The following is a 140,574-nucleotide window of genomic DNA, read 5'->3' as shown; positions in this document are numbered from 1 at the left end:
ATCCAAGCCAAAGAAAGATGGCAAGCTTGATTACGGCAAAGATGGGGGAGGGAAGGGAGACAAACCATCTCACCACCGAGAACAGGGAGACAATCCGCCTCACAAGAGGGAATGGTGGAAAGATGGCAAGAATGAATACACCAAGAGAATTGTTATATTTGCGATGGGGATCATTAGATTCGAGATTGCCCCGAGCGCAAGGCCTTTAATGCCATGTTCGAAAAGAAGCAACCTAAAACGCCCACATCCGAGACCACCAACATGGGGTGCCTCCAACTTCTCAATGCCTTGAAGGTAAAGCTCGCACAACCCAAAGTTCAAGATAAGTCCCTTATGCATGTTGAAGCCACCATCAATGGGAAGAAAGTTCAAGCCTTGTTGGACACATGTGCTTCCCACAACTTCATCAAAAATAGCGAGGCAAGACAATTAGACTTCAAGGTGGAGAAATCAGATGGCTGGCTCAAAATGGTGAATGCAGAAGCTAAACCACTTGAGGGCGAGGCTCGGAATGTTGAACTACATCTTGGCACATGGAGCGACAAGGTAACATTTTCAGTTGCACCTTTAGATGACTTTAACCTTGTTCTTGGCATGGAGTTTCTCAGGCAATACAATGCAGTGCCCCTACTACAATACAACTCTATATGCATCCTTGAAGGAGTTTCATGCATGGTTCCGACGGTGAGCAAAACTACACTAAGCAACCAACTCTCCGCAATGCAAATTAAGAAGGGATTTAAGCAAAAAGTGGAGCCGGCACCGAAGGAAATATCCCAAGTCCTTGTAGAATACAAGGATGTCATGCCATCCGAGTTACCGAAATGCCTACCACATAAGAGGGAGGTGGACCATAAGATTGAGTTAGAGCCGGGAGCTAAACCACCCACCAAAGCCCCATACCGGATGTAGTTACCAGAAATAAACAAGTTACGGAGACAACCCAAGGAACTCTTAGAAGCTGGATTCATCAAGCCTTTGAACGCACCATACGAAGCTCATATTCTCTTTCAAAAGAAGCATGATGGGTCGTTTCGCCTTTGCATCGACTGTCGAGCACTGAACAAGGTAACCATCAAGAACAAATATCCCATTCCACTAATTTCTGATTGCTTGATCAACTTGGACAGGCCAAGTATTTCTCTAAGCTCGTTTTGAGATCGGGGTATTACCAAGTGTGGATTGCAGAAGGGGATGAGTCAAAGACCGCATGTATGACGCGTTATGGAGCCTATGAGTTCAAAGTCATGCCTTTCAACCTCACCAATGCCCCTGCCACATTTTGCATCCTCATGAACCACATCTTCCATCCATACCTTGATCGATTTGTGGTGGTCTACCTCGATAACATTGTGGTGTATAACAATACTCTTGAGGAGCATGTCAAGCACTTGCAAACAGTTTTCCGAGTGTTGTGAAAAAATGAGTTGTATGTCAAGTAGGAGAAGTGCTCATTTGCCAAGTCGAAGGTTGAGTTTCTCGCTACAAGATCAAAGATGGGAAACTCATCATGGATGAAGCCAAGGTGAAGGCTATTGCAGAGTGGGAAGCCCCAACAAAGGTTATTAAGTTACGCTCTTTCTTGGGTCTTGTCAACTATTACTGGACATTCATCAAAGGCTATTCCACCATTGCTGCACCACTCACAGATTTGCTTAAGAAGCCTACAAAATGGGAGTAGATGGCTGATCGTCAACATGCCTTTGATTCTTTGAAGAAGGTCATCATGAAGGAGCCGGTGCTAGCATTGCCCAACCATTTGAGGTACATATTGATGCATCTGACTTTACTATTGGAAGTGTGTTAATGCAATATGAACATCTCATAGCATTTGAAAGCCGAAAAATTAATGATACGGAGTGGAATTACAAGGTGCAAGAAAAAGAGATGACTGTCATGGTGCATTGTCTACGCACTTGGCAGCACTATGTGCTTGGGTCCAAGTTCTTGGTGAAGACAAACAATGTGGCAACAAGTTACTTCTAGAGTCAGAAGAAACTCAACTCCAAATAAGTTAGATGGCAAGACTTCTTGGCCGAGTTTGACTATGTGATGGAATACAAGCCTGGAAAAGCCAAATTGGTCGCAAATGCATTGAGTTGGAAGGCCGAGTTTGCAACCATAAGCAATGTACAAGGGGATCTCCTCAAGCTCATAAAAGAGGGTCTCGAGCATGACACATTGGCCAAACAACTCATCTCCTTAGCTCAAGATGGCAAAACCAAGCACTTTTGGGTAGAAGATGGCCTTATTTACACCAAGGGGAGAAGGGTGTATGTTCCAAAGTGGGGGAATTTACGGAGAAACTTGATCAAGGAGTGTCACGACACCAAATGGGTCGAACATCCTGGACAAAGGCGCACCCAAGCACTATTGGAGGCAGCATATTATTGGCCACAAATGCGGGAAAATGTGGAGCAATTTGTGAGAACTTTTCTTGTGTGCCTACAAAATAAGGTGGAACACTGAAGCCCCCAAGGATTGTTGGAGCCGTTGGCCATACCAAGTAGACCATGGGAAAGCATCTCAATGGATTTCATAGTGTGTTTACCGAAATCCAAGGGGTTTAGCACCATTATTGTTGCAATGGATAAGTTGTCAAAGTATGCCACTTTCATCCCTGCACCCAATGAGTGTACAGCGGAAGACACGGCCAAGCTATTTTTCAAGCATGTGGTGAAATATTGGGGCCTCCCAAAGTCTATCATCAGTGATTGGGATAGTCGATTCATAAAGAGATTTTGGACCAAGTTGTTTAAGCTTATGGGGTCAGCGTTACACTTTTCCACAAGCTTTCACCCTCAAACCGATGGGCAAACCAAGAGAGTGAATGTTTTGCTAAAGATATATCTATGACACTTTGTGAGTGCCAACCAACTTGATTGGGCAAAGTTACTCGATGTAGCCCAATTCTCATATAATTTGCAGAGAAGTGAAACCACCAACAAAAGCTCATTCGAAATAGTGATGGGTCAACAACCACTCACACCACACACCTTGGGTACAAGTTCCCTACAGCATTCAAAGTTGCTAAGTCATGGCATGAGCAAACCGACATCACACGAGCGTATCTCGACAAAGCAACCAAGAAGATGAAGAAGTGGGCGGACAAGAAGTGGAGGCATGTGGAGTACAACGTGGGGAATCTAGTACTTGTCAAAATCCTCCCATCACAGCACAAGTCCACCCGTCAACTACACAAAGCCCTTGTCCGAAGATATGAGGGGCCATTTCCCATCATCAAGAGATTCGATAATGTATCCTACAAGCTCGAATTGCCCTCTTGGTTGAGACTTCATCCAATCTTCCATGTGAGTTGTTTGAAGCCATACCATGAAGATGCAGAAGATCTAGGACGGGGAGAATCAAAACAGGCACCATTTAGCAACACCAAGTTCTATGACAAAGAGGTAAAGTGTCTGTTAGACGACCGCGCCATTCGACAAAAAGGTCATCCTCCAAGTGAAGAATATTTCCTCAAATGGAAAGGGTTAACAAAGAGCGAAGCAAGTTAGGAACCCAAAGATGCATTGTGGCAATTCAAAGACAATGTCCAAGAATTCCACGAAGAGTCGACGAGGACGTCTCCGGATTAGGTGGGGGAGAATGTGACGCCTCTCAAGCATTCCACCAAACACTTGGTGTGCATCACCCCAATACTCTAGAGTTCTTTTGAACCTTCTAGAATACTCTTTTATTTGTTAAACTCTTGTAATTAATACGGTAGTTGGTAGATGGTAGTTTAAAGTTAGCCAATCTCCACCGTTGATTGTGGAAGATATAGACCGTCCATTGTAAGTTTCATCTACTATAAAAATGAGAGGCCTTCATTTGGCCAAATCATCTAAAAATTGTAAAGCATTCTCTTATTAGTAAAGAGTTCTCTCTTTTAGCATCTCTTGTGAGTTTGTGTGAGTGTTCTCTTATTGTCAAGGTTAGAAGCTTGAGCGAGCAAGGTTGACTTAGGGCAATCGTCAGGAGATTGGTGCCTAAGGCCGCACGAGTCCGAAGGAAAATAGTCAGGTCGTGACACATTGTTATCAATTTGTTGAATAACTATTTTCTTCCTATTTCTTGGTTGTTATTATTTTACTATTTTGAGTGAGTTTTGGGAGTGGATTCTCATCCGAGTCCCCATTCGTAATTATATATCTTTGTTTAAGATCCTAGTAATAGGAATGAGCTCAAATTTGAAAAATAGCAAATCAAATAATGTTTTTTACAATCACTACTAGGTGGTCAACCATCAATTAGGATTTTTAAGTGTATTATTCAAGAGATTCTGAATTTAATCTATCTAAATTGTTAATAAGAATAATCATTGAAAGAATTTATTCGATACTAATTTTAAAACCCTAAAAAGTTAGTCAAGGTGTGTGTCCAAACTTGCCCAAACGCCACCAGTCAAAAACTAAAAAAGAAAAGACCTTTGTTACGAATCCAAATATCTTTGAATTTAACAGATAGCATAGTCATGTTTTTCAAACTGATTATTTAAATTCGAATAATAGATAGATATTCTCATGATATATAGCTCACATCTATCAACTGTAGCAGCTATTGATATGCAATTAATTTGCATTTAACTCTCTAATTTATTACCAATATTACTTTATTGCGTGTTCAATTGTTATGCTGACTGCCTGACTTGTAACTGTTTTCTGCTTGACTTCTCTCAAAAAAGCTGCTAAATTGATTGCATTGATGTTGATGTGGGGATTGTAAATTTTCATTTTGTTTTGATTTTTTAATTTTGCTGCATTGATCCGAGTGACACAGGTAAAGCACAAGTAAAAAGGTAACAGATTTAATAGAAAAACAGTCATATAAGATTACCAACATAAAAATCCAGTTCCAATATCAAAAAGGAAGCCAGAAGCTTTCGTGGCTCGCCATTGACAATTCCAAACAAATCTGCCGTGCATTCTTAGATGCATTCAGCAGTTTCCGAGAGTAACCAAGTACACAGAAACATGCATCAGACTTTGCAACTCTAGTTACTGCAATGCCATATATATGTAAACAATTTTCATTTATGTATAATTCTTTTTGAAATATGGATGTGAACTTGATGTTAAATTGCGATTTTCATGCACAAAGTTGCACTTTATTTAAGTACCAACATCTAGGCAATGCAAGCATCCAACAAATCAAATTCACTAAAGCAATTCAAAAGTCAAAACAAAATAACAGATCACACTAATATTTAGATTGCATGGAGTTCATATTTCATAACCCAAAAGTTTAAAAAGTAACAAACAAAAAAAAAAAAAAACAGTAGCTTTGAGAATCAAAATGGCTTTTAAGCAAGAAACTTCAATGTTCTGTTCCCCCAGATAGACAATTCCAACAAGCTACAGCCCTGAAGTCTTATTCACCACCTTTAATGGCAAAAAAACACTTGTTAAAACATTCTTGCATTCCATTGACGCCTTCAGCAGCTTCAGACCCTAACAATAGATCAAATGTAAAGATCACTACTTTTACATATATTTGTTTATGCTATAACAAATAACAAAGGAAAATAGCAAATCAACATACCTCTTCAACTCCAAAATCAACAATTTTCTCCTCAAGTGCACTCAAATCCTTAACATTCAACTTGTTAAGCAAAGTAATACCGGATATAGTAGACAGAGGCATCACCTCTAGATTATCCATCACCATATAAGTCACCAAGCCTTTAACAAACCCTCCCTCAACCACAGACTCAGTTTTTGCACATCGTGGAGAAATATAAGTCATCTCTTGCCTCATCTGTGAATTGCATTGAGGACACATCACGTTTGGTTCATCACTCACATTATATTGGTAGGTAGGAGCACTGTAAGAATTACGATTATAATTAGTTGTGTAATTATCACACGTGTAAAACTTTCGAATGTTTGATTCATGGAGAGAAAGCGAAAGAGGGATTTCGGTGGCAGATATAGAAGACTTTGGATTGAGTACAGAGTTCTTGTCATGATGGTTTGGTTGCATGTAGGTTTCACTAAGATTTTCGATGCTCTCATAAAGTTTATCAAGGCAACCCACCGAGATCTTCTCTTTTAAGAGCTTAACCACTGTTCCAACAGGCAGAGAAAATATGTAGAAGAGAAAATCTACAAAGTCTTTACTAGCTTCAGCGAAAAGAACTTTCTTCCCCTTTGTGTCTATAAGAAGCTTCAACCTCACCTTTGAAGTTGCCATGGCGCCCTCACTGTGTTTATTTCTGTGACTTTCTGAAGTTATAAAAGTGAATGTTATTAAAGAGATTAGAGATATACATGAAAGCAATATTGAAATTTGAAAATGTTATACTGATATTAATTCATTTTTAACGTAGATAATTTCTATTTTGTTACTGTTTTCTGATTGACCTTCGCTTTTTTTTTACTGCATCCTGGCTAGCCTGGATCATCTCAGCTAATTTTTCAAGGTTGTGAAGACTACTTCTTGTATTATTAGTAGAGAGCCTACTTATATTGAATCTCTTTATCCTTAACATCAGGTAGATAATTTCAAATTAAAAATAAATTAAATAATAATAAAAAAATTTGCATAACATATGTATTGATAGAAAGCCTCAAATGAAAAAGAACAAAAACAATTGTAAAGATCAGTTGAAGTTTAGTTTCAATCAAGTTACCCACACAATATATTCTGCTGCATCCAAATAATCATTTCCTCATATTTATATGACGTTCTCATCAAGGCATAAACATCAAAAGAAACATAAAAGAGTTAATAATGAAAATACACAGAGATAGTTTAAGCCTTACCTTGACCTCAGGCTACCCAATAACACAAGCACATTCTACAACTTCTGCCCCAATGCTGCTCTTTTTTGTCTTGCGGTGTGGTGGTTGTCGTTGTGGTAGCGTTGGTAACCTTAGTGGTGCGGCTGAGGTTGGAGAATGGGGTAGTGGGGATTTGAGATTTTTGGGTAAATGGATTTTGGGAGAGATTTGATTTAATTAGGAGGAAATGGTTTTGAAATTTTAGGGCTGTCACGCTTTTTAGAAAATTTATACTAATAAGTAAATGACTTAAAATTTTGTAATATTTCCAAAAATATTAACAAATAAATTCCTTATTCCTTTTAGTTCTCTTGAAGAAGAATACATAAAAGAATATCTATATTTATTGTATAAAAGATTTTCAATTATTGAGAAATGCTATCCTTTATAATAAAGTCCTTTTACCATGTTATGAAAGATTTTCTGATTTTGTTTGGCATAAATATGTTATATGTTTGCAGAATTGAGGCCATAAACAAAAATTAATAAAAGCTGGCATTTTTTGGAGGAGAGTGAGAGAGCCAACCCCTGAGTGGCTAAGTGGTTTGATAGAAACTTTTTGGTATATTACTTAAGAGATCTTGCCTGGAGTTTTTATTAGACCAATAGTTCTAGAGTCTTGGGGTATTAGTTGAGGTGTATGTAAGTTGACGTGAACACCCCTGAACAGAGAGAGAGAGAGAGAGAGAGAGAGAGAGAGAGATTCGAGGTTTCTCATTCACTAAACTTATAGCAATACCAAAGATCCAACCACACAAAAATTTTATATATAAAGATAAAATAACAGCAGACACTAAAATTTATAATTAAAACACAATCAATAACACAACAAAGGGCCTACAAAATTGAAAATACCAATCAGGTAAAGCCTTGAAATCTTTTAATTATTTTCTGCCCTTATTCCCATTGAAAACACTTGTGAAAACACTGTTGCATTCCAGAGATGCCTTCAACAGCTTCACACCCTGAAAACAAATAATACAGAAAGCAACATGCTTAAGATTACAGATGAAAACTGAATGAAATAAGCAATCACAAAGATGATAAAACTTTACCTCATCCATGCCAAATTCCACTACCCTTTCTGCAAGTGCATCCACATCCTTAACATTAAACTTGTTAAGCAAAGTAATACCAGATATGGTAGACATTGGCATCACCTCTAAATCATCCATCACCATGTAATCTACCACCCCTTTAACGAACCCTCCTTCACCAGCCGCGTCTGCAGTGATTTCCATGTCTGGAGAAACATAATGAATCTCCTTGCTCATGCTTAACTTGCAGGTAGGACAAATAAAGTTTTTAACATCAGTCACATAGGTATGGTGGTCTGCAAATTATAATCAGACCGTAGAAGAGGTGTTTTAGTGTCACATATTGTTGATCTGGGATTCAGCACTGATTTTTTTATTTTGTTTGGTTGTATATAGATTTCACTAATGCCCTCGTAAAGCTTACCTAGGCTGCCTCCAATTCTATTCTTTCCTAAGAGCTTAACAAAAGTACCGACCGGCAAGGAAAGAAGATAAAAGAGAAAATCTACGAACTCTTTGCCAGCTTCTGCAAACAGGACTTTGTTATTCTCTGTATCAATGAGAAGCTTCAGGTTAATTTTGGAGGCAGCCATGGCTTTTTCTTAGTGTGCGTAAAATTTGTTTTGTTGGTTTTGAACTTGGACCTATTCTATTTATATTGCATTTAATTTTTCGAGGCATGTTGATCATATTAACAGATTAATTAGTCTGATTAAATTTATTCTATCAATGTACCAAACAATATACAAGGAACCGTAATTATCAATGTTTATTCATTTCAAGATTCATTCATAGTTACAGGCATGACATGAAATGAAAAGACTTGATGCTATACATCCAGTCGATTATCAGTCTCTCCGGTTTATCAAGCATGACATGAAAGATTAATGCAATAATTCGTGTTGCAAATTTTCTCTTATCTGTTGATGCCATGGCTCAAAATGCAGTAATAATCATTTATTGCTTTGCTAGTATCCTTAAATATCCTCATTCCAACTCAATTTCTTCATTTCCTCGTTACCCACCACAGTCTAGACCCAACACAAGAATGTGATTTTTTTCATATCATCCCTCCTGATAAAAATTATAGCTATAGTTACTCCATTTCTGAGAAATTAAGTTTCTCTGATCACTGTTGATTAATTCATAAAATCGTTCTATTAAACATTCATGGCGATATTCAGCTTTATGTGTACTAGGAGGTGCCAACAGGTTTCTTGACGGTGGTTGCAGAACTCCAATATTGTTTTAGGCTTTGGAAAGTTTGTACAACCATAGACATTTGATATTTCAGAGAGGTACCGCAAATGCAGCTGAAAAGGTGAAATTGAAAGAGCAGCTAGATTAATACATAACAGGAAATGGAGAAGTTAAGCAACAAAGGTCTAACAAAAGAGCAATTCCCAGCTTTATAACATAAATTTAAACACAATAGACATTAAGAAAAAAAATTCAGACAGAACGATAAGCCTCAATGGTTCACCAAACACCAACACAAAGTCGAATGTTAACAGCCATTTTATTCTTTGTTAAGGGCCTGGCGACAGGGTCAACAGGCAAAGAGAAATGGTTGCCTTTGCCAGAGTCAGAGAAGTGAACTCTGTTATCCTTTTTGTCAACAAGAAGCTTCTACCTCACTTTGTAGACTTCCGAGACATTTCACAAGTATTAACATGTCTTGAACTTAATATCATTCCAGCAATTTATCATGTTGATGAACATCTCTGTCCTTTCGAACTATCATTAACTTATAATGGAAGAATTGAAAGGACTGGCTGCTGAAAGCGTGATACAAAGTTCAGGTTGCCCATTTTTCTGTGTTGTTCTCTGTTGATCATGTCTAAAAATTGTAGTCAACCATTGCATTGCTAGGAAAAAATTAGTGTGTCCAGTGGACAAGGTTAGATGATAGGGGTTGTGCAGTTCCTGCCTTACATAATGTCCCTTAGCGTCCTCATTCAAACTCGAAATCATTCCCCTTTTATCTTGAGACCCAACTCATTCGATCCAAACATCAACTTCCCAGATGTATCACAGAAGAATTTGATTGTTTTCCTTCCTAATAAAAAGTATGCATATAGTCTTTACTCTGAAAACTAATGTTCATTAATAACTAAATAATAACCTTATTGTAACATACAGAGGTAAATTAAATGGATTTGGAAAAGTTGTACTTGGAAGTGCTCTAGTTTCTTGCTAATGGGTAGAGACTGGAGAAATTAGTTTTTGGTTTTAGCCTTTTTAGGCTTTGAGTTCAGTATTGTATGTACATGACAATGATAGAAATTCGATAATTCAGTCTTTGTATATCTTGTATCAAAATACAGACAGAGATTGCGAGATTTAATCACCACCAAATTAAAGCTAGATTAATTGTGAAGAACTGCATTTTAGAAACAAATCCTTCTTTCAACTACCAGACAGAAAAAGAAGCCTCCAAGGATGGCCAAAATTGACATAAATTCCAGTTAGTACAGCCTTCGGATCTTATGGCTCTTCATTTCCTAGGAAAACACTAGTTAAAACTGTTTTCCATTCAAAGATGCCTGCAGCAGTTTCAGACCCTAACAAAAGAATATTAAAATATTTTATTACATGTCTTCCTGAATGCAACAACCACTTACAGAAAGCAATTGATGATGATCATACCTTATCGACGCCAAAATCAACAAACCTCTCTTCAAGTGCATCTAGTCTCTCAACCTGAAGCTTATTGAGCGCAGTAACATAAGATATAGTTGACAGAGGCATTACCTCCAAATTATCTATCCCTGTGTAACTCAACTCAACCCTTTATCAAAACCTGTCTCCTCCAATGTTCCCTTTTCTGCAACCAGTGAAGACGCATAAGGTATCTCTGTGGTCATTTCTCTCTGGCAGCTAGAACAATTCATTTTTGGAACAGCATCCACATTACGATAGATGACAAAGGTATAACTTTCGATTAATCAAGTCACAATCAAACACCAAAAGCTCGAGCTCACTATCACAATTTGTGCACACAAAAACCTCTCTAGTCGTCACTTTGTCATCAGATAGCAAACGAGGGAGTTGAGTGCCCATTGGAGGCTCAGGATTTAAGAGGAAGCTTATTAATTGATTTGGTCAATGATCTCGTTAATGTTACCTAGTCAATCCACCATTCTATTATTTGTTATGCGACTAATGACAGTGCCAACCGGCAAAGAAAGAAGGTAGAAAAGAAAATCTACGAAGTCTTTGCCTGCTCAGCATAGAGAACTTTGTTTCCTTTTTTTCTCAATGATAAGCTTCAACCACGCTTTGGAGACTTCCATGGCTAGCTTTTTAATAGCATCAATATCGATGTCTTATAGAAAGAAGAAAGCTGTGTGTTTGTGTTTTCCGATTTGTCAATCTCCATCTTAATCTCATAAAACGTTATGCATTTTCTTTCTCTTGTCAATATTCTTGACATTCATATCATGAACTCAAGATCCCGCATACGCCTACGTATCAGAAATTGATCTGGGTGGAAGAGCATGGTTGGTTTGGGATTTGAATATTTCTCATCTTATTGGTTTTCTAGTAGCTTTTAAGATCAAGTAACTACTTTACACCATTTATACATCATTTATACTCCACATAATTTTTTAATTATTTTAAATTTTTAATATTATAATAAAATTTTTATAATAAAATGGTCATGGGTAATGAAAATGTGTAAAGGGTGGTATAAATATAACATTACTCTTTAAGTCACGAGTAGTGGGAAATAATTGTCAAATGTGATTTATCGTGTATCAAAAACTAATTTTTCAATTCGTTATCGCGTATTATCATAGCATAGGCATTTTCAAAAAAAAATATAAAATAATAAAAATTAAAAATTAATATCATCTCAAGATTATAACTAGGAATGAATCTAGTAAGGTAAATTTGAACTGTTTTAGTGAATCAGTCGGGTGAAGGAATCTGACCTAAAAATTTTTGGGCCTCGCCCAAATTATTAGAATGCTTATAATATCTCTTGTATTAATATTTTTAAAGATAAGAAATGCTAATAAATTGATACAAAGCCGTACATATTTTAAAGATACAACATCACATATATATTATCAAATACATACAATATATCGAAAATTTTAAAATACATTCTCTAATATATATAATATATCGTTGTCACCCAACGATCATTAAAGGGCTCATAACCTTGGTGAAACCAATGAATTTTCAAAATCGGCTCATCATCAATTGATCTGGAGAATCAGTATGATTTTAGTTTTGGTCATTGATAACTGTAAAAAAGTCTTCATTAAATTGCGGGAAAGGGGACTACAAGGGATCTTAAGTTTTCCTATTAAGAGAAGAATATAACCTTGTAATCTCATACAATAATCGAGAAATGAAATAAGATAAGATGTAGCCCCAACTGAGAGAAAAGGATTTGATCATTATTATCCTGTCTCATTCATCTCATGCCCAACGTTTGCTGTAAAGAGATTCCCAAGTGACAAGAACACCATTTGATTTTTTTCCTAATCTCTTATCTTTTGCGACCAATTAAATTACCTTTTTTTATTATATATATTGAGAAAGGATCATTATTATCCTGTCTCATTCATCTCATGCCATTTTTGTTTTAAGTTTAAGAGATAGGCATGGTTGGTTGGATGGATGGGGGAATTGATGAGAATTGAGAAATTATTATATTAAAAAACTTTTAAAAAAATCATTTTGGATAGAGGTAGAGGTTAGAGGTACGCATAGGCGAGTAAATGCTAAATGATGGGATTGATGAAAAAAAATTATGAATATATTAAAAAGTATTTTAAAATATAATTTTGGCCCCTTTTTTAACACCCTTTTTGGAGGCCCTAGGTAGGGGTTAAGCCGGGCCTGCCTCCAATGTTCCCTTTTCTGCAACCAGTGAAGACGCCTAAGGTATCTCGGTGGTAATTTCTTTCTGGCAGCCGGAACAATTCATGTTTGGAGCAGCAGCCACATTACGATAGATGACAAAGGTATAACTTTTGCATCATCAAACACCAAAAGCTCGAGCTCACTATCACAATTTGTACACACAAAAACCCCTCTAGTCATCACTTTGTTATCAGATAGCAAACGAGGGAGTTGAGTACCCATTGGAGGCTCGGGATTTAAGAGGAAGCTTTTTAATTGATTTGGTTGCATGTAGGATTCACCAAGTTTTCCAACGATCTCGTTAATGTTACCTAGTCAATCCACCATTCTATTTAAGAGAACTTTGTTTCCTTTTTTTCTCAATGATAAGCTTCAACCACGCTTTGGAGACTTCCGTGGCTAGCTTTTTAATAGCATCAATATCGATGTCTTATAGAAAGCAGAGAGCTGTGTGTTTGTGTTTTCCGATTTGTCAATCTCCCCTCTAAATCTCCATAACACGTTATGCTTTTCTTTCTCTTGTCAATATTCTTGACATTCTGAACTCAAGAATTCCCTCATACCCTACGTATCAGAAATTGATCAGGGTGAAGAGCAATGGTTGGTTTGGGATTTAATATTTACTCATCTATTGGTTTCTATATGCTTTTAAGATCAGTAACACTTTTACACCATTTTATTACTCATATGTCTATCCAACAATTTTTTAATTATTTTAATTTTTAATATTAAATAAAATTATTATTAGTAAATGGTCTGGTGTATGAAAATTGTGTAAAAGTTATAAATATACATTACTCTTTAAGATCACGAGTATGGGAACCATAGTTGTCAAATTGAGCATCGTCTCTGTATCAAAAACTTAATTTTTCGTTCATATGCGTATTTATCTAGAGCATTTTTCAAAAATAAAAAAAAAAATTAAAAATTAATATCATCTCCAAGATTAATTAACTAGGAATGAATCTAGTAAGGTAAATTTGAACTGGTTTTAGTGAATCAGGTCGGGTGAAGAGATCCTACCTGAAATATTTGGGCATCGGCCTAAATTTTGAAGAATGTTAATATATCTCTTGTATAATTTTAAAAGATAAAAGAATGCTAATACAAATTGATACAAAGCCTATCATATTTTTAAAGATACGAACGTAACTATCGTATCATCAATACATATCAACTATCAAAATTTAAGTACACTCTTTTTATCAATATTACGACTCACGATTATATCATGAATAATAAACCATGGTGGATCGATGAATTTTCAAAATCGGCTCATCATCATTGATCTAAGAATCAGTATGATTATAGTTTTGGATTCATTGATAACTGTAAACAAAAAGTCTTCATTGAATTGCGGGAAAGGGGACTACAAGACTTAAGTTTTCCTATTAAGAGAAGAATATAACCTTGTAATCTCATACAATATCGAGAAATGAAATAGATAAGATGTAGCCCCACTGAGAGAAAGGATTTGATCATTATTACCTGTCTCATCTCTCATGCCAACGTTTGCTGTAAAGAGATTCCCAAGTGACAAGAACACCATTTGATTTTTTCCTAATCTCTATCTTTTGCACCAATTAAATTACCTTTTTTTTTTATATATATATATATATATATATATAAAAACTAAAGCAGTAGTTGAGTGTCCTCGTAAGAATTACATTTTTTGTCTACTGCTGAAATTAAGACTAAATCTAATCAGAAAAGAAAGGATAATTATTACAGGGGAAAATATTTCCTGTTAAGCATTATTAGATTGCATACTTGAGGGTCGATCATTGTGAAAAATGGCAACTCCACATTGGCAAGGAATATGCTTCAACTGTTCAACACTTTTATTATCAAAAGCACTAAATTTCAATCTAATTATCGTTTTTATATTCAGGGAAGGGCTTTAGCTAAAAGCCTTTTGTTTGGCCACTATTACTTAATTGCATTACTAAATTCAACCCAAAAAAGGCATGGAGGATTATGCTGCAGACCTTAAGAATTGAACTTAACAAAACTTAAGCGATATAGAGGGAAGAGAGAAGAAACAAAAGAGCCTGCACAAGGAAATCTCAATGTTCTATTCTGCCTGAACAAAGGCGTCAGAAATCTGTTCCTAGTAACAATGAATTTACAAGTGCGTTCGGTCTGGAACAAATGATTTTAGGTTGCCAAGATGTTGCATCCCTGTACAACCAATTGGTGAATAGCCACGAACAAACTTGAAAGCAGCACCTGCAAACAAAATAAGAAGAAATACAAAATGAGCTGTTTTTCACGGCTTTTTGATGAAAATCGAAAGTTTTCTTTAACAAACAAAATACAAAGACTAATAGGCACAGCAACATCCTCACTTAACCACAAGCAGCTCCAAAAGTTCTATCCTGGCAGCTACTGACGGCTACACTCACATAATACCCCTGTTCTTTAAAGCATCCACATGGAGAGTAGATAACTCATAATGGGTTCACGAAGGTTTATGCCAGCTTACATCTTAAGTAGATTACTTGGTGTAAACCTAGGCTGGAAGATGAGGATTATATATCACTGGCAGAATCATGAATTATGATCTAAAGAGGAAACACACTAATTTATTGATCTCTACTCATGATTCGTGAATGCCAAAAACCGATGTACTTCTACGAAATGCCCTTGTCTATATTTTGCTATAGATACCAAATAACAGAACAAACCATCCAAAATCATTGCTCATCTAGCCACCTGCCACATCATTAAATAGATTTCCGACACCCATACAGACAGCTCATTATCTTCTCAAAAGATACAAAGATACAGTTGTGCCAGAACTGGAATTTCTTAATTCCTAGGACACAGCAAAAGGTCATTTGCTAGTGTCCAGCTAGTGAATGGTTTGACCAGAAGGACCTCCACAAAAGTCATCCCCATTACCACTCCCAAAAGTCACATGGTAGATCATATAAATATTGTAAGAGTTAAATTCGATTAGATAAAAAATTAGCAAACAACTTACCTCACTAGTTTCGCCAGAGGAGTTTGTTCTGATGTTGGATCGAGTAGTGGACTAAACCAGCTGAAGAAATTTAAAAATAATATGCTACTAGGTCGAACATTCTATTCTGGCCCTTACTACTGCTACAACGTACTCAACCATGCAAGAAATTCCGCTGGCTCTTCATTTTCTTTAATAATCTGTTGATAAGAAGCAGTAAACATGAACATTTAGAACAGAAAAATTAGTCAGCATGTGTACAGGTTGTTTAATTCAAGTGAACTGACTAAAGAATGTCACAAAATAATCTCAAATTGTCAAACCAAAATCAAGTTTTATGATTCCTTTGGATATAGGCTTATTGTGTTTTATGATTCCTTTCGATATAGGCTTATTGTGTGAAAAACTTTAAGCCTCAATGGAGCATGTAAGCAAAAAGCTGATAACTTGAAAGTAACAATAGCTGCCAGAAAAAAGCTAAAAATAGGATATGGAGCAAGAAACACCACAAAAGATTTTTTGATACAGCACATACCACAAAGCTGGAACTATCAACAGAACTAGTAAACAATAACAAATATTACAGATTTTATACACAAAAGAAAACATATAAAACAAACCAAATGTAAGTTCCATACCTTAATTGGGGTGTCCTTTGGTAGACACATCTGAATTAGAATATCATAACCAAATTGATTCCAGTCAATATCTTCTAGATCCCTCGACTCCCGGCTATTATCTAACTGAATCTGACTTTTATCATGACAGAGAGATCTTCCTACCCATAAATACAGAACCCTGGCCGTACTTTTCCCTAAATCTGTACTAGGTGGAAAAATTGCAAAAGCAGATTTCGAGTTTAGATCACTGGAGCCAAAATTAGCAACCTTTTCGAAAGTAGGCCAGCGACACACTAAAGGTTGCATTTGATTACAATTAGCTGTTACGCTTTTTTCCAAACCATTTGGCATATTGGAGTTAGGGCCTTCCCCAAAAGAAAAGTTTCTCAAAGATTCAGCAAAATTATTAACAGGGGTGAATTCCTTGAGACATGAATCAGCACTAGCTACTCTACCTGGAGGTATCTTCAACTGGCTCATGTGAGTTAGTTTTTCTGATCTCTTTCTAATAGCATCCTTGCCCTCAAATACAATTTCTATACTATCTGCTTTACATAATGTGTAACTATTGTCCTTTTTTTTTACAGCATCTTCTTGACCGCTCAAAGTAGCTGGAGTACTGTTTACCTTTACATTACCAGTCATCACCGGCAACTTCAGAGACTTTGACAAGCTACCTCTACGCTCAGCAAGGGAAGGTGAAACTCTTTTAACTGGTGATAAAGAAGACTGAGTAGATGGCAGCCAAGTTCTGTTCACAGCAAGAGATTCTGGTCTGCTAGTGTCTTGAAATGAAGTTTTAGATGTAAGGGACAAATTAGAAAAGTTAGACAAAGTTGAAACCACTGGAAGAGAACACGATGCTGCTGAAGGAGAATCCATTGAGGACTCTGAGAAAGACGTTGAACTGGTACTTGTATCAGAAGACACTGAATCGGGAGAGAGAAAAGGGGGTGAAGAAGATGTAGATGACAATGAAGATGTTGATGATAACGGAGATGATGTACGTAGTAACATCATAGAATCTGAATAAACTCGGGATAGGGATATCTTAGGCACTGAGACAAACTCCTTCATATCACCCGAGGCAAACTTACGCCTAAGCATACTCCAGCTGCTTTCTCTGGCAGGAAGGTGGGTTTCATGTTCATTTTCTGATGATGCAAACGGAGGGACAAAACCCCCCATGATAGCTTTCTGAAAAATCTCATAATCAACATCATATGAATCTACTTTCCTCCCACCAGGACATATCTTAATTGTTGATTCCCCAATCTCCACTTCATTTCTAGATTTATCCATCAAAGGTAAGAAGTTCGAAAAGGCATCCCAAAAATAAGCTGGTTCCTCCCCTTCCTTTATTATTACTATTGGCCCCTGTGCTCTCTCATATCGAACAATTTGACAAACAGCTCCTCTTGCATCCCTTTCCATGATAGTCTCACAGTTCTTACCAATCCAAATATATATAGCAGAGGGTAAATGAACAATAAATGCACCTCTAGAATCAAGAGCCATTGGTGAAGGATCATTCAACATTTTTGGGACTAAATGCAACGGATCATACGGGGAGTGTGGGGCAATCCTATACATCCTCAACAATGAACTGGGGCTAAGAGGGAAGGCATGAACCCTCTTTTGGCACTGTAACAACTGGCATGCAAAACCCATGTTTGGGTCAGCAATACCTCTTGCTGCCTTCACATATTGAAAAGCATCATCAAAACTCTGTCCTTCTCTCCACATAAGATATGCAATAACCAACGATGTGGACCGTGATACCCCTTGACAACAATGAACAAAAACTCTTCCACCTTTTTCCCTCACATCTTCAAAATAATCAAAAACATCATATAAAATGCTAGTAATATCCTCTGATGGACTATCCTGCAACCACAAGGTTCTGTACCCAAAATCTGCTCTGAAATACTCAGGACAAACAAAACCCACACAGTTCAAAATATGAGTAATCCCATTTTGTTTCAATATATTCCTATCCCTCGCAACAGCATCGCCACCAAGATATATATGTTCAGCCACCTTAGAACATTCTTTATCAAAGAACGCAATCTTATCCCTCTTCACGAGCCCACCATTCTTCTCTGAGTTTCGCTGAATTGATGATAAATCCAGCTTCAATCTCTCACCATTCTTGTTCCCACTTGGAGTTGGAGGCTGTGGCCACTCACCAAGATCATCAGAACTCGCCTTGGGCCACTCGTCTAGGCTCCGGCGTGCAATAGATAATGGTTGCAGAGGTGGCAAACAAGACCGTGCCTTAGAATTCTGTTGGGAACGCGGAGTTAATGGGGCAGGAAACCTGCGAATTTGATTGTTGTTTCCACTATTGCTACCATTTGGATCAGCAAAATCTTTCTCTTCAGTTTCAGGGTTCTGAGATGAAGTACGGGAAGCAGACCATGAGGCCGATCGCCAGAACATCTTCCGGGAACTAGGAAGCTGGCAAGAAGCCCGAGGATTACCCGAGTCATCCTCTTTCCCCAACATGCCCACTTCCAGTGCTCAGTAACTCGATAATTTGGGCAAAAGCCAGAAATCTTATGAGCTAAAATTTCTTAATTATACCCACATCAAGAGTTGAACATAGAATCTAAACCAAACCCATCAATCATATAAAAATCCTATATTTTTCACCATGCGCAGCCCACTTCAAAAAAAAAAAAAATCAACAACTCAACTCTCCAAATCTGAGCCAAAAACAGAAATCTGAGCAAACCCTAACTTTAAACCATACCCAGATGAAGAACTCGATTGGAAAATTGAGGCAAACCAAGCAATGTAAAGTAAAAACCCTAATTACTTTCTCAAAAATTGAGTAGAAACACTGTACAAGGTGAACTTATCCCAAATGTGTGAAACAAAAACCCATATCAGATCAAGCACAAACCGCAGACTGAGTCACTGCAAAACAAAAATTATAACAGTAAATCAATAAGTTTATCCATTGAAGTTATGAATTACCTCCACAGAAGTCCCAAAATAAACAAGCAAAACCCCCACTAAATCAATAGAACAAGCAATAAACTTGAACTCACAGAGAAAAAAAAAAAAAACCCAGAAATCAATAACAAAAGTCATCAACCATAAGTGTAAAAACCTAATCTGAATCAGAAACATCGCCTCAACAAACAAAACTTCATAACGCACAAAAAGAAACAAGAAATAAAAATAACAAACTAGTAAAACTCTCTAGGGTTTTTGTTTTTTCTTTTTCTTTTTTTTCCCTTGATGTGCAACAAAACATAAAGAAATACATATATGCTATTACAGAGATGAAAGAAAGCACAACAGAGGCTAAGATTTGAGACTTACAGAGTGAGATAGAGAGAGTAAGGTGTGAAGAAAGAGGTGATTTGTGAGAAGGGTCACACAGAGTGAGTGAAGGAGAGAGAGAGAGAGAGAGAGAGAGGGAAAAATAGAAAAGAAATGGTAATTACGAGTCATTTTCAATGGTACCGTTCTTTCTTTATTTGACTGTGATGAGAGATAGAGAAAGAGAGAGAAAAGAGTTTTTTTTTTTTTTTTCACAAAATGTTTAAATAGATTTTTACTTAAGGATATGTTTGGAATTGGAAGTGATTTTTAAAAAAAGTGCTTCTGTGAGTAAAATATCTAAAAGTACTTTTCTGAGAAAATAAATGTCAAATAATGAAACATTTTTGGAAAGATTTAATAATTTATAGGTTTGTTTGTTAAGTATTAATGGTATTTCACAATTTAATTTTGATTTAAATGGCAAGGCACAGCTTTTATTTCTTTTTATTTCATAAGAAATTTAATAAAATTCCCTTTAATAATCATAAAATCATTAAGATTATTTAGGTTAGTTAAAGTAAAATATTGAGGATTTAATATCATTAAAATTTTCTAGTTTTGATAAAGAATAATTAAAGGGAAAATTTTTAGGAAAAATAGATAAATCAAATTATTATTATTATTATAATGGGATAAATATTAAAAGATAAATGAGAATTAATTGATGATAAGAAAATGACATTTTGTGATGGTGAAGCTATGGGTAAAGGCTATATTTTTAACAAAATAAATAATTATGAGTAATAATTACATGGTTGATATTTGTCCAAGCACTGCCCAATTATGTCTCAATACTACAAAATTTTGACTTGATTATATTTCTAATCTAAACATTACTAATTGACCCAACTACAATAACCTTTATTTATTTATTTTACTTGAGAGATTAAAATAATTGGAATTTTTTTCTTTTTTTTTTTTTTTTTAAGTTAATTTGGATTTTAAAAAGTAGTTGTGAAAAAGTGTCACAACAAACAAACACTCCCTAAAGCATATGCAGATGCTTCTTCAACCTCAAGAAAAGAATTTTTTTTTTTTTTTAAATAACAAATTAATAAAACACACTTTAAATACTTAAAAAATTGTAATGGAAAAAATGGTGCAAGATTCTGATCATTTCTATAATGCCATCCATGAGGGATGAGGCTTTGACCAAATTACAATTTGACATGTGAATGGGACAAAAACAACCTGAAGCTTTATATTTTTTACTCATATTTATCAAGACAGCCCAAAATTTATAAATTATTCTGGATGATCTTTTTATTAGATTAATAGGTAGTTCGATGGAAAAAAGGTAAAAAAAAAAAAGTTTTATGAACTCTTGAGTTCGAATACTTTCACACCCTAATAAGGGTGGTCATTGCCCACTGAGACTCTTACTCGATTAACAGTTTTAAAGTCTAAAAAGATTAGTTGAAGTACGCGTAAACTGGTACGAGTACAGTGATTAAAAAAAATTCAAATAGAGATAATTAATTATACTTATGAGTATGTTTAAATATAGTTTAAATATTCATTATTTGTTACAACTTAAACACTAGAATATGGTTTAAAAACATGGTTAAATAAAAATAAAAAAGGTTACTATAACTGAGAAATGACCTAACTCACCAAACCCATGTTGCACCAATTATATTTAATTTGAAGCATATGTGCCCATCATCTTAACCTAATCACAAGTAAATTTCCCAATTTTTAATTCTCCATACCTTTCTTTCTTTTTAATTAAGTAAAATTACTTTATTTTCACTTAACTTTTTAGAAAAATATATCACGTCATTTATCCGTTATAATCGTCATAATTTATAAAGTAAATGATAAGATTTTAAATATATCCCACATAAAATTTTAATTTAATACAAACTTTGAAGATTGAATTGAAAGTGAGAGATGCATAAAGATTAAAGGCAGAGCACTGTTGATAAGTTTGGGGAAGAAAACAAAGTGTATTTTCTAGTCATATTAATTTTGATTTCTGAAACTAGTACAACACTTTCAGGTTTTGTTTGCTTCAGGAATTGGGAAACCCCATTTTTGAGGTATAGTCAAGAAACTTTAAACTGATAGTCAATGTCAATACAAGGAATTATAGTTAACAATGAAGACTTGAAGATTAACTTATTAAGTTTTAGTCTTTGATGGCTACCATTTTGGTGGTTTTTTTCTAAATTGTTGGACAAGTTAGGATAGAATTGAATTGACTTTGAATTATCTACACTTCTTCTGTTGTCATCTTTTATAATGGGTTTCCAACCTTTCTTCAGAGTGTTTTAGGACTGCAAGCAAAGGTCCCTGTCAAATTTTGTATATACTGTATATTAAATCAAATCAATCACAATGCTAAGATGATGGCATTTGTTATGCCTGGAAAGCGAGGACTGACGTAACCTCTCGTCAGCAAGAGCATCAAGAGCCAATTAGGACTGAGGAAGGTTTTGTATCATCCAGACGCTGCTACGTCACATAGTGACGCAAGGGGCATGGCTCCTGTTAGTGTAGTAGATGAGTGTCAGGCTTACGAGTGGTTAAGGATCATTCACCTGTCCAAGCCCTATATAAGTTGAGGATATTTCTCGTGCAGATAACCAATAGGACGCAAAGAAGGATTTGCACGGCACCTACCCACTTACAGACTTATAATCATTACTTTGAAATCTCCCACTATAAATAGAGGATTTCCTTCTCATCTATATGATTGACTAATCTTAGTCTAAAATAGCTTACATATTCTCTCTCTCTTTTTGTATTCTCTCTAGATTATAACTCAACTCGTTCTACGCGACCTAATTGTACCTATCTATTAATACAATAGCAGTGGATGTATGATTCGTTTTTGAGCATTTGAACCATTTTAAATATCGCTTCTCATCCATTGTTTCATTTCATGTTTCCTTATCACGTGTGATTTCTAAGTTTGTTTACCACTTTACATGTGCGAATCGTTGGTATCAAAATCAAGCATCAGTAACATTTATAGCTTTCTAAAGAAACAGACACACCTGATAAAAAGCTATCACAACACAACAATGTTATTTTGCCAAACTTTGAGACCAGATTAAAATACATTTGAACTCACAAACATTCCAGATTGCAATAACACCATTTGTTACCATACAGACACGGGACTAATGAACATGATTCGGAAGTTTGCAGAACGCTAATGCGTTTATGATGTACATGAGTGCAGAAATGCAGCTTTAGATACATAAAACTTAACTAATTGGGCAACGGAGAATTATTGTTCATAGCATGATCCGGGACCAACTGGAGGACGTCGAGCATAGAAGTTTGTGACCGGAGCAGCTTGAATCCCACGCCTATGCAATAGGCATCTGAAGTAATGCAACCGCGGTAATGCAGTTATGTTGATATTTCCAGAGGAAATGGATTCCCTCCTACTCCACAAGCGCTCTATAGAAACAAAAGGTGGAGAGTGAATGAAAATACACAATCTAAAATGATTTAAGATTAAAACAAAAAGGTTGTACCGTCTGCCTAAAATCAAGAAGGGCATCCATAAATATGAAATACTCTATTTTGTTGCCAGCATACCTGCAGCTGCTGCAGCTCGAGGCCATATTGTTTGCTGAACATTTGAGGTATCAGCAGTCTCACCCCACATGCAAACTTCCCCTCCAAGCACAAGCTCTTGCTTTGTGGAATCATTTATTCCTTCTAATGGCTCAGCAGTATAGAGACGATCCCAAGGGACATCTAGATGGTCAAGATACCAAAACCCTTGATTGCTGTAAATGCATTTAAAACCTTTCGCAACAGCCTTTGGACAGACACCAGAGCCCAACCTATCGCACCAAATGAAAATGTTCAGGTGTGAAAGTCTAGTTCAAATATATATTTGGCTTTGATACATATGTAAAGCTGTAACAGGAACTCACCAGTTATGCACCACCGTCTTTGGATTAAGGTTTTCTGCAAATGCATTGAATGTTTCTTCCCTGAAATGAATATATAAAGATGTATTCATGGTTTTGATATTTTAGGCAATCATATAATTAATATTTATAAGTTGGAAAAAGATATATAACTCATCTATTATTATTTCCATTTATAAATAATTTCAGAAGAAATATTTGCGGCATTATGCACATATTTAAATTCCATTTGCATATTCTTTTGCTGCTATTTCATAAATTTCCCAGACTTTTGATGAGATCCAAGCAAGAACAATGGGATAAAACCAGAGATTTGTCGTGCATAAAACTCCTCAGGCATAGCAACTTAAATATGCTAATTGCATTGGCATAGTTAAGGACAAACCAGTTCACAGGGGTCCAATTTTTTGATATTGCTATTTCTTGAGCTCTGAGTACAAAATATTGATATGCTTCCTTAGCAGTCATGTTGTGATTCCTAAGCCTGCAATCGACATAGACCAGTATAATGAGCAAACATAAATGATGGGTGAATAAACAGCCTGCTTAACTAAGATAGGTAGATCTTGGAAGCAGCAAATATTTTTAACTTATGATGGTTTACATTTGATGTAGATAAGTTATGGATCATGTAACAATGTGCTTGTATGGATACTAACCACTATTCCCTGACTCAAGAAAACAAACTTAAGTGCGGCCTCAAAGTGCAAGCGTGGGACATCACCCTATGGGAAATTCCCATACGGTGAATGAAGAGTATCTTCTTTCTCAATCAATCAAAATCTAAGAACCCTATACTTCCTAAGCTTTGTGATAGATAGAGAGATAGATAGAAGGAAGCCATTGTTTAAATCTTAGTACTCTAGATAAGATGAAGCCAAGTGGTACCAGACATGCCAGGGAAATGTGTTGGTGACAACATATCTTCAAAACAGACCTCCAAAACCCAAAAACTTTAGCATGTTTTTCTATCCTTTTTCACAGATTCTCTTCTTAGATGATAAAACAGGCAGCAGGCTGCAGAAGGAACCCAACAGACAAAAAATAGGTAATACACATTCATCCATTTGATCATATTATCAGTCATTCAGTCATTTCCTAGCTGAACTACATGCTGTTTGATCTATTTGATAGGTTTCTTGAAATAACTGAGTCATCATATAGTAAGTAAAAGATAATCAGCCAAAAGAGTTTGGGCATGTACCACTGCTTCACATGTGGAGTAGAGTCCCAGCAATCTGTCACACATTGTAAAATTTTTAATCAGCAAACATCACAATACAGCAAGCATGAAATTAACACACGAGAGAGCCGCCGGGAGGCAGGGGTGGGGGGGTGGGGTTGGGAGTTTAGTTGGTTAAAAAGCATATAAGTGGGTTGAAGCTTCTTAATCATGGACCCAGAGTTTTTGGGAGGGTCAGTAGATGTTGACAAATTTACTGATCCATTTAGGATATTTCTTTCAGAATCACATTCACTATTCGTCATGTTCAAGACATTTCACAGATGGTATCCATTAACCATTTCTGAGGTTTTCCAATGCCTAACAAAACCTTTAGACTGATGGAAAGATAAAGACTTTTAATGATAAAAAGAAAGAATAGATTTCAGAATCTTCGCCAGGAAGAAGAGTCACTCGGACTAACCTGTATGGACCTCATCACCACCCAAGTGAAACAGCTCAAATGGAAAAATTTTCCTCATATCTGTATTACGAACATTTTACACTCAAATCAGTGGAGAGAAGAAAGATTATATGCCACACTCACCATAAATGAAGTAATATATCAAGACAAAACTGTAAGGCAACAAAGTTTGAAAACATATCTTTATTGACCAAGTTGACTAACGAATCAGCAAACATGAATATCCAGTGCATCAACTATATGTCTAATCAATTGTTATGGTGGTGAAGCAAATGTTGATCCAACAATTAATTCACTTAAACAGAAAGTAACTTGACCATTATCTGAGGAAATGTTTTAAAAGATCTTGACCTGATAGAATCCCAGAGATCACATCAAAAGTAAAATTTTTTGCAACATCAAGTGGCTCTCTACAGGTTGCAGAAGGCCAAAGATCAGGATACCCAGCTCCCCTGCACACAGAATGAATATGAAATTTCATGCAGCAAGAAGTATGTATAACCAATTGAAATGTAGATGAGTCAACAAGCTGCAAATCAGAACAATTTCCACATTTTGGTGCATCAAAATGTAATCTTTCCATTCGTGTCAGACTTCCAGATAACAGTATTACCTAGGCAATTAAAATGAATATAAAAAATATAACTTCAAGTCTCCCAGTTTTACTTGGCTAGGTTCCAAATGAGAAAAACATATCCCCCAGAAAGACACAGATCTAACATTTTTTACCTATCAGAAAAACTTCATGATTTTTTGCTATTGGAACTAAATAATTAAGCTTGCGTATCTGATTTCATTCTCCTTTTAAGCACAGAAATAAGTGACAGTACCAAGGCTGAAATTATCAGGAGCTAGAAAGCTATATCCTTTATATTATAGTATTAGGCGTATAATGTTTGACAAATGTCTTACCATGATTCTGCATGACCAGGGACATCTACTTCTGCCATAACATTGATGCCTGCCACAAATCATACTAATAAAACATAAATAAATATACACTTGAAGCACAATGCCCTAGAGGGAATTCAAAAGACTTTAAACATAAAGTGCACCTCTCATTTTGGCGAAGCTTCATATTGGTACATGAAAACATGAAAAAGAGTCACATTATTAGATTATGGCATGATAAAGTGACATAAAATGTAAAGACAGCAAACCAAATACATCAGAGCACATACTAAGCCATATATTCACTGATAAAGAAAAATTTAAGAAAATTAAATACTTTTGGAAAAGGAGACACATTTTAGGTCATAAGATTTTCAAACACTGAAATCATTATTTAATTTCCTCTCTTCTTCCATAAATTTACCACAGTCATCATCTTTTTTAAATTATTTTAGCCATAGTTTTTTTAATAGGACTCTTAATTTAATACTGTCTTAAAACTTCTTGTTTCCAGCATCCAATGAATAAAGATTATAAATATTAAATCTAACGTGAATTAAGATCACGTGTGAGTTTTTTTCATAGAAGCTGACAATGAATAGGAAGATACTTGGACTAAGGTTCTTAGAATTTTCTAAACACGAGTTGCGTAGGGACTAAATGAGTTATCTAATCTTACTTGACAATTTCATAGGCATCCTCAACTGTGTAGCGTTCCCACTTTGTATATGCACCTTTCCACAAATTTGGATATGTAGGAACTTCAAGAGGAAATGACTCCTCGTCTATGATGTGCCAATGAAAGACATTCTACTGAATTCAACATATTTACACACAAAAAAACAGAAGAAATAAGATGGTGAAGCACTGATGAATGTTCAAATGAAATACAAAATCACCTCAACAAAAGATAAAATAATATACATGGCTAGTGGCATATCTTACAAGTTTAGCATATGACATAGATTCAATTATCTGCTTAATGGTATTCACTGGAAAATAATGCCTCGATGTATCTGAAAAAGATGCAAACACAATGAAATTCAAGTGATACTCCAGGACACAGACACAAAGACAACTGTACGTTCTACAAGAAAACTTGAGCTTACCTAGTAGAAGCCCGCGGAAAGCAAATCTTGGTTTGTCTTTGATGTACCAGGGTGCTTTGTATATTTGTACAGATTTGGTTCCATAATCAAAAGAACACAACTGGCTGAATGTCTAGAACATTGAAGAAGAGAATCATAAATGAGAAAGGAGTCCACATAAATCCAAGCCCATGATAATCTTCTCATATTAGTTGGCGATAATAATTATGCACAAGGGGAAAAATTAACAGATCAGTAATACCTATATGTTACACGCATGTAGCTGAAGAAGTACAAATCCTATCAGACTACATAATAAAGATGAATAAGAGGATGGTAAATAGCTTTTGAACTCCAAGCTATCAGTTATTGTTTTTCTTTGCGTGGGTATATTTGTTCATGAGACAGAGAGAGATAGAGAACATAAGCCATTGCATTGCCAATCTTACAGTCTCTATTGTCCTCACGCATTCACAAATGTCTATTGCCATATTCTGAACCAATCCCCATTATTATCTCTCATTATAAAAATATTAATAAAAAAGACTTAGCTAATCTCCCATTCACATAAAACCCAATATACGGGTACTGATAAATCAATCCATTTTGTAGTCAAGAACTATACAAACTCAATACATATTCATGCCAAATGTAATATGCTATACAGATGTCCCTAGTTTTATGACTAGATGGTAGTAATATGTACCTCCAACCCTCGCAATGCACCATAAACAGTATTCGCCTGCAAGAAAGAAACATAAACATCAATGAAAGTCTCAGAAGGAAAAATGAAAAGAAAATCACACATCGATATCATGAGTAACTGTATTGAACTTGAGAAATAATCCAAAATGATCACTAGTCCATTCAACAGGAATCTAATTTCAACAACTGGAAGCATTATAACTAAGTAAAATGCAAAGCACATTTGCAAAAAAAGAAAAAGAAAAAGTATATAACCATCGAATTAATAACAAATTGACATCTGGGTCTCCGTGCAATTCTCTTTACCTCAATTGTTGCCTCACCAATAATTGACCGTCCATCATTCTTTGCCACCAACAAACTGTAACTCTCATCCACACCCAGTTGCAGCTACACACGTAAAAACACAAACAAAAAAACCAAAAACATCAAATTTTGCAGCAAAAATTATAAACAGATATCAAAAACCAAAGAAACCCACCTCTTCACTCTCAGAGTGAACAACAACGTTCAATTTCCCAATATCAAAACCCGATCTTATTCCTCTAAACACAGAAAAACCATTGAAACTGTGCTTGAAAATGATCTTTCTGTATCTATCAAACGCTTCTCTAACAATTGTAGAGTGGCCCCCATTTCCGGAGACAGACAACGAGAGGGCGGGGTCCACGGAGACGGTATCGTTTCCGGAGGTAAATTGTGCGGGCAAAGGCCAGAGAAAAGGGAGAGAGTCATCGAGGTCGGCAGAGGCAGAAACAGAAACGGAAAGGGTCAGAGCAAGAGAGACGAGGGTGGTAAAGATTATCTTCTTTTGTAACATGATGAATCGATTACCATGAAGCTGGTCAACACACTGAAAAATACAATTGAAACTGAAACTGAAGACAAAAAGAGACGAGTCCGTTAGAGAGAGAGAGGTGTCCGACAGGAGAAGAAGACAAGTGTTTTTAGGTAGTTACTGGTCCTTCAGACTTTAACTTAAAGAAGTAGTTTGGTTGTTGGGAGCAGTATATTCTGTATCCGAAAATCAACCGGGTAATTTTAATCACCTCCAATAAGGTTTGGGAAAACTATCAAAAACCCAGGTATCTTTTAAACTATAAAATGATGCTTAACCTTATATAAACTATCTATCACATTCTCAAAATCGCATAGTTGGTTGAAGATATAGCTCATATATATATACATTGACCGGGAGGAAATTTTAGGCCTCTTCCAAAGATTATTGGGTGTGTTTGTTTTAGTATTTGAAATAGTGTCTAGGCCAAAAATCCTACTGGACTTAACGAGGCCCAATAACAAAATAAACGTGTTATGACCCAAGGCTTTAGTACAATTCTAGTTGGGCCCACGCTTAAATCTACTTTGTGAACTGCCCTTTCCACAAGTTAGGCTACCCCACAAATTAAGCTTGACTGGGCTCCAACCTATCAGCCCACAGCAGTCCGATAAACAGAGAATCAGAATCAAATTCTGCTTCCTCTTTTGGTAAGACCTAGATTCTTGCTGAAATTGGTGAGTCTGATCCGATAAAGACGAGGAATCATATCTCTTCCGGAAGAGAACTCCTCCACAAGACAAGACTTAGGATCCTTTTGGGATTGGAACTCTCGAGGTTCACTATATAAACAGAGGCAAACCCTCTCATGGGCGGTCCTTTTGAGCCCTAGCATTTTGCTCTAAAACCACAGTATTATTCTGTCCCAAGCCTCCACGACTTTGCTGTTTTCCTCGTAGGTCCATTAGGCTGCTAGTGGCCCGCATTACTTGATTCGATCCCGCATTTGTGATCGTAGTTTTACTATCTACAGTTTGGCGCCTACCGTGGGTGAGAATAACGAGGTAAGATTTAAAAATTAACAAAAACATCTCCTACGTTTGTTAATTTACTAAACACTCATGTGACAAAATAATTAAAATTTACAAAAATACCCCCACCACCCATTAAATACCTACAATCAGTCACCACTGTCGGAGGGTGGCTAGAGTCGTCGTATCGATGCACAACCAACTAGATATGGTTGGTTGTGCGTCGAGATGACCTTTTTTCTGCCAGATCCATGATGGATCTGGCTGAAAAATGTCAGATCTACGGCTATATCTAGCCATTGGCAGCCAAATCTGGCTGCGTTTGGTCTTCAACGATGGCCAAAGATATAGCCGAAATTTGGCAAATGTGGGTCGTAGGGGCGTTTTTGTCTATTTTTAAACTTTTTTGGGGGGTGTTTAGTTAAATTAATAAACTTAGGGTATTTAAAATAATTGAATAAAATATAATAGTATTTTATGAATAAAGAAACAAAGGTGTATTTTGGAAATAATAGGTATATGATAGAAAAAAATATTGAAACAAACGGACCCAATTGTTATTGTCCAGAATATTGTACGGAGGGATGATTTGAATAATTTTGCTTCGTAACAGATATATGATTGAAATCAAATGGATGTGTTGTTGACTTTGTTTCGATGATAAGATCAAAACTTGTTATCTTGAAAATCATCGAAACGACTTCCAGGTAAGCTATAAATATCGTAGGAGACCCTAAGTTGGCTCCAAAGAGATTAATAAAATAAGTAAGTATGCGTTTGGTTTATTATTTTGGATAGAATTTTGGGGATAGTATTGGATAATTGAATATGGGAGTATTACGAGGTAAAATTTAAAAATTTATAGAAAAACCCCCTAAGTTTGCTAATTTCATAAATACCCCAACATGTAAATTGACAAAAATACCCCCACCACCTACAGTGCCAGATTCTGGCCACCACAGCCGGAATCTGGCCGGAAAATCGAGTTACGACACAGACCGGTCGGATCTGTGTCGTAACAAGTCGTTATGGCATTTTCCGGCCAGATCCACCATAGATCTGGCCGGAAAAGGCCAGATCTACGACCTGCCGTGGCCGTCGACAACCGAAAAAGGCCAAAGCGACGGCCAAAGATATGGCCGTCGTTTTCGGTCAACGATGGCCAAGATTTGGCCGTCGTTGACCTCAACGACGGCCATTTCTTTGGCTGTCGTTCACGGCTAGATCTGGCCTTTTTCGGCCAAATCCGTGGTGGATCTAGCCGGAAAAGGCCAGATCGGTGAACTTCCGGACATTTATGGTCGGCAGGTTGGCCGTTGTATAGATTTCGGCTACCACCGACTGTGGTTGCCGGAATCTGGCGAGTATGGGTTGCAGGGGTGTTTTTGATAATTTTTAAACTTTTTTTTAGGGTGTATTTGATGAAATTAATAACCTTATAGGGTCTAAAAGTAATTAAAAAAATATGGTAATATTCTTGGAATAACGTGCCAAACATTATTTGGAGAATAGGACCCAGAATCTGAATAAAAATAGTAAGCCAAACATAGTGTAAATTTTTTTAACCGGCAAACCAACCCTTTGGAGTTGTAGACTGTAGTGCTATAATTTAAATAATTCACAATATATTGAATAATATTGGTTGTTTAGTGGTCATTAAGGCTTGAGCTTTTGAGCTTAGGTGGCCATGACTCATTGACCCTTGTTGAGTTGTCCTTTGAACCTTATGGGCTCTAAATTTGGGCCATTAAGCAGTAATCATTTCTCGACAGTAGGCATACCCAAAGGTGGAGTATTAGCCCCTCAACTTCATGGACGAAGCTGGCTAGTGGCAAATAAAATTTCTATGGCTCCGTTTGGTTCACAATTTTGTGTTTTTGGGAAAATTTTTTTGAAAAAAATTAAAAAAAAGTTGAATTGGGCGGGTATTACATGTAGGATTTACAATTTTAAAATACCCCCTATGTTGTTTCTCTTACAAAACCCCCCTTAAATAAACACTTAAAGTTAACAAAAACACCCCCAATCCCCCCTCAAATACGGACAGTCGGCCACCACCCGCCGGAGGGTGGCCGGATCGCCGTAACAAAAACATTAATATTTAGGGGTATTTAATTGATTAACAAATTTAGGGGGTTTAAAAAATGTTGAATAAAGTTTGAATAATATTGTGAGTTTTTTGGTATTTTACTGTTTAACTTTTTTGGGAATGCTAAAAGTAGTATTCCCAAAATCCAACCAAACGAAGCCATATAACTCACTATATTTTCTAAAATGTGAAAAAATATTGGATAGCAAATTGTGGCTGTAGTTTAGTGGTTAGAATTCTACTTGTGGTGGCCGTAGAGACCTGGGCTCGAATCCCACAGCCACACCGTTTTTCTTTTCCTTTTTAAATTTTAAAACAATTGGAAAGTTTGACGTTGCGAAAGGTGATTGGTGGGGCACAAAACCTTCTTTTCACAAATGGGTTTATCTCATTTTAGCATATCTCTTTAATCTTTATTGGAGAATTAGGCCCTACCTTAATGCAAAGTTTTGTCTGTTCCTTCTAATCTATACAACTTTTATTTTATTCATTGCTTTGTCTCTACTTAAACCATTTTTAATATATTGTAAAAATCCCCGAAATGATACTTCTGTCTTTAAATAAGATATTTGACCATTTAACTCACTTTATATTACCATTCAACTTATTATATACAGTTAGGTAGACTCAATAATTAACACTATATGTGTCAAACTTCTTGCTAAATTGCCATATGAACCTAACCTTTTTTTGCCTTTTTTTTTTTTTTTATTAATTCAATATCAAATTGCTTGATTGTCTAAGATGTTGAAAGCTACAACTTGTTATGATCTTTTTGGCTATTAAATTAGGCTTTTATAATTTTTCAATCATTAGATGCTTTAAAAGTGATTCAATTAATTCAGATGTTACAAGTGAGATGACCTCGGATCAAAAGTTGGTATGACTATTACGATGTTCATACCGCTTTCTTCAACACAAATATTGTCAAATTTTTATGTTTCTCATAAAACAAATATTATAGTTCAGAAATTGCTTGATTGTCTTATCTCTGTTTGAGTCTATTGATCGATCAATGATATTTCTCCTAATATCATGTTTTTTGTAACCAAAGATTTGGTTGATTGAATTTTTTATTGGATTTTGCCCAATTAAAAAAAAAAAAAATTCAATCTAAAATTTGAAGCTTCATTTAAAAATTTCTCAAAATTAGAACACTAATATGGGCGGGATCGTGATAGACGTAAATAAGGATGCCTAATATTCTTCAAAATTAATTCGGTGGAGTCCACTCATTGAAAAAAAAAACAACTATATTACAAGTATGAAAGAAGAATTTTGGATTTGTTAAAATAAATGAAATAATTGATGGGCCACGAATCCCACTAACCGTGACACTTCTGTCCGTCTTTCTTATCTCCACAACCACCGTGTCATGCGTATACGTATCTCTTCCTAATTCTTCCCCATATCCATGACATGGGATTCTATGCCCTACACCCACCCCCGCTACCTACACTTTAAAAGGGTTATTATCCCTTACCTCGCCTGACTTTTTGCGTTTTCCTCCTCTGAATTAGAAAATTCTCCTCAAACTCTCCATATAATGTATTACAAAAAAAAAACCCTTGGATATTGAATTTGTTTTCAACCCCTTGTCAATAAGACCTTGTTGCTTGCAACTCCAAAGCCAATTAAATATCTTATTTAATCCTAATTTCACTAAAATAAAAAAATAAAAAAATCAATGAATACAATTTACTTCTATTTTTACAAAAAATATAATAAAATTATATTATTTATGTGCTTCCCTCTCCCTTGTGTGGTCGGATGATAAACCTTTTAGTTATTGGAGTTAGTTATATCCAAAGTCTTGTATTTGAATCGCAAGAGAAACAATTACTGAGTTTACCCAAAAAAAAAATATATATATCTAATACTTAAGGGTTTCATAAGACTTTTTCCTTAATGGATTTGTTATCAAATGGTGGAGTTTGAGAGAATTATTGAAATCTGATGGGAGGTAAGAATGTCTTTAAACTTGTGGGGTGCACTTAAAAACGCAAACCTAAGGAAGTTAGGGATGATATTAATAACTTTAAAAGAATTTTGTACAAAGTGATGTATATTGTCACACCATAGTTTGTGAAAAAAAGAGAAATTGATGTGAAACTAGTGATGTGCGCTGCCTATCACTTTTAAATCTAACATTACCCATTTGAAAATATAATCAACTCTTTAAAGATGATCTATATAATTAAAAATAATTACTTGTAGGATTTCGTGCTGCTCAACTGCAGCATAACATCGCCAAAAAGGATAGAAGCTCTAATAGGTCCTTTCAAAAGCGGGACCCGTCGAAAAGATCTATGCCCAGATCATTCTCTCCTTCGATTCCTATTTCCCACTCAGCATCCTCAAATACCTCCCCTTTAATCTGAAATTGATACCTACTGCTCGCCTCCGATACATCTTCACCGTCCATTTCCCCCATCTCCCACAACTAAACCACACCTTCGCACAAACTATCAGGTGCTCTCACCTACAGCCAACCAATTCCGCCACGTCACAACAAATCCTTCTATCTATTTATTGACTTATTAATTTCCGCCTTCACGTTAATTCTGTCATCATTCGCCTAAAGTGAGCCTCCGAATACTGTTACACCAGGCACAACTGAATCGATTTTCAAATTCCCTAAACGTCGTTGTATTCGCTCCGAGTTTTCATTTCAGTTAAGGTTTCCAGTTTTCTTCGTTTTTTTTTCGGTGGCCGGAAAATGGTGGACCCTGTGGGATACGAACGAGGAGGAGTTGTTGCTGTTGTCCGAGCACGGCAATGTTGATCGGTCCTGGCGGTTGAACTTCGATGGCTTTCAGTTATGTCTGAACACGCGGAGAAGAAGCCGCCTCGTGGCCTCCATGACTGCCTCGGAGTTTTTAGGTGGTTGTTACTTAATATTTTTGATAATTTTGTTATTTACTAAAATCAAATAAGCTTGCAATGGAGATATTCTATATGATTTTGTTCGTACTGTTCAATATGGATCTTTTATTGTTTTTTACTTTTTTTTTTTTTTAATTGCGTATATTTTTATTGTTATTATTATATCTTTATTAGTGAGGATTTATTCGATTCTGAAATTCGATGTTATATCATTTTTTTATTTTTTATTATTTTTAATGTACAATTCGAGTGATGGGTAAAAAACGAAAAAAATTTGACAAAAGGATTTAAATTTTAGCTTTTAAGAGCTGACCAGAGAACAAAGTAGTTAAAGCTTGGGCTAAAACTTGAGAAGGTATTTGTTTATGCCGTTGCTTTGAATTTGAGGTTTCATGGCGAAATTTTCTATTTGAATTTTTTGAATCTTAGTCTAACACTTGAGTGGCTTTGTTTTTCGGCTTCTGATCTTGTTAAGAGGTAGAGTTTTGTAATTTTGACACTATCTGGTCTGTGGGTGTAAATTTTATAACTTTAGAGTTAAGTCTATCATTATGGTCCAAGAAATTAGAGGATTTAAGTGGTCTCGTTTTTAGCTTTTATTTTTGTGTCTGAAATTATTATTGGGTGTTGATTCTATCATGGTGGTCCAAGAAATTAGAGGATTTATGTGGTCCTGTTTTTAGCTTTTCGTTTTTGTGTACAAATTTATTGGAACCTTAAATCATTACTAAATGATGGACAGTATGCTGAATAAAGAGGGGTAGTGTCTCTTGAGTTGTTTATTAACCAGTTGCATTGTATGTATTTTTTTTTTTGTTCTCAAAACTTCCCATTCTTGCTTGTACCTTCTATATGAACATGAGTTATGATGAAGTTGAAACTAACCGGTGAAAAAGGAAAAACAATCTTTGGTTTGATTGGAGCCTTTGCGTAAACTATTATTTTTAGTTTTTGCATCTTAAGTATGCATGGTTCGACAAATATGAATTAATCCCTTTTCAGTTACTTTTCAAATATTATTTGTACTATCTCATCTCTATTTATTCATTTATCATTAACTTTTTTATGATTGATTCAGGTCCAGAAGATAACGTGGCTGAGTCTATCACCACAGGTAGAATGCTAGAGGGATTTAACGAAATGGATGCATTAGCGGAACGTGGTTTTGTTCCTGGAATGTCAAAGGTTAGTAGTGTCATTACACCCTCTTTTCTCCATTAGAATGTTGTGTACCTGATTGTCTGTACTGAAATCTGAAATGGTTATCATGTTGCAGGAAGAGCGAGAAAACTGTGCTAGAAGCGAGACTTTGGCTATTGAATATCAAACTTGCTAACATGGTTCTTTTTGCTGCTAAAGTTTATGCATCTGTCAGAAGTGGTTCTTGGCCATCATTGCATCCACATTAGACTCTCTCTTCTGGACCTTCTGTCTGGCTTCATCTTATGGTTTACTGCATTCTCCATGCAAACACCAAATCCATACCAGTACCCTATTGGAAAAAAAGGATGCAGCCTGGTTAGTCTTTTTGGAATTATATAACGGTGATCATATTCTAAGATTTAAATTCTATATGACTAATTTAGTCACGTGCAAGTTGATAAAAAATGAACTCTCTAATTTCTAGCATATTTTAGTCGTTTTCCTTGTGCGTATCATGATTTTGTTGTCTAGTGAAGCCATCCGCTGGACTTAAAATGCCCTTTGTAGTGATAGCACAGCTAACTAATCTTCAAGTTCTTGCCTCAACACGGTCAGTTTTTTACTATTTTTGCAGTCATATATATGTTTCTAGACATGGTAGAGTGTAGTGCCCCTAATTTTGCGTAAATCTTACGAGTATGATCTATGGACATTTTTGTATTCTGAAGGAAGTATTTGGAAATAACTCCTTGAAAATGCATGCCATAAGAGAAATAAAAATGAGCAAAATACACTGAAAATAAAAACTGGACAAGGAAATGAGTAGCCCTTAATCTGCATATGATCTTAGTCTCAATTCATGAACTTTGGATGTAAAAAGTTATTTGTTTACATTGGAAAGAGTGGGAAAGGCTTGTAGTTTTAGTCTTTAGCAGATTGTGAATCTGAATGTGTAATATTTTTTATGAATGAATGAATGGTGTCTAATTGCTCCCTGTATAAAGCATTGAAATTTTGATATTATTATGAATGTTTGGAGTTTCGTTGAAAGACTTAATTCATAAGTTATAAATATGGCAGGGAATTCTTGTGTTTGCCTCAGTCATGGCAACGCTTGGACTGCAGATTATCTTGGAGTCAGTGCGCACTATGGTATCTGATGTAAGTGTTGAAGTTTGGTGAAGTTCCATCCTTCATTGTTGAATGAGACTTTTGTTTATTTTGAGAGTAGGACCAATGGGCTGTACTTGAAAGGCAATATTTCCCACATTTTCTATGACACTTTTTTCAGGATGATGATTTCAACCTTAGCAAGAGCAAGAGAGATGGGTTGTGGGCATAATGCTCTCAGTGACCCTAGTAAAACTTCTTCTGGTTGTTTATTGTCGTGCTTTTACCAATGAAATCGTCAAAGCTTATGCCCAGGATCACTTTTTTGATGTTTATCACCAACATCATTGGCCCGTTGCTGTGCTCCTTGCTAAATACATTGACCACTGGATGGATCCTGTTGGAGCTATCATTGTGATGGGAGTTTCTTTCACCATTTCATCCTTTTCTTTTTTTATGGTGTGAAATTGTGCTTGCGTACATAGAAGGAACTGATCTGTTGTTAGTTATGCTAACTTGTCATTGCTTTTGGTTCTTCAATTATATGGCTCTACTATACAAATTCAATCATAGGATTGTATATAAGTGTCAAAATGTACCCATCCATGCTTCAGCATTTCCGAGCATTGTCTTCTGGAAAGGAGGTTGATGTATTAAGCTAGTCACTTGGAACCACGGACCATTCTGGACCTTTCAAGTATGATGGTTACTTGAGGTCCAGGAAGGTCAATGGTAGAGCTTTTTAGTCTGAGCTAACATTATCAAGGTTACTGATAACTGATAAGTATGGGTTTGAATTCTTTTACACTTGTCACGTTATTATGTATATTACTTCACGTTTTTTCTTTGTTCACTAGTCTTTATGTGTACTGACATTTAACTTGCTGCAGCTGGCCTGTACACAATTCGCACCTGGTCAATGACGTGTTGGAAAATGTCAACTCCCTTGTTGGAAGATCAGCTGCTCCTGAATATCTACAAAGCTGACATACCTCTGCTGGAACCACCACAAGGCTGTAAGACACATCGACACAGTGCGAGCTTATACCTTCGGGTCCACTACTTTGTCGAGGTTGACATCGTTCTGCCATCAGACATGCCCTTGCAGAGAGCCCATGATATTGGGGAGTCCTTGCAGGAGACTCGAGCTACTGCCAGAGATTGAGCGTGCCTTTGTTCATCTTGATTACGAGTACTCGCACAAACCTGAGCACGCTCAAGCCCACTCATAGTACCTCAGAAACTGTGCTGTAATATCTGTTATCGTCTTGTTGGTGTGCCTTTTGTTCCCACCCTGGAGTTCAATCGTTAATTGTCCATGAAAGTTGAACCATTAGAAGCAAATTGTAGTGGCAAAGATTATATATAGATGATATATTTATTAGTTAGTGCCAAATATTTGGATCTGAAAATGACGGGGACTGGAGATGGAGACTACTCCTCTCTCGTGAATAGTTATTGGGCCTGGCCCTATGAGAAAAAGGTATATAGGGCGGATATTATTGTATTTAATTTGACCACCGAGCCTTTAGAAACGGTTCAAGCCGTTTTTGTTTGGTCTATTATGGTCGTACCTGTAAGGTCGTTGTCCAAAAAAAGGAAAAGTTAGATAATTGATCACTTTCAGCTACTACATTTGGACTTCCCCTTCTACCATTTATCTCATTCACTTTTCTTTTTTAAAGCTTTATCTACTCTCACTCTGAAGTCTGATCTTTCTTTATCTATTTATTTATTTTTTTGTCTTCTGATTTTAACTTAAAAGAGATTTAGGGATTATCATGAGATGTTGCAATTTTCTATATTTCTGACGCAGGAAACTAAAAACTAACTTCCTCTGGCTCTGCTTGTAGAAATGAGAATCTCCGGATATAGGTAAAGACAAACTAAGCTCTATATTTAATACTAATGTAATGAGTTTTAATAAAAATAGAAATAGTAAGGTTAGGTGAAGTAACAGATGTGGCTCTTGGGCATGTGCATTAGTCAAAGGACCTACCATTTACGTTAAAAAACCATAATCGTGTTGCCGTGTGTCTCTAATCATTACCCACTCTCCTATCTTCATGTCCACATTCATTCTCATGTATCTGTTGATTTATTGGCTCATTATTCCTTTATACACAATTCAACACCCACTACGAAATTTCTTAAACTAGTCCTGCAACTGTTCCTTGAAATGGTAAATTTCATGAGTTAATTATTATATTAATTTTTACTTACGTAATTGACAGTGTAAATTTCATGAGTTGATATATTATTATTATTTTTACCTCATTTATGTGGAATGTACATTGGTGAGAATATGTTATTAAAATAAACTGTGCTCACAGCCACATGTTTACTATAATGAATATAATCCCCACATGATGCAAATTTAAAAATATCTGGACCGACACTTTTTCCTAATCAATATGCTAATTGAAATTCTTAAATCTCAACACACGTCAATTCCCAATTCACAATAATTCCAAAACTCCCTTTCGACTACAACTCACAGCCACGTTTGACGTTTCTGTTTTTTTATTCCTTTAAAAGCTTTTAAATATGAGAATCAATAAGGCTTGTTAAAATATCAACGTGGTAATTACAGCGTTAGCCTTACATAAGTTATAACAGCCCTCCCCTTCCCAGCCAATTATAATATCCAACCAATTACCACAACAAATCAAAGTCCCCTATTTACCTTTTTAACCTCCCACCTTGTCTTAACAAAATCAATCTAAATCTGATTTCATTCGCCGTTTGTTCAATCTATTACTGTCCTGTCCCCAGTCCCCACTCTTTCTCTCTCTTCCCCTCTCTTCTATATCCCTGCTATATATTCTTAATTGCGCCGCCAGTGCGCATGGAGATATCCTACGCATCTCCCAGTTTTCAGAGCCTTTCATCCTCTGAATCCTCCACCTCCTCCTCCTCCACTACCAACATGCCATCGACTCGGCCCGTTAAGATTATTCCGCTCCTGCACCCGACGGTTACGGCGTCCTCTTCGAGTGCGTCGTTTTTTGGCTCTGCGTTTACGAAATGGATTACGCATTTCAAGCTCATGACGTGGATTCAGTGGATCGAGATGTTATTACCGTGCTGTCGTTGGATTAGGACTTACAAGTGGCGAGAGTACTTCCAGATCGATCTCATGGCTGGTATCACCGTCGGTGTCATGCTTGTGCCGCAGGTCATAATTCTACCTACTCTACTATTCTCAACGACGATATCAAATGGTCAAGTGTTGTTAGTTTTAATTTGTTTGATACGCGTGTTTTACCTTGTTTAAAATGGAGATTTTTTTTCCCTGTTTGGCTTCCGAGAAAATGCTGGGGAAGAAAACGAAACTGCAATGAAAATGATGGAAAAGAATTTGCAAGAAGAATGTGATTATGATTTTCTATATTTGTGTGAAGCTGTTTTTGTTATAATTTTTTTTCGGACGAGTCTTCGTAAAGCTTCTTTTCTGCTTGGTTGCTAAGAAAAGACGATAAGAATCTAGAAAAACGAACCTGATTTTGATTTTCGATATGTGCGTTTAGTTGTTGTTGTATTTTTCTAAGAGTCTTAGGTGATTTTTTTTTCTGTTTGGCTGCCGAGAAAACGCTGGAAAGGAAAATGAAACTGGTCAGAAAAACGAAGTTGAAGTAAAAGAAACGTAGGTATCGTTTTAGCTTTTATTTGTGTGTCTGGAAATTTATATTTGGTGTGATTCATCATGGTGGTCCAAGAAATTAGAGGATTTAATGTGGTCCTGTTTTTAGCTTTGTTTTTGTGTACAAATTTATTGGAACCTTAAATCATTACTAAATGGATTGGACATGTATGCTGAATAAAGAGGGGTAATGTCTCTTGAGTTGTTATTATTAACCAGTTGCATTGATGATATTTTTTTTTTTGTTCTCAAAACTTCCAATTCTTGCTTGTACCTTCTAATTGAACATGAGTTATGATGAAGTTGAAACATAACCGGTGAAAAAGGAAAAACAATTTGGTTGATTGGACCTTTGCGTAAACTATTATTTTTAGTTTGCATCTTAAGTATGCAGGTTCGACAAAATATGAATTAATCCCTTACGTTACTTTTCAATATATTGTACTATCTCATTCTATTATTATTATTATTAAATTTTTTTATGATGATTCAGGTCCAGAAGATAACGTGGCTGAGTACTATCAGCAGCAGGTAGAGATGCTAGAGGGATTTAACGAAATGGATGCATTAGCGGAACGTGGTTTTGTTCCTGGAATGTCAAGGTTGTAGTGTCATTACACCCTCTTTCTCCATTAGAAATGGTTGTGTACCTGATTGTCCTGTACTGAAAATCTGAAAGGGTATCATGTTGCAGGAAGAGCGAGAAAACTTGGCTAGAGCGAGACTTTGGCTATTAGAATATCAAACATTGCTAACATGGTTCTTTTTGCTGCTAAAGTTTATGCATCTGTCAGAAGTGGTTCTTTGCCATCATTGCATCACATGACTCTCTTCGACCTTCTGTCTGGCTTCATCTTATGGTTTACTGCATTCTCCATGCAAACACCAAATCCATATCAGTACCCTATGGAAAGAAAGGATGCAGCCATTGGTTAGTCTTTTTGGAATTATATAACGGTGATCATATTATAGTTTAAATTCTATATGACTAATAGTCACTGCAAGTTGATAAAAAATGAACTCCTAATCTAGCATATTTTTGTGTCGTTTTCTTGTGTATCATGATTTTGTTGTCTAGTGAAGCCTCCGCTGGACTTAAAATGCCCTTTGTATGAGCATCAGCTAACTAATCTTCAAGTTCTTGCCTCAACACGGTCATGTACTATTTTTGCAGTCATATATAGTTACTAGACATGGATAGAGTGTAGTCCCTAATTTTCGTAAATCTTACGAGTAGATCTATGGACATTGTATTCTGAAGGAAGTATTTGGAAAATGAATCCTTGAAAATGCATGCCATAAGAGAAATAAAAATGAGCAAAATACACTGAAAATAAAAAACGGACGACAGGAAATGAGTAGCCTAATCTGCATATGATCTTAGTCTCAATTCATGAAACTTTGGATGTAAAAAGTTATATTGTTTACATTGGAAAGAGTGGGAAAGGCTTGTAGTTTAGTCTTTAGCAGATTGTGAATCTGATGTGTAATATTTTTTATGAATGAATGAATGGTGTGTCTAATGCTCCCTGTATAAAGCATTGAAATTTGATATTATTGAATGTTGAGTTTCGTTGAAAACTTAATTCATAAGTTATAAATGATGTGCAGGGAATTTTGTGTTTGCCTCAGTCATGGCAACCTTGGACTGCAGATTATCTTGGAGTCAGTGGCACATGGTATCTGATGTAAGTGTTAAGTTTGGTGAAGTCATCCTTCATTGTTGAATGAGACTTTTGTTTTTTGAGAGTAGGACCAATGGGCTGTACTTGAAAGGCAATAATTTCCCACATTTTCTGACACTTTTTTCAGGATGATGATTTCACCTTAGCAAAGAGCAAGAGAGATGGGGTGTGGGCATAATGTTCAGTGACCCTAGTAAACTTTCTGGTTGTTATTGTCGTGCTTTTACCAATGAAATCGTCAAAGCTATGCCCAGGATCACTTTTTGATGTTATCACCAAAATCATTGGCTCGTTGCTGTGCCCTTGCTAAATACATTGACCACTGGATGGATCCTGTTGGACTATCATTGTGAGTGGAGTCTTTCACCATTTCATCTTTCTTTTTTTATGGTGTGAAATTGTGCTTGCGTACATAGAAGGAACTGATGCGCTGTTAGTTATGTAATTGTCATTGCTATTTGGTTCTTCAATTATATTGCTATACTTACAAATTCAATCATAGGATTGTATATAATGTGTCAAAATTACCCATCCATGCTTCAGCATTTCCGAGCATTGTCTTTGGAAAGGAGGTTGATGTATAATAGCTAGTCACTTGGAACCACGACCATTCGGACCTTCAAGTATGATGGTTACTTGAAAGGTCGGAAGGTCAATGGTAGAAGCTTTTTAAGTCATGAGCTAACATTATCAAGGTTACTGATAACGAAAGTAGGGTTTGAATTCTTTTACACTTGTCACGTTATTAATGTGTATAACTTACGATTTTTCTGTTCACTAGTCTTTTAGTGTACTGACATTAAATTGCTGCAGCTGGCCTTGTACACAATTCGCACCTGGTCAATGACGGTGTTGGAAAATGTCAAATCCCTTGTTGGAAGATCAGTGCTCCTGAATATCTACAAAAGCTGACATACCTCTGCTGGAACAACAAGGCTGTAAGAACCATCGACACAGTGCGAGCTTAACCTTGGGTCTCATACTTTGTCGAGGTTGACACGTTCTGCCATCAGACATGCCCTTGCAAGAGGCCCATGATATTGGGGAGTCCTTGCAGGAGAAGTCGAGCTAATGCCAGAGATTGAGCGTGCCTTTGTTCTTGATTACGAGTACCGCACAAACCTGAGACGCTCAAGCCACTCATAGTACTCAGAAAACTGCTGTATATCTGTTATCGTCTTGTGTGTGCCTTTTGTTCCCACCCGAAGTTCAATCGTTAATTGTCCATGAAAGTTGAACCAGTAGAAGCAAATTGTAGTGGACAAAAGATATATATAGATGAGATATTTTAGTTAGTGCCAAATATTTGGATCTGAAAATGACGGGAGCTGGAGAATGGAGACTACCTCTCCGTGAATAGTTATTGGGCCTGGCCCTTATGAGAAAAAAGGTAATAGGGCGGATAATTATTGTATTTAATTTGACCACCGAGCCTTAGAAACGGTTCAAGCCGTTTTTGTTTGGTCATTATGGTCGTATGTAAGGTCGTTGTCCAAAAAAAGGAAAAGTTAGATAATTGATCACTTTCAGACTACAATTTGGACTTCCCCTTCTACCATTTCTATCTATTCACTTTTCTTTTTAAAGCTTTAATCTACTCATCACTCTGATCTATCTTATCTATATTATTATTTTTGTCTTCTGATTTTAACTTTAAGAGTAATATGATTATCATGAGAATGTTCAATTTCTATATTCTGACGCAGGAAACTAAAAACAACTTCCTCTGGCTCTGACTTGTGAGAAATGAGAATCTCCGGATATAGGTAAAGCAAACTAAGCTCTATATTTAATACTAATGTAATGAGTTTCTTAAAAAAAATAGAAATAGAGGGTTAGGTGAAGTAACAGATGGGGCTCTTGGGCAGTGCTTAGTCAAAGGACCTACCATTTACGTTAAAACCAAAAATGTGTTGCCGTGTACGTCTCTAATCATTACCCACTCTCCTATCTTCATGTCCACATTCATTCTCATGTATCTGTTGATTTTATTGGCTCAATTCATCCTTTTATACACAATTCAAACAGCCCCACTACGAAATTTCTTAAAAACTAGTCCTGCAACTGTTCCTGAATGAAATTCGTTAATATATATTAATTTACTTAGTATGACAGTGGTAAATTTCTGAGTTAATTATTATTATTATTTTTACCTCATTTATGTGGAATGTACATTGGTGAGATAATGTTATTAAAATAAACTTGTGCTCACAGCCACATGTTTACTCTAATGAATAATAATCCCCACATGATGGACAATAAAAAATATCTGGACCGACACGGTTATCTAAAATTTGAAGCTTCATTTAAAAATTTCTCAAAATTAGAACACTATAATTGGCCGGGATCGTGATAGACGTAAATAAGGATGCCTAATATTCTTCAAAATTAATTCGGTGGAGTCCACTCATTGAAAAAAAAAAAACAACTATATTACAAGTAATGAAAGAAAGAATTTTGGATTTGTTAAAATAAATGAAATAATTGATGGGCCACGAATCCCACTAACCGTGAGACTTCTGTCCGTCTTATCTCCCCACAACCACCGTGTCATGCGTATACGTATCTCTTCCTTAATTCTTCCCCATATCCATGACATGGGATTCTATGCCCTACACCCACACCCACGCTACCTACACTTTAAAAGGGTTATTATCCCTTACCTCGCCTGACGTTTGCGTTTTCATTCCTCTGAATTAGAAAATTCTCTCAAACCTCCTATATATGTATTACAAAAAAAAACCCTTGGATATTTGAATTTGTTTTCAACCCCTTGTCAATAAGACCTTGTTGCTTGCAACTCCAAAGCCAATTAAATATCTTATTTAATCCTAATTTCACTAAAATAAAAAAATATAAAAAAAAATCAATGAATACAATTTACTTCTAATTTTTTACAAAAAAAATAATAAATAAAATTATATTATTTATGTGCTTACCTCTCCCCTTGTGTGGTCGGATGATAAACCTTTTAGTTATTGGAGTTAGTTATATCCAAAAGTCTTGTATTTGAATCGCAAGAGAAACAATTACTGAGTTTACCCAAACAAAAAAATATATATATATCTATATACTTAAGGGGTTCATAAGACTTTTTCCTTAATGGATTTTGTTATCAAATGGTGGAAGTTTGAGAGAATTATTGAAATCTGATGGGAGGTAAGAATGATCTTTTAAACTTGTGGGGTGCCACTTGAAAAACGCAAACCTAAGGAGAAGTTAGGGATGATATTAATAACTTTAAAAAGAATTTTCGTACAAAGTGATGTGATAGTTGTCACACCATTAGTTTGTGAAAAAAAAGAGAAGATTGATGTGAAACTAGTGATGTGCAGCTGCCATATCACTTTATAAATCTAACATTACCCATTTTGAAAATATAATCGACTCTTATAAAAGATGATCTTATATAATTAAAAATAATTACTTGTAGGAGTTCGTGCTGCTCAACTGCAGCATAACATCGCCAAAAAGGATAGAAGCTCTAATAGGTCCTTTCAAAAGCGGGACCCGTCGAAAAGAATCTACGGCCCAGATCATTCTCTCCTTCGATTCCTATTTCCCACTCAGCATTCCTCAAATACCTCCCCTTTAATCTGAAATTGATACCTACTGCTCGCCTCCGATACAATCTTCACCGTCCATTTCCCCCATCTCCCACACATAAACCAACACCTTCGCACAAACTATCAGGTGCTCTCACCTACAGCCAACCATATTCCGCCACGTCACAACAAAATCCTTCCTATCTATTTATTGACTTTATTAATTTCCGCCTTCACGTTAATTCTGTCACTCATTCGCCTAAAGTGAGCCTCCCAATGCTGTTACACCAGGCACAACTGAATCGATTTTCAAATTCCCTAAACGTTGTTGTATTCGCTCCGAGTTTTCATTTCAGTTAAGGTTTCTAGTTTTCTTCGGTTTTTTTTTCGGTGGCCGGAAAATGGTGGAACCTGTGGGATACGAACAGGAGGAGGAGTTGTTGCTGTTGTCCGAGCACGGCAATGTTGATCGGTCCTGGCGGTTGAACTTCGATGGCTTTCAGTTATCGTCTGAACACGCGGAGAAGAAGCCGCCTCGTGGCCTCCATGACTGCCTCGGAGTTTTAGGTGGTTGTTACTTAATATTTTTGATAATTATTGTTATTTACTAAAATCAAATAAGCTTGCAATGGAGATATTCTATATGAATTTTGTTCGTACTGTTCAATATGGATCTTTTATTGTTTTTTACTTTTTTTTTTTTAAATTGCGTATATTTTTATTGTTATTATTATATCTTTAGTTAGTGGCGGATTTATTCGATTCTGAAATTCGATGTTATATCATTTTTTTTTATGTTTTTATTTATTTTTAATGTACAATTTGAGTGATGGGTAAAAAACGAAAAAAATTTGACAAAAGGATATTAAATTTTAGCTTTTAAGAGCTGACCAGAGAACAAAGTAGTTAAAGCTAGGGCTGAAACTTGAGAAGGTATGTAATTTATGCCGTGTTTGCTTTGAATTTGAGGTTTCATGGCGAAATTGTCCTATTTGAATTTTTTGAATCTTAGTCTAACACTTGAGTGGCTTGTTTTTCGGCTTCTGATCTTGTTAAGAGGTAGAGTTTTGTAATTTTGCCACTATCGTGGCTGTGGGTGTAAATTTTATAACTTTAGAGTTAAGTCTATCATTATGGTCCAAGAAATTAGAGGATTTAAGTGGTACCGTTTTTAGCTTTTATTTTTGATGTCTGGAAATTTATAATTTTGGTGTTGATTCTATCATGGTGGTCCAAGAAATTAGAGGATTTAATGTGGTCCTGTTTTTAGCTTTTAGTTTTGTGTACAAATTTATTGGAACTCTTAAATCATTACTAAATGAATTGGACATGTATGCTGAATAAAAGAGGGGTAATGTCTCTTGAGTTGTTATTATTAACCAGTTGCATTGATGATTATTTTTTTTTGGTTCTCAAAACTTTCCAATTCTTGCTTGTACCTTCTAATATTAACATGAGTTATGATGAAGTTGAAACATAACCGGTGAAAAAGGAAAAACAATCTTTGGTTTGATTGGATCCTTTGCGTAAACTATTATTTTTAGTTTTTGCATCTTAAAGTATGCATGGTTCGACAAAATATGAATTAATCCCTTTTCAGTTACTTTTCAAAATATTATTTGTACTATCTCATCTCTATTTATTTATTATTATTATTATTATTATTTTTTATGATTGATTCAGGTCCAGAAGATAACGTGGCTGAGTACTATCAGCAGCAGGTAGAGATGCTAGAGGGATTTAACGAAATGGATGCATTAGCGGAACGTGGTTTTGTTCCTGGAATGTCAAAGGTTAGTAGTGTCATTACACCCTCTTTTCTCCATTAGAAATGGTTGTGTACCTTGATTGTCCTGTACTGAAAATCTGAAAGTGGTTATCATGTTGCAGGAAGAGCGAGAAAACTTGGCTAGAAGCGAGACTTTGGCTATTAGAATATCAAACATTGCTAACATGGTTCTTTTTGCTGCTAAAGTTTATGCATCTGTCAGAAGTGGTTCTTTGGCCATCATTGCATCCACATTAGACTCTCTTCTTGACCTTCTGTCTGGCTTCATCTTATGGTTTACTGCATTCTCCATGCAAACACCAAATCCATATCAGTACCCTATTGGAAAGAAAAGGATGCAGCCATTGGTTAGTCTTTTTGGAATTATATAACGGTGATCATATTCTAAGATTTAAATTCTATATGACTAATTTAGTCACATGCAAGTTGATAAAAAATGAACTCTCTAATTTCTAGCATATTTTAGTCGTTTTCCTTGTGCGTATCATGATTTTGTTGTCTAGTGAAGCCATCCGCTGGACTTAAAATGCCCTTTTGTAGTGATAGCATCAGCTAACTAATCTTCAAGTTCTTGCCTCAACACGGTCATGTTTACTATTTTTGCAGTCATATATATGTTTACTAGACATGGATAGAGTGTAGTGCCCCTAATTTTGCGTAAATCTTACCGAGTATGATCTATGGACATTTTTGTATTCTGAAGGAAGTATTTGGAAAATGACTCCTTGAAAATGCATGCCATAAGAGAAATAAAAATTGAGCAAAATACACTGAAAGTAAAAACCGGACAAGGAAATGAGTAGCCCTTAATCTGCATATGATCTTAGTCTCAATTCATGAACTTTGGAATGTAAAAAGTTATATTGTTTACATTGGAAAGAGTGGGAAAGGCTTGTAGTTTTAGTCTTTAGCAGATTGTGAATCTGAATGTGTAATATTTTTTATGAATGAATGAATGGTGTCTAATTGCTCCCTGTATAAAGCATTGAAATTTTGATATTATTATGAATGTTTGGAGTTTCGTTGAAAGACTTAATTCATAAGTTATAAATGATGTGCAGGGAATTCTTGTGTTTGCCTCAGTCATGGCAACGCTTGGACTGCAGATTATCTTGGAGTCAGTGCGCACTATGGTATCTGATGTAAGTGTTGAAGTTTGGTGAAGTTCCATCCTTCATTGTTGAATGAGACTTTTGTTTATTTTGAGAGTAGGACCAATGGGCTGTACTTGAAAGGCAATAATTTCCCACATTTTCTATGACACTTTTTTCAGGATGATGATTTCAACCTTAGCAAAGAGCAAGAGCGATGGGTTGTGGGCATAATGCTCTCAGTGACCCTAGTAAAACTTCTTCTGGTTGTTTATTGTCGTGCTTTTACCAATGAAATCGTCAAAGCTTATGCCCAGGATCACTTTTTTGATGTTATCACCAACATCATTGGCCTCATTGCTGTGCTCCTTGCTAAATACATTGACCACTGGATGGATCCTGTTGGAGCTATCATTGTGAGTGGAGTTTCTTTCACCATTTCATCCTTCTCTTTGTTTATGGTGTGAAATTGTGCTTGCGTACATAGAAGGAACTGATGCTGTTGTTAGTTATGCTAACTTGTCATTGCTATTTGGTTCTTCAATTATATTGCTTATACTGTACAAATTCAATCATAGGATTGTATATAATGTGTCAAAATGTACCCATCCATGCTTCAGCATTTCCGAGCATTGTCTTCTGGAAAGGAGGTTGATGTAATTAATAGCTAGTCACTTGGAACCACTGACCATTCTGGACCTTTCAAAGTACGATGGTTACTTGAAAGGTCCAGGAAGGTCAATGGTAGAAGCTTTTTAAGTCATGAGCTAACATTATCAAGGTTACTGATAACTGATAAGTATGGGTTTGAATTCTTTTACACTTGTCACGTTATTTATGTGTATACTTCACGATTTTTCTTTGTTCACTAGTCTTTATGTGTACTGACATTTAACTTGCTGCAGCTGGCCTTGTACACAATTCGCACCTGGTCAATGACGGTGTTGGAAAATGTCAACTCCCTTGTTGGAAGATCAGCTGCTCCTGAATATCTACAAAAGCTGACATACCTCTGCTGGAACCACCACAAGGCTGTAAGACACATCGACACAGTGCGAGCTTATACCTTTGGGTCTCACTACTTTGTCGAGGTTGACATCGTTCTGCCATCAGACATGCCCTTGCAAGAGGCCCATGATATTGGGGAGTCCTTGCAGGAGAAGCTCGAGCTACTGCCAGAGATTGAGCGTGCCTTTGTTCATCTTGATTACGAGTACTCGCACAAACCTGAGCACGCTCAAGCCCACTCATAGTACCTCAGAAACTCTGCTGTAATATCTGTTATCGTCTTGTTGGTGCCTTTTGTTCCCACCCTAGAAGTTCAATCGTTAATTGTCCATGAAAGTTGAACCATGTAGAAACAAATTGTAGTGGACAAAGAGAATATATAGATGAGATATTTTGTTAGTTAGTGCCAAATATTTGGATCTGAAAATGATCGGGAGCTGGAGAATGGAGACTACTCCTCTCTCGTGAATAGTTATTGGGCCTGGCCCTTATGAGAAAAAAGGTATATAGGGCGGATAATTATTGTATTTAATTTGACCACCGAGCCTTTAGAAACGGTTCAAGCCGTTTTTTGTTTGGTTTATTATGGTCGTATCTGGTAAGGTCGTTGTCCAAAAAAAGGGAAAGTTAGATAATTGATCACTTTCAGCTACTACAATTTGGACTTCCCCTTCTACCATTTCTATCTCATTCACTTTTCTTTTTTAAAGCTTTAATCTACTCATCACTCTGAAGTCTGATCTATTCTTTTATCTATTTATTTATTTATTTTTGTCTTCTGATTTTAACTTAAAAGAGTAATTTTATCATGAGAATGTTACAATTTTCTATATTCTGACGCAGGAAACTAAAAGCTAACTTCCTCTGGCTCTGACTTGTGAGAAATGAGAATCTCCGGATATAGGTAAAGGCAAACTAAGCTCTATATTTAATACTAATGTAATGAGTTTGTCTAAATAAAAATAGAAATAGTAAGGGTTAGGTGAAGTAACAGATGGTGGCTCTTGGGCATGTGCATTAGTCAAAGGACCTACCATTTACGTTAAAAACAATAATAGTGTTGCCGTGTACGTATCTAATCATTACCCACTCTCCTATCTTCATGTCCACATTCATTCTCATGTATCTGTTGATTTTATTGGCTCAATTCATTCCTTTTATACACAATTCAAACAGCCCCACTACGAAATTTCTTAAAAACTAGTCCTGCAACTGTTCCTTGAAATGGTAAATTTCATGAGTTAAATTATTATTATTAATTTTTTACTTTACGTAATTGACAGTGGTAAATTTCATGAGTTGAATTATTATTATTATTATTTTTACCTCATTTATGTGGAATGTACATTGGTGAGAATAATGTTATTAAAATAAACTTGTGCTCACAGCCACATGTTTACTATAATGAATAATAATCCCCACATGATTCTCTGGTGTGTGATGGACAAATTTAAAAATATCTGGACCGACACTTTTTCTTAATCAAATATTCTAATTGAAATTCTTAAATCTCAACACACGTCAATTCCCAATTCACAATAATTCCAAAACACCCTTTCGACTACAACTCACAGCCACGTTTGACGTTTCTCTTTTTTTATTCCTTTAAAAGCTTTAAGTATGAGAATCAATAAGGCTTGTAAAAATATCAACGTGGTAATTACAGCGTTAACCTTACATAAGTTATAACAACCCTCCCCTTCCCTGCCAATTATAATATCCAACCAATTACCAAAACAAATCAGAGTCCCCTATTTACCTTTTTAACCGCCCACCTTGTCTTAACAAAATCAATCTCAATCTAATTTCATTCGCCGTTTGTTCAATCTATTACTGTCCTGTCCCCAGTCCCCACTCTTTCTCTCTCTTCGCCTCTCTCCTATATCCCCCTGCTATATATTCTTAATTGCGCCGCCAGTGCGCATGGAGATATCCTACGCATCTCCCAGTTTTCAGAACCTTTCATCCTCTGAATCCTCCACCTCCTCCTCCTCCACTACCAACATGCCATCGACTCGGCCCGTTAAGATTATTCCGCTCCAGCATCCGACGGTTACGGCGTCCTCTTCGAGTGCGTCGTTTTTTGGCTCTGTGTTTACGAAATGGATAACGCATTTCAAGCTCATGACGTGGATTCAGTGGATCGAGATGTTATTACCGTGCTGTCGTTGGATTAGGACTTACAAGTGGCGAGAGTACTTCCAGATCGATCTCATGGCTGGTATCACCGTCGGTGTCATGCTTGTGCCGCAGGTCATAATTCTACCCACTCTACTATTGTCCCAACGACGATATCAAATGGTCAAGTGTTGTTAGTTTTAATTTGTTTGATATGCGTGTTTTGCCTTGTTTAAAACGGAGATTTTTTTTCCCTGTTTGGTTCCGAGAAAATGCTGGAGAAGCAAACGAAACTGCAATGAAAATGATGGAAAAGATTTGCAAAAGAATGTGATTATGATTTTCGATATGGTGTGAAGCTGTTTTTGTTATAATTTTTTTCGGAAGAGTCTTCGTAAAGCTTCTTTTCTGCTTGGTTGTTAGAAAAGAACGATAAGAATCTAGAAAAACGAACCTGATTTGATTTTCGATATGTGCGTTTAGTTGTTGTTGTATTTTTCTAAGAGCTTAGGTGATTTTTTTTTTGGCTGCCGAGAAAACGCTGGAAAGGAAAATGAAACTGGTCAGAAAAACGAAGTTGAAGTAAAAGACGTGATAATTTTTTGATATTTTTATAAGATTTTACGGTGGAGCTCTCTTTTCTCATTGGTCCCGGCGTAAATCGCTGGTGTAAGCGAGACTCAAAAACAAAAAAAATAAATTGCCACGTTTTTTTTTTTTTTTTTTTTAACTTCCAGCTTTATTGGGTTTCTGTTTGACTGCTTCTTCACACTTTTTTTCTTTCTTTCTTGAACTGATATTTTTACTTTCTCATTTAACCGGTAATTTTACTTTCTCATGTTTGAATTTTCTTTCATTTTCCATTACTTTCTTGGCCGGCAACCTATGACTTTTTTTACCGTCACTGCATTTAATCAACGTAGTGGTTTTCATCTAAATAAAAATTTTGCTTGTTTTGTTGTTGCAGTTGCATCAACACGTAACTCTAATTTCTGTGAATGATTGGATTAGTTTAGATTTTTTTATCAAATCCTAAGGTAGTATAATCAAATCTTCAAGAGCTTTTAAAGTCTACGAATGATTTCAATGGTGGGCCCAATTAGATGTTGAGATTAAAAATATAAGAGATCAGAACTTGCTTTGTACGATAATTGGGCTTGTGGGCTTGCTCTTCTACTAAATCGGCAACCCATGTTGGGATATTACACTATGGAACTAAATGCACCCCAAGTGTTTATACACTCTTAGCAAGCTTTTGGATATGCATACTTATTATACTAACCGGGTTTATTGTTATGTTTCATGGAATCCCTTGGATTTCTCAATGTCTTAGGATTGGCTTTTACATTAACTTACCATATATTGCAAAGCGTTTTGGCTGTTGTGAGTGGAATTTATTTTGTCTACCCAACTTGATTCAGTAGTTGAGTAAATAGGTTATGTGGTTTTCACTTTTTTGTTTTTTCAAATGACCAGGCGATGTCTTATGCAAAATTAGCTGGGCTTGAAGCGATTTATGGATTATGTAAGTGGACCGCAAGATCTTTACAAATGTTACTTTTTTGGATTGCATTTATGTGGAAGTAATTGTTGAAAGATCACAGTCACAAATTTGATGTAAATTCAATCATTTTGGGGTAAACGTTATGACTGATAATACTTTAATTGGTTATCTTGGAATTTGCTTTAATCCAATTAAACCAGGGACGGAGGTTCGACAAATTTGCCTCATCAAATCTATAAGCAGTGCGAATTCTGTATAATCCTCTGGTGCAATTTTGCTCCTTCTTCCTATAATTTTTTATTTTATTTTTTTAATTTAAAAGATCACGCTACAATTTCCTAAACTGGACCTGTTTTCATACTGACTAATATTTGGTATTGCTGTCAGCAACTGACTACTTATCAAATCTGCCAATGGTGGCTCTTTGCCTTTTGCATTGACATGTTACAGCCATATTACAATCTAATAATTTCTTTGTTAGTTTTACTTTTTATATGGAATTAATATTTTGCTTCTCACCTCTATATATCTTCCTTTGTAACTCTGGATTTGTCACTTTGGTCTTGCAAGGTAGACTCTGGTTTTGTGCCAATATTTGTGTATGCCATATTTGGGTCATCTCGCCAGCTAGCAATTGGTCCAGTAGCTTTGGTTTCTCTCTTGGTCTCTAATGTCTTAGCTGGAATTGCTGATTCATCCGATGAGTTATACACAGAACTTGCAATATTATTGGCTCTCATGGTTGGAGTATGTGAATGCATTATGGGATTGTTGAGGTAATCTCCCTAGTCTTTCCTTAATGCAATTAGTCACAGCATGTGTAAAGCCTTCTCTCTCTCTATGTTGGCGTTTGTGTGTTGTGTTGCGTAACTTGCGTTCGTGTTTATTCTCTTTAGGCACATAAAGTGGGTCTGCATTGGCTGAATATACAAACTAGCGTTTTGCTGTAATTGAAAAACTAGTGTGAAAGCCTCAGATTTTGCCGTGAAATATAGTCTGATAGTCATGTAATGAAACATGTCATGTTGCCAATTATTAGTGTGGTCCTCATATTATCGAAGAATACATTCTAGCTGTGCTAGCGGCTTCTTAAATTACTATATATTGTTATGGATTGGCATAATAGTACCTATCACTTCAGAGCCAACAATATGCTATCTACTTTGTCCTCTCTTTGAAGGGTAAGATAGTGGACTAAGAGAGAAAGGTCGGTGAGATGTGATTTGGGGAATTCCTTGGACCCCAATCATCGTGTTTAACTTTTTTCTTTCTTTCTATCATATATTTATAAGTTTAAAGTTTCCTCTGATTTTGTTGATGCCTTATTGCTTTTAAAATAGATAGTTATTCAGCTAATCTTTTTCTTTCCAGGCTTGGATGGCTTTTACGTTTCATTAGTCATGCTGTGATCTCTGGCTTTACAACTGCTTCGGCCATTGTGATTGCTTTATCTCAAGCAAAGTATTTCTTGGGTTATAGTATTGTACGTAGCAGTAAGATTGTGCCACTGATTAAGAGCATAATTGCTGGAGCAGATAAGGTATCCTTTGTGTGTGCTTAATACATATAGTTTTGCTGCTTTTGTGTGTGTGTGTGTTGCTTTTCAGAATTGTGATTAAATCACCTCTTTGTTGATGTACATTCACCATTATATGGGTCTTGTTAATTTATGAGCTTGATATGTGGTGAAAGCGCTGAATTCAGATTTCAAACAGTATTTTCTATTTTGTGTGTTCTATTGCATATATATATATATATTTTTTTTTTTTTTTTGGGACATGGGAAAATGGAGGAACATGGTTTTGGTCTCTTCCATCTGCGATGTGTGTGATTGAAATTGTTACTTATGGCTTTATTGACAGTAATGCGCTTCAGTACTACATCCACTTCAATGTTTTACCAGAATCTATCTTGATGACTCCTGATATGTTTAATTTGCACGTTGGGTGATATCAGTTATTATGTTTTCATGAAGCAACCCTTTTGTATATAGCAAACTGGTTGTTGCATACTTGGGTATAAGTGTGTTTAGCCTATCTTTTTGATATGCATCAGTCCTGTTATCCATTCTCGGTTTTCAGTTATTGTACATGTGTTCATCTACTTTTTTGCTGTTTCTTGCCTTGTGTCACAACTCATTCACTCCTTTCTTAACCACAGGTGATGTTTTCCTTTTGTAGTTTTCATGGCCCCCTTTTGTAATGGGATCTATCATCCTTGCAATACTTCTGATCATGAAGCACTTGGTATGAACCCCTTTCCTTATTCTTTTTTACTTACATATGGGTGGAAAATAAGATAGTTTTCTTTAACTAAACAATGGTTTCATGTTAGGGAAAAACAAGGAAGTACTTGAGGTTTCTGCGAGCAGCAGGTCCCCTCACAGCAGTCGTCTTGGGGACAACTTTTGTGAAAATATATCATCCATCTTCCATTTCTTTGGTGAGAATCGCATAAATTAAGCCCACTTCAACAGTTGGATGCATTATTTTCTAAAATGTTTGGGTTTTTTATGTACTCTTTAATAACATTTGGTATGTAGCAATTGTTTGCCTGTAATAAATTTAAAAATTCATTTTGTTAAAGCCGAGCAAATGTTTCCATGTAATTTGATCTTGGTTGTAGCTGATGTCACAGATGTAGAGTTGAAGCATTATCAATGTTGGATAAATGTTTTCTTTAAAGCTGCTGTTTCTATTAAAGTTTTTTAATGAATGATAGATTTTTCAAAGTCACTCTTAAACAGAGCTGCTAAAGCCTTTTACATATTGTTTTAGGTAGGAGAGATACCACAAGGCCTCCCAAAGTTTTCAGTTCCTAAAGAATTTGGTTATATAACGTCTTTGATTCCAACTGCACTTCTCATAACTGGGGTAGCTATATTGGTAAGAAAATATGAAGAAAATTCTGCCTATAACATATTACTTTATAGATTTGAGCTTGCAAAACATAATCCAGTCACATTACTGTTTGAACTTCAGGAATCTGTAGGGATTGCAAAAGCACTGGCTGCAAAGAATGGGTATGAATTGGACTCGAACCAAGAGGTATGTTTTAGTAAAGAAAGGGAAGTTCCATTGCTCCATGATTATCATAATATAGCAGCCTCATGAACACCATTTATTTAGTGCTCATATTTTGGTGGCATCTTTTTTCTCTGGTTTTCTTGATCACCTTCCAATCTGAACTGTGTTTCATGCGATAACTTCATTTGGAGGGTTATTCGCTAGATTGAAAATTGATAAAGATTTACTGGCAAAAATTTATTCCTGGATTCTTTCTTCTCTTCATTATTTTCACGTTAACTTTTCATGCATTCAATTTTTACTTTTAATTATATTCTTCCATTGCCAATTTTTATATTGAAAAGTCTCATCTATGAGAAGCTTCTGTTGAGTAAAATAATGTGGGTTTGTGAATTCTATTCTCAAGAATATCAAGGTCATTCTTGGTATAATGATCAGCAACTTTTTTTTTTTTTCTCTCATTTCAATCCTTAGGAGTGCACTATCTATAAAAAAGATGTGGACTTCAGCTTAGACTGTGTATTCCTTGTTGTTGGTTAATGTAATATGAATAAATTTCTTTTTTCTTTTTAGGATAAGTGAATGCTATCTTATCATTGTAATGAGAAAAGACAGGGTTTGTGATTTTTGACACAAACTTTTGAAATCTCAATATCAAAAGAGCATGTCTACTACCATATTGGAAGGAAAGAAATTCCTAACAATCTTCTTTTGTTTTTCTTCCAACAGTTGTTTGGCCTTGGTGTAGCTAATATTATGGGCTCATTCTTTTCAGCATATCCCACAACAGGTGAGACTTTACTGAGTTATTGAGGGCAGCAAACATAGTTATATATTTTAGTTTAAATTCCTCTTGGGTCATTTTAATTTCACATGTCATTTGTGATACAATGATATGCTACTGAATGACAGGTTCTCTTTTGAACATGTCTACTAGGCTCCTTTTCTAGGTCAGCTGTGAATCATGAAAGTGGAGCAAAAACTGGCTTATCAGGAATTATAACAGGAATCATAATGGGCTGTGCTCTTTTATTCTTGACCCGATTGTTTGAATACATACCCCAGGTTGGTTTAAATGGCGATTTTGTTTCTGAATGGGAACATGAAATAAGGGTTTGTTTGATAGCATGTTTTTCTTCTAATTTTGTTCATTCTTCCTATAATTTCCTGGCTAAAGAACATTAATTTGTCAGTTTATCAAGGCCAAGGAAATTGGAAATTTTAGAAACTTTCATGAAATGTCACAGCTATTTATTTCTTCCTTTTTTTTGGTTCTCTACATTTGCTGTTTTAGTATCAGTGCAGTTGTTAAGAGCATATTTATTTGAAATGCTAATTATGAAACTTATGACTTCATTTCCTTACAGTGTGCTCTGGCTGCAATAGTAATCTCTGCTGTAATGGGTCTGGTAAGTATGCTAAATCTGCGTGGTAAAAGTTAATACTATACTAGGTCCACATCTTATGCTTATCATGGTTAGATTGTGTAATTTTCTGTTTAGGATATACATTAGATCAATTTGAGCTAGAACAAATTGATATGGCCAATCAGTTGTGGCTTTTGGGTCCTTCCCCGGCTGTTATTTATGTTATTGAGTTCTTAGTTTGGAATCATTTTTCTTGAATACTACTAATTTTTCTAAAGATAGATTGCCAGTTTTATTGAGTACTAGAAACTTTTGTCTTTGTCATACATTCCTGAAAGTATGTGCGGTTCTGTGATCCTCTGATATTAACCTTTTATTACTTCTATGCTCATCAACTTAGCTGTTATAAGTTGCATTACGGACAACATGTGAAGTTTCAAAAGCCTAAAGGTGGTTACACACCAAGAAAAATAGGATTGAAACTGGATTATGGTATATGTGTAGCGAAAAATAATATTTTGTACTCAAAGTTGACTTTATTCAAATAAAAGAAAAGATTCCTTTTTTTTTACAGCTTTTGAGTATGGTGCTTTCATGTACTTGTTATTTCAGGTGGATTATGAAGAGGCTATTTTTTTATGGGGTGTAGATAAGAGAGATTTTCTTCTATGGACAATTACTAGTGTTACAACTTTGTTCCTTGGTATTGAGATTGGTGTCCTTGTTGGGGTAAGCATTCAAATCACGACAACTTTTCATTAGTTTTATATAATTGTCTATGTGTAATATATATATATTTTTTTTGAAATTTTCAATTGATATATGTTTGATTTCTTGTTGAACTCTTCATGTGTCAATGTTGTCTCATATGTGCTTAATTATTACTTGCAATAATGCTAGTATATTTAGTTTTAAGCTTAAAGTTTGATGGAAATTCTGCAATATGACTCCAGTACTTTAGCTTGTGAAAGTGTAATTATCATAGTCAATATAGCTTAGAAAGGCAAACACTCGATGCTAATAGAAATATGCATGGGCTGATTGCATGAATATCACCATAATGCTGGAAAGAGATTATCCAACTTAATATTGATTTTTGAATCGCAGGTAGGTGCTTCACTTGCCTTTGTCATCCATGAATCAGCAAATCCTCATATTGGTATGTGGAGAATTTTCTCCTTGTTTACGCGTATAATATGCACCATGGTTTAATTGCAAGTTTGCCCACCAGAGCTATTAATCTTATTGCCGTTTCTTGTTTAAACTAATCTTTCTATCTCTTTCTCTCTTAGGGTTTATGATACCCTAATCGGTTTGTTTTCATTATTATCATCTTTTTCAAGTTCTTTCATCAAAATTTTGATGATAACAATGTCTTTGTTATTATCACAACACGGAATCTTCTTAGAGTTTTCCACTTTCAGGATCAACTGCAGGAATCATTTCTTATCTTTATATCCATAAACTTGTATTTTGTTTTATATTGAAACTTTTATCTCCATTAGTAAACCTATGTCTAGATATTCCCTCACTTTTTAGAGGCTTAAAGTTGAACTTATTGTCACCTTTCATCCAACTGATGTCTTGGGGTTTACAAACATCTAAATATGTGTTGTAGGAAAATTTTGGCAAAATGCAAAATTCCAATTAAAAAAAAAATAAATGACAGAAAATAAAAAAACATATTTACATTCTCAAGATTTATTTCTCAAAACAATAAAACACTTCTAATTGACTTCATTTTTTTCTTTTTTGTTAAAGTAGTTATTTTTACAATATGTACTTTTCTTTTTTGAAAATCTCTATTGAATGTCTTTTTACTCTTCATTGTCAGAACATTAATTTCATTAATTTTAAAAGAGAATAACAAGTGCATTTTAAAATCTTGAATATATAAAATTCAAACCCCCATTTCTTTTGTTAAAAACTATTTGCAAAATAATAGGGAACAACAATACCCAGAAGCATATATTACTAACTATACGGTTTGGTGTATACTGCAGCTGTATTGGGACGTCTTCCAGGCACCACTGTGTATAGAAACATTCAACAATACCCGGAAGCATATACTTACCATGGAATTGTGATCGTTCGTGTTGATGCACCTATCTATTTTGCAAATACAAGTTACATAAAAGACAGGTACAGATAAAAAAATCCCTAAGTTGATAAATCCAAAAATCTTTTGCATTTTCTGATATTATCAGTTGAATTGTTTCTTCAATTTAGCAATAAAATATAAGTCACTTCAAATTTTGACCAGGCTACGAGAATATGAACTTGAGGTTGATAAATCTTCAAGACGTGGACCAGAAGTTGAAAGAATCTACTTTGTGATCTTAGAGATGGCACGTAAGAGTTACTTACTCTATCTTCATATTTTGGTCATAAAAAAGTGTATACTTTGTCTATTGTTGTGCTTAAGTACAAACAATGGTAAATTATGCCTTTTAAAAGTATGATAGATTTTTTATTTTTGCATATTTTATTTTTAAAATTTCTATTTTGCTTTTGCTAATATGATGTTTTCACTTGCCAATGTTCTTTTGGTTAGCTAATTTCTGTTGTACATAAGTTGCGAAAAACATGTGAACACAAATACTGTTTGCACTTATTTCCAGCCAATGTTGAATAACTGCTTGATCATTATGTATTTAAGCTAATTATTGGTGACACAGAAGTTTCTTAGCATCCAAGGATTTACAAAGTGTTGATTCATCCAACTTTGTGGTTAGATCTTCAATCTATCCACTGTGTGCAAGTGATTGCTTAGTATGAGTGTTGCAGTACCCATTGATATTTATTTCCAGTGGTTCTTATCAATGATATTAGTATCACTTATCATTTTTTGGTGATTATTTCTTGTTCTAGTCATTCAGTTAAATGAGTTTGAAATTATTTTTATATTATCCCTGTCAAGCTTGGTCAAAGTAAGGTTCCCATGGTGGTCCACTTTCTTACATCCATTTGTTCTTGACTCTGTTGCAGCTGTTACTTACATAGATTCCAGTGCTGCTCAAGCTTTGAAAGAATTGCATCAAGAATATAAAGCACGGGACATTCAGGTTGGGTATCCTTCTATACGTGGAATGACCTCATGTTGATAAAGAGCTATTATTTTCTGGGAAGATAATTATTATATTCATGCTAATCATTGGTGTTGTATCACAGATTGCCATATCCAATCCGAATAGAGAGGTTCTGATGACATTGTCGAAATCTGGTCTTGTGGATCTGATTGGTAAAGAATGGTACTTTGTGAGAGTCCATGATGCAGTCCAAGTTTGCCTTCAGCATGTGCAGAGCTTAAAAGAGACTTCGAAATTGGCAGATCCGTTACCTGATGATAAACGGAGTTTCTTCCAGAGGTTATTGATACGTACAGGCCAGGATTTATCGATTTCTGAACTGGAGTCAGGTAGTGCAAGCTCTTCTGATTCCAAGAACACAGACCCTCAACGGGAGCCATTGTTACATCGCAAATAGAGAAATTGCTTCTCAGTGTTCCTTATTGGATCTAATGATGCCAAATTTTTTGCTTGGCAATCCACGCCTAGCTATTAAAATTTGATTGTTTATTGTAAATAGAATCCATTGTTGTAAAATTGAATGCCATTAGAACTTTGATTTCTTGTATGTAATGTATTGAATGGCTCATGTTATCAGTTCATAAATACTATACCACCATTTTTTAGTACTGTAAAGCCAAGGTTTGTATTGTTTCATCAAGTCTTGGAGGCTGATAATAATAGTACCTTTTCTTTATCAGGGGATAAACCATATTATGCTCTGTTTCTCGTTTCACTGGTTCTTTCATTCAAGCTATAGTATGTTCAATTGTTCATAGGTCCTTGTTAAATAAAGATTAACCAGTCATCAAATAATTTTTTATTTGAAAAAGATTCGGTTCATAGATAATAAAAAAGGAAGGAGATTTTGCTCGGCCTGTTTGTGAACAGGCTTAGTAGTCGCTGTAGTAATTATAAGGTTTATACATCTATTTCATAGAATTTCTATCAGCAGATGTAATCACACGTAACTAACTATATTTTTATAACGCCACCCGAAATTTGAGAATTTTCGAGACCATTCATGAAAGGCAATATTGCGGATTTTTGAAATGATTTAACGTATTATTCTTGAGTCCCACATCGAGAGGAAGTGAAAAGGCCGTGGTAGGGAGCATATATAAATTAGGATGCCCGACAACCTTTCAAAGTGCCTTAAACTAATGAGTAAGGAAAACAAAGCGAGCGGTGAGAGCCGGTCGCCGCGCACGAACTTTATTTGCGCATGAATTTGTGGAGGGGTAATAGGCTGGCTCGAGCGTTGACGCTGCTTACTTTGCAGAACTCGCTTGTGCGGGCCTCCCAAATTGGTTAACCCCAACCCCTAAACGACATAAATGTTTTCTTACACTGTATTCGGCAATTCATTTCATTCTGTTGAAAAGTCAGTTATGGCGTCTACTCTTCCTCTGATTAAAATAATTAATTAAGTAGATAAAATTGATCATCAATTGGTTAGATGATGTGATCATTACCTTGAGATTTGAGAATCATTGACATATTTTTGAAAGATAAATTATACATGTTCCATAGTCTATATCTTTTTTCGACTGAGAGAATGCATGATTCTATCCTGAGATTTGGGATTTGCTTGCACCTACTTACTCGTTTTGTGGACATAAAAATTAGAGATGCCAAACAGAAGATGATAATGGTTTATATTGGAAGTAGAAATTGGAGAAAAGATTCCCCTGAGGGAAATGAATCAAAAAAGAACTGGCTTGAATTTAGTAATTGTGGTAATTGGTAAAGATATTGGATAAGCTGATCGTCATCCACTAAATTGTGGATAATATTTTGCTTTTATCCCATCCCCTTTTTTTATCATTTGAGGTCATAAACTCAACTAGATAAGACCCTTTCCACTGCCCTGTCCAATTGCATACTGTTCCAGTATTCTGTTTTAACTATTTACAAAACTAGTACAACAACAAGAGGACAAATCTGGAGGCTTTGCAGACAGAGGGATGTGCATTAGATATTTTTTTTTTCACGATTATACAATTTTGTTATGCGTTGTGGTCTTGTGTTGTGATGCCTGAAATGGAATCAATAATTGAGCTTTTATGCCACAATTGCAGAAGTACGATCGTACTACGAGGGTCATTTCTAAGAGACTGTAAATTCAATGGGGATGGTGATTACTCTTTGAAAGTTCTTGCAGACTAAGCCAATCACATTTTGCAACTCATCCACCTCTATCTAAAATCATATCTAAATCAGATTCACCAATGAGTTACACGTGATCGCTTGAAAATTTGCATGGATCAAAATGTCACTCGCTTAACCCCCAAAGGTTGGCCGGTAGTGGAGAAGGTTTATTTATTTCATTAATTTTTTGATTTTAAATGAGTTATCTATTATATTTGTAGCTTAGTTAAACTATTAAGTTGTTAGAGTATTCAATACGTTTTAGAGATTAGTTGAAATATGCACAACCTAACTCAAACATTCCTGTTAGTAGAAAAAAAAATGTGGTTCTCTTTACTCCCTTAAAACAGAGTTTTGGGTAAGATGGGGTAAGTCATTTTAATCCAATTCAAAATTTATATATAAAAAATTCAATTAAAAATCCCAACCCATAAGGGTTTATATATGATCCCAGAATTTTTTTCAGAATTTATATAGAAATTCATTGATCATTACACTTTGGCCTTCTGATGGTCGACTTTCAAGCTCCGCCGCTGGATATTGACGTTTCATCTAAAACTTATTCTTTTATGTTAAAGAAGAAATTAATGATTGTAGAAAAAATGTTGATTGCACGATAAAAAATCATTAACTTTTAAGCTTATGAAAGATGTAGAAACCACGCGAAGATCATATGCTTCAATAACGCCAATTTTTACAGAATTGTATTTATCAATGTGGTTAATTCAGACGTCATGTCTAAATGAGCTTTATTATTACTCGATTATCATGTGTATATAATTAGTGGGTACTGAAGAAAATATCAAAAGCAAAAACAATATTTTTTNAATTTTATATATAAAAAATTCAATTAAAAATCCCAACCCATAAGGGTTTATATATGATCCCAGAAATTTTTTCAGAATTTATATAGAAATTCATTGATCATTACACTTTGGCCTTCTGATGGTCGACTTTCAAGCTCCGCCGCTGGATATTGACGTTTCATCTAAAACTTATTCTTTTATGTTAAAGAAGAAATTAATGATTGTAGAAAAAAATGTTGATTGGACGATAAAAATGATTAACTTTTAAGCTTATGAAAGATGTAGAAACCACGCGAAGATCATATGCTTCAATAACGCCAATTTTTACAGAATTGTATTTATCAATGTGGTTAATTCAGACGTCATGTCTAAATGAGCTTTATTATTACTCGATTATCATGTGTATATAATTAGTGGGTACTGAAGAAAATATCAAAAGCAAAAACAATATTTTTTATTTTATTTTATTTTTTTTTGTTAATGCAACGTGCTCTTGATGTTTGATTTTGACACCAATTAAATGTACGTGAAAAATACTGAGTTGACTCAGAAGACACACATGTATGGGAGTATTGAACTGAATAACAGATAAAAAACGGTGTTTAAAGTGGTTCAAATGCTTAAGTAAGCGAATCATACGTCTATTGGTATCGTATTAATATATGAGGTCAAGTCGCTTTCAACGAGCTAACTTATAAGAGATTACAAGAGAGAGAGAGAGAGAGAGAGAGAGTATATGCTATTTCAGGGAGAAATTAGCTAATCTCACAAACGGGAGAAGATCTTTTTATTTATAGTGGGATGAATTGAGATAATGATTACTAAATTAGGGAGTGGGTCAGATTGCCGTGCAAATCTTCCTTGCATCCCGTTGTTCACTTCACCAGCCTGGCGCACACCCACTCCACTAGCAGGAGCATACCGCTTGCGTCAAGGTGCGACGTGATTACATCTGAATGACTACAGGACTTACCTAACTCTGACCGCTTATGCTGATAGAGCTCTGCATCAGCCCTACTTTTCCTGTTCCTAATTATTTTTCTCTCTTTTCCTAAAGGATTATGTTGACAGTGTCGGATGATGAATCTGAATAAAAAAGACAAATCTGTCAAAAACTCTTGCTACAGGACACTGCTTTTCATTGACAAATTCAAGATATATCTCTTCCTTCTAAATTGTTTCAAAGTTCAAAATTTGATGCCTTTGTCTTCCAGGTTTTCATCTATGCAAAAGTGATGGCATCGTTTCATCACCAGTAACAACTGATAACTTATAAATGAGGAAGAACAGAGCTTGTAGGAGGCCCAGAAAATTAAAGTTAATTGATATAGAGTGATCTCTGTAGCTGGTTTACTTGATCGAAAAAGAGAGAGAGATGTGAAGCCATCGGTTGAAAGTAAGGGAAAGCTAAGATTCGCGAAATGGCAGGGAAATCCAAGGGGCCGGCCCTTGTGTGTAAAAGTAAGATAATGACAGTGAGCTGATTGCCCGAATATTACAAGTTCAAGAGATGTATCAGTTTTAATTAATCCCAAAAAAGTGAAAGAAGCTTGGAATAATAGAGTTTTCCACCAATGAGTGATGAACACATCAAGGTGTGGGCAATTTTTGTATTCTTCTAAGCACAGAAAAAAAATATCATAGGATATGAATTACTAATATATAATTAATGAATGCAACCCATCATACTGCATATTGAAGAAATGAAATTGATGGAGGCAAAGCTAAGGAAGATCAAAAGCTACTGTGCGTAGGAGAAGGCCAACTGGATTTGGGAGATCTTTGTCTGTTTGGGGAAGAATTGGACCCGCATATCACGTGGAGTGGTGGGTTGAGGTAAGCCTAATGGCAATCCAAGTAGACAAAGAAATGGTCGTGTATAATCTCCTCTAATCTCCTCTCAACCAATTATCAATTATCTCCCACGTGGGACTCCTGGACCCATCTCACTCCATCACCTTCTCCCTCTGTGCTATGCTTCTCTATAATCACCATGTTGCACCAACTCTTTTCATTTTCTCTCTTCATTATATATATATGTATATATTTTCCTTTTCTCTTCATCGATCTATCACCTACTTGCACGCACGAAGATCACTGCTTTCTTTTTTTCTTTTAAGGTTTATCATGGGGGACTCTTCTGCTTCTTATATACATATGGTAGCTGTTTTGTTCTTTGTTTTCTGGGTTTGGATGATCCTTTATGTTTGATTAATTTCTAACGCAAGTTTTGGGTTTGGTTAATCCTTTTTTAATGTTTGATTTGTGTTGTGGGTTTAGGGTATTATTGATCATGATCATGATTGTGACAACTTTTTTTAGGTGCAGCACCTGATAGAGAAGTGTTTGATATTCCGTATGACAAAAGAAGAATGCATGGAAGCTCTTTCCAAACATGCAGATATCAAACCAGTCATCACTTCTACTGGTTAGCTCTCTCCTTCATCTCAATCTTTTCGTTTCATCAATCAACTGAATATAACTAATAACACAAACAAGGAGGGATTGATCATCAGTTATTTAAGTTAATCATTAAACTTTACAATTGTATATTGAGATTGAAAATTAAGCTCTTAAACATGCTTCAACTTTCTCAATTTATATACTTCATGAATGATCACCAACGACTTGTGAAACTTTGATCAAAGTTATCACAACCGAAGCTCAAGATCGATCAAGCTTGAACTGAAAATTATTCATTATAACTATATAAGCTTGACGTAAGCTTGTTTATTTAAGATCACTCTCAATGATAAAGTCTGTTTCTTTATAAATGGATATTAATAACATCTTAAATCCCCTTCCTCTCTCTTTGAGATTCAAACGTGAACTGAAACTTGAATGTAATATGTGCGCAGTGTGGAATGAACTGGAGAAAGAAAACAAGGAGTTCTTTGAAGCCTACGCTCAATCTCATAGCAAAGAAGATAGAATGTCCGAGGAAGAAACGAGTCAAATGATCCAGAAGATGATCACTGATTCCTCCAAAGCCGCTGATGAAGAGGAGGACGACGACAACTGACAAATAATGCCAAGCTCGAAAACGCGCGATAGCTCCTCTTTCTCCGTGCTGTGCTTCCTATTTCCATGTCCAGCCAAATACCTAGCTTAATAAACTTCAATTTCGTTAGTGGTCCCTTTGTTCACATGATGAAAACCACTATACGGAAGAGCACGGAGGATTCTATATTGTAAATTCCCTAACCAATCAAATAAAAGGGTAAACCTACAACCCAATTTCTTTTACCCATCTGTTGAAGAATGATTAGATATTCAAATTGTGTTAAGATGAATCTTCTGTATTATGTAAATATATAGACAGTAAGTAGCTGTTCTTGATGAATTTAAATGCAGGTAAGTTGGTGACATTCACACTGAGACACCTGGAATCTTCTTGATATTGTCATATGTGTTATTGTTTGCATATAATATAAGATTTGGCATGGCTTTGTCTTTGTTTTTAGGGCAGGGAATGGCATGTGATGATATTGGATTTTTTTGTTATTTGTTATTTGTTAAGATGTGGGGACCGCTGACCATATCATATCCTCGTCACATCATCAATTTCTGTTTAGTAATTGAAGGGTTTTATAGGCCAATTTTTATTATTATTAATTTTTTTTTTCTTACCTCAGTGTTCAAGTCAGGTTATGCAAACCTCAACTAATCATCTAGAACTCTGAAGTAAACGGCCTGATAAATCCCCTCAATAGCCGGTGGCTACTCTTATTAGTTTCTGAGATGACTCCAACTTAGGAATCCATGTTGAACCCTTTTGCTCTTTTACCATCAAATCACCCGGTAGTGATTATATAGTTAATTAATGCTCCAAATTCATCTCCTATTATCAACTTTTCCTTTGTCTCACAAAATAATGCTATGCTCATTAAATAATTTTGTTCATCTTCAGACATCATGAAATTCAATATTATACAACCGCTGCACGTTATTGATTAGAAATATATGTGTTAAGGTTTGGTTATAGCTTAGATTAGAGATTAATTACATCAAAATTTAACATCAAAAACCGCTTGGCTCTGATTAGATGGCAAGACATTAAGATATCCAGAAGTTTTGTATTTGAATCTCACCAAGTAACTTGACCCTATCACATTTATGACTTACTTGACCCATTGGGTTTGTAGTTTGTAGGGTGTTTAATATTTGGTATGTTTATTTTCTTTTCTTGCATTTGAGATTGTCCATGACAACTTAATGGTATTATATTGCGTATATATAAAATCATAACTTTTTTTACCATATATATTTACATAAATATGGTTATTTGATAAGTTTCAATGTGTAAATTGAGGCAACGAATTGACAATAATTATTAGAATAAACTGGGTCGGGCTGTTTCTGGTAGGGGAGCATCACACAATTCTGTTCGAGTTCGACCCAAATTGGGATGTATTGGGCTGGATATATAAGCCTACACTAATTTTGTCGGACTGGACAGTAAAAATTTCTAAAAAAGATGCTCTATTTTTATCCAAAGAGTCTCGTATCTTTTGATTGATATTTTGTACTGCACAAAAAGTTAAATAATAATGTTATACATAAAAAGTTAGACGGTAAATTTGTATTAAAAGTAATATCGTTATTTATATGTTAACATTACATTAATTATAAGATAATGAGATAAGCGAACGACTTTGTATTATTATTCACACGTTTCTTGTAAGCCACATCATTTAGAGTATGAAAGTGCGAAGAAATGAGGGTTAAACAGTGATATTGTTGTATTGGGTGAAGAAATTTGAAAGTCCTTAGAAATCAGAAATACAATTTTAATCTAAAAACAATAATGGTAATAATAAAAATGGGATGAAAGCTAGCAAATTAGCAATAGGTTGGTTAAAATATAACAGTACTCTAGTATATTATTTTCATAAATAATAACTTATCAAATATTTCGGTATTTTTATATATCAAGTTAAAATGTTTAACACACTTGAGAGCTTTCAGTATTATGCATTGTTTTAAAACTAGACCCGTTGTGAGATCCAACAAGGTGATCGGATCACGGGTTGACCAATCCAACTAGTTGGATTGATGATGTCAACAATAAATAATAATTTAAAATTTTTTAAAGTAGTCTCTTAAATTTTAGTATATTACAAAAATACTCCTAAAAATTATTAGACCCTAAAATTTGAATTTATTTTAAAAATGCCTCAAAAAATTATGATTAATCCTTATAATTTTAAAATATTTTAAAAACATCCTCAGAAAATCTAAATTAGTCATTATAAGTTTGAAAAATATCCAAAAACCTCCTAGAACCTGAACCGGACCCTAAAGGCTATCAAGTCTTAGTCCAACTGGCCGATCCGGTTTGAGTTTTAAAACAGAGGTATTATGTAATTGAACATTTGTCTTTTTAAGAATATACATTCTTCTTCATACAAAACAATTAAAAACTGAATACCCTTTTATAATATATATGAATAAAAAATATAAGATAACAATTGTGCTCTTACTTAAATTAGAGAAAATGGGACATCACTATCTAAAGTTAGATGAGTTTTATCATTTGCCAGTAGTCCAAGATAAGTGAGTGATGAATAACCTATACCAAATGATCACTTCACTACAACGATCAGTATGATGGTGCCTAATTCATTAACAATTTAATGGCCACAATAACGAGATTATGTTATCCCTTATACTTGATAACTATGTAATCTTTGTCAATGTCGCTGCATATGAATAGCAACATAGTACAATAATTAATACGAGTAATATTACACCAACAACCATTTCTTACAAACTTTTTTTCATAACTCTGACGTAACAGTTTGTAATTGGTCAATTCATAATTAATTAATAGGACCCATATAAGACCCATGTGAGACTGATCAATTGTAAGCTGTTACGTCAAAGTTATGAAAGAATATTGTTAATGTAGTATTATTGAATAAATAATAATGTGGTGTAAATTAGTTTTAAATCTCCACTTCGTTTGTAATGTGTGTGGAGGATCAGCAATCATATGAATTATATATACTTGAGAGCACGATCGAGGAATTGAAAAAGGAATTAAATCCAAGTACGATTCCGCGAGACAATGTAATGAAAGTGACGAGCCTACGACAATGACAGAATGCCTCGAATAATAGATCTGTTTGCCAATAGGTAAATTAACGCCCGAGACAATGAAAGAATCGTCGTTTGCTCTGGAAGATAGATTATTATGGGCCATACTTGTCATTCAGATTTCCACTTCAAAAGAAATTTGTCTAAAACCACTCATAGGTGGTAGGGTTTGCGTTAGCTGAAGCTGCACCAGCAGTATCATTTTATGTTCTTTGCACGGTTCACACTTCTATACGAGCCAGAAAATTAAGCTATCACTTAAAAGTGGCAGACCTTCAGAGCCTAATACGAGCCAGAAAATGGTAGGGGCCGGATTCAATGTGACCTTTGTGAATAATATAGCAAGATATATAATGACAGTGAGCATATATCGGCGCTGATAATTGTCTGGTTCTTTTCAAATCATTAGAAAATATTCACTGAAAGGAGCTTAGGGCTTTATCAACCAATGAGTGCCGACGCGTTGAGGAATGGCCAATGTTTGTATTTTTCCAATTCCAAGCAAGAAAAAATCGCAGATGTTAACCAAATAACCAACGTGACTTTACATTCTTATGAAAGACCCAAAAAAATCATAAGTGAAACCAAAGTATAAGTATCACATTTCTAAAATTATTAACACACGCATATATACATAAATTAATAACGTGTTATACTGATATTATCTAACACTTGCTAGTTTATTTGCAAATTGGTTTATTAATTTTTTTTATTTTTTTTATTTTTTATGACTAAGGTTTCCGAGCCAGTTTATATATATCTTAACTAATCCTTAGGATTTATTGAATACCGTATAAATTCAATGTTTCAAAATGAGCCACAAATACGATAAACGATCTCAAGTTGATCTAAATCTAAGAAGTCAATAGAAAGAACAAACATTCTTGATTGGTAGGCTAATATCTTAGCATGCTTTATTAATATTTAACAGTGAAGGAAGATATACAGCTACCATAATATTGCAGAAAGTTTGTCTGTTCGGAGAAATTCAAGATGGTGAGGCCCGCATATCACGTGGAGTGTTAGCAGAGGCTCCTGGGAAAATCCCACAGGACAAAAATAAGTTTGTCGTTTAATAATCTCCTCTAATTCCCTTTGAACCAGTTATCATTTATCCACTGGATCGGACCCTATGTTATGTTATGTTATGTTATGTATTTCACCAACTCTAATCATTCTCTTCTTGTTGGGTATACGTGTTCTTCTATTTGCAGTTCAGAAGATCATAGAATTTTTTGGACAATGGGAGACTCATCAGCTGCTGCCTCTTTACGTACATATGGTAACTTAGAACTTCTTGGTACTTATTGATCTTTCAATTTTTGGGTATCTGATAAAGATTATGATTATGATTGTGGCTTCTTAATTTAATTTTTATAGGTGCAATACATGATAGAGAAGTGCTTGCTATTCTGCATGACAAAAGAAGAATGCATGGAAGCTCTTTCGAAATATGGAAACATCGTGCCTGTATCGTCATCGCCTCCACTGGTTAGTAAATACCTTTCTTTCACGCCTCCATCTCCCCATTTAATTAATTTCACGTCTATGCATAAACATGTATTGATAAACACAAATACACGGAGTTGCGTTTTTAATTACTATAAGCTTTACGTCATGCAAAAATTTAAAAAAAAAAAAAAAAGCTTCGATATTAGGGTACTTTCACGAGTGTTAGAACAAAGCTGTCGAAAAATAAGATCTAGTACTTTTTTTCCCCTTTTTGGATTGTTCTTTTAAAGGCAAAGAAAAGGAAAATGAAAAGGAGAGGAAAATGAAAGAGAATGCAAGTACAAACCCTAATGTAGGATCAATTAGGTAAAAAAAGTAAACATACCAATAATTTGAGAGTCGCCGTTGACTATATGGGTGAAGGTCAGACTTTGGAATACCAAGAGTTGACCGACGATCTGAAATAAGGTACGTTGGAGAAGAATACAAGTTCAAGTTGTTTTTGTGATCATTGAAATGAAAACTTCCTTCGATCAGCCCAGGGCGCCTTAATTCAGTGGCGTGATACTAAAGCCAAGGAGAATAAGCCGAGAAAATCACCATGAAATTAAGTTCCCGAAGACTGCTTCGTAGGCTAGCTGAGTATAAAACATTAATACTATGGACACTGATTTTTTGTACCGAAAGATGTGATATCCAGTTAGTCGCGACCACGTTAAAGACAAAACACGTCGTGAATGAATGATTGTCTAACAATTATGGACATCCATCCATATTTAATAGACGACTGTTCATCGCAAATAGACGACCGTCCACCAATCTCATACGAAAATAATAATGGACTCTCGTCTATATTATATGGACATAAGTTTATTTTCTATGGATGAGCGTCCACCTTGAATAGATACTTGTCTACCTTAAATAGACGTCTGTTCATATAAAAAAATAGATATTAATCTATATTATATGGACAGACGTCCATTTTCAATCAGAACAAACCTTAAAATTATCTATTTAAAATGAGTCGGTAATTGGAGCAGATGCCCAATATACTTGAACAAAAAATGCTTAGAAAATAAACGCATTGCAGTGACTCCCAAAAAATAGACACCTGTCCAAAGTCAAGCCTTTTCGTCCATACTCAACCAACATTGAAGGTGGGGCATCAAATATGCTCCTGCTAAATGCTTCGAATTGTGTAAGGTTGGGAGTGAATGCAAATGTGGACCCACAAATTTCAATGTCCATTTCAATATTGGCCTCTCCATTTCAATATGGACGACGGTTGTCCATTGTATATGTACGACTATTCATATAAAATAGATGGTTATCCATATAAAATAGATGGTCGTCCATTATGTATGGATAGTTATCCATTATTGTGTTTCAAAATTTTATAGACGAGCGTCCATATGAAGTGGATGCACGTCCATTATTATTTTTGTGGACGTTTGTTCATAATTACGGATAGTCGTTCATTCGTGATGAACGATCGTCCATCAAATATAAATAGACGTTTATAATTATTGGACGAGCGTCTATTTATGAAAGATAAGTGTTGTCTCTAACGTGACTGTGTCTAACTAGATATCACACCCTTCACTACAAAAATTTGGTGCAAAAAATCGGTATCTGATGCATTATTCATATAACAAACCTAGCTATTCCTATGTTGATCTTAATTATGCCTTGAAAATTTAACAAGTAAATTACTGCAAGGTCATATGATATGATATTAAGCTTGGGCTAGCCAGTTTTTCCCTTTTATTTGTTTCAAGGTCAATATTAATGTTAATAGAAGCATTTCCTTAAATACTAATTATTGGATATCAGGCAAAGGCAGGTTAACTGGCTTCTTCCTATCTCTCTTATCATCTATCTTTGAGACTCTTGCTTGATCACTCAATTACACACAAAATTCCTTCAGAAATAACATATTTGTGATATGATTACTGTGAATGCATGCATTTCTAGCTGATTTATTAATTAATTTGTGTAATTGTGTGTAAATAATCATGTAATTAAACTAAATGTCCATGCATACGCAGTCCGGAAGGAGCTAGAGAAGGAAAACAAGGAGCTCGAACTCAAAAGTAAAAGAAGATCGAACTTTGGAAGAAGAGCTGAGTCAAATGATGGAGAAACTGACATTGGATTCCTCCAAAACTGAGAAGACGACTGCCCAATTTATTATTAGTTGGAAAAAACAAATCTCTCCTTCCTCTTTTGTAATGATATGTTGTGGTCACTACTAGTGTTGTACGTTCTCATCAGAAAAAACCAAATTACGTTTCCACGTATCTATATAACATATTTAATTTTTTTTTTAGTCTTCTAATAAATGTATTAAGATATGGGATATATATATATATATATAGTCAACTACGATATCCAGACTCATATCAGAACTTATCTAATCTTCAGGTTTGCAAAACACTTTATAAATTCAATATACTAAAATAATTGTACAAATATGATAAGTATCTCTCAAATGATTCAAACACAAGAAAAAGGTCATTATATTTATATAACATTATGCAGAAAAAACATGGTTGGTCGCTAACAAAAGCTGCTTTTCATTAATTTAGTACCACAATAATGTGGTAAAAATTAATGATTGGACCATCATATTAATTTACTGTCTCCATGAATCTCGGTACATATATACAATGAAGGAGGTTCTAGATTTCAAGTGATTTGTCAGCATTTCTTTGTCAGGTTTCCAAGAGTTCTGAGATGCACGTGATGGTTAAGTTAAAACTCATTAGTTGTATCGTACTGTAAGCAAGTGAAGCCAGAAATTTGACGGGTATATATATATATACCTTGTAGTTTACTTATTATATTTATAGATTATTTAGAACATTAAATTTATAGGGTGTTTAACAGGCATTAAACATTAGTTTAGGCATTAGACATTAGTTTAAATGTACACAAACTAATTTGAATACTCCCGTTTTATATATATAAAATCAATCATTTGAATCATTAAACTAAGATAATGAATAACTAAAATTTAAATTAAAAATCCCAAGTATGGTTTCAAATATGATTTTTTTTTTTTTTTTTTATTTGATGGGTATATAGCAGCCCAATCCCACCAATTTTTTCAGAATTTACGAAGGAATTCATTGATTATTACCTCATGGTCGACTTGGAGGCTCCGCCTGGTTATTGACGTTCCATCTAAAATTTATTCTTTTATGTTAAATTTGAGTTTGAGAAGAGATGAATGATAGTAGAAAAATGTTGATTGGACGATAAGAATCACATGAAATGATCGTGCCGAACGACTTATACCTACCAAGGTTTGGCGAAATGACATCCAAAAGGTTTTAAAATGACAAGCAGGTACCTTCCATTAGTGAAAAGAATAAAATACCTTTTGAGAAATATCAGTATATTTTTTTAATTATTTTAGACCGTTTAAGTTTATTAATTCCATCAAATACTCCAAAAAAAAGTTTAAAAATTAACAAAAACACTTCCACTCACCTATACTTGTCAGATTTCGACGGCCACCACTGTAAATGGCCAGTAATTCATCGATCTGGCTTTTTTCGGTCAAATTTACAGTGGATCTGGTCGGAAAAGGCAAGATCTGACATGAAAATGCCAAATCTGACAGGAAAGTGACGGCTAAAGAAATGGCCGTCGTTGACTGTCAATAATGGCCAAATCTTGGCCATCGCCGCATCTTTGGCCCTGACGACCAAAGATGGAGTGTTACGACCGTCAACGATCAGATTTAGCCTTTTCTGACTATATCTGTGGTGGATCTGACTGAAAAATACTAGATCGATGAACTACTGATCATTTTCGATGGTGGTATAAACTGTTATGACAGATTCTAACTATCACCGACAGTGGCTATCAGAATCTGATAAGTAAGGGTGGATAAATGTATTTTTTGTTAATTTTTAAATTTTTTTGAAGATATTTGATAGAATTAATAAATTTAAAAAGTCTAAAAATAGTTAGAAAAATAGACTAATATTTTATAAAAGGTTTTAGTCTTTTCACTAAAAGAAGGTACCTATTTATATTTTTGAAACTTTTTAAGTATTAATCTGTCGTTTTGCCCGACCTTGGGTAGGTGTAAGTCGTTTCCCCTATAAAATATTTTAAGCTTATTAAATGATGTTGAAATCACGCGAAATCATATGCCTCAATAACGCCAATTGTATTTATCAATGGGGTTCAAGTCAGACGTCATGTCTAAAGCACCTTTATTTTTACTCGATTATCGTGCGAAGAGTTATGAATGTAGTTACTGTGTAGTGTGTACCGAAGAAAATATCAAAAGCAAAAACAAATATTGCTTCCTGTTATGGTTAAAAAATCGGGTGGGTTTATGCAGGCTTACATCAACCCAGATAAGAGTTTAGAAAGAATTCGAGTTATCTAGAGTTATCAGGTCATTTCAAGATACAGAGAATACAGCTATCACTAATATTGAATTAGTGATATATTCAGGTTTTATTTACGAGCGAGTAATAATCATACACTTATCTAAATTATAAATAATTTGAAGATATATTTTATGTTATTAGTTAATAAAAAGTAAGGAAGGATTTACATTATACTTATCTACTTATAGATTTATAACCATTATATTAAATCTCTCTCCTATAAATAGATTATTCTTCTTCTCATTTTCGAGATTTTGATAAAAAAACATCGTTTAGATTGTAATCTATATTCTTAGAACAAAGATAACCTATAAAAAAGAGATTTACTTAATATTTCATATATAAAAAAATAATATATATAAGATTTATGTTATATAAAAAAATAGTATATATAAGGTTTATGTTAAACATGCGAAGCATTATAAAAATCATCTTTTCTTTATTATTTAATTATTACATTAGATTTTCTATAACTATTCATGTATAATTTCTAAAAAAATATCTAACACTTTAGTCGTTAATGTCATACTCAAGCATTAACTGCTTTCTTTAATTCAGAGTCAATTCTTGGTTGGTTTGTTGTGCCTGCTAACTGTAAAATGATTTTTCTCTCTTTTCCTAAAGAAATATGTTGACATCATCGTACGATGCATCTGAATAAAAAAGACAAACCTGTCAAAAGCTCTTGCTCCAGGACACTGTTTTTATTGCCAAATTGAAGATATATCTTGCTTCTTAATTGTGAAAATTTGACCATGCTTTCTCTTCCAGATTTTCCCAGAAATTTATAAAATTAAACTTCATTATATAAGTGGAGAGTAATGTATTCATGTTTGTCGAAGTGATGTATGTAGCTAGTTGACATGATCGGAAAAAAGAGAGAGAATTGTGAAGCCACCAGTTAAAAGTAAGAGAGAGCTAAGATTCGGGAGATGGTAGGGAAATCCAAGTGGTCCTGGCCCTTCTGTGTAAAGGAAGATAATGACAGTGAGCTGATTGTCTGAATATTCAAGTTAAACAGTTGTTTGTCGGTCCTAGTTAATCGCAAGAAATTGAAAGAAGCTTAAAATAATGAGTGTTGAACGCATCAAGGTATGGGATTAACACAGAGAAAATATCATTCGATATAAATATAAAAAATAATGAATGCAACCCAGCTTTTCATCACGCTGCATATTGAAGAATAATTAATTCGATGGTTTCCATGAAATGAAATTGACGGAAGGCAAAGCTAAGGAAGATCAAAAGCTACTGTAGGAGAAGGCCAACTGGATTTGAGAGATTTTGTCAGCATGGGGAAGAAAGGGCCCCGCTTATCACGTGGAGTGATGGGTTGAGGTAGCTTAATTGCAATCCAAAAAGACAAATAAATGGTCGTGTATGATCTCCTTTAATCTCCTCTCAACCAATTATCAATTATCTCCCACGTGGGACTCCTGGACCCATCTCACTCCATCACCTTCTCCCTCTGTGGTATGCTTCTCTACAATCATCACGTTGCACCAACTCTTTTCAGTTTCTCTCTTCGTTATATATATTCAGTACTTTTCTCTCCAATTATGTCACATACTTGCATAAGAGCTTACTGCAAGAAGATCACTGCTTAATTTCTTTTTTCTTTGGGAGGTTATTATGGGGGACTCTTCTGCTTTTTATATACACATGGTAGCTGTTTTTGTTCTTTGTTTTCTGGGTTCGGATGATCCTTTTATGTTCGATTAATTCCTAAGACCAAGTNAAATATCTAACACTTTAGTCGTTAATGTCATACTCAAGCATTAACTGCTTTGTTTAATTCAGAGTCAATTCTTGGTTGGTTTGTTGTGCCTGCTAACCGTAAAATGATTTTTCTCTCTTTTCCTAAAGAAATATGTTGACATCATCGTACGATGCATCTGAATAAAAAAGACAAACCTGTCAAAAGCTCTTGCTTCAGGATACTGTTTTTATTGCCAAATTTAAGATATATCTTGCTTCTTAATTGTGAAAATTTGACCATGCTTTCTCTTCCAGATTTTCCCAGAAATTTATAAAATTAAACTTCATTATATAAGTGGAGAGTAATGTATTCATGTTTGTCGAAGTGATGTGTGTAGCTAGTTGACATGATCGGAAAAAAGAGAGAGAATTGTGAAGCCACCAGTTAAAAGTAAGAGAGAGCTAAGATTCGGGAGATGGTAGGGAAATCCAAGTGGTCCTGGCCCTTGTGTGTAAAGGAAGATAATGACAGTGAGCTGATTGTCTGAATATTCAAGTTAAACAGTTGTTTGTCGGTCCTAGTTAATCGCAAGAAATTGAAAGAAGCTTAAAATAATGAGTGTTGAACGCATCAAGGTATGGGATTAACACAGAGAAAATATCATTCGATATAAATATAAAAAATAATGAATGCAACCCAGCTTTTCATCACGCTGCATATTGAAGAATAATTAATTCGATGGTTTCCATGAAATGAAATTGACGGAAGGCAAAGCTAAGGAAGATCAAAAGCTACTGTAGGAGAAGGCCAACTGGATTTGAGAGATTTTGTCAGCATGGGGAAGAAAGGGCCCCGCTTATCACGTGGAGTGATGGGTTGAGGTAGCTTAATTGCAATCCAAAAAGACAAATAAATGGTCGTGTATGATCTCCTTTAATCTCCTCTCAACCAATTATCAATTATCTCCCACGTGGGACTCCTGGACCCATCTCACTCCATCACCTTCTCCCTCTGTGGTATGCTTCTCTATAATCATCACGTTGCACCAACTCTTTTCAGTTTCTCTCTTCGTTATATATATTCAGTACTTTTCTCTTCAATTATATCACATACTTGCATAAGAGCTTATTGCAAGAAGATCACTGCTTAATTTCTTTTTTCTTTGGGAGGTTATTATGGGGGACTCTTCTGCTTTTTATATACACATGGTAGCTGTTTTTGTTCTTTGTTTTCTGGGTTCGGATGATCCTTTTATGTTTGATTAATTTCTAAGACCAAGTGTTTATTTGGCTTTCTTGTTTTGGGTTTGGCTCATCTTTTCTTTTTTATGTTAGATTTCTGTACGTTGTGTGTTGTGTGTTGTGGGTTTATGTTATTGATCATGCTTGTGATTGTGACAAACTTGTTTATAGGTGCAGCACCTGATAGAGAAGTGTTTGATATTCCGCATGACAAAAGAAGAATGCATGGAAGCTCTTTCAAAACATGCAGACATCAAACCTGTCATCACCTCCACTGGTTAGTCTTTCTCCTTCACCTCAGTTTTTCCATTTATTCTGATTTCTCTATTTACCCGTATCGAATAGAACTTCTTCCTGTAAAACCTGCTTGATTTCGATGAGGAAATTAATATTTCCCTTTTATTGTCATCAACTAAATATAATTAAGAACAAAAACAAAGAGGGATTGATCATCAACTAATTAAGTTGTTTATTAAACTTTACAAGTTATTGAATTGAAAAACATAAGGTTACTACTTCAAACTTACTCCGTATATATACTTCATGAATGATGACTTACGACTCGTGAATCTTTGATCAAAGTTATCACAACTCAAGCTTGAATGGAAAATAATTCACTATAGTATATTTATTTCATGATCACTACTCTTACGAAAGTCGTTTCTTTATGAATGGATATTAATAAACTTGCTTCATCTTACATCCCTTCCTCTCTCCCTGAGATTCTTAAATGAAACTTGTATAATCAAGTAATTAACAAGTTGTATGTAATATATGCGTATACGCAGTATGGAATGAGCTGGAGAAAGAAAACAAGGAATTCTTTGAAGCCTATGCTCAATCTCAAAGCAAAGAAGATAGGATGTCCGAGGAAGAGACGAGTCAAATGATCCAGAAGATGATCTCTGATTCCTCCAAAGCCGCTGATGAAGACGACGACGACGACGAATAGCAAAAATACCAAATTCGAAAACGATATCTCCTCTCTCTCTCTCTTTGTATTGTGGTTTCTGTAACATATAATATGCTTCCCACCCACATATATATCGAGCCAATACCAAGAATATATATATATATATATAGTGGTCCCTTAGCTCACATAATCACAATCACAATACAGAAGAGCACGGAGCATCCCGTGTTAATTAATTCCCAAACCAATAAAACAAAAGGGTAACCCTGCTACTCAATTTCTACTCCAATTTCTTCAACCATCAGTTGTAGAATCATTGGATATTTAAATTGTTGTAAGATGAGGCATCTGTATGTATATATATATATATATACAGAGTAGGTTCTTGATGAATTTAAGTGCTGGTAAGTTGGTGACATTCACACTCACACATCTGGAATCTTCTTGCTATTTTATATTTATAGATTGTCATATATGTTATTCGTTTGCGTATAAGATTTGGCATGGCTTTGTCTTTGCTTTTGTGCTGTGAATGGCATATGATGATATTAGATTTATTTGTTAAGATGTGGGCACAACTTACCATATCATATCCTCGTCACATCATGAACTTTTGCTCAGTGACTGAAGGTGATGTTAGTGGTTTTGTTTGAGCCAATTAATGCTCCAAATTCATCTGCTATTATTTATTTTTTTTTTTTTCACAGAAGGTGTTCGGGGTAATGTCACGACATGCTCACTTGGTGACTCAAGTGGGCTGCACGTTACTTAGTGGCTAAATATACTTCGTAGTTAAGTAAACTTAGTAGCAAAGAAACTTAAAAGATAATACTTATCCATCCACCTAAGGTTGCCACCTAAGGGTGCCACCTAATGTTTACTTAGGGATTAAGTTTACTTAAGGACTAAGTATTCAATGTATGTAGTCATTTCTTTGAGGAGGTTTAACCTATAAATAGGCCACCCCTCCTTTATAAATTTCATAACTAGAATCCTTTCAATATAGAGTTTATATTTTCTCTAAACTTCTCTCTCTAGATTTTATACTTTGAGCTTGTTAGTTGTGTGAGCGTTAGGCTGCTTAACTCATTTTCGAAGGGTTAAGGCCGCACGAACTTAGCAAAGAAGTTAAGTGCGTGACAGTAAGCTATCTTAATTAATCTAAAGTCATGAAATTAATAATCACAATCACCCGTATTAATAAGAGAGGTAAATTAAACCCAAAACCTTGAGTAATATACCCAACAATACCCTAATTTACCAATCAACCGCCCAATGATGATTAATTCATATGCTATTATCAACTTTCACTTCATCCCTCACAAAATAGTGCTAGTTAAATAAATGTGTTCATGGAACATCATGAAATTAAATATTATATGACATGTCGACGAATGTGTGGAGAATACTACTACCATCAACATAATACAATTATGTATAAATGGGTATTTATACGTCATTGTAATGTTATAATTAATGAACTTTTACGTCGTTGATTTATTGGAAGGCATTAAATTTCTTGTAGTGTTATTGATGATAAAAATCATTAAATTAGGGTTAAGTAGAAGTGGGTGTTTCAGTTAATCCTTGAAAACCAAGGATACGAAAAAGTATGTATAGTAATTGTGTGGAATAAACTCCAGTATTTATGGGTAATCGAGTGGTTTGATAGGGACTCTCGAGTATATTATTCAACAGGTTTTGAGTTTGAATCTCTCTTCTGTTGTTAATAAGGAGTAGTCACTGAAACTCTTACTCGACCGATAGTTCCAGAGTCTTGAGAGATTAGTTGAGGTACGCGTAAACTGGTCCAGACACCCTCCATCATTAAAAAAAAAAAAAATGTGTAGAATAGGTGTACTATATATGCTAGGGTTGAGTTAGAGTTTAGATTAGACATTAATTAAACCAAAATTTTAGCTCAGTGGTATTGGATTGTATAAAAACATGAGCTGATGAGCGTTTAACTGTTCATTTAGTCTCTTATGCATGTTGAAAAATATGGCTCCAAAAATTGCATTTTTATTGTCATGTATACTCGTTCTTAATCTCCAAAAATTCATGGAACTAAACACTGTAGAAATCAAGCTAGTAGTGATTAAGAACTCTTTTTAAAGGCAAGGGTCATGGTTTGTGAAGACACCATATACCTGCGTATAAAAACTATGGTCACCTATGATAGTACAATTTAGATGAATTTGTGTTTGTCCATGAGAAATTAATGGTATTATTTTGCTTATATATGTAATATAGTCTTACCCTTTTGTTTTTATATTTTTGGATAAATTATATTTGAGTACTTTCTCTTTTCTTTTTTCTTTTTTAAAGTAGAAATGAATAGATTAAATCAAGAAGCTAACCGTTAAATAATAGAAAGTAATTATTCCATTACTGAATTTTAAAAATGAATTGTTAGAAGTCAACGTTAAATATTTACTTTTTATGAATCCATAAACAATTAAAAGTAATTATTTGATTTCTCATAAGTTTTGTTTTATGATCAGAGTGTCCGCATCAGTTATGTTTTGTTTTTTTTATAGGTTTTCTTCTTCTTCATCTTTTATGAGTCTTCTTCTCCTTTCTTCATTATGGGTTTACATTAATCTAATCAATAGAGGAAGCTGTAATTGTTATTTCGTTCCCTGGATAAACTCTTCTAGCTCTCACTGTAGACGTTTTTTCTTCCAATACCAATAATTCTTTGCCTTGATTCTAAAGACAGTTAAGTTCATCCTAAACATCTCACTCCAGCAAACTAATACTTTGTCGATTATAGAAGCATCTTTCCAGTAATCGGTTCCAAAATCATTGCAGCAACTGATAAATACTCATCCACCATTCCAACACGATTAAGAATTATTTATTTTTAATTAAGTGTTAGATCTAAATCTACCCTTATCTAGAGTTTTAAATTGAAGATGGAATTGTTTGAATAACAGGTGGGCACTATTATTTATAATCAGTTAATAAAATTATTACGGCTGAAATACCAATACAATGCGTTCATATTTGAGCTGGCCCGGTAAAAACCATACTATCAGTTCATATAAACTGGACCAGCCCAACAAGACCAATTGAGTTAACGATTCTTCATCCCGGCCCTAAACATAACTTTACAAGAATTTTGACTTCAAATCCTACTCTTGAAAGGAAAGATAGTATAAAATACTGGTATTTTATTAAACTATAGTAGTATATGATATATGTAATTCATATTTGTTATAATTTTGATGTAACTTTGCCTTTGGGAGAGTGAGCTCTGAAAACTTACCTGTTTAAAACTTTGAATCAAATAAGACATTTCTACAAACGATTTTTCTTTCAGAAAGCATTACCTGTTTTGATATAATGATCTTGTTCATATGTCATTGCTTTCTATGATTTTAAATAAACGGCTCTGATTAGGCAACAAACTGATAGGCTTATATATGAATCTTATGCAACCGCCATAAATACACACCAAGAAACAAGCTAATAATCACATTACTAAAGGCTGAGCACCATGCAACTCCAAGAAGTTTCATTGTCAATAAACAGTAGATACCATAGCTATAACACCCGATAGATAAACACTACATTTATTGGATAAAGGACCACTCTCCATTTTGGCTATGCAAAGACTCAGTCTCACCCACATTTCATAACTAAAGTTTAGAAGCCTTAGAACTAGTTCATGCATTCACCTTGGGCTCCCATCCTGCAATCACATGTTCCGGTGAAGGCTTGGTTTTCTGAAATGATTCCCGACTGAAAAGTGTCTGCAAGATAAGATCACAAAACATATTAGAACATTTCTCAAACTCCACTATCTGATTTGTAATCCCATTCTACTGATATAAGCACTCGCCGACAAACACATTCTAAGAAGGATTTAAATTCTTCACTGTAAATGGATTAAATTTCTCATAAGGTACAACTATATAGAACTACAGAGAACTGTCTGGAATCACGTCACTTCATTTGCAAATAGTCAAAACTTTCACAGGATTAAGAATCTAAAGAGTGATCTATTCCATTTTATGATGTTTGAACAACAACTTACACATTAAACACTCTGTTAGCCGATATCATCTAAAACAAGGCATGCTATCACAAGTTTCATAATTTTAAAGGTGTGAAGATCAGGCCATGCCAAACTTATCAGGCTGCAGTTTCAGAGCCAGTCCTCAAACATGCTTTAATGACAGAGTCAGAAGCATTTCAATCCGATAAATAAAGTTATCCAGAATCCAGTTTATTCTTATTTAAAAAACACCTGGTTAAGTAAACCTGTATGTTGCGAGGTGCTTATACATAGTAGCAACAAATATTTAAACCTAAACTTAGTTGCAACTTGCAAGAATAAGTACTCTAGTTAGGATCTATTTAGTTAAAAAAACACAGACAAGAACAACTCAACATCTTTTGATATGTGTGTGGTATGTATCTTCATTTACTTAAATAAACTTTCATATAATGAAATATATCTAGAGGGTTTCGAGCTAAGAGAAAAGGGACTCCTGATCAGAAAAGACATACTAGTTCTGGATGATAAAATGCTAAACACATGATAGGTAACCAATTAACTCTACATCCGCCAGTATGCGTTTATAGTTGAGAAATTAATCTTGTTAAGGCCCATAAAGGGTGAAAATGCGATAGGAAATGCAGAAAAACAGTGTCAAGCTGGTAATATCAAGCCCAAAATAAATTGACTCCTTCGGCTTTGGTGTACCTTCAGCATGAAGATGCCATATCAAATTCTATAGACAACTAAAAATGCTCACCTTAAACAATACGACTAACCAAGAACTCCACTGATTAATTGTTCAAGACCAGTCAGAATCAAGAAATAGACAGCATCAATGAAGATTTATGAAGCCTCATACCTTCATGTAGTTGCGACATGAGGCAAGCTCTCAGGGACACTCCACTTCTTGAAATGCCCTAGAGCTACCTCAAGGTGGTACAGCTTTGGTGCTAAGCTCAAATCAACTGCAGTGATTTTCTCCCAGCAATGAATGGACCCCCCTGATTCATACTCGTACAAATTAATCTCAATTTACAGAGGGAAAAAAAAAAAAAAAAAAAAAAAAAAACAATACTATAAATCAGATGCCCCTATGTTCCAAGCTTATTAGTACATGTTTCTTCAGATGCTCATCCAATGCCTTCAATTCCTGAAGCAAAGCCTGCTCTGTCCCATCATTCGGATCCTTGCTTTTCAGAAACTGGACGAAAGTTGAGAAAATCTTTGATCCCCTACACGATCACATCACAAATGAGAGCAAAAGCTCAACTTTAACAATACCCCTTACATACAAATTTAAGCAACTTATAGTGACAGATCAAATCAAGTCATTTCTGAGGAACCAACCACAGGGAAAAGAGAAAGATATGCATCTGTTTGCTTCAACTTGAGAAATTGATCAGGAAAAAAGTTAAAAATTAATAATAATAATAATCACAGAACAAAATTTTGCTTCTCCGGTATCATCAAACTGGATACAAAAGACTGCAAAATTAAATCTTGAACTAACAAATCAAGAAAAATATCTAGAAGGGCAAGTTAAGAGAGTTACACAGAGGCAAATTCAGGAGGAGTAGCGAGAGGAGGCTCAGGGTACTTCTCCTCAAGAATTCCAACAATCACATCAGAGTCAGGCACCCATTTATCATCAAACTTCATCACTGGCACCTTCCCTTCTGGGTTTGCCTCCAAAAACCTAACATTTCATCACAAAAAATACTTACGACAATTAAACCCTTTCTCAGAAATCACAACAATTCATTTGCTTAACCCTCAATAGCACCGATCGGAACACCCAAAAACCAATCTTTTACCATTGGGGTTTGTCACTGGTGTTGATGTAGTGTGCCTTGAAAGGAACTTTCTTTTCCTCCAACGTTAGCAGAACCCTTTGAGTGAATGGGCCTGAAGAAAAACAAACGAAACATAAAGTTTCAAAATAATTTCCAAATCAGAACCTATAAAAAAAAAAAAATCACAAAACAATACAGAAACACAAAACTTACAGTCTCCAAGAATATCAGGAGCACCAGCGGCAGCCTTCGCACAGATTTCAAGAGCCATTGGTGGACTGTAAGTGAATGAGAGTGTTTTCTTCTTCGTTCACAATGGAGCAATGTTGCAAATGAGAGTAAACGCTACTACCTTCTATAAATAAATAAATAAACAAAAGCTTCTGGATCGCTGTTAACTAGAAAGTTTCTACCTTCACTGTCCCACATAAAAAAAAAAAAAAATCTTTTTTTGTTATCTCCCTCACTTTAAGGTAAAAAATAATGGATCACCTTAATTGTTGCTAAAAAGCAGAACCCATTTTTTTTTTTTTTTTAGTTAAAAATTTGATCATGCGTTATAAACTAAAACACCCGTTTCACATTCAGAATAGTAACAGGTTTAGTTTACTGTTAAGACTTAAGAGAAGTAAACGGTAAAGCTTTTTCATTTTTAAAAAAAATTTCTTGTCTCAAACATGCTTTGTGAAACAGCCATCCTAATCGTACGTTCTTTCAGAAATGTATTATGTGGTTTTGACTCGATTAGGAAGTAATCAAAATCGCTATTTCTTTATGGGATTTCATTAAAATCTTGACAAATAAACCTCCCTGCAGTCAATGAGCCAGTTATTGATTGAACTTACCCTAATTCTCGGCCATGTGCATGATCCCACAAGGTCATTCGATGGTTCAGAAGCTTGGCTTATATTCTAATTTATTTGATGGCTTTAAAACATAAACACCCCTTAAGTTTAGTATCAATCTGTAGACCCAGAGATTTAAGTAATATTATAAGGGAGAACGAGGTTTGTCGAAACGATAAGTTAGTATCTAAAAGGTTTTGAAACGATAAATAGGTACCTTCCGTCATGTTCTGTTAATGATTTTTGTTTGATAATAGTAAAAAGACTAAAATGCCCTTGAAAGTTTAATATTTTAGTTTTTTATAAATTAAAAAATTTCTAAAAAAACCCCCTAAGTTTGCTAATTTGACTAAATACCCCAATATATAAAATTTTTATAAAATAACAAAAATACCCCCGTCACCCGCAGTGCCAGATTGTGGCCACCACCGCCGGAATCTGGCCGGAAAATTGTGTTACGACACAGATCCGTCAGATCTGTGTCATAACGTGTCGATCTGGCCTTGTTCGGCCTCGACAGCCAGATCGACGTGTTACGACATATATCCGACGGGTCTGTGTCATAACACAATTTGTCGGTAAGATTTCGGCCTCAACGACCAGATCTGGCCATAGATCTGGCCTTTTCCGGCCAGATCAGCCACGGTTCTTACCGGAAAATGCCAGATCTACGCGTTACGACACATATCCGATGGGTCTGTGACGTAACGCAATTTTTCGGCCAGATTTCAACGGTGGTGGCCGGAATCTGGCACTACGGGTGGCGGGGGTGTTTTTGTTATTTTATAAAAATTTTATATATTGGGGTATTTAGTCAAATTAGCAAACCTAGGGGGTTTTTTAGAAATTTTTAAATTTATAAAAAACTAAAATATTAAACTTTCAAGGGTATTTTAGTCTTTTCACTATTATCAAACTAAAATCACTAACAGAACATGACGGAAGGTACCTATTTGTCGTTTCAAAACCTTTTANTAATAATAATAATCACAGAACAAAATTTTGCTTCTCCTGTATCATCAAACTGGATACAAAAGACTGCAAAATTAAATCTTGAACTAACAAATCAAGAAAAATATCTAGAAGGGCAAGTTAAGAGCGTTACACAGAGGCAAATTCAGGAGGAGTAGCGAGAGGAGGCTCAGGGTACTTCTCCTCAAGAATTCCAACAATCACATCAGAGTCAGGCACCCATTTATCATCAAACTTCATCACTGGCACCTTCCCTTCTGGGTTTGCCTCCAAAAACCTAACATTTCATCACAAAAAATACTTACGACAATTAACCCCTTTCTCAGAAATCACAACAATTCATTTGCTTAACCCTCAATAGCACCGATCGGAACACCCAAAAACCAATCTTTTACCATTGGGGTTTGTCGCTGGTGTTGATGTAGTGTGCCTTGAAAGGAACTTTCTTTTCCTCCAACGTTAGCAGAACCCTTTGAGTGAATGGGCCTAAAGAAAAACAAACGAAACATAAAGTTTCAAAATAATTTCAAAATCAGAACCCATAAAAAAATAATCACAAAACAATACAGAAACACAAAACTTACAGTCTCCAAGAATATCAGGAGCACCAGCGGCAGCCTTCGCACAGATTTCAAGAGCCATTTGTGGACTGTAAGTGAATGAGAGTGTTTTCTTGAAAAGGATGATACATACGATATTGACTCGGATCTTTAGCATCTTGCTCTATTAATAAAACCAAACCAACCCAACTCACACTTTTGTGTAATATATATATATTATGTTTCAAATTAACTTTAAAATGGATATCTCTTGAACGACCAAACTTTAGTTTGTTTAAGGCTTTAAAACACATGGATCCTAGGTTTGATTAAATAGGTTTATGAAATGACAAAAATCATTATTGAATTTTTAGCTGATTAATGAGTGGTTATAAATTATACTATTACGAATAAATTAATATTTATGTAATTTCTTTGGTTTATTTATTTTAACACCTAAAATGTAACAGTCAAATTTTTTTTTTCTTATGTCATAGAAATTAGAAAGTCAGAAAGAGATTTTTGTTATTTTATTAACTCTTAATTTAATTAGAAAAACATTTCATGGATCATTATTGTTCTTGTTTAGGAAACTCGTATCTAAATATGATGGGAAGCAACGAAGCCCACTAGGGTAATCAAGATGGGCTTAGAAGCCCAAAATTATCTCAGGGGAAATCATGGGCTGGGCTGGGCTTTTGTCGGCCCAACCCAATGATAATTGTTTCATTTTTTGAATATATAGCTCATTTGTTGGAGGCGGTACTGACCCATTATTAGTTTAATCAAGATTTTATTATTTTTGAGTCAAAACCTAATCCACATGCAACTCACGTGATCTAGCCAATCATTCTCATTATTAACTATTTAAAAAATAAATAAATATTACATCACTTTCCACCTACCTTCTCACTTCCTCCAACATATTTTATTTGTATGTACATACACTTAATTCCAAAAAATGGTATATTCCAAATAATTTCAAGAGAAATTCATAAAAAAATAAACATAATTATTAGTATTTAAAAAGATAAAATTCACAAAAAATAAAAATAAAACAGATTGCAACAAGTTAAAAAAAAAAAAAAAAAAAGAGTGGAAAAATCAAATTTCCTGAATAAAGAAATCGTGTCTTTATGGCGCGAAGTACGCAAACACGACAATCATTCGCGCGTAATTTCATAAAATGACAGCCGAAACAAAAGCAGAAAGAAATAAATTAAAAGAATAATAATGATTATAAAAATAATACCTGTGCTTCTCTTCAGTTTCTTCATCAATCATAGTTTCATCATTCTACTTGTCCTCTCTCTTTTTTACTTTCAATTCTTTAATCCCATTTCTTCAATTTTTTTTTTTTTTTTTGTTTTAAATCAAAATTCCAGAAACCGATGAGTTTGGTTTTGTTGTTGCCGTCCATTTATTATTTTTGCGTTTGAAAATCGGATAAAATCTGGTGCTGTTGACTGGGATGATTTCATTTCGTTGTTGACTTGCAAAAGTTTTCAATTTGTCGGCGTGTCTTTTCTTGCTTGATTTTAAGCGAAAACGAAAACACAGAAAAAAAAGATGATTTGTTTACGTTTCGAGATCGTTTGATTTTCAAATACTTACCTTAAAAGAAGAGATTTTATTGCATGCGATGATGGATGAAACGAAGATCGTTTAAAGAAGGTAAGTTCTTTACTTTGTTGTCTCTCTTGATTATTTTTTGGGTTGTTTTTTTTTTTTGTTTTTTTTAATTTATGGGTTTCTTTTGTTTATTAAGAGTTTGATGATTCTGTCGAGTTTGATTGATTGTTGCGTGTGTTTAATCCAAAGTTGGTTTTTTTTTTTTTTTTTTTTAAGTGATTATGATGGAATAGAATAGTGATGTTTTGTTATGGTGGCATCAAAATCATTTTGTTCCAGCTTTTGTAGGTTCTTATTATTGTTATTGTTATTATTTTATACATGAGATTACTCGGATTTTCACGTTTATATTAATAAAATTTTGTGGGTTTCCAAAACTCTTTGATTTCATATCAATATTGTAACAGTTTCCTTGATTGATGGTAAACTTTCTTTCTTTTTAAGCCTATTGTTTGAACTTTGAAGTTGTCCTCTATCAGTGATGATGGTATGTTGCATCAATTGATAGCTTGATGCACTTTACACTTGTTTCTACGCTGTTATCGTAATAACTGCTTACTGGAAGAAGATGTTTTAATGATTTTGTTTCTGCATGCTCATTGCAACAACAAACTTTTCTATATTGTCTTAATTGCCGTTTCTAGAAACTTTGTTCTGGCTTTATTGGATGCTCACTTAAGCCTCTCTCTCTCTTTTTTTTCTTTTTTCTTTTTTACTTCTTTTTATTTTCTAAATTCTCTTCAAGATGATAGATTTTCTACTTTATTCTATGATGATGGCAATAGAAAGCCTTTTCGGGAAATACGCTTCCTTTTTTTTTTTTTTTTTTCGGTTCTGTTTTCATTTTTTTTTTTAATTCTCTTTCAGTGCTGCAAATTGAAGACTATTAGCTAGGAGTATCTTTCTTTTTTCTTTTCATAAATACTAGTTTTGTATGTTTTTGCATGGAAATTGGTTCTGCATATTTATTGAATCATGGTAACTTTTCCAGGGAGCAGGGAGGTTCAGAAACTTAAAAATGCTCCAAATTCGGCTTCTGATTTTAGTTGTTGCTTTGTCAATACTACAAAAGAAGTTTTGGTGAGTAGCACATTGTTGTTTTGTCCTGGTGGGGATGTAAGATTTTAGCTGGAAGAGGAAACAAATGTTGGGGGATCATTTATTTTGGTTTAAGAATCAAGCTGTTTTTTCACCTTCTTTATATAGCTATATCTGATTTGTTGTAGGTGCATTCTTGCAATATCTGGAAATTCTTTCAATTGAGGGAGCGTTTATCTAGAATAGTTCAATAATGTCACTAAATATGGAATCTAAACAACGTACACCAAGTGTCATAGCAAGATTAATGGGTCTTGATGAGCTGTCACATCATCAGCCTGTCCAGAAAAAGCAAAGAGTGCTTTCTGAGAATTATCTGAGGAGAGTTGCTTCTATTGGTGTAACAGAGAAGCGCCACTCTCGGTTGAGCTTTGAAGAGAAGAAAGAACTTGAGGATGTAGTTGAAGTACTAGAAAAATTAAAGAGAGAGAAGGATTACAATCTGTCAGTTAAAAAGGGAAAAGGTAACTTGAGTTCTTCAGAGGTAAAGATGGCATTCATGAGCCAAAAGTTTGTAGATGCAAACTCAGTGGATATGCAGCTTCATTTTTTAAAGGGAGGACATGATGCACTGGGAGTTGTGGACTATAAAAAGAACCCGTCTGCAAAAGATCTCCAGGAACCAGATTCTTTGATCACCAAGCGTCGCCATGATCTGCAAGGCATTCATCACTCTTCTCAATCTGGGCGCATTAAGGTCTTGAACTCGTCCTATGCTTCTTATTCTCGAAAGACTGACACATGCAACAAATCTGGGAGGGGAGTTGACCAAGGAAGTGTGAAAATGCTTCAGAAACTTGGTCTTGGTAATATAGACAAGTTTGTGAGATCTCGAATGGAGTTGGAGAATGGAACATGCCTTCCCCCAACAAATATTGTTGTTTTGAAACCAAACCTTGGATCTAGTTCTAATGGGAATTCTCATTCAATTAGTCTGAAGAATAAAGAATTTCCTAGTCCTGAAAAAGGGGATATATATGTTGATAAGCAAGAAAGGAAGAATTTGCCTAAAGATGAGGAACCTGATAGACTGATTTCCAGACAAATAGGGCATGGCAAAAACAAATTGTCCAGAAAGGCATCAAGGTCAGGGAGCGGAGATAGTGACACACTCACAAAAGAGTCTGGCTTGATACCATTTTCTTCCCCTAGTTCCTCTTACAGGAAAAACCAATACAGGCCCTCATTTTACCATTCAGATAGTTCTTATGTGGCTAGGCAAGCCAAGAAGGAGATATTAGAAAGATGGAAAACTACTGAAAAGTTTCAAGAAGTTGAAGTAGGTGATATGTCCAGAACTCTGGGTGAAATGCTTGCCATGCCTGATCATGAATCAAGGCCCAGAAGTTTGGATATCAGGCTTGGTGGGCAGGGCAATAGCAGCAAGATTGGTCTTCACAGTGACCACTTTATGAAGCGTCTGGAATCTGCTAATAGGTTGCAACAGAGATTTAGGAAGCAAGGTCATAATCAGAAAGATGGTTCAAACTCTATAATCTCAGGATCCAGCTGCATGAAGTCTGGAAATAGTTGCTTGGTACAAGATGATCATGTGGTCCAGGGTGAGCTGAAGAGAAAAGTAGAGGAGAAAGATCCATGTGAAAAAGTATCTGTGGTTTTTAACTCTTCAAGTTGCAATGATATTTGCCCTGTATCAGAACACAGATGCACCATCGGAGAGAGTATGGCTATTCAGGAAGAGTTGAAGGACAAGATTGAGAAAAAAGATTTTTCTGGACAAAATTGTGTTGTTTCTGAGTCATCATCAGCATTCGTTGTTGCCTCTGACAGTATGGTTTCCGAGATGGTGACTGATGCAGAAAATGAGTTTGTCAGTAGGTCTTCTGAAAATCACAAGGATCAGGATTTTCAACCCACCGACTGCACCTCATTAGTGGAAGATGACGATTCTTCTTCTCAAGTTCCAGATACTTCAACTCAACAGGTTTGATATTCATTTGTCTCCATTTCTGGATTCGTTGATATAGTGTGTATTCTGACATAATTTTCTTGGGAAGTTTGTTTCTCAATTAGCTTCTAGAATCATTTAAACCATTCATTACACTTGAAAATGTGTTGTAGTTAATGACATGTATAGTATGTGTGGTTATATATACCCAGACTGCAAAAATTTCTTCTGCATTCTGAAATTAAGTTTCTTAGGGCAACAGATTGTTGCTTTTGTTGGACTAGAAGATGGTATGTGCTGTGTGTGTGGCTACTTTACTCAAGCATGAGGGCAAGTGAAGAAGTGAGGTGGCAGATACAATACGATAAACATTGACATTAAGTAAAAAATTGAGCTGATAACAAGAGTCATTCTAGAATTGGCTACTAAGATTGAAGAAGATATGTTTGCATATTTAGTGCTCTGCGATGCTATTGATTAAGAAATGTCTAATATTACTTTTTGAGTTTCATGTATTTATGACATAATAGTATATAACTCATGATATACTAATACTCTGCTGATATGTTTTCATAAGTTCAATTGTAACTGACCTGCCAGCCTGACCTCCCTTCAGCATGGATAACCTAAAAATAAAAAATTTCCTGTCTTATGTCATGTTTCATTGAGCTAGGAAATAAGTTAACACTCAAGATGCAAAGGAAAGTTTGGTTTACTTATTGCCTTTTTGTATCTTACATTTCATTGTGTGTATTTTTGGCTGCATAATTGTGCACAGTTGAAATTTTTGGTTCAAATTCTTCTCCAGGATTCTAGGGAAACAGACGAATTGTNCATTCAGATAGTTCTTATGTGGCTAGGCAAGCCAAGAAGGAGATATTAGAAAGATGGAAAACTACTGAAAAGTTTCAAGAAGTTGAAGTAGGTGATATGTCCAGAACTCTGGGTGAAATGCTTGCCATGCCTGATCATGAATCAAGGCCCAGAAGTTTGGATATCAGGCTTGGTGGGCAGGGCAATAGCAGCAAGATTGGTCTTCACAGTGACCACTTTATGAAGCGTCTGGAATCTGCTAATAGGTTGCAACAGAGATTTAGGAAGCAAGGTCATAATCAGAAAGATGGTTCATACTCTATAATCTCAGGATCCAGCTGCATGAAGTCTGGAAATAGTTGCTTGGTACAAGATGATCATGTGGTCCAGGGTGAGCTGAAGAGAAAAGTAGAGGAGAAAGATCCATGTGAAAAAGTATCTGTGGTTTTTAACTCTTCAAGTTGCAATGATATTTGCCCTGTATCAGATCACAGATGCACCATCGGAGAGAGTATGGCTATTCAGGAAGAGTTGAAGGACAAGATTGAGAAAAAAGATTTTTCTGGACAAAATTGTGTTGTTTCTGAGTCATCATCAGCATTCGTTGTTGCCTCTGACAGTATGGTTTCCGAGATGGTGACTGATGCAGAAAATGAGTTTGTCAGTAGGTCTTCTGAAAATCACAAGGATCAGGATTTTGAACCCACCGACTGCACCTCATTAGTGGAAGATGACGATTCTTCTTCTCAAGTTCCAGATACTTCAACTCAACAGGTTTGATATTCATTTGTCTCCATTTCTGGATTCGTTGATATAGTGTGTATTCTGACATAATTTTCTTGGGAAGTTTGTTTCTCAATTAGCTTCTAGAATCATTTAAACCATTCATTACACTTGAAAATGTGTTGTAGTTAATGACATGTATAGTATGTGTGGTTATATATACCCAGACTGCAAAAATTTCTTCTGCATTCTGAAATTAAGTTTCTTAGGGCAACAGATTGTTGCTTTTGTTGGACTAGAAGATGGTAAGTGCTGTGTGTGTGGCTACATTACTCAAGCATGAGGGCAAGTGAAGAAGTGAGGTGGCAGATACAATACGATAAACATTGACAATAAGTAAAAAATTGAGCGGATAACAAGAGTCATTCTAGAATTGGCTACTATGATTGAAGAAGATATGTTTGCATATTTAGTGCTCTGTGATGCTATTGATTAAGAAATGTCTAATATTACTTTTTGAGTTTCATGTATTTATGACATAATAGTATATAATTCATGATATACTAATATTCGGTTGATATGTTTTCATAAGTTCAATTGTAACTGACCTGCCAGCCTGACCTCCCTTGAGCATGGATAACCTAAAAATAAAAAATTTCCTGTCTTATGTCATGTTTCATTAAGCTAGTAAATAAGTTAACACTCAAGATGCAAAGGAAAGTTTGGTTTACTTATTGCCTTTTTGTATCTTACATTTCATTGTGTGTATTTTTGGCTGCATAATTGTGCACAGTTGAAATTTTTGGTTCAAATTCTTCTCCAGGATTCTAGGGAAACAGACGAATTGTTTTGTTGTCCATGTCTTCTGAAGAACTGATGATTAGCTTTACTTACTGCTAAGGATATGCATTTTTATTGTAATCATTACCTTGCAATTTCTTGCTCGCTGAAAATCTTACTTTATGTTGCAGGATATGTCATTTGGAATCTCTCAAGAAGATTTCTTTTCTTCAATATGCTCTTGCATAGACTTTGAATCTTTTGTGAACTCAGAGGCAGCTCATCAGCCTAGTCCAAATTCAGTGCTTGAACCACCATTTGAGAAAGGGATTCCATCTAGCCCTGAATGCTTTCAGGGTGCCAAAACTGATTTGCACGGTAGCGTGACATGGCCTGCTATATAAATATATTCATTTTATGTTTTTGCGTCTGTGACTATTTCAAGTTTTTCACTTCCTCGTTATTCTCTGTTGCCAGGTTTGCAGCTGCAACTTGAACTATTGAAATCAGAGTCCTTGGAAGCGTACTCTGAAGGAGCTGGGATGATTGTGTCGAGTGAGGATGGTTCTGAGGAAGGATCTGTACACAATTCTGGGGATAATGGGGAGTTCATGAGAATATTCAACGTCGAAGAGAGCAGGGACTTCTCCTACCTTGTTGATGTCTTTACTGAGGCAGGTTTTCATGGTAAGAACTCAGATCTGGGCTATGAGACTTGGTATTCTTCTGAATTCCCAATGAGACCTGCAGTGTTCGAGATTCTAGAGAAGAAGTATGGTGAGCAGATGTCTTGGAAGAGGTCAGAGAGGAAGCTTCTGTTTGACCGTATAATTTCAGAGCTGGGTGATATTCTCCAGACAAGCATTGGGATGAACTGGACAAAACCTGTATCGAGAAGACTTTGCTTTAGGAAGAGTCTCGAGGCAGCTGAGGAAGAGCTGTGGATGTCGCTTGTTCGTCATGATAAGCAAGCGAACAGGGATTCACCTGTGAAAGTGCTGGGACGGGATGATGGATGGTTAGAGTTGGGAGATGATATTGAGGTAATTGTTACAGAAATAGAGAGTTCGTTGATTGATCAGTTAGCCGAAGAGGTTGTTAGCATTGATACTTTTTGATAGGTATTGCCTGTGTTTCTGGCAGTTTTAGCAGACCATCATATTTGTTATATCAGTACCACGAGAGTTTTTGCATGCATATAAATATAATACATTTTTTCTCAAATCATATAGAATCAGAACCACAGGATAGGAAGAGAGAGAGGTTTTTTTCTTTTTCTTGTTTTTTCCCCCCTTTTTTCACCAATTCATTTATGATTTATGTATCCTCAAGACCACGAGAAAGTGATGTAAATAGGAAAAGTTTTGATCGAGTGAGGTTTGGAATCACTGTATCAACATTCATGTTTCTACATTCAATTAAAGAGAAAGAAGAAAGAAAAAAAAAGGTATGGTTTTGTAACTATTTCTCTCTTTTATTTGGTATTGAAAATCATTATGAATGAGGGTAACCACAATGGCGGCCCCTTTGAATGCAGTAACCTGCATCTGTGTATACCAGGTTCTGCAATGCGCTGATAGAGATATATAAGGCTAAATTAGAAGGAAAGAATACATAATTCACTAATTTTCTTAAACAGCAATGTGCCGAAAATTGATATTTAATTTATAATATCTAAAAAGGCTACAAAATGATTTAATTCCAAAACCGAAAATATATATTTGCAGAAAAGGAAAATTGTATGAAAGACAATTATCTAGACTTTAGTTAAAATACAATTGGAATTGGAAACACTATCTACCATGTACTTCTGTGATGTCAACAGAACAACTTACATTCTTAGTTGGTTTTGGTTCAGCTGACCCAGAATTATGTTTTAAAAATGATGATGTCTCTCCGTTCAGAGCTCTTCTGGTTGTAGTCTGCATTAACGATCCAGGTTTTGAAGGCTCAGGAAGAGTGAGAATCTCACTGTTAAGCATGTGAACAACTGAAGCCATGTAGGGTCTGTCATTTACATTTTCCTGAACGCATAGAAGCCCAATGTGGATGCATTTCAGCATTTCATCAGTTGTTGAATCTCCCCTCAATGCAGGAGCTATTAGATTTAAAGTCGTCCCTTCTTTCCAGCTTTTCCATGCCTACAACATTATGGAAAATTATACATACAAATGTTAACCATACATTAATGTTTAAGTGTAATGTCCAATCGAAACATTAGACGTATAGTTTTTATATCATGTTAAGTAACTTGTCTGTTCTACTTACAAAGGTTAGAAGATCCTCCACTTCCTCTTCGCTTCCAAACTCGCTTCGCCTTTGGCCCATCACAATTTCCAAAATCATAACGCCGAAGCTAAAGACATCTGCTTTTACTGAGGCGCGCCCAAGACTCATATACTCTGGAGCCATATACCCACTGCATATAATCAATGAGTCAAATGAAAACTTATGAATTTCAGTGATTGAGATGAGAGTATTCTTTATGTTTAAACAGTTCAGTGTTTTTTCCTTCTTAGAATGTGTAGTCATGAATTCAAAATAAATTCTGCCATAGGTACACAAAAGTTTATACTTACTAGGTCCCCGCAACTCTACTTGTAGTTTTATGTGTATGATCCATTTCTATCAATTTTGCCAAACCAAAATCTGCAATTTTTGGATTCATCTCTGAATCTAATAGAATGTTACTGGGTTTAAGATCTCGGTGAATGATCCGATGTCTAGAATCTTCATGAAGATAAAGTAGACCTCGAGCAATTCCTCCTATTATTTTATAAAGCGTTTCCCAGTTTACAAGAGTTGTTAAACCTATCAAATTACAAGTTATTAAGTCGTTGATCTTTGCATATATACATATATTCATAATATTATAAGTGCAAATTACATACCGAATATGAAATGATCGAGGCTTGAGTTAGGCACAAACTCGTAGACAAGAATCCTTTCTTTTCGTTCTAAGCAAAAGCCGAGTAACCTAACCAAATTTCTATGCTGAAGCTTGGCCAACAATAGTACCTCATTCTTAAATTCTTCTTCTCCTTGTCTAGAATTCGTAGACAATCTCTTTACTGCTAATTCCTGTCCATCTGGAAGCATGCCCTGGCATATCAAGAAAATGTGAGAGGTAGGAAACCAAAAGTTATGGATTTAACAACATGCATGTAAGTTCTGAAATATTTTACCTTGTACACTGCACCAAATCCACCTTGTCCAAGTTTATTAGCATCAGAGAAGTTATTTGTGGCAGTTTTAATGGTGCTCAAGTCGAATTGCACGCACTCTGTATGTTTGATATCTTCTACATCTTCATGATCGAAATCAAGATGTTAACAATAGGTAAATTAAAATAGTTTAATCAGGATTTAGGATAGTGTAATTTGCCCCACCAGTTCTTCAAAGGGTTTGATGAGGGGAAGGATATCTATTTTCTTCCAAAACTATAGCTACTATTACTCAGCTTACATTGAATCAAAACAGACCATAAACCTTTAGAATAAATAAAAGAAAAAAAACAGAAGTTTTAACTTACTTTCATCTTCCTCCTCCCATTTTTTCCGTTTCAAGAAGATTACGATTCCAACAAGTGTCACCAAAGTAACGACTGAAACAATGACACTAACAATGATGATGACAGTATGATTCTTTTCTGCAATTCCCAAGAATTAATTTTGATCAGATTAATGCTTGCTGAGTAAACAAAGTTAGAGATCTCTTACAGTGGAATCAAAAAGTTAACAATAGGGGGAAATCGGAAGTACAGGTACCTTTTGGAGGGCGGGTCACCCTCTTGAAGAAGTCGGCGTTGAGCGCATATCTAAAATTACAGCTTGGGGTATAAACTCTTCCTCCTTGTTTTGTATCACAACAGGCGGTCATATGCGTCATGGTACTATCGAGGCAATTTTTGCACGAAGTTTCGTTTAAGTCTGGAGTGCACTGCACCAATCCATATATCCGACCAAATGAAGCTACTGCAAAATCAGCTGCATATTTGTTAGGAGAATCAGCAGCTGCAGCCTGAATTATTAGCTTATCCAACAAACTCTTTCGGGTTCGATTGAATTCGTCCACGTATTGGTTGTCAACCAACTTGAGTGTGTTTACATAAAATTAAGGTTTATCTTCCATTATCCCAAACTGGTCATAATCTGCATAACGTAGCATACAATTAATATCTTTATCATCATCATAACCTCCAATGGCGGATCTATTATTCTGGCAGACGGTTGGCAGGATCTCCCTTGTTACATTTATGCAATCACGACAAGTTTCCGACGACATGTCCGGCCTACAAAGTGCTCTTGCATAAACTTTGTTAGTACCTGTCCCAGCTGAGGAATTGTAAAACCCGGAAGTTACGGTGGTATCGGTGGTGAGGGTGTTTAGAACTTGTTCAAGGTTTGGTTTGTAAGGACCAGTAGGATCGAAGGTACCTCCATTTGGCACATAACAATTATTGTACTGTAAGTCTAATTGGGAAAGGGTGAGAGTGAAAAAATGAATAGAGATGAGAATAATTAAGAAAACCAATGTTGCAGAAGCCATGGTTTTGATTAATTTGTGATCTCTTTTACGTGTTTGTGTTATATATATGTTGAAAATAATGAATATACGAGGGGGGTTGAACTAATCTTTGAAGGATAATGTTATTGCCTAGCTCAACGTTAGCTTAATTGAATTCGTACCATCATGAGCAGCCGTGTGTGAAAGAGTCAAATGGGAAAGCAGAAGGAATAAACCTTTTGACTATGGCTCCAGGAGCCATTTCTGAGAAAGTGCGGTCAGTCCATTTTGCTAGGTAGATTAGAGAATAAACGTGTTGGTTGACTCAATATTTTATTTAACGACAAGGACGGAAGTAGAGGATAAATTATATAAACATATAATTTATTTATATCACATGTCAAATACTTACTACCATATTATTTAATTTGATTTAGAAGAGTTAACTACTTTTTCCCACTAAATAATAGTTTAATGAAATGGTGATTAATGGTCGGCGGAAATAGGATTTAAGGGGTTTTGATGATTAATGGTCGATAAAGAAAATGGTGGTGGTGGGGTCGCAACAATGCCGAAATAAAAAATGAAATATAAATGTAGATAGTAAAATGATTTTTTAACAGTCTGTACGTAGAAAAATGTCATTAAACTATTATTTGGGTAAGAAAAACTCGTTTACTCGCTTTAGAATCAACAAATCGATTCGACCGCCTTCCGAACAAAAGACAGCCAGCATATTTTTGTAAGTTTACCATGTGAATAAATGTCATCAAACTTATTTACGTGTTTGATCATCTCCCTGAAAACAATTGGAATCTTAACAGCTTTCATGTTGGTTTGTGAAGCCTAAAAACTTCACGAAGCTCGGTGTAAATTTGGTTTATGATATTCTTTTTAAATTATATAAGATGTCATATTATTTTGAAGAGGCAAAAATTATATAAGACCTTAATTCAGATACAATTGGAATTGGGACCACTATCTAGGATGTAGTTCTGTAATGTTCATGGAACCGCTTAACTTCTGAGTTGGTTTCAGAGCTCTAATGGCTGTAGTCTGCATAAAAAATCCAGGTGCACGACACTGTTAACCATGTGAACAACTTGAGGCATGTAGGGCCAGTCATTTGAACTTTCCTGAGCGCATAGCAACCCAATGTGGTCTAATGGCAAGCTGCTGTCCAATGTAAGTCACGGTCACGCGTAATGTAGTCGTTCTCAGGAAGTAATTAAAGTAGATATTAGAATTTACACGTTATCTGTTGACTAATATTGAGTCAACGACATGTTCCCACTCAAAGACTAGCGAAAATTCAGGGAGGAAACACTCAATTCCAACCAAAATGGGGGCGGACAAGATTGGGGGATGGATGGATTTTACCGGGGATGAGTGGGGAAGCTAGTGATGGTGGCAGTGATGTCCAACGGTGTTGGAATTTAGTTAGATCTAAATTTTTTTCACAACCAAGAGAGAGGGGAAAATTGCGGAGAAAAAACTCGAATCTGACCAAAATGGAGGCGGACGAGGCTTGGGGATGGATGGGTTTTGTTGGGGATGAGCGGGGAAAGCTAGTGGTGGTGACGATGATGTCCAATGGCGTTGAAATTCGACTAGATCTAGATTTTTCTGAAAGCCGCGAGGGAGGAGAGTGATTAGCGGTGCTTGTGAGAGAAATTTGAAATGTAAATAGTTATTTTGAAGTTTTTATTTTTAATTAGATTTAACGCAATTCAAATAACCATTTTTACCCTTAACCATTTAATTAAATAATTTTTTATTAATTTATGGGTGAGAATCTCAAAATGAAAGCAGGGATGAGAAGTTAGAATTTCGCTAATCTTTCGGTGGGAACATGTCTTGCATTCACAAATCCACTACGGTTTTGGAAGAAACTATTCATTCTTGATATTGATGTGAAATATTTATTCTACATGGAATCGTGGATGTATGTTTGAAATGTAGTGATAGGGACGGAGCTAGACTTTGAATTGTGGGCAGACTGAATATAAATAAATTAATACAAAAAAAATCCATTTTTTTTTTTTTTTTTATATGCTTCAATCTAAAACTTAAGTTTTACATATGAAACAAAGAGATAAATTTTAATTGAAATTATAATTTTTCGTTTTGAGGAGAGTCCTAATAAATATTTTAAAAGTCTTTAAATATAAATTTTGAAAATCATCGAAACTTTAAATACGAAATGATTATCTAATTAAGAGAAAATTATTTATAGCCAACATTATAAGTAGGAGTGTTCAAAAGAACCGGTTGAAACCGAAATCGGCGGGTATTCTGAGTTTAGTTCTAGTTCCTACCCAGAACTAATCGTCAATAGGTAGATTTCGGTTCCAAATTTTTGGAACCGTTACTGTGTAGTTCTGGTTCTTATAGTTAGGAACCAGAATAGGAACCGGAACCAGAACCGGAATCAGGAACCAGGAACGGAGATTAATATAAAATAAAATTAAATATTAGAGGGGTTAATAAAAACTTTTATAGAAAAAGTAATGTGAATACATTTATATTTATATTTCATAACATTTAAAGTAAGTTGGTTTGACTTTTGAGAATCTACCTTTACAAAGTAATGGAGTTTGTCATTTTGAATTTATAATTTGTAATTTTATTTTTGTTAACAAGTGCCAGGTGGGGGGGTATTTGTAAGTTTTTAAGGGTTTTTTTGCTATTTTAAAAACTTTTGGGGGGTCATGTAATTTTACAGGGTACTCAGAACCGGAACCAGAACCGTTGTTACAGGTTCTGGTTCTGGTTCCAAATTTTAAGAAACCGTCAGTTCTGGTTCCGGTTCCTTCAAAAAGTGCAGGGTATTTGGAACCGAACACCCCTAATTACAAGTGTATTAAATATTGGGGTGACCAATTGAAATAAAAATTATTGGTATATTACTTTATTGAACGGTTTATATGTATTAACCAAACAGTTTGACTTGAAAAATTAGGTTACCTTTACAACACTTTAAGAAAAGATTGATTGTCCCTCTAAGTCATCTAGTTAGCATAATTGAAATGCCCAACTGAATTGGAAAATTAGGATATTTTTTATCTTATAATGTTTTGAGATAATCAACATAAAATAATCACTATTTAATTAAAATAGAATATGGTGGTTTAATGGTAAATTGTGATTGATAAATGCTTTATTTACACGAAATTTTATTTTTAGTAGTTATAATAGTTATTTTTAATGGTAAACTGTGATTGATAAATCATTTATTTACACAAAATGAATCAAATAAAGTAGAGATATATTGATATGATGTGATCTAAGAATAGAATAATAAGCTAGTTACATTAATATAACTCCTAAAATTTGTTAATAATTATGTCATCACTTGTGACAAATATAAAAAGAGAAATCACTACATATTTTTATGAATAAAAGTTTGGATTTGCTTTCATAAAAGTGATACGCTAATTTAGACTCTAAATTGGCCATGAAGATACTAACTTCATTGACATAATTATGCTCTTGGAGTTTTTTTGTAATCCTGTATATAAATCCTCATTGGACAACTTCCTCCTACTATTTTGACAATTTTGTGCATTCCTCCTACAACACCTGCCTTCCAGTTCCTTTCAACTTAACATCACATTTGTTATAGTCAGCTTTTGTGTGTCGGTCTAGATAGAAGATGGGTGTGGTCATTTAGAAAGTCTGGCCCATTTTTCAAAGACCGAATGGGAGCCCATTTGTATCCAACCCAATTTGCCTGATCCAGGACCGTGTCCATGTGAGAATGTTCAAGAGTTAGTATTTTCTTTCATAAATGTTGTAGTTAGTCCATACAGAGCGCATGAATTTTATTTTTCACACGTATTGACCATATTAATTTAAAGGCACTTCTACATTTATAACTTAATCTCACAACTTCGACGTGATAGCTCACAATTGGTTAACTCATAATGAGTTCAGTTTACCTAACAATGAGTTTTGTTTACCTAATTGCAAGTTGTCACGTCGGGATTGTGAGAGAAAGTTTGTAAGATTGAGTTGTGAATCAATCTTTATTGTTAATTTAATCATACACTTATAACTCAATCTCATAAATTTTCTCTTACAACTCCGACTTAGCAGCTCGCAATTTAATAATAACTCTATCTTTATTATTTTTTATTAGAGGAAGTCTATAGTGAATTGTTATCCATTGTGTTTATTACTACCTTATGTAATTTCTCAAAATATTTGTATGCCACATATGATTCACGAAAGTTTTTGATTTAAATTAAATTAAATAACAATAATTAATAATAATAATTACCTCAATGAAAATTGGAACATCTTACACCAGGGCAACATTAATTTCAAAAGTGTCCGTAGCATTAATGATATATATATACATATATTACATGAGTTCTCTTTAGGTGAGCTAAAACTCTCCGTGTCCAAATATTCCTCTTGCTCCACTTTCTCCAAAATCAACATTTCAGAACTCCATTAAACAATAAAAGTAAATGACATCTACCAAATCCATCTCATCAACTCCCAATATTTCACTCCTCAATCTCTATATAAATGCACTTCTAACCCTTCATTAATCCATCATCAATCTTCTAATTAATCGTGTTTTTTTCAAACTCACATATATATTATTGCATACATGGAATCCCACAATTTCATTTCCAGCACGTCAAAGGCCACTGCCTATCTGATGTTCCTTACCCTTGTCACCATACTATCTTCCACCTCAGCTCGAATTCTCGATGAACAACCGGTCCTGCCGCCGGTTCCTCCGTAGCCATCCGATCCTGTCTCGACAGCTGTTGCCAATTTACCAACCGTGGCTGCAACCAATAGTGCCACTGACGCTGCCCACACCTTAACCTTCTTTATGCATGACATTCTTGGCGGGTCCAACCATTCAGCTCTAGCCATGACCGACGTCGTGAACAACCCCGCCGTCAGTGGTTAGGTTCCCTTTGCCAAGCCTAATGGTTCAAATCTCCCAATAAACAATGGTGTTCCTCAAAACAGTGGAAACAGTGGTCTTTTAAACAACAATAATATCCCATTTCTCACAGGCCTAAGTGGCACCACACAAAATGTTTTACAAAACAATGGCAACAATTTTCTCAATAACGCATTGAACTTCCCGGCTGCTTTCAATGGAGGCCAACTTTCATCAGGGTCTATTCTCCAGAAACTGATGTTCGGCACCATGACAGTTATTGATAACGAGCTGACAGAAGGGCACGAACTAGGGTCAGGATTTGTGGGCAAGGCGCAAGGGTTCTATGTGGCGAGTTCAATCGATGGTTCAAGCCAAACCATGGCGTTTACGACTATGTTTCAGAGTGGAAACTTTGTTGATAGTTTAAGCTTTTTCGGGGTTCATCGGACTGCTACATCGGAGTCTCAGCTGGCAATTATGGGTGGTACTGGGAAGTATGTTAATGTAAAAGTGTTCGCCATTGTTAAGACTTTACGCGAGACTAATCAGCATGAAACTGATGGTGTTGAGACACTGCTTGTATTTACTGTTTATGTTAGTTACTTAATTATTCAAGAAATTAAGTCCTAAATGTTGCAATTAATTAATGTGTATTTGTTTCTTTCTGAACTGCAATGGTAAAATCTTTTTTTAAGATGTGAATTTTACACATCTATTGCTCGAAATATTAAATCTACACATGTATTGCATATTAATAATAACCATTAGATCGATTTTTTATTCATCAGAAACAAACACGAGGTATATGACTCACAACACAAATAGAAGTACTGAAATCACGAACTTGTATACAATACTAGTTAACGGTGAAACAATTTATAGTAATACAAAACCAAAAACAATAAATACACATAAACCACAAACTAGTATAGAGAAAAAATAATATACGTGATTTATCCTATTTCACCTAGTTAACAGGTTATGTTAACAAAGTTAATATTATTGAAATACTATCTCATCTCTCTTGTTACAATAAATATAATTTATATTATGATTTATTATTACATTTATACAAGAAAAAAATAAGTTTATATAGGTTTAAAGACTAAAACGTATTACAATGATCTCTTTTCGCAAGTCAAACCTAATAAAGATTAATAATTTAAATAAATCGTACAACGAAACCTCTAAATACGTCTGCATGATCCGTTATTGTTAAAGTGGTCGATAACTCTAACAAATGGGGTAAATAAATAAACTAACTATAATGGAAACAAAGAAAAATATGAACTTCAATTTGAGATAACATCAACACCTACATAGAGATTAAAAACACTAATTGTTTCGCTAAGAAAATCTGCTATGGGGCTATCTCTTTGGGAAACGATGAGCCTTTGCTTGCCTTTATAATCTCTCTTGCAAGCATGAACATTTGACACACTACTACGTGTAAAGGAGTGTGAAGATAAATAATTGCTTTCGGCCTAAAGTCACTGGTCCCCAAATTTTAATGCTATAACTCTAATTTACAGATGATCGAACTTTAGATAGAAGTTAAAAAGGTATTTGTCGAAGTTAAATTTTTAAATTGTTATTATTTTTTAGAATAGTACATAAATTGACCAAAATAAGTATTTATCTTTCATAAATTTGTTAATTAAAACTATATTAATAATAAATTCTTTAAATAAAAATTTTAAATTTAAAACAATTTAATATTAATTAAAATAAATTAAAACAATAATTTATATTGATAAAATTTCTATCTTTATATTGCTTTTCGTATCACCTAGCAGTCAAAGTGGCTGTCAATCATATATCTTTACGAAGGTGACTAAAGTCTAAACTTATACAAGAAGAAAGAGTGATCCAACTTGTACAAGAAGAAAGAAAATGCACACTATATAAATATTTAATGTGTGGAGAAAGAGAAATACATAACATTTTTTTCTTCATCTATAAGTTGCCTTCAAAATTAAACACACAAAGAAAAGCCGAGAAAAAATCATGGCAGCTTCCATGGTGAAGTTGAAGCTTCTGATAGACACTGAGGGAAAGAGAGTCCTTTTCGCTGAAGCCGGCAAGGACTTCGTAGATTTTCTCTTCGACATACTTTCTTTGCCTATTGGAACAGTGGTTAAGCTCTTGATAGGGAAAAGCTTGGTGGGTTGCCTTGATAAACTTTATGAGCGCATCGAAAATCTTGATGAAACCTATATGCAACCAAACCAAGATAAGAACTCGGTGCTCCATCCAGAACCTTCAATATCTGCCACTGAAAGCCCTCTTCTGTTGTCTCACCTTCACCGTGAATCAAAAACACGAAAGCTTTACACGTGTGCTACTACGTTTGAGCACATATCTAACCGAAGGAGAACCGCATTCAGTTTTTCTCCGAACCATTTTAATGTGAGTGATGTCCCGAACGTGCTTTGTCCCGAATGCAAGGCATCGATGAGCCGCGAGGTAACTTATATTTCTCCAGGGGGTGAAAAAACGGAAGCTGTGGTTGAAGAAGGATTTGTTAAAGGGGTGGTGACTTACATGGTGATGGATAATCTAGAGGTGATGCCTTTGTCTACTATATCTAGTATTACTTTCCTTAACAAGTTTAATGTTAAGAATTTGAGTGCACTTGAGGAGAGGATAGTTGATTTTGGCAGGGAAGAGGTATGTGTTGATCATCTTTTTTTTTTTGGGCGCTTTAAATGTTACTCCATAGTCGACACATATATATAGCTATTAGCTAGTAATATTTTAATTTGATCTCCTATTGTTAGGGTCTGAAGCTGCTGAAGGCCTCAATGGAATGCCGCAATGTTTTAACCAGTGTTTTCTTGGCCAATAAGAGTGGTTAATATACCTCATGCGGTGAGGCTTCTTGATTTATCTGGGACTTAATTTGAAGCCATTCTGATACTAAAAGCTGCCTCTTTTTTTCTTTTTAATGTTCTTGGGTTATGAACTCTTCAGTTTGCTCATCTGAATAGAGTATGCTATGTAATTTTGCTGGACTTCCGAACTGCTTTGGATGGTAATACAGGGATTTTGATCAGTTGCACTGCCTAGATGATGTTAATGTATAGTAATAATGCATTATTTAACAAAGAAAAACATTACTTTAATATAAAGAGATATCCCAAAAAAAAAAAAAAAAACCCAAACCCAACACCAAAGGTAAAATCATATTGACAGTAATTTAATTGTTCGAATTAGTAGGTTTTCACCAAACTGATCAATTAATGCATTTCGAAAAGCAGGGTGAGCCTCTGTATCCTTGATTTTTTTATGTCGAGCAAGAAATTTGAAATCAGAGACTTGTGGCTAATTCAAAAAGATGTATTGATATTCAAGGTTTAGATTTATAGACTATTTCAAAAAGATATTTATTTCATAAACTCACAAAAGAGTGTGTTGTCCATTTAAGCTTTTTAGATTAATGTTTTTAAATTAGTGTTAATTTTTATTTTGAGTTATTGGTTTAATTATTGCATTGAGTAAGTTTTACTTTTAATTTCACATTTTTTTAATTAATCTATTATGATATTATGATAATATTATAATCAAATTAACTTATACAAATAAAATTGGGCTGTAGAGTTGGTGTAAAGGAATTAATAATTCAAATTAACTTTAATAAAAAAAAAAAAATTAATGCATCGGCTGCTTAGTTTGGTGTTTTTTTTACCGGCAAGGATCTGGCGTGGGTTGGAGATGCACCTAATACTATATATAATATATAAATATACATTACATGAGTTTCTCTAGGTGAGCTAAAACTTCCGTGTCCAATATTCCTCTTGCTCCACTTTCTCCAAAATCAACTTTCAGAACTCCATTAAACAATAAAAGTAAATGAATCTACCAATCCATCTCATCAACTCCCAATATTTCACTTCCTCAATCTCTATATAAAGCACTTCTAACCTTCATTAATCCATCATTCAATCTTTTTAAACTCACATATATATTATTGCATACATGGAATCCCACAATTTCATTTCCACACGTCAAAGGCCACTGCCTATCTGATGTCCTTACCCTTGTCACATACTACTCCCACCTCAGCTCGAATTCTCGATGAACAACCGGTCCTGCCGCCGGTTCCTCCGTAGCCATCCGATCCTGTCTCGACAGCTGTTGCCAATTTACCAACCGTGGCTGCAACCATAGTGCCACTGACGCTGCCCACACCTTAACCTTCTTTATGCATGACATTCTTGGCGGTCCAACCTTCAGCTCTAGCCTGACCGGAGTCGTGAACAACCCCGCCGTCAGTGGTCAGGTTCCCTTTGCCAAGCCTAACGGTGCAAATCTCCCAATAAACAATGTGTATCCTTAAAACATGGAAAGTGGTCTTTTAAAACAATAATATCCCATTTCTCACAGGCCTAAGTGGCACCACAAAATGTTTTACAAAACATGGCAACAATTTTCTCAATAACGCATTGAACTTCCGGCGCTTTCAATGGAGGCCAACTTTCATCAGGTCTATTCTCCAGAAACTGATGTTCGGCACCATGACAGTTATTGATAACGAGCTACAGAAGGGCACGAACTAGGGTCAGGATGTGTGGCAAGGCGCAAGGGTTCTATGTGGCGAGTTCCATCGATGGTTCAAGCCAAACCATGGCGTTTACGACTATGTTTCAGAGTGGAAACTTTGTTGATAGTTTAAGCTTTTTCGGGGTTCATGGACTGCTACATCGGAGTCTCAGCTGGCAATTATGGGTGGTACTGGAAGTATGTAATGCAAAAGGGTTCGCCATTGTTAAAACTTTACGCGGACTATCAGCATGAAACTGATGGTGTTGAGACACTGCTTGTATTTACTGTTTATGTAGTACTAATTTCAAATGTTATGAAATATAAATATAAAGGTATTCACATTACTTTTTCTACAAAAGTTTTTATTAACCCCCATAATCTTTAATTTTATTTTTTATTAGTCTCGGTTTCTGTTCTAGTTCTAGTTCCTAATTATAGAAACTGGATCCGAAACTGCACAGTAACGGTTCCAAAAATTTGGAACCGGAATCTACCCATTGACAGTCGGTTCAGGGTAGGAAATGGAACCAAACCCCGACTACCCACCGACTTTGGTTCCAACCGGTTCTTTTGAACACCCCTAGCCACATAGGGATTGTAAGATTGAATTACGAGTCAATCTTTATTGTTAATTTAATAATACACTTATAACTCAATTTCATAAATTTTCTCTCATAACTTCACTTAGTAGCTTGCAATTTAATAATAACTATATCTTTATTATTTTTTATTAGACAAAGTCTAGTGAATTGTTATTCATTGTGTTTATTACTATGTTATATAATTTCTCAAAATATTTGTATGCCACATATGATTCACGAAAGTTTTTAATTTAAATTAAATTCAATAACAATAATTAATAATAATAATAATAATTGCCTCAAAGAAAATTGGAACATGTTACACCAAGGCAACATTAATTTCAAAAGTGTCCCTAGCATTATTAAGACCATCTCCAACCCATTGCACCAAATTAGCGCAAGTTTTGCACCAAATTGGTACAAATTTTGGTGTAAAATACTATTCCATCTCCAACCCATTACACCAAATATTACACAAAAAAGAATATTCTTTTTCTTTTTCTTTTATTGTAATAATCAACAATTAACCTATTTCACTCATTATTTTTGTATATATTAATTAAATATTAGGAATGATATTTTTATTAAATAATAATTATTTTTAAAAATTATACTAATCTAATAAATCTACATTTGAAATCATCAAACTTAAATACGGAAATGATTATCTAATTAAGAGATAATTATATAACCAAAATGCAAGTGTATTAAAATTGGGGTGACCAACTGAAATAAAAATTTGGTTATTACTTTATTGAAGGTTTATACTTTATATGTATTAATACTTTTTATATAAACAAATTCCATATTAATTTAAAGACAATCATACTACAATTCAATCTCACAAATTTTCTCTCACAACTTCGGCGTGGTAGCTCACAATGGTCGACTCGTAAGAGTCCAGTTTACCCAACAACAATGAGTCACGTCTGCCCAATTACGGTTGCCACATCTAGGGGTGTTTGGTTTCGAGTACCCTACATTTTTTGAAGGAATCGGAACCGACGGTTCCTTGAAAATTGGAACCCAAACAGGAACCAACGGTTCTGGTTCCAGTTCCTAGGTACCTGAAACGCGAACCTGTAACAACGGTTCGGTTACAATTCTGAGTACCCATAAAATTACATGACCCCCCAAAGTTTTTAAAATGGCAAAAAAACCTAAAAACTTACAATAACACCCCCCCCCCCACACCCCCCCCACCCCCCCCCCCCCCCCCCCCCCCCCCCCCCCCCCCCCCCCCCCCCTGGTTTTGTTAACAAAAATAAAATTACAAATTATAAATTCAAAAATTACAAACTCCATTACTTTTAAAGGTAGATTCTCAAAAGTCAAACAAACGTACTTAGGGGTCGGCGGAAATAGGATTTAAGGGGTTTTGATGATTAATGGTCGATAAAGAAAATGATGGTGGTGTGGGATCGCAACAATGCCGAAATAAAAAATGAAATATAAATGTAGATAGTAAAATGATATTTTAAAAGTTTGGACGTAGAGAAATATCATCAGGAAAAACTCGTTTACTCGATTTAGAATCAACAAATCGATTCGACCGCCTTCCCAACAAAAGACAGCCAGCATATTTTTGTAAGTTTACCATGTGAATAAATGTCATCAAACTTATTTACGTGTTTGATCATCTCCCTGAAAACAATTGGAATCTTAACAGCTTTCATATTGGTTTGTGAAGCCTCAAAACTTCACGAAGCTCAGTGTAAATTTGGTTTATGATATTCTTTTTAAATTATATAAGATGTCATATTATTTTGAAGAGGCAAAAATTATATAAGACGTTAATTCAGATACAATTGGAATTGGGAACACTATCTAGGATGTAGTTCTGTAATGTTCATGGAACCGCTTAACTTCTGAGTTGGTTTCAGAGCTCTAATGGCTGTAGTCTGCATAAAAAATCCAGGTGCACGACACTGTTAACCATGTGAACAACTTGAGGCATGTAGGGCCAGTCATTTGAACTTTCCTGAGCGCATAGCAACCCAATGTGGTCTAATGGCAAGCTGCTGTCCAATGTAAGTCACGGTCACGCGTAATGTAGTCGTTCTCAGGAAGTAATTAAAGTAGATATTAGAATTTACACGTTATCTGTTGACTAATATTGAGTTAACGACATGTTCCCACTCAAAGACTAGCGAAAATTCAGGGAGGAAACACTCAATTCCAACCAAAATCGGGGCGGACAAAATTGGGGGATGGATGGGTTTTATCGGGGATGAGTGGGGAAGCTAGTGGTGGTGGCAGTTGTTGATGCTTGATTTTGGATACCAATGACTCGTGCAAAGTGCTAAGACAGTCTTAAAAATTACATGTGATGGATCCATGAGATTTGAATATGGTGTTGAGATTATATATGTTGCAGAAACATAAATAATAGACTGACAAAAGAGGTTTTTATAATTGTTCAGATGCTTAAAGTAACTCCTATATCCACTGTTATTTTATTATTCTCTGACTATTTCTATAATATTGCCCGTAAGACATACAAAGATGAAGAAATACTTTACTTACATAGAGAAATAATGAAGCTCAAATCTATGCCTAGCTCTCATATGTCAAACCCCACCCTCCTTTCCCTCCCCCCCCCCCTTTTTCGTGAAGAGAGATGCTCATTTATACACTTTTTTAGGTCAATGTCAAGAATGCTTTTGCAAATTGCCCTGACATGTAGGGATCACTCCTTAATTCTTATCTTTTTAGTTTGATAAAGTTAGGACAGGTGTGTAGTCCTCATCCACTCATAGACAAAACTTGAATCTACTGGGTTGGTGACAACCGTATCCCTTCTGTCTTAGGGCAACGTGACAGCTCCTAGACGGTACAAAGCCTTCTTGAACTCTGATTGGTTGGTACTGATATCAGTGTGATTTTTTAGGAACAACAGCGGTGATGTCCAGCGGTGCTGGAATTAAGCTAGATCTGGATTTTTTGCACAACTGCGAGAGAAGGGAAAATTGTGGAGAAAAGGCTCGAATCCGACCAAAATGGAGGCGGACAAGGCTTGGGGATGGATGGGTTTTGTTGGGGATGAGTGGGGGAAGCTAGTGGTGGTGGCAATGATGTCCAACAGTTTTGGAATTCAGTTAGATCTGGATTTTTCCGACAATTGTGAGGGAGGGGAACATCGCGAAGAAAAGGCTAAGATTTGGCCAAAATGGAGGCGGACGAGGCTTGGGAAAGGATGAGTTTTGTTGGGGATGAGTGGCGGAAGCTAGTGGTGGTGGCGGTGATGTCTAATGGCGTTGAAATCCAACTAGATCTGGATTTTTCTGGCAACTGCAAGGGAGGAGAGTGATTAGGGGTGCTTGTGAGAGAAATTTGGGATATAAAGGGTTATTTTGAAGTTTTCATTTTCAATTCAGATTTAACGCAGTTCAAATGACCATTTAACCCTTTAACCGTTGTATTAAATGATTTTCTGTTAATTTAAGAGTGAAAATCTGAAAATGAAACCAAGGATGGGAACTTAGAATTTCGCTAATCTTTGGGTGGGAACATGTCATGTACTCATATTCTTTGTCCACTCCACCACGGTTTTGGAAGAAACTATTCATTCTTGATATTGATATCAAGTATTTATTCTACATGGAATCGTGGATGTATGTTTGAAATGTAGTGATAGGGAAGGAGCTAGACTTTGAATTGTGGGCTGACTGAATATAAATATAAATTAATACAAACAAAATCAATTTTTTTTTTTTTTTTTTTTTTTTTTGCTTCAATCTATTACTTAAGTTCTACATATGAAACAAAGAGAGAAATTTTAATTTTTCAATTTGTAAATAGTTTTAAAGCCTTTAAATATAAATTTTGAAAATCATCGAAACTTTAAATACGGAAATGATTATCTAATTAAGAGATAATTATTTATAACCAACATTGCAAGTGTATTAAATATTGGGGTGACCAACTGAAATAAAAAATATTGGTATATTACTTTATTGAAAGGTTTATACTTTATATGTATTAATACTTCTTTATATAAACAAATTCCATATTAATTTAAAGACAATCATATACTTACAATTCAATCTCACAAATTTTCTCTCACAACTTCGGCGTGGTAGCTCACAATTGGTCGACTCGTAATGAGTCCAGTTTACCCAACAACAATGAGTCACGTCTGCCCAATTACGAGTTGCCACATCTAGGGGTGTTTGGTTTCGAGTACCCTACATTTTTTGAAGGAATCGGAACCGACGGTTCCTTGAAATTTGGAACCAAAACAGGAACCAACGGTTCTGGTTCCAGTTCCTAGGTACCTAGAACCGGAACCTGTAACAACGGTTCCGGTTACAATTCTGAGTACCCTATAAAATTACATGACCCCCCAAAAGTTTTTTAAAATGGCAAAAAAAACCTTAAAAACTTACAATAACACCCCCCCCCCCCCCCCCCCCCCCCCCCCCACCCCCCTGGTTCTTGTAACAAAAATAAAATTACAAATTATAATTCAAAATTACAAACTCCATTACTTTGTAAAGGTAGATTCTCAAAAGTCAAACCAACTTACTTCAAATGGTATGAAATATAAAAAAAGGTATTCACATTACTTTTTCTACAAAAGTTTTATAACCCCCATAATCTTTAATTTATTTTTTATAGTCTCGGTTTCTGTTCTAGTTCTAGTTCCTAATTATGAAACTGGATCCGAAACTGCACAGTAACGGTTCCAAAAATTTGGAACCGGAATCTACCAGACAGTCGGTTCAGGGTAGGGAATGGAACCAAACCCCGACTACCCACGACTTTGGTTCCAACCGGTCTTTGAACACCCTAGCCACATAGGGATTGTAAGATTGAATAGAGTAATCTTATTGTAATAATAATACACTATAACTCAATTTCATAAATTTTCTCTCATAACTTCACTTAGTAGCTTGCAATTTAATAATAACTATATCTTTATTATTTTTTATTAGACAAAGTCTAGTGAATTGTTATTCATTGTGTTTATACTATGTATATAATTTCTCAAAATATTTGTATGCCACATTGATTCACGAAAGTTTTTAATTTAAATTAAATTCAATAACAATAATTAATAATAAAATAATAATTGCCTCAAAGAAAATTGGAACATGTTACACAAGGCAACATTAATTTCAAAAGTGTCCCTAGCATTATTAAGACCATCTCCAACCCATTGCACCAAATTAGCGCAAGTTTTGCACCAAATTGGTACAAATTTGGTGTAAAATACTATTCCATCTCCAACCCATTACACCAAATATTACACAAAAAGAATATCTTCTTTTTCTTTTATTGTAATAATCAACAATTAACCTATTTCACTCATTATTTTTGTATATATTAATTAAATATGGAATGATATTTTATTAAATAATAATTATTTTAAAAATTATACTAATCTAATAAAATAAGCATTATTTAATCAAATAAACATTACATTTAATATAAATGATATCCAAAAAAAAAAAAAAAAAAAAAACAACACAAAGGTAAAATTCCATATTGACAGTAATTTAATTTTCCGAATTAGTATGTTCTTCCCACAAATGATCAATTAATGCATTTCGAAAAGCATGGTGAGCCTCTGTATCCTTGATTTTTTTATGTCGAGCAAGAAAATTTTGAAATCAGAGATTTGTGGCTAATTCAAAAAGATGTATTGTCTATTCAAGTTTTTTAGATTTATAACTTATTTCAAAAGATATTTTATTCATTCAAACTCAAAAAGATGTGTTGTCCATTTAAGCTTTTTAGATTTAATGTTTTTAAATTAGTGTTAATTTTTATTTTGAGTTATTGTAGTTTAATATTTGCATTGAGTAAAGTTTTACTTTTAATTTTTCATCATTTTTTTAATTATATCATTATTATGAATTTATTATTATAAATTATAATCAAATTAAATTAAATACAAATAATCAAATTTGGTGTGATTTTTGGTGTAAAATTTAATACTCAAATTAACTTAATAAAAAAAAAAAAATTAATGGCATGGCGCTTAGTTTGGTGTTTTTTTACGGCAAGATGGCGTGGGTTGGAGATGCCCTAATATATATATATATATATATATATATATATTACATGAGTTCTCTTAAGGTGAGCTAAAACTGTCCGTGTCCAAATATTCCTCTTGCTCCACTTTCTCCAAAATCAACATTTCAGAACTCCATTAAACAATAAAAGTAAATGACATCTACCAAATCCATCTCATCAACTCCCAATATTTCACTTCTCAATCTCTATATAAATGCACTTCTAACCCTTCATTAATCCATCATCAATCTTCTAATTAATCGTGTTTTTTTCAAACTCACATATATATTATTGCATACATGGAATCCCACAATTTCATTTCCATCACGCCAAAGGCCACTGCCTATCTGATGTTCCTTACCCTCGTCACCATACTATCTCCCACCTCAGCTCGAATTCTCGATGAACAACCGGTCCTGCCGCCGGTTCCTCCGCAGCCATCCAATCCTGTCTCGACACCTGTTGCCAATTTACCAACCGTGGCTGCAACCACTAGTGCCATTGACGCTGCCCACACCTTAACCTTCTTTATGCATGACATTCTTGGCGGGTCCAACCATTCAGCTCTAGCCATGACCGACGTCGTGAACAACCCCGCCGTCAGTGGTTAGGTTCCCTTTGCCAAGCCTAATGGTTCAAATCTCCCAATAAACAATGGTGTTCCTCAAAACAGTGGAAACAGTGGTCTTTTAAACAACAATAATATCCCATTTCTCACAGGCCTAAGTGGCACCACACAAAATGTTTTACAAAACAATGGCAACAATTTTCTCAATAACGCATTGAACTTCCCGGCTGCTTTCAATGGAGGCCAACTTTCATCAGGGTCTATTCTCCAGAAACTGATGTTCGGCACCATGACAGTTATTGATAACGAGCTGACAGAAGGGCACGAACTAGGGTCAGGATTTGTGGGCAAGGCGCAAGGGTTCTATGTGGCGAGTTCAATCGATGGTTCAAGCCAAACCATGGCGTTTACGACTATGTTTCAGAGTGGAAACTTTGTTGATAGTTTAAGCTTTTTCGGGGTTCATCGGACTGCTACATCGGAGTCTCAGCTGGCAATTATGGGTGGTACTGGGAAGTATGTTAATGTAAAAGTGTTCGCCATTGTTAAGACTTTACGCGAGACTAATCAGCATGAAACTGATGGTGTTGAGACACTGCTTGTATTTACTGTTTATGTTAGTTACTAAATTATTCAAGAAATTAAGTCCTAAATGTTGCAATCAATTAATGTGTATTTGTTTCTTTCTGAACTGCAATGGTAAAATCTTTTTTTAAGATGTGAATTTTACACATCTATTGCTCGAAATATTAAATCTACATATATATTGCATATTAATAATAACCATTAGATCGATTTTTTATTCATCAGAAACAAACACGAGGTATATGACTCACAACACAAATAGAAGTACTGAAATCACGAACTTGTATACAATACTAGTTAACGGTGAAACAATTTATAGTAATACAAAACCAAAAACAATAAATACACATAAACCACAAACTAGTATAGAGAAAAAATAATATACGTGATTTATCCTATTTCACCTAGTTAACAGGTTATGTTAACAAAGTTAATATTATTGAAATACTATCTCATCTCTCTTGTTACAATGAATATAATTTATATTATGATTTATTATTACATTTATACAAGAAAAAAATAAGTTTATATAGGTTTAAAGACTAAAACGTATTACAATGATCTCTTTTCGTAAGTCAAACCTAATAAAGATTAATAATTTAGATAAATCGTACAACGAAACCTCTAAATACGTCTGCATGATCCGTTATTGTTAAAGTGGTCGACAACTCTAACAAATGGGGTAAATAAATAAACTAACTATAATGGAAACAAAGAAAAATATGAACTTCAATTTGAGATAACATCAACACCTACATAGAGATTAAAAACACTAATTGTTTCGCTAAGAAAATCTGCTATGGGGCTATCTCTTTGGGAAACGATGAGCCTTTGCTTGCCTTTATAATCTCTCTTGCAAGCATGAACATTTGACACACTACTACGTGTAAAGGAGTGTGAAGATAAATAATTGCTTTCGGCCTAAAGTCACTGGTCCCCAAATTTTAATGCTATAACTCTAATTTACAGATGATCGAACTTTAGATAGAAGTTAAAAAGGTATTTGTCGAAGTTAAATTTTTAAATTGTTATTATTTTTTAGAATAGTACATAAATTGACCAAAATAAGTATTTATCTTTCATAAATTTGTTAATTAAAACTATATTAATAATAAATTCTTTAAATAAAAATTTTAAATTTAAAACAATTTAATATTAATTAAAATAAATTAAAACAATAATTTATATTGATAAAATTTCTATCTTTATATTGCTTTTCGTATCACCTAGCAGTCAAAGTGGCTGTCAATCATATATCTTTACGAAGGTGACTAAAGTCTAAACTTATACAAGAAGAAAGAGTGATCCAACTTGTACAAGAAGAAAGAAAATGCACACTATATAAATATTTAATGTGTGGAGAAAGAGAAATACATAACATTTTTTTCTTCATCTATAAGTTGCCTTCAAAATTAAACACACAAAGAAAAGCCGAGAAAAAATCATGGCAGCTTCCATGGTGAAGTTGAAGCTTCTGATAGACACTGAGGGAAAGAGAGTCCTTTTCGCTGAAGCCGGCAAGGACTTCGTAGATTTTCTCTTCGACATACTTTCTTTGCCTGTTGGAACAGTGGTTAAGCTCTTGATAGGGAAAAGCTCGGTGGGTTGCCTTTATAAACTTTATGAGAGCATCGAAAATCTTGATGAAACCTATATGCAACCAAACCAAGATAAGAACTCGGTGCTCCATCCAGAATCTTCAATATCTACCACTGAAATCCCTCTTCTGCTGTCTCATCCTCACCGTGAATCAAAAACACGAAAGCTTTACACGTGTGCTACTACGTCTGTCGGAAGCGGAGGAACCGTTCTTGTTTCCCGATCTACAGGTTCGAAAATTTTCAGTTCTACTCCTAACAAACATTTTAATGTGAGTGATGTCCCGAACGTGCTTTGTCCTGAATGCAAGGCATCGATGAGCCGCGAGGTAACTTATATTTCTCCAGGGGGTGAAAAAACGGAAGCTGTGGTTGAAGGAGGTTTTGTTAAAGGGGTGGTGACTTACATGGTGATGGATAATTTAGAGGTGATGCCTTTGTCTACTATATCTAGTATTACTTTCCTTAACAAGTTTAATGTTAAGAATTTGACTGCACTTGAGGAGAGGGTAGTTGATTTTGGCAGGGAAGAGGTATGTGTTGATCATCTTTTTTTTTTTTTTTTTGGCTTTAAATGTTACTCCATAGTCGACACATATATATAGCTATTAGCTAGTAATATTTTAATTTGATCTCCTATTGTTAGGGTCTGAAGCTGCTGAAGGCCTCAATGGAATGCCACAATGTTTTAACCAGTGTTTTCTTGGCCAATAAGAGTGGTTAATATACCTCATGCAGTGAGGCTTCTTGATTTATCTGGGAGTTAATTTGAAGCCATTCTGATATTAAAAGCTACCTCTTTTTTTCTTTTTAATGTTCTTGGGTTATGAACTCTTCAGTTTGCTCATCTGAATAGAGTATGCTATGTAATTTTGCTGGACTTCCGAACTGCTTTGGATGGTAATACAGGGATTTTGATCAGTTGCACTGCCTAGATGATGTTAATGTATAGTAATAATATTACTGATGCTAGTAGAAGCTAAAATCAATGATGAGACATTTTGCTAATTATATATTGCTAGTAGAAGTTATATACTATAAATTTGGTCAATTTGGTTTTGCAGAATCATTATAAGAATGAATTACTATATCTCTGCAAGCTTCTGAGATCTGCGAGCTTTATGGCAAAACCACACACCACACACACTATATAAATATAAATATGTAGTGTGTGAAGTAAGAGATTAATACACACTTATTTTTCATCTATAAGTTACCTTCAAAATTAAACACACAAAGAAAATAATGCCGAGAAAGTTCATGGCAACTTCAAAGGTGAAGTTGAAGCTTCTTATAGACACAAAGGGGCGGAAAGTCCTTTTCGCTGAAGCTGGTAAAGACTTCGTAGATTTCCTCTTGTACATATTTTCCTTGCCTGTTGGAACAGTGGTTAAGCTCTTGATAGGGAAAAGCTTTGTGGGTTACCTTGATAAACTTTATGAGAGCATCAAAAATCTTGATGAAACCTATATGCAACCAAACCAAGACATGAACTTGGTGCTCAATCCAAAAACTTCAATATCTGCCACTGGAATCCCTCTTCTGCATTCTCACCCTCACCGTGAATCAAAAACTCGAAAGTTTTACACGTGTGCTACTACATCTGCGCACACATCTAACCAAAGTCCTTTCGGATCAAACAATATTTCTTTCGGGTTTACTCCTAGCTACCATTTTAATGTGAGTGGTGTTCCAAACGTGCTTTGTCCTCGATGCAAGGCATTGATGAGCCGTGAGATAACTTGTATTTCAATTACAAGCATTAGAGTTTTAACAAAGTTTCGCGAAGAGCAGAGAGCGGGGTTTTGTGTTTCTTCTTCAAAGTTACTAGAGCTAAAATGGATTGATCTAACGGCTCAGTTCAGCTCCAATTGTGTTTGTTTGTTATTTGATTGAATGGCTGAGATTAAGTTCACAAGGATTGCCAACCTAGACTTTTGATGGACTATAAAAACTTTTGTAAAACAGTTTTTTTACTTGATGAAAAAGTACACAACTTCTCTCAAACTTTTTCTGCAATTTTGCTCTGTTTCCAGAAATTTCCTGCTCTGCCTTCACAAGTACTACAATATGTAGGGTGTGGAGAAATAGAAATGCATACATTTTTTTCTTCATCCATATGTTACCTTCAAAATTAAACACACAAAGAAAAGCCGAGAAAAATCATGGCAGCTTCCATGGTGAAGTTGAAGCTTCTCATAGACACAGAGGGAAAGAGAGTCCTTTTCGCTGAAGCCGGCAAGGACTTCGTGGATTTTCTCTTCTACATATTTTCTTTGCCTGTTGGAACAGTGGTTAAGCTCTTGATAGGGAAAAGCTCGGTGGGTTGCCTTGATAAACTTTATGAGAGCATCGAAAACCTTGATGAAACCTATATGCAACCAAACCAAGAGAAGAACTCGTTGCTCAATCCAAAACCTTCAATATCTGCCACTGAAATCCCTCTTCTGCTGTCTCAGCCTCACCGTGAATCAAAAACACGAAAGCTTTACACGTGTGCTACTACGTCTGAGTACACATCTAACCAAACTTCTTTCGGAAGAGGAGAAGCCAGTCCTTTCGCATTTACTCCTCCTTTTTCGACATCATCATTCGGTTCTACTCCTAACAATTCTTTCGGAAGCGGAGGAGCCAGTACTTTCAGATCTAATCCTTGTGTTTCGGGATCATTCGGTTCTACTCCTAACAAACATTTTAATGTGAGTGATGTCCCGAACGTGATTTGTCCTCAATGCAAGGCATCGATGAGCCGCGAGGTAACTTATATTTCTCCTGGGGGTAAAAAAACGGAAGCTGTGGTTGAAGGAGGATTTGTTAAAGGGGTGGCGACTTACATGGTGATGGATAATCTAGAGGTGATGCCTTTGTCTACTATATCTAGTATTACTTTCCTTAACAAGTTTAATGTTAAGAATTTGAGTGCACTTGAGGAGAGGGTAGTTGATTTTGGCAGGGAAGAGGTATGTGTTGATCATCTTTTTTTTTTGGCTTTGTTAATTGTTACTCCATAGTCGCACACACACACACATATTATATAGTTAGTGATATATTAATTTGATCTCCTATTGTTAGGGTCTGAAGCTGCTGAAGGCCTCAATGAATGCCGCAATGTTTTAACCAGTGTTTTCTGGCCAATAAGAGTGTTAATATACTTCTGCAGTGAGGCTTCTTGATTTATCTGGGACTTATTTGAAGCCATTCTGATCTAAAAGCTACCTCTGTTTTTTTTTCTTTTCAATGTTTTTGGTTTGAACTCTTCAGTTTGCTCATCTTTTGTGTTTCTGTGTATCATCCGAGTAACTTATGCTATTTATTTTGATGGATTTTCTAATTGCTCTGGATGGTAATATAGGGATTAGATCAGTTGAACTGCCTAGATGATGTTAATCTATATACTAAATATACTACTGATTTAGTAGAACTAAAATCATGTGAGACATTTTGCTAATTATATATTGCTAGTAGAGCTATATATAAATTTGGTCATTTTGTTTTGCAGATGCGTTATACGAATGAATTATTGTTATATATAAAATGTTGATCTATTTTTCTATAATCAATGTGATTCGTGACTGGGAGTTCGACGACGATCCTTATTTCGTGGTCGTGGATGTTTTTATCTCTTGTCATTTAGTTTGAGTTGGAGTATCGATTTCCATTATTTTCCTGCGCTTTCTCGGAATTTAATTGGAGGGAGATTAAGTTTATTGTTATTGAAGTAATAAAGAGAAGAAACTAGAAAAAGTGAAAGCGAGACCCATTTAAAGCTTCAACTTGATGTTTGGAGTGTGGGAAACACTGATGGCAACTTTTATGATGTGGCCAATAATTCAAGTGCTTTTACATTTCTTTTTAAGTGTGTGCTAAAATAAAAATTATTTTATTTTTAAATTACCTCTTTATCCTAAAATATAGTCGTTTTATAGCCATTGGAAGGGTTTTTTTCGTCATTTCTCTTTCCCATTTTTTCCTATAAATTGGCCCTAATTTCTCACATTTTTCTCACAACTCAAATTCTCTCTTTCCTCATATTCTCTAATCTCTCAATTATTCATTTATTATTTATTTTTTGATAAATGAATAAGTCTAATTTTCTTATATTATAATTTATTGTATCAAATTGAATTAATATTTGAAATGTTTAACCAAACAAAAAAATTGAATTGAATTATTGATATTTGAAAAGTTAATTAAAAACAATTATATTTATAATTATTTATTTGAAAAGTTAAATAAAAAAAAATAGGAAAATCGGGCTAACCCGGCCCAGCCCGCCACCTAACCCGGCGGGTTAGGGCTGGCGGACCGGGCTGGGCCAACCATTTTAGAGAAAATGGCGGGCCTAACCCGGCCTACCTTTGTTGGTGAGCGGGTTAGGCCCGGCCTGCCAAACAAAGTAACCCACCGCAGGCCGGGCGGGTTACTTTTCCACCTTTAGTTATTACGTACCCGAAACTTAAAAGACATTGTAACAACTTTCATTGTACCAAAAAACTTTAGATGAATATTTTATTTCATTTAAAACCTTTAATATATATATATATTTTTTTTGTGCAATATAAGATAACTATTACTATGTGGAGCCAATTTTCTTAAAATGGGAATTAGAAAAATTATAATCCCGAAACATGTTAAGAGATCAGAAAACTGGTGTCTTAAAGTAGCCAATAACCTATGGGAGGTAGTCCTTCGCACATAAACTCCTCTTTGCTTTTCTTTTATTGCTTGTTTTGTTTTTATTTATAAGAAGAAATCAAAGATTGAGATTAGGGTTGTAAGGCAAGTCGAGCCGCTCGCGGGTCGCTTGGGCTCAGGCTTGACTCGACTCAAGTACGGTGTCAAGTTGAGTTTAAGCTCCCCAATACTCGACTCGAGTTGCTTGTGAGCTTACTCGAGCTCGACAGGGGATTTATGCAAGTTTTGCAACTATTAGCGGGTATATGTAATTTATCATTTTGCCTATTTAATTTCGTTCAAGGTTTAGGCACACACAATTCACAAATTATTTCCTCACTTACCGATATATCAACAAGAATTGCTGTGAGATCAGCTGCATCAATCTTAGCCGCAACTTCCACCATAGTAATCTTTGGCTTCACCTTTTTAACCTTCTCGGCCTTGCCATTCTCTGCTGTCTTTGCATCAATCTCGCTGTCGTCCTTGTCTTAGATCAGTGCTTTGATCTCACTTGAGGAGTGTGAACAACAACAACATTCGCCTGTTGAGTGCTGACCAATCTACGATGTCGTTCCTCAACATGCTGCTCAGTGACATTCGTTGACGTTTGAATCGACAAGAACGGGTTCCATGGTGGTGAGGTATAGGGATTTGATTTGTTTTTGTTTTTCTGTTTCTATTTTTTGGTTTTTTTCGATGGAGAGAGAGAGACAGACGGGGGGAATTCTCGAGCTTGAACTCGACTTGGGCTCAGGATTGGATCGAACAACACCACTCAAGCTTAACACTGTAACATCCAAGCCGAGCTCGAGCCACCCAATAATTTGAAAAAAAAATTGGTAACCAAGATGTTTGGGCCAGCTTGTGTGCACTTCAGATAATCCTAAGGTCTATTGAATATCATGCAAGCCCAACTAGTCAAATAAGTCACAAACCTAGTAGCTGGTCACTTTGTGGGACTCAAAACCCGCTCAAAAGTCTTACCATGCAGCCACACACCAAGCGGTTTAAAAGTAATTTCCTTCCAGCCATAGACATTTGTGTGTTTGTATTTCAAACTATCTAATTTGAAAGGATGACAATAGATTTTCTTTAGGTAGCGTTTGGTTCAAGGTGATATAAGATTAATCCTGTAATCTTTGTTTAATTTTCAAGATTCCCTCATTTGGTTGTCAAGTAATAAAATATTACGTAATCTTTTATTGTAAATAGTGTTTACTATTGGTAATATTGGAGGTAATCAAATTACCTTCCCAATGGGTGTTAATATAAGATTACCAAGGTAATCTTAATTTTGACCCTATTTTACCCTTAATCTTTTATCATTTTAAATACATTTGAACTCATATGTCTACCAAATAACAATTACCCAGATCTCTTACATTTGAGAATTTAGCTAAAACACCCCTACCACAAAAAGTTTAAAATTTAACAAAATACTCCCAACCACCCAAGACCACCGCTGGCCATCGGCGAAAGTTGTCATATCGGCACAAGACTGGCATGATCTTGCCTGTCATGTGCCAATAAGGACGTTTCCAGCCATGGATCACAAATTTGTAATACATGGCTAGAAACGACCAAATCTAGTCATTTCACGGCCAAAGATGCGGTTGTGAAACACCATAGATCTGGCCATGAAACAGCCATATTCATAGCCACATCTAGCTATGAAACGGCCATATTCACAGCCAGATCTAGTCGGATTAGGCCTTATCGACGCACGACCAACAAGATTTGGCCTGTCATGCGCCAGTATGGCGACTGCTGACGGTGATGGCTGGCTGCCGATGATAGTTTGGGGTGAGTGGGGGTGATTTTGCTACAAATTAAAGTTGTATATGATTGGGGTGTTTTAGTAAAATTTCAAATATAGGAGGGTTAAAAGAAATAATTTAAAAAATAATAATATATTATTATTTAAAAAAAAGGGCAACTAGTAATCTACATAACACACCCGCTCATTTATCCTCTCAATCAAACATATTATTATAACATACCCACTAATTTATTCCAACTGACTAAACACATTTTTCTAAAGATTCTCTAATAATTTATCTTTCCAGTAATACAACATTCCTCAGTAATATAACATTCTCTAAATCAAATGCACCCTTAAACTAATTTAATAGTTCTATAAAACCTTTAATACATTATATTGTTTTATTACAAAGTTTACTGAATTTTATATGTGATAAAAAAATTTATAAAAAGAAAAAGAACAAAAAATTTAAGAAAAGTGGAATTTGTTCTCTCTATCAATCTCATCATTATACGATGTTACATACTATATTGATAATTGATTATCAGTAATGCTGAGTCCACAACTCAAACTCACAACTCTTGACGTGGCAGCTTGTCATTAGTTAGCTTGTAAATAGGCATGCGGGACCTATTTTGCGAGTTAACCAATGACGAGCTACCAGCCTACCACGTTGGGGGTTGTGATAGAAGGTTGTGAGATTGGGTTGTGGATCTAGCATTACTGATTGATTATTTATTCAGATAATCAAGATATTTTATTTAAGGGGTTATTTGGTTGGGGGTTATCCCTTATTACTGAGGTAATGTCGATTACTACATTTGGTTGTCAAATAATATAAGATTCTGGTAATCTTCCAAAACTAATAGTAATTATTGTTGGTTATATAGGTGATAATCTGATTACCTCCATTTTCTTAGGTATTTTAAGATTACTTGATAATGTTAATTTTGTTACAACTTTACCCCTTATTAATAAAATTTTTGAACAAAAATGCCCTTAATTTGAAATTAATTTACATGAACCTACCATTACAATTTTACCCCTAATTAATCAAGTTTTTTGACATTAATGCCCTTGCAGTTAAAACAAATTGCAAGCCACCCAAGACCACCACCACCTGCCAACAACCATCGTTGGTTGACGGCCATCATCGACCAACGTTAGTGGATCAAGCTGAAAAAGTTCATATCGACATACGAACGACTAGGGGGGTGTTTGTCTGAGCTTATGAAAATTAGCTTATAAGCAACAAGTGCTTATAAGCTAATTTTAGCTTATAAGCATTTGGAATTTTAAGCAATTACGTGTTTGATTAAAGTACTTATAAGTGACTGATAAGTAGTTGACGTGTTTGGTAAAATGTGGTTTATAAGTACATTTTATTATAAAATGACTAAAAATTGTACTACATTAAACAAGGATGTACTATGGAATTTTAAAATTAAACAAGGATAATATGGTAATATACTTGGTTAAACTAACTTATAAACAGAGTGTTTATAAGAAGAAAAAAAAAAAAAGTACCTCCCCCCCAACTTATTATTATTATTATTATTATTATTTTTGGCTTATAAGCTCAACAGAGTTATAAACAAACAGGTCAACTTAATTTTAGAGCTTATAAGCTAGTTTGACCAACTTATAAGCTTAGACAAACACCCCTTAGATCCAGTCGGTCATGCGTCGTTTTGGCGACTATTGGCTATCATCTGACGGTGGTGACTAGTGGCTGGCTATCCTCTTGGGTGACTAGGATGCTTTAGTTAATTTTAAAATTTTTATTGTGAGGATGTTTAGATAAATTAACAAATGTAGGGGGTTTAAAAAAATCTAAAATAATAATAATTTAATAATATTAAAATAGAAGGACAATTTAGTAATTTATATAATATACCCATCAATTTATTCCTCCAATCAAACATATAAATATAATATACCCACAAATTTATTTCAACCTAACCAAACACATTTCCCTAAATATTTCTAATAATCTTTAAAATAATCAATCTTTTACTTAATATAACATTCCTAATAATACAATATTTTTTGAACCAAATGCACCATAAATTTGCTGAATACCATATAAGCACCCTTAAGTACTGTAATTACGCTCAACCTCTACTAGAGTTTTTATCATGGTTTTAACCAAATCGGTTTAAATGACTTTAATACCCTCACCTATCGCACCATCAATCCTAACTATTTTTAAATACACAAAGTTCTCCAAACTATCTTATGAGAAAACAATATTTTTTTTCGTTTTTATTTATTAGGCAAAATTATTGCAATTACCATTGTTTTTCACATTGGTTATGAATCCAACTCGGAAGTCACTCAATTTTTTTTTTTAAATTTGTTCCAAGGTTCTATAAATTTAATTGTTCCGAAGTTCAATAAATATAGTGGGTCTGAGATTTTTCTTTTTTCAATGAATACTCGCATCTTCTACTTTCTTTTATCATAAGGTATCCCGAATCCATGAATAAAAATGCCAAAATAATCAATTGCAAATTAGTGAAAATGAAAACCAAGTAGTTTATAATCACAGTTAAAAAGGTAACAACTAACAAGAGGACTCCAACTTTAACCCATAAAGGACTTCAACCTTATATAAATTAATTACAACAGGATTGATATAACAAGACTTCTGATCAATAATCACTCAATTTCAGATAATTTAAACTGCAACACACATAATCACAATAACAAACACATTACTCAGTAAGGTAAACACTAAACTTCACAATCGTATCAACACCGTCCGTTGTATGCTGATCTTCTTGATGAATTGTTTCAACCGTCGCATACCCTTTTGCATTCTCATACTTTCCAGTCCCACCAACCACCGCAACCTGTGATTCATGCGACGCTGTTCGATGCACCCCGAAGAAACTAATGGTATCCTCATATTCGTGATTATGTTCACCACCGTGCAACAATGCGGTCAACGCAATGGTTTGACTAGTGCCATCCAAAGAGCTGGCTAAGTAAAACCCTTGTGCTCTGCCAACTACACCTGACCCCAGCTCGTGCCCTTCGGTTAGTTCATCGTCAATCACGGTCACCGTACCGAACATCAACTTTTGAAGGGAGGATCCCGGAGGGAGCTGCCCGGCGGAGACAAAAGGCTGGTTGTCGTCACTGTTGAAAACGTTGTTGTTGGCGGTGTTTTGTAAAACAGTGTTCGGTTGCGCTCCGTTTAGGCCGGTTAAGAAAGGAACATTGTTTTGGTTTATAATGTCGTTAAGGTTGTTTGGGTTCAAAAGTGGGGTCGCACCGTTGACTGGGAAGATGTTGCTGTTTGCCTTGGAGAAAGGTATGCCGTTGATTTCTGTTTGGGCAATGATCCCGGTTACCACTCTGGATGATGGGTGGGATCCACCTAGGATATCATGCATGAAGAAGGACAAAGGTGCGGTTTCTGTGCCAGGATTTGCCACCGTGGCACTAGTGGTAGTAGGACCTGATGTTGCTGCCACGTTATCAACAGGTGTTGTTGTAGTGACAGGTGGCGTAACTACAGTGGGGGCTTCAGCTTCTTCCGGAAGTGGTGGGTCAGCGTCATCGTCATCTTCCTCCGGCATGGCGGCGGGGGCGGTGCCAGGAAATTGGCCACCAGGCAGAGTGGTGGGAGGAACAGTTGTTGCAACAGGAGTGGATTGTAGGGGTGTGTCATCAATGACTGGGGGTTGTGGATCCACTTCATCAAGGATTCTTGCTGAGTGGACACATTTCAGAGTGATGACAAGGAAAAGGAAGCAGATTGTTGCCTTGAGTGACTTGGAGTTGAATAGGAGAGCTTTAGCCATTGAGTTCAGAGGAAGAGTAAGGCTTGATGGAGAAGGAAGTGAATTTGTGATGTATATATAGTTTCAGGAGTCTTTGAGTGAAGAAGTGGAGCTGTTGCATTGCTGGTTATGTAGTGTTGTGTTTTAGTTGAAAAAACCTACTCCCTACATCATGAAGTTGTTGGCTGCAAACTAAATTCCATCAGCGGTTTGTTTATTCTTGTACTGAACATTCTTTAAGTGGTTTGGTTGTTTCTGAAATCAAGATTATAGCGAAACTCTACTGATAACTGTTACTAGAATTTAGAATGACTTGATTTGCTTCTGCAATTTTGAGATTCAATAGAAACTTGACAAATCACGTTAATTTAAAGAATAGTTATTTTTGTCACTATTGAATTGAGATCAGTTTCTTCCTGAACACTTGAAAAATATTCTCACCTAACCCCAAGGGTTAATTTCAAATTATTTCATTATATTCTGCCTAACCTTAGCTTCGGTCCCGAAATAGGTGCAGTGGGGCGGAGGGGAGCGGGTACAATGTTCTCTATCCGGTATGGGGTCAACCCCTCTTCAAATAATTTGACTAACTAAACATTGCAGCCTCTAAATTGTATCTGGGTTTCTCCATTGTTAAAATTACAAGAGCTCATCAGGGCAAATAATTTAAGACTGCACAGAGGCAAAGCTTTTTAATTGGTGTAATACTCTTTTAAGTTTTTCCCATGAAAAAGATGTCAAGGTCATTTCCATTTAAGTACATCTGAGTTCGGTTTCACCAAAACTTCACAGAATAGGCTTTCAGTATTATTTACTTGAATTGTCATTGATGGTGCAAAATTCTGAAAAACAAGGATTCTTTCAGAACAATACTGAATTCATTAAAGAATTGCTGTGATGACAGAAAGATAATTGCCTGGAATCTCAATCTTAAACATGAGTGATAATAACGATCTCTTTATAACTAAAATCTTAACATTCCCAAAAATTAAATACTATAGTTTGCAGTTCTTCTGCTCAAGAGCTAAGAGAAACAAGGAGTAATCAGTTTTCCTTGAGGGATTACTAACTGAGATAAACATTGAACAAAAGGAACTTGTTAGCTTTCTGTTCTTGTCTGGAATCCCCAGAGCCTGCATCTACAGCTTTAACAGTTGCATAGCCATTTGCACCATCATACTTTCCAGTGCCACCAATAACAGCAATATGAGACTCAGCTCCATCGTTCCGGTGCACCCCGAAAAATCGCAATCCATCCTTAAACTCACTATCAGCAAAAGTCGCTGCCATAGCCATCATATGACTAGTTCCATTTTCAGAACTAGCTACGTAAATCCCTTGCGCTTTTCCAAGAACTTGTGAACCATAAACTGAACGCTGAAACAAGTCCTCATCAATTGTCATGAGTGTGCCAAGTTCCAATTCCTGGAGAGTAGCTCTAGCTGGGAAAAACAGGCCCATGTTGGAAACATCAAGTGTTTGAGTTTGTGTTGACAATCCGGTGACCGGAACTGAGGGGTCCGATTGGGGCAAAGGGATCCCTCCATCAGGAGGGAAAAAGCCTAAGGGCTTTGGAAATGGCAGCTGACTGGTGACTGTTGTAGTTGCAGGCTTTGATGAGGGATGAGTGGCATTGAAATTGAGGACATTTTTCATGATGAATGTGAACTTGAAATGCTTGTGGTGATGATGGGTTGGAGTTGAGTTTCCCAGGTTTCTTGCTGAGAATGATTTATTGATGATAGACATCAGTAAGAGCAACCAGGCTATGGTAGATGGGAGCTTCGCCATTTTCAGGAATGGTTAGCTTTCAGGTAACTTTTGTTCAATTATAAGTGAGAGAATTGGAGGTTTGGTTATGGTTTTGGTGGAGTTGTTAGTATGTATTTGGTATCATCAATTATGTGACTTCATGTTTTTCTTATTATAACACTAATAATAGTGTATGAATTTATAATTTATCAAGTACATATATTTGCTTGGCATAAATTAATCTTAAGAGTTATTTATTTTATGTTAACAAAATTATCATAAATTTTAAATAATATATAAATTTGTCATTTAACAGCATTTGACTAACAATTGGACCATGTAATTCTATTACTAAAAGCAAATATTTGTTCTAGTTTAATTTTAATCCCACCTATCTTTTTCTCTCTTGGAAACCCTAATCCTTTTTTCTCAATAAATTTCACTTTTAACTCTTCAACTCAATCTATTCCGGTTGATATAAAATTTAAATATAATTTTTTGTTTTTGAAAATAAGAAATATAACAAATTTAACCTGGGTTTGGCTTGACAGTCAAAAAGATTTCTTATTTCATTGAGTTTTTTGGTTTCAACCTTAAGGCTATTTATCACATTATAACTTACCTAGTTCTATAGATTTGTAAGATATTCAATAAATCCCGATGATTAATTTTCTAGGTTCGAACTTTGAGACCATCTACCACATTGTAACTTACCTAATTCTTTGGGTTTATAAAGCGTTTAATGAACCTTAAAGATTAATTAAGGTGCATGTAAGTTGGTTTAGATACCTTATTACCAAAAAAAAAAAAAAAAAGCAACAAATTTTATAAAAATATGTTGGGTAGAAATGAATCAAATTGTTTTAAAAAAATAACTTTCGAATACAATTATAAAAATTAGTGTAAAATAAAAAACGATTAAAAATCGTTTGCATAATTTTCTGTAATTTTTAATCTTTTCATATTATATCCAAAACATTTTCAAATATTAGAAATAAAACTCCAATAATTTTATCATTTGTAAATCACAAATCAACCACGCCCTTTTTAATTTGCATTTATACTACGATGAAATGTTTTAAGATAAGTAATTCCTGCAATTTTTTATAACATAACTAAAAACTAACCGACATTTCATGTTTTTTCTTTTATCCCTCTCCTCCCCCTCCTTTTCAAAACCCTAACCCCTCTTCTTCCCACTATTTTCTTCCGAAAACCCTAACCCTAGTCCTAACCACCATGTATCTCTACAGTCTCACTCTGCAACAATCCACCGGCATACTCTGCGCAATCAATGGCAACTTCTCGGGAACCAAAACCCCCGAAATCGTCGTCGCGCGTGGCAAAATCCTCGAGCTTCTCCGCCCCGAAAGTTCAGGAAAAATCGAAAGTGTTCTCTCCACTGACATTTTCGGTGCCATTCGCTCCCTCGCTCAGTTCCGTCTCACCGGCTCTCAGAAGGACTACATCGTTGTCGGGTCAGATTCGGGTCGGATCGTTATTCTTGAGTACAATCCTTCACGAAATGTCTTCGATAAAGTCCACCAAGAAACTTTCGGTAAATCAGGTTGTCGCCGGATCGTTCCGGGTCAGTATTTGGCTGTTGACCCAAAAGGTCGTGCCGTTATGATTGGTGCTTGTGAGAAGCAGAAATTAGTTTATGTTTTGAATAGAGATACTGCTGCTAGATTAACTATTTCATCTCCATTAGAAGCTCATAAATCTCACACTATTGTTTATTCTATATGTGGTGTTGATTGTGGATTCGATAATCCAATTTTCGCAGCAATTGAGTTGGATTACTCTGAGGCTGACCAGGATTCAACTGGTCAAGCTGCGAGCGAGGCGCAAAAGCAATTGACATTTTATGAATTAGATTTAGGGCTTAATCATGTGTCACGAAAATGGTCTGAACCGGTTGATAATGGGGCGAATATGTTAGTTACAGTGCCTGGAGGAGGGGATGGGCCAAGTGGGGTTTTAGTTTGTGCTGAGAATTTTGTGATTTATAAGAATCAGGGTCATCCAGATGTTAGGGCTGTTATTCCTAGACGTCTTGATTTGCCAGCCGAACGTGGAGTTTTGATAGTTTCAGCTGCCACACATAGGCAGAAATCGTTGTTTTTCTTTTTGTTGCAGACAGAGTATGGGGACATATTTAAGGTTACTTTAGAACATGACAATGAGCATGTTAGTGAGTTGAAGATAAAGTATTTTGATACTATTCCTGTGTCTGCGTCGATGTGTGTGCTGAAATCGGGGTATTTGTTTGCTGCTTCAGAGTTTGGCAACCATGCTTTGTATCAGTTTCAGGCAATTGGGGCTGACCCTGATGTGGAAGCCTCCTCGGCTACGTTGATGGAGACTGAAGAAGGATTTCAACCTGTGTTTTTCCAGCCTAGAGGGCTCAAGAATCTTGTTAGGATTGAGCAAGTTGAGAGTTTGATGCCAATTATGGATATGAAGATTTCAAATTTGTTCGAGGAGGAAGCACCTCAGATTTTTACTTTATGTGGGCGTGGTCCTCGTTCATCACTTAGGATACTGAGGCCTGGTCTGGCTGTTAGTGAGATGGCTGTGTCTCAGCTTCCTGGTGTCCCGAGTGCTGTTTGGACTGTGAAAAAGAATCTAAATGATGAATTTGATGCATATATCGTTGTTTCTTTTAACAATGCAACTCTTGTGCTTTCAATTGGTGAAACTGTTGAAGAAGTTAGTGATAGTGGGTTCCTTGATACAACCCCTTCACTTGCTGTTTCTTTGATTGGTGATGATTCTCTAATGCAAGTTCATCCCAGTGGCATTAGGCATATTAGGGAAGATGGGCGTATTAATGAGTGGAGAACACCTGGAAAGAGGACGATTGTTAAGGTTGGCTCCAATAGACTTCAAGTGGTTATTGCACTAAGTGGAGGGGAGCTAATTTATTTTGAGGTGGATATGACTGGACAACTGATGGAAGTGGAGAAGCATGAAATGTCTGGAGATGTGGCTTGTTTGGACATTGCTCCAGTTCCAGAAGGAAGGCAGAGGTCCCGATTTCTTGCAGTTGGTTCATATGACAACACAGTCCGTATCTTATCGTTGGATCCTGATGACTGCATGCAGATTCTTAGTGTCCAAAGTGTATCATCGCCTCCCGAATCTCTCCTTTTTCTTGAAGTTCAGGCATCAGTTGGTGGGGAGGATGGTGCTGATCACCCTGCTAGTCTTTTCCTCAATGCAGGTTTGCAGAACGGGGTTCTTTTTAGAACAGTGGTTGATATGGTGACTGGTCAGCTTTCAGATTCCCGTTCCAGGTTCTTGGGGCTGAGACCGCCAAAGCTCTTTTCTGTTGTTGTGGGAGGCCGTGCTGCAATGCTTTGTTTGTCTAGTCGACCCTGGCTTGGCTATATTCACCGAGGATGTTTCCTTTTAACACCTCTTTCCTATGAGACTCTTGAATATGCTGCTTCGTTTTCATCTGATCAGTGTGTGGAAGGTGTCGTTTCTGTTGCAGGGAATGCGTTGAGGGTTTTTACTATTGAGAAACTTGGAGAAACTTTTAATGAAACTGCCATTCCCTTAAGGTATACCCCCAGAAAGTTTGTTCTTCAACCTAAGAGGAGATTGCTAGTAATTATTGAGAGTGATCAAGGAGCATTCACTGCAGAAGAGCGTGAAGCTGCAAAGAAGGAATGCTTTGAGGCCGCTGGAATGGGGGAAAATGGAAATGGTAATGTGGACCAGATGGAAAATGGTGATGATGAGAATAAAGATGATCCCCTCTCTGATGAGCAGTATGGTTATCCTAAGGCAGAGTCGGACAAATGGGTTTCTTGCATCAGAGTTCTTGACCCTCGTACAGGTAATACAACTTGTCTGCTGGAGCTTCAGGACAGTGAAGCTGCATTCAGTGTATGCACTGTCAATTTTCATGATAAGGAGTATGGAACCCTTTTAGCAGTTGGTACAGCAAAAGGACTGCAGTTTTGGCCCAAAAGAAGTATAGGTGCAGGATACATTCATATTTATCGGTTCTTGGAAGATGGGAAAACCCTTGAACTTTTGCACAAGACACAAGTGGAAGGTGTTCCTCTTGCATTATGCCAGTTTCAGGGAAGATTACTAGCTGGAATAGGAAATGTTCTCAGATTGTATGACTTGGGGAAGAAGAGGTTGCTTAGAAAATGTGAAAATAAGCTGTTCCCTAACTCTATCGTTTCTATTCATACCTATCGTGATCGAATCTATGTAGGTGATATTCAAGAGGTATGTTTTCTGAGTGAGATATATTTAGTTTTTCTATGTTTTTGTATATTGTTTTAATTTCTTTTCTCTGTTCATATATTTATGTGGAAGTGTGTGATGTTTTGATAAATTAATTAAAATTCTTGTTATTGAATTTGCTAAATGACTGCTTCTCATGTTGTCTGTCACCTGTAAAGTTTCTCATATATTTGGCGTTTTTTCTTGAGTTTTACTTGCTAATAGTTTGGAAAGTGGTCACATGTAAGCTGAATTATTCAGTGATTGTTTTATTTTAATTTCAATTATGTTTTTGCAGTCATTCCATTTCTGCAAGTATAGACGGGATGAAAATCAACTCTATATTTTTGCCGACGATTGTGTTCCAAGATGGGTTACAGCATCACACCATATAGATTTTGACACTGTGGCTGGTGCAGACAAGTTTGGGAATGTCTATTTTGTGCGACTGCCACAGGATGTTTCAGATGAGATAGAAGAAGATCCGACTGGTGGAAAGATTAAATGGGAACAGGGGAGACTCAATGGAGCTCCCAACAAAGTAGAGGAGATAGTACAGTTTCATGTTGGTGATGTGGTCACATCCATGCAGAAGGCATCTCTGGTTCCAGGTGGTGGAGAGTGCATCATTTATGGGACTGTTATGGGGAGCTTAGGAGCATTGCTTGCATTCACTTCCCGGGATGATGTTGACTTCTTTTCTCACCTGGAGATGCATATGAGGCAAGAACACCCACCATTGTGTGGACGGGATCACATGGCTTTTAGATCTGCATATTTCCCTGTGAAGGTAATAACATCTGTTCTCTAAAATGAGCTAATTATCACTGTCGTAATTGAGTGCTATTAAGAAATGACTTGTCTCAAAAGCCATTAGCAATTAAAATTGGTTTTAAACTTCATTATCCTTAATTTTTTTGTGTTCCCTCTTCTGTTTTCTTTTCTTTTGGGAGTGAGAATGAAGTAGTGTTGCATAAAAATTCCCACCGTTATTTCACTATCATGATAAATGTATATTGTAATCTAAGAGTGGTGGGAGGAACAGTTGTTGCAACAGGAGTGGATTGTAGGGGTGTGTCATCAATGACTGGGGTTGTGGATCCACTTCATCAAGGATTCTTGCTGAGTGGGACACATTTCAGAGTATGACAAGGAAAGGAGCAGATTGTTGCCTTATGACTTGGATTTGAATAGGAGAGCTTTAGCCATTGAGTTCAGAGGAAGAGTAAGGCTTGATGGAGAAGGAAGTGAATTTGTGATGTATATATAGTTTCAGGAGTCTTTGAGTGAAGTGTGAGCTGTTGCATTGCTGGTTTGTAGTGTTGTGTTTTAGTTGAAAAAACCTACTCCCTACATGATGAAGTTGTTGGCTGCAAACTAAATTCTATCAGCGGTTTGTTTATTCTTGTACTGAACATTCTTTAATTGTTTGGTTGTTTCTGAAATCAAGATTATAGCGAAACTCTACTGATAACTGTTACTAGAATTTAGAATGACTTGATTTGCTTCTGCAATTTTGAGATTCAATAGAAACTTGACAATCACGTTAATTTAAAGATAGTTATTTTTGTCACTCTTGAATTTGAGATCAGTTTCTTCCTGAACACTTGAAAAATATTCTCACCTAACCCCAAGGGTTAATTTCAAATTATTTCATTATATTCTGCCTAACCTTAGCTTCAGTCCCAAATAGGTGCAGTGGGGCGGAGGAGCGGGCACAAGTTCTCTATCGGGTATGGGGTCAACCCCTCTTCAACACGTTTTGTTTCAGACAAAAAATAAAAAAAAAAAAAAAGTACATTCATGGCATTTCAATTATTTCATTAATTCTGCCTAGCCGAATCCCTTCATCTTATGCAAAAGATGATCTTTAAACAATGCTACTAATTCCTTCCAACACTCACGAACTCTAACGGTGCGGTTCAATTTTCTTCAAATAATTTGACTACTTAATATTGCAGCCTCTAAATTGTATCTGGGCTTCTCCATTGTTAAAATTACAAGAGCTGATCAGGGCAAATAATTTAAGATGGTGAATACTCTTTTAAGTTTTTCCCGAAAAAGATGTCAAGGTCATGTCCATTTAAGTACATCTGAGTCTGTTTCACCTAAACTTCACAGATTAGGCTTTTCAGTATTATTTACTTGAATTGTCATTGATGGTGCAAAATTTTGAAAAACAAGGATTCTTTCAGAACAATACTGAATTCATTAAAGAATTGCTGTGATGACAGAAAGAAATTGCCTGGAATCTCAATCTTAAACATGAGTGATAATAACGATCTCTTTATAACTAAAATCTTAACATTCCCAAAAATTAAATACTATGTTTGCAGTTCTTCTGCTCAAGAGCTAAGAGAAAACAGGAGTAACAGTTTTCCTTGAGGATTACTAACTGAGATAAACATTGAACAAAGGAACTTGTTAGCTTTCTGTTCTTGTCTGGAATCCCCAGAGCCTGCATCTACAGCTTTAACAGTTGCATAGCCATTTGCACCATCATACTTCCAGTGCCACCAATAACAGCATATGAACTCAGCTCCATCGTTCCGGTGCACCCCGAAAAATCGCAATCCATCCTTAAACTCACTATCAGCAAAAGTCGCTGCCATAGCCATCATATGACTAGTTCCATTTTCAGAACTAGCTACGTAAATCCCTTGCGCTTTTCCAAGAACTTGTGAACCTAAACTGAACGCTGAAACAAGTCCTCATCAATTGTCATGAGTGTGCCAAGTTCCATTCCTGGAAGTAGCTCTAGCTGGGAAAAACAGGCCCATTGTTGAAAACATCAAGTGTTTGAGTTTGTTGACAATCCGGTACCGGAACTGAGGGGTCCGATTGGGGCAAAGGGATCCCTCCTCAGGAGGGAAAAAGCCTAAGGGCTTTGGAAATGCAGCTGACTGGGGACTGTTGTAGTTGCAGGCTTGTGATGAGGGATGAGTGGCATTGAAATTGAGGACATTTTTCATGATGATGTGAACTTGAAATCTTTGTGATGATGGGTTGGAGTTGAGTTTCCCAGGTTCTTGCTGAGAATGATTTATTGATGATAGACATCAGTAAGAGCAACCAGGCTATGTAGATGGGAGCTTCGCCATTCAGGAATGGTTGCTTTCAGGTAACTTTTGTTCAATTATAAGTGAGAGAATTGGAGGTTTGGTTATGGTTTGGTGAGTGTGTTAGTATGTTTTGGTATCATCAATTATGTACTTCATGTTTTTTCTTATTATAACACTAATAATAGTGTATGAATTTATAATTTATCAAGTACATATATTTGCTTGGCATAAATTAATCTTAAGAGTTATTTATTTTATGTTAACAAAATTATCATAAATTTTAATAATATATAAATTTGTCATTTACAGCATTTGACTAACAATTGGACCATGTAATTCTATTACTAAAAGCAATATTTTTCTAGTTTAATTTTAATCCACCTATCTTTTTTCTCTCTTGGAAACCCTAATCCTTTTTTCTCAATAAATTTCACTTTTAACTCTTCAACTCAATCTATTCGGTTGATATAAAATTTAATATAATTTTTGTTTTTGAAAATAAGAAATATAACAAATTTAACCTGGGTTTGGTTGACAGTCAAAAGATTTCTTATTTCATTGAGTTTTTTTGGTTTCAACCTTAGGCTATTATCACATTATAACTTACCTAGTTCTATAGATTTGTAAGATATTCAATAAATCCCGATGATTAATTTCTAGGTTCGAACTTTGAGACCATCTACCACATTGTAACTTACCTAATTCTTTGGGTTTATAAAGCGTTTAATGAACCTTAAAGATTAATTAAGGTGCATGTAAGTTGGTTTAGATACCTTATCCCAAAAAAAAAAAAAAAAGCAACAAATTTATAAAAATGTTGGGTAGAAATGAATCAAATTTTTAAAAAATAACTTTGAATACAATTATAAAAATTAGTGTAAAATAAAAACGATTAAAAATCGTTTGCATATTTTCTGTAATTTTTAATCTTTTCATATTATATCCAAAACATTTTCAATATTAGAATAAAACTCCAATAATTTTATCATTTGTAAATCACAAATCAACCACGCCCCCCTTTTTAATTTGCATTTATACTACGATGAAATGTTAAGATAAGTAATTCCTGCAATTTTTTATAACATAACTAAAAACTAACCGACATTTCATGTTTTTTCTTTTATCCCTCTCCTCCCCCTCCTTTTCAAAACCCTAACCCCTCTTCTTCCCACTATTTTCTTCCGAAAACCCTAACCCTAGTCCTAACACCCATGTATCTCTACAGTCTCACTCTGCAACAATCCACCGGCATACTCTGCGCAATCAATGGCAACTTCTCGGGAACCAAAACCCCCGAAATCGTCGTCGCGCGTGGCAAAATCCTCGAGCTTCTCCGCCCCGAAAGTTCAGAAAAATCGAAAGTGTTCTCTCCACTGACATTTTCGGTGCCATTCGCTCCCTCGCTCAGTTCCGTCTCACCGGCTCTCAGAAGGACTACATCGTTGTCGGTCAGATTCGGGTCGGATCGTTTATCTTGAGTACAATCCTTCACGAAAGGTCTTCGATAAAGTCCACCAAAACTTTCGGTAAATCAGGTTGTCGCCGATCGTTCCGGGTCAGTATTTGGCTGTTGACCCAAAAGGTCGTGCCGTTATGATTGGTGCTTGTGAGAAGCGAAATTAGTTTATGTTTTGAATAGAGATACTGCTGCTAGATTAACTATTTCATCTCCATTAGAAGCTCATAATCTCACACTATTGTTTATTCTATATGTGGTGTTGATTGTGGATTCGATAACCATTTTCGCACAATTGAGTTGGATTACTCTGAGCTGACCAGGATTCAACTGGTCAAGCTGCGAGCGAGGCGCAAAAGCAATTGACATTTTATGAATTAGATTTAGGCTTAATCATGTGTCACAAAATGGTCTGAACCGGTTGATAATGGGGCGAATATGTTAGTTACAGTGCCTGGAGGAGGGGATGGGCCAAGTGGGGTTTTAGTTTGTGCTGAGAATTTGTGATTTAAAGAATCAGGTCATCCAGATGTTAGGGCTGTTATTCCTAGACGTCTTGATTTGCCAGCCGAACGTGGAGTTTTGATAGTTTCAGCTGCCACGCATAGGCAGAAATCATTGTTTTTCTTTTGCTGCAGACAGAGTATGGGGACATATTTAGGTTACTTTAGAACATGACAATGAGCATGTTAGTGAGTTGAAGATAAAGTATTTGATACTATTCCTGTGTCTGCGTCGATGTGTGTGCTGAAATCGGGGTATTTGTTTGCTGCTTCAGAGTTTGGCAACCATGCTTTGTATCAGTTTCAGGCAATTGGCTGACCCTGATGTGGAAGCCTCCTCGGCTACGTTGATGGAGACTGAAGAAGGATTTCAACCTGTGTTTTCCAGCCAGAGGGCTCAAGAATCTTGTTAGGATTGAGCAAGTTGAGAGTTTGATGCCAATTATGGATATGAAGTTTTCAAATTTGTTCGAGGGGAAGCACCTCAGATTTTTACTTTATGTGGGCGTGGTCCCGTTCATCACTTAGAATACTGAGGCCTGGTCTGGCTGTTAGTGAGATGGCTGTGTCTCAGCTTCCTGGTGTCCCGAGTGCTGTTTGGATGTGAAAAAGAATCTAAATGATGAATTTGATGCATTATCGTTGTTTCTTTTAACAATGCAACTCTTGTGCTTTCAATTGGTGAAACTGTTGAAGAGTTAGTGATGTGGGTTCCTTGATACACCCCTTCACTTGCTGTTTCTTTGATTGGTGATGATTCTCTATGCAATTCAATCCCCATCATCGACCAACGTTAGTGGATCAAGCTGAAAAAGTTCATATCGGCATACGAACGACTAGGGGAGTGTTTGTCTGAGCTTATGAAAATTAGCTTATAAGCAACAAGTGCTTATAAGCTAATTTTAGCTTATAAGCATTTGGAATTTTAAGCAATTACGTGTTTGGTTAAAGTATTTATAAGTGACTGATAAGTAGTTGACGTGTTTGGTAAAATGTGGTTTATAAGTACATTTTATTATAAAATGACTAAAAATTGTACTACATTAAACAAGGATATACTATGGAATTTTAAAATTAAACAAGGATAATATGGTAATATACTTGGTTAAACTAGCTTGTAAGCAGACTGTTTATAAGAAAAAAAAAAGTACCTTCCCCCCCAACTTATTATTATTATTATTTTTTTTTTTTTTTTTGGCTTATAAGCTTAACAAAGTTATAAACAGGTCAACTTAATTTTAGAGCTTATAAGCTAGTTTGACCAGCTTATAAGCTAGTTTGACCAGCTTATAAGCTTAGACAAACACCCCCTAGATCCAGTCGGTCATGCTTCATTTTGGCGACTATTGGCTATCATCTGACGGTGGTGACTAGTGGCTGGCTATCCTTT

At 35.4% G+C, this 140,574-nt stretch overlaps 15 protein-coding genes, 1 non-coding gene and 6 pseudogenes across 23 annotated transcripts; 13 read left to right on the top strand and 9 right to left on the bottom strand.

The window, feature by feature from the left end:
• Positions 1 to 5,354: 5,354 nt before the first annotated feature.
• Positions 5,355 to 6,192, bottom strand: LOC116112242. Its single transcript, XM_031398397.1, has 2 exons — positions 5,542 to 6,192; positions 5,355 to 5,450 (listed from the first exon to the last, which is right to left on the bottom strand). The coding sequence occupies exons 1-2, from the start codon at positions 6,190 to 6,192 to the stop codon at positions 5,355 to 5,357; spliced, it is 747 nt and encodes a 248-aa protein (XP_031254257.1).
• Positions 6,193 to 7,666: 1,474 nt separating this feature from the next.
• Positions 7,667 to 8,412, bottom strand: LOC116112241. Its single transcript, XM_031398396.1, has 3 exons — positions 8,244 to 8,412; positions 7,838 to 8,115; positions 7,667 to 7,747 (listed from the first exon to the last, which is right to left on the bottom strand). Exons 1-3 carry the CDS (start codon positions 8,410 to 8,412, stop codon positions 7,667 to 7,669), a joined length of 528 nt encoding a protein of 175 aa, XP_031254256.1.
• Positions 8,413 to 14,688: 6,276 nt separating this feature from the next.
• Positions 14,689 to 19,739, bottom strand: LOC116112254 (protein-tyrosine-phosphatase MKP1). The gene is made up of 5 exons (XM_031398410.1): positions 19,619 to 19,739; positions 19,041 to 19,207; positions 16,304 to 18,953; positions 15,687 to 15,865; positions 14,689 to 14,929 (listed from the first exon to the last, which is right to left on the bottom strand). The coding sequence occupies exons 3-4, from the start codon at positions 18,791 to 18,793 to the stop codon at positions 15,809 to 15,811; spliced, it is 2,547 nt and encodes an 848-aa protein (XP_031254270.1). The 5' UTR covers positions 18,794 to 18,953; positions 19,041 to 19,207; positions 19,619 to 19,739; the 3' UTR covers positions 14,689 to 14,929; positions 15,687 to 15,808.
• A 3,014-nt stretch (positions 19,740 to 22,753) lies between these two features.
• Positions 22,754 to 28,808, bottom strand: LOC116112265 (beta-hexosaminidase 1). The gene is made up of 15 exons (XM_031398423.1): positions 28,329 to 28,808; positions 28,154 to 28,237; positions 27,849 to 27,884; positions 27,164 to 27,275; positions 27,000 to 27,070; positions 26,734 to 26,864; positions 26,219 to 26,235; positions 26,076 to 26,124; positions 25,515 to 25,615; positions 25,164 to 25,223; positions 24,722 to 24,755; positions 23,903 to 24,001; positions 23,521 to 23,580; positions 23,177 to 23,427; positions 22,754 to 23,035 (listed from the first exon to the last, which is right to left on the bottom strand). Exons 1-15 carry the CDS (start codon positions 28,665 to 28,667, stop codon positions 22,860 to 22,862), a joined length of 1,620 nt encoding a protein of 539 aa, XP_031254283.1. The 5' UTR covers positions 28,668 to 28,808; the 3' UTR covers positions 22,754 to 22,859.
• A 5,656-nt stretch (positions 28,809 to 34,464) lies between these two features.
• LOC116112240 lies at positions 34,465 to 38,122 on the top strand (annotated as a pseudogene).
• Positions 38,123 to 39,732: 1,610 nt separating this feature from the next.
• Positions 39,733 to 43,358, top strand: LOC116112239 (annotated as a pseudogene).
• Positions 43,359 to 46,158: 2,800 nt separating this feature from the next.
• On the top strand, positions 46,159 to 50,044 carry LOC116112256 (metal tolerance protein 11). 2 transcript variants are annotated; one of them, XM_031398413.1, is made up of 6 exons: positions 46,159 to 46,324; positions 47,441 to 47,550; positions 47,648 to 47,893; positions 48,608 to 48,688; positions 48,820 to 49,053; positions 49,543 to 50,044. In XM_031398413.1, the coding sequence occupies exons 1-6, from the start codon at positions 46,159 to 46,161 to the stop codon at positions 49,888 to 49,890; spliced, it is 1,185 nt and encodes a 394-aa protein (XP_031254273.1). In that variant the 3' UTR covers positions 49,891 to 50,044. The 2 variants fall into 2 exon arrangements, with proteins under 2 accessions (XP_031254273.1, XP_031254274.1); XM_031398414.1 differs by lacking the exon at positions 46,159 to 46,324 and adding an exon at positions 46,515 to 46,690.
• Positions 50,045 to 51,417: 1,373 nt separating this feature from the next.
• On the top strand, positions 51,418 to 61,437 carry LOC116112252 (sulfate transporter 4.1, chloroplastic-like). Of its 3 annotated transcripts, none has more exons than XM_031398405.1 (17): positions 51,418 to 51,898; positions 53,240 to 53,288; positions 53,842 to 54,043; positions 54,639 to 54,807; positions 55,448 to 55,513; positions 55,602 to 55,709; positions 56,045 to 56,152; positions 56,249 to 56,314; positions 57,023 to 57,083; positions 57,231 to 57,358; positions 57,661 to 57,702; positions 58,273 to 58,389; positions 58,768 to 58,819; positions 59,664 to 59,802; positions 59,924 to 60,012; positions 60,649 to 60,725; positions 60,832 to 61,437. In XM_031398405.1, exons 1-17 carry the CDS (start codon positions 51,569 to 51,571, stop codon positions 61,144 to 61,146), a joined length of 2,118 nt encoding a protein of 705 aa, XP_031254265.1. In that variant the 5' UTR covers positions 51,418 to 51,568; the 3' UTR covers positions 61,147 to 61,437. The 3 variants fall into 3 exon arrangements, with proteins under 3 accessions (XP_031254265.1, XP_031254268.1, XP_031254266.1); XM_031398408.1 differs by having other exon boundaries at positions 51,800 to 51,898; positions 53,838 to 54,043; XM_031398406.1 differs by lacking the exon at positions 51,418 to 51,898 and adding an exon at positions 52,630 to 53,146.
• A 441-nt stretch (positions 61,438 to 61,878) lies between these two features.
• Positions 61,879 to 62,033, top strand: LOC116112278. Its single transcript, XR_004125200.1, has one exon. It is a non-coding gene; the product is annotated as a U12 minor spliceosomal RNA (small nuclear RNA).
• Positions 62,034 to 65,674: 3,641 nt separating this feature from the next.
• On the top strand, positions 65,675 to 66,929 carry LOC116112270. Its single transcript, XM_031398427.1, has 3 exons — positions 65,675 to 65,845; positions 66,008 to 66,113; positions 66,544 to 66,929. The coding sequence occupies exons 1-3, from the start codon at positions 65,723 to 65,725 to the stop codon at positions 66,705 to 66,707; spliced, it is 393 nt and encodes a 130-aa protein (XP_031254287.1). The 5' UTR covers positions 65,675 to 65,722; the 3' UTR covers positions 66,708 to 66,929.
• An 11,379-nt stretch (positions 66,930 to 78,308) lies between these two features.
• LOC116112277 lies at positions 78,309 to 79,820 on the top strand. Of its 3 annotated transcripts, none has more exons than XM_031398438.1 (3): positions 78,309 to 78,363; positions 78,760 to 78,865; positions 79,377 to 79,820. In XM_031398438.1, exons 2-3 carry the CDS (start codon positions 78,796 to 78,798, stop codon positions 79,538 to 79,540), a joined length of 234 nt encoding a protein of 77 aa, XP_031254298.1. In that variant the 5' UTR covers positions 78,309 to 78,363; positions 78,760 to 78,795; the 3' UTR covers positions 79,541 to 79,820. The 3 variants fall into 3 exon arrangements, with proteins under 3 accessions (XP_031254298.1, XP_031254296.1, XP_031254297.1); XM_031398436.1 differs by lacking the exon at positions 78,309 to 78,363 and adding an exon at positions 78,425 to 78,555; XM_031398437.1 differs by lacking the exon at positions 78,309 to 78,363 and adding an exon at positions 78,493 to 78,555 and having other exon boundaries at positions 78,766 to 78,865.
• A 3,144-nt stretch (positions 79,821 to 82,964) lies between these two features.
• LOC116112260 lies at positions 82,965 to 85,676 on the bottom strand (annotated as a pseudogene).
• A 1,573-nt stretch (positions 85,677 to 87,249) lies between these two features.
• Positions 87,250 to 87,791, bottom strand: LOC116112261 (glutathione S-transferase DHAR2-like). Its single transcript, XM_031398418.1, has 3 exons — positions 87,705 to 87,791; positions 87,516 to 87,606; positions 87,250 to 87,397 (listed from the first exon to the last, which is right to left on the bottom strand). Exons 1-3 carry the CDS (start codon positions 87,760 to 87,762, stop codon positions 87,250 to 87,252), a joined length of 297 nt encoding a protein of 98 aa, XP_031254278.1. The 5' UTR covers positions 87,763 to 87,791.
• A 1,234-nt stretch (positions 87,792 to 89,025) lies between these two features.
• LOC116112255 lies at positions 89,026 to 96,007 on the top strand. Of its 2 annotated transcripts, XM_031398411.1 has the most exons (6): positions 89,026 to 89,333; positions 90,283 to 90,371; positions 90,518 to 91,588; positions 93,140 to 93,885; positions 94,806 to 94,992; positions 95,092 to 96,007. In XM_031398411.1, exons 3-6 carry the CDS (start codon positions 90,583 to 90,585, stop codon positions 95,730 to 95,732), a joined length of 2,580 nt encoding a protein of 859 aa, XP_031254271.1. In that variant the 5' UTR covers positions 89,026 to 89,333; positions 90,283 to 90,371; positions 90,518 to 90,582; the 3' UTR covers positions 95,733 to 96,007. The 2 variants fall into 2 exon arrangements, with proteins under 2 accessions (XP_031254271.1, XP_031254272.1); XM_031398412.1 differs by lacking the exon at positions 93,140 to 93,885 and having other exon boundaries at positions 90,518 to 92,334.
• Positions 96,008 to 96,265: 258 nt separating this feature from the next.
• On the bottom strand, positions 96,266 to 99,231 carry LOC116112238 (putative receptor-like protein kinase At4g00960). Its single transcript, XM_031398395.1, has 8 exons — positions 98,734 to 99,231; positions 98,382 to 98,634; positions 98,147 to 98,263; positions 97,800 to 97,921; positions 97,506 to 97,716; positions 97,194 to 97,425; positions 96,883 to 97,033; positions 96,266 to 96,755 (listed from the first exon to the last, which is right to left on the bottom strand). The coding sequence occupies exons 1-8, from the start codon at positions 99,160 to 99,162 to the stop codon at positions 96,408 to 96,410; spliced, it is 1,863 nt and encodes a 620-aa protein (XP_031254255.1). The 5' UTR covers positions 99,163 to 99,231; the 3' UTR covers positions 96,266 to 96,407.
• Positions 99,232 to 103,741: 4,510 nt separating this feature from the next.
• LOC116112237 lies at positions 103,742 to 104,662 on the top strand (annotated as a pseudogene).
• Positions 104,663 to 107,786: 3,124 nt separating this feature from the next.
• On the top strand, positions 107,787 to 112,221 carry LOC116112236 (annotated as a pseudogene).
• Positions 112,222 to 115,481: 3,260 nt separating this feature from the next.
• LOC116112230 lies at positions 115,482 to 116,378 on the top strand (annotated as a pseudogene).
• A 1,298-nt stretch (positions 116,379 to 117,676) lies between these two features.
• LOC116112273 lies at positions 117,677 to 118,955 on the top strand. Of its 2 annotated transcripts, none has more exons than XM_031398434.1 (2): positions 117,677 to 118,361; positions 118,580 to 118,955. In XM_031398434.1, exons 1-2 carry the CDS (start codon positions 117,780 to 117,782, stop codon positions 118,655 to 118,657), a joined length of 660 nt encoding a protein of 219 aa, XP_031254294.1. In that variant the 5' UTR covers positions 117,677 to 117,779; the 3' UTR covers positions 118,658 to 118,955. The 2 variants fall into 2 exon arrangements, with proteins under 2 accessions (XP_031254294.1, XP_031254293.1); XM_031398433.1 differs by having other exon boundaries at positions 117,682 to 118,466.
• Positions 118,956 to 126,922: 7,967 nt separating this feature from the next.
• On the bottom strand, positions 126,923 to 128,195 carry LOC116112269 (dirigent protein 9-like). The gene has a single exon (XM_031398426.1). It carries the CDS (start codon positions 128,182 to 128,184, stop codon positions 127,090 to 127,092), a length of 1,095 nt encoding a protein of 364 aa, XP_031254286.1. The 5' UTR covers positions 128,185 to 128,195; the 3' UTR covers positions 126,923 to 127,089.
• A 1,033-nt stretch (positions 128,196 to 129,228) lies between these two features.
• LOC116112235 (dirigent protein 25-like) lies at positions 129,229 to 129,954 on the bottom strand. The gene has a single exon (XM_031398393.1). It carries the CDS (start codon positions 129,952 to 129,954, stop codon positions 129,229 to 129,231), a length of 726 nt encoding a protein of 241 aa, XP_031254253.1.
• A 1,066-nt stretch (positions 129,955 to 131,020) lies between these two features.
• On the top strand, positions 131,021 to 134,989 carry LOC116112253 (spliceosome-associated protein 130 A-like). The gene is made up of 2 exons (XM_031398409.1): positions 131,021 to 134,166; positions 134,462 to 134,989. The coding sequence occupies exons 1-2, from the start codon at positions 131,155 to 131,157 to the stop codon at positions 134,972 to 134,974; spliced, it is 3,525 nt and encodes a 1,174-aa protein (XP_031254269.1). The 5' UTR covers positions 131,021 to 131,154; the 3' UTR covers positions 134,975 to 134,989.
• The last annotated feature ends 5,585 nt before the right edge of the window (positions 134,990 to 140,574 follow it).

The sequence above is a fragment of the Pistacia vera genome, unplaced genomic scaffold (genome assembly GCF_008641045.1).
Source record: "Pistacia vera cultivar Batoury unplaced genomic scaffold, PisVer_v2 Contig658, whole genome shotgun sequence".
Classification (NCBI taxonomy): domain Eukaryota; kingdom Viridiplantae; phylum Streptophyta; class Magnoliopsida; order Sapindales; family Anacardiaceae; genus Pistacia; species Pistacia vera.
This window is presented reverse-complemented; position numbering and strand designations above follow the sequence as displayed.

Bases quoted from the DNA above. Each gene is read 5' to 3' on its own strand.
- LOC116112242 (XM_031398397.1), bottom strand. From the start codon at position 6,192: ATGGCAACTTCAAAGGTGAGGTTGAAGCTTCTTATAGACACAAAGGGG. The intron at 5,451-5,541 runs GTATGTTGATTT...ATCTATTGTTAG, and splicing joins TTGATTTTGGAGTTGAAGAG to GGTCTGAAGCTGCTGAAGGC.
- LOC116112241 (XM_031398396.1), bottom strand. From the start codon at position 8,412: ATGGCTGCCTCCAAAATTAACCTGAAGCTTCTCATTGATACAGAGAAT. The intron at 8,116-8,243 runs GTAAGCTTTACG...TATAATTTGCAG, and splicing joins TAGAATTGGAGGCAGCCTAG to ACCACCATACCTATGTGACT. The intron at 7,748-7,837 runs GTAAAGTTTTAT...ATTTGTTTTCAG, and splicing joins TGGAATTTGGCATGGATGAG to GGTGTGAAGCTGTTGAAGGC.
- LOC116112254 (XM_031398410.1), bottom strand. From the start codon at position 18,793: ATGTTGGGGAAAGAGGATGACTCGGGTAATCCTCGGGCTTCTTGCCAG. The intron at 15,866-16,303 runs GTATGGAACTTA...TCTTATCAACAG, and splicing joins CAAAGGACACCCCAATTAAG to ATTATTAAAGAAAATGAAGA.
- LOC116112265 (XM_031398423.1), bottom strand. From the start codon at position 28,667: ATGTTACAAAAGAAGATAATCTTTACCACCCTCGTCTCTCTTGCTCTG. The intron at 25,224-25,514 runs GTCAAGATCTTT...TTCGTAATACAG, and splicing joins GATCTCTGGGATTCTATCAG to ATATGAGGAAAATTTTTCCA. The intron at 23,428-23,520 runs GTGAGTTCCTGT...TTGGTGCGATAG, and splicing joins AAGACGGTGGTGCATAACTG to GTTGGGCTCTGGTGTCTGTC.
- LOC116112256 (XM_031398413.1), top strand. From the start codon at position 46,159: ATGGTGGAACCTGTGGGATACGAACAGGAGGAGGAGTTGTTGCTGTTG. The intron at 46,325-47,440 runs GTGGTTGTTACT...TGATTGATTCAG, and splicing joins TGACTGCCTCGGAGTTTTAG to GTCCAGAAGATAACGTGGCT. The intron at 47,894-48,607 runs GTTAGTCTTTTT...AATGATGTGCAG, and splicing joins AGAAAAGGATGCAGCCATTG to GGAATTCTTGTGTTTGCCTC.
- LOC116112252 (XM_031398405.1), top strand. From the start codon at position 51,569: ATGGAGATATCCTACGCATCTCCCAGTTTTCAGAACCTTTCATCCTCT. The intron at 51,899-53,239 runs GTCATAATTCTA...TCAAATGACCAG, and splicing joins GTGTCATGCTTGTGCCGCAG to GCGATGTCTTATGCAAAATT. The intron at 58,820-59,663 runs GTATGTGGAGAA...TGTATACTGCAG, and splicing joins ATCAGCAAATCCTCATATTG to CTGTATTGGGACGTCTTCCA.
- LOC116112270 (XM_031398427.1), top strand. From the start codon at position 65,723: ATGTATATATTTTCCTTTTCTCTTCATCGATCTATCACCTACTTGCAC. The intron at 65,846-66,007 runs GTAGCTGTTTTG...AACTTTTTTTAG, and splicing joins CTGCTTCTTATATACATATG to GTGCAGCACCTGATAGAGAA. The intron at 66,114-66,543 runs GTTAGCTCTCTC...ATATGTGCGCAG, and splicing joins ACCAGTCATCACTTCTACTG to TGTGGAATGAACTGGAGAAA.
- LOC116112277 (XM_031398436.1), top strand. From the start codon at position 78,523: ATGGGGGACTCTTCTGCTTTTTATATACACATG. The intron at 78,556-78,759 runs GTAGCTGTTTTT...ACTTGTTTATAG, and splicing joins CTGCTTTTTATATACACATG to GTGCAGCACCTGATAGAGAA. The intron at 78,866-79,376 runs GTTAGTCTTTCT...GCGTATACGCAG, and splicing joins ACCTGTCATCACCTCCACTG to TATGGAATGAGCTGGAGAAA.
- LOC116112261 (XM_031398418.1), bottom strand. From the start codon at position 87,762: ATGGCTCTTGAAATCTGTGCGAAGGCTGCCGCTGGTGCTCCTGATATT. The intron at 87,607-87,704 runs GTAAGTTTTGTG...GTTTTTCTTTAG, and splicing joins TCCTGATATTCTTGGAGACT to GCCCATTCACTCAAAGGGTT. The intron at 87,398-87,515 runs GTAAAAGATTGG...ATGAAATGTTAG, and splicing joins ACCAGCGACAAACCCCAATG to GTTTTTGGAGGCAAACCCAG.
- LOC116112255 (XM_031398411.1), top strand. From the start codon at position 90,583: ATGTCACTAAATATGGAATCTAAACAACGTACACCAAGTGTCATAGCA. The intron at 93,886-94,805 runs GTTTGATATTCA...TTTATGTTGCAG, and splicing joins CAGATACTTCAACTCAACAG to GATATGTCATTTGGAATCTC. The intron at 94,993-95,091 runs GTAGCGTGACAT...CTCTGTTGCCAG, and splicing joins TGCCAAAACTGATTTGCACG to GTTTGCAGCTGCAACTTGAA.
- LOC116112238 (XM_031398395.1), bottom strand. From the start codon at position 99,162: ATGGCTTCTGCAACATTGGTTTTCTTAATTATTCTCATCTCTATTCAT. The intron at 98,635-98,733 runs CCTTAATTTTAT...CTAATAATTCAG, and splicing joins TTGGGATAATGGAAGATAAA to GCTGCAGCTGCTGATTCTCC. The intron at 98,264-98,381 runs GTACCTGTACTT...TGGGAATTGCAG, and splicing joins GGTGACCCGCCCTCCAAAAG to AAAAGAATCATACTGTCATC.
- LOC116112273 (XM_031398433.1), top strand. From the start codon at position 117,780: ATGGCAGCTTCCATGGTGAAGTTGAAGCTTCTGATAGACACTGAGGGA. The intron at 118,467-118,579 runs GTATGTGTTGAT...TCCTATTGTTAG, and splicing joins TTGATTTTGGCAGGGAAGAG to GGTCTGAAGCTGCTGAAGGC.
- LOC116112269 (XM_031398426.1), bottom strand. From the start codon at position 128,184: ATGGCTAAAGCTCTCCTATTCAACTCCAAGTCACTCAAGGCAACAATC.
- LOC116112235 (XM_031398393.1), bottom strand. From the start codon at position 129,954: ATGGCGAAGCTCCCATCTACCATAGCCTGGTTGCTCTTACTGATGTCT.
- LOC116112253 (XM_031398409.1), top strand. From the start codon at position 131,155: ATGTATCTCTACAGTCTCACTCTGCAACAATCCACCGGCATACTCTGC. The intron at 134,167-134,461 runs GTATGTTTTCTG...ATGTTTTTGCAG, and splicing joins ATGTAGGTGATATTCAAGAG to TCATTCCATTTCTGCAAGTA.